At 54.6% G+C, this 117,190-nt stretch overlaps 4 protein-coding genes across 10 annotated transcripts; all 4 read right to left on the bottom strand.

Annotated features, from left to right (window-relative positions):
- Positions 1-380: 380 nt before the first annotated feature.
- HSD17B7 (hydroxysteroid 17-beta dehydrogenase 7) lies at positions 381-6,644 on the bottom strand. The gene is made up of 9 exons (XM_064427444.1): positions 6,521-6,644; positions 6,204-6,407; positions 6,035-6,127; positions 5,101-5,215; positions 4,446-4,640; positions 3,448-3,552; positions 2,405-2,461; positions 1,771-1,869; positions 381-1,354 (listed from the first exon to the last, which is right to left on the bottom strand). Exons 1-9 carry the CDS (start codon positions 6,553-6,555, stop codon positions 1,259-1,261), a joined length of 999 nt encoding a protein of 332 aa, XP_064283514.1. The 5' UTR covers positions 6,556-6,644; the 3' UTR covers positions 381-1,258.
- A 963-nt stretch (positions 6,645-7,607) lies between these two features.
- Positions 7,608-30,581, bottom strand: DDR2 (discoidin domain receptor tyrosine kinase 2). The gene is given in 26 exon segments (XM_064427443.1): positions 7,608-9,048; positions 9,469-9,618; positions 10,148-10,200; positions 10,203-10,375; positions 11,528-11,544; positions 11,546-11,677; positions 11,679-11,721; positions 12,093-12,229; positions 12,341-12,564; positions 13,051-13,261; positions 13,750-13,880; positions 14,007-14,069; positions 14,187-14,430; positions 14,501-14,684; positions 15,049-15,154; positions 15,286-15,433; positions 15,517-15,748; positions 15,868-15,970; positions 17,760-17,863; positions 26,416-26,604; positions 26,955-27,098; positions 27,440-27,633; positions 28,728-28,900; positions 29,124-29,299; positions 29,929-30,133; positions 30,215-30,581. Coding segments are annotated over 26 exon segments (3,984 nt in total). The 5' UTR covers positions 30,525-30,581; the 3' UTR covers positions 7,608-8,910.
- Positions 30,582-35,184: 4,603 nt separating this feature from the next.
- UHMK1 (U2AF homology motif kinase 1) lies at positions 35,185-46,755 on the bottom strand. Its single transcript, XM_064427445.1, is given in 9 exon segments — positions 35,185-35,405; positions 35,873-35,961; positions 36,817-36,915; positions 40,195-40,271; positions 41,219-41,313; positions 42,083-42,274; positions 44,977-45,269; positions 46,373-46,538; positions 46,540-46,755. Coding segments are annotated over 9 exon segments (1,284 nt in total). The 5' UTR covers positions 46,666-46,755; the 3' UTR covers positions 35,185-35,258.
- A 422-nt stretch (positions 46,756-47,177) lies between these two features.
- On the bottom strand, positions 47,178-89,967 carry NOS1AP (nitric oxide synthase 1 adaptor protein). Of its 7 annotated transcripts, none has more exons than XM_064427447.1 (12): positions 89,775-89,967; positions 80,119-80,190; positions 60,814-60,906; positions 60,359-60,432; positions 59,670-59,778; positions 59,353-59,494; positions 58,018-58,157; positions 57,303-57,470; positions 55,238-55,403; positions 54,520-54,666; positions 49,397-49,664; positions 47,178-49,297 (listed from the first exon to the last, which is right to left on the bottom strand). In XM_064427447.1, exons 1-12 carry the CDS (start codon positions 89,877-89,879, stop codon positions 48,805-48,807), a joined length of 1,977 nt encoding a protein of 658 aa, XP_064283517.1. In that variant the 5' UTR covers positions 89,880-89,967; the 3' UTR covers positions 47,178-48,804. The 7 variants fall into 7 exon arrangements, with proteins under 7 accessions (XP_064283517.1, XP_064283516.1, XP_064283518.1 ...); XM_064427446.1 differs by having other exon boundaries at positions 54,520-54,669; positions 89,775-89,965; XM_064427448.1 differs by having other exon boundaries at positions 54,520-54,669; positions 60,359-60,417; positions 89,775-89,963.
- Positions 89,968-117,190: the final 27,223 nt, after the last annotated feature.

Here is a 117,190-nt window from a genome sequence, read left to right on the forward strand (position 1 = left end):
CAGCACAGCCTCACTCCAACAGCGCCAGGGAGGGGCTGGCTGCCCTGCCAGGCAGCAATCCCCAGCCCTTGTGTGACACAGCAGGTGAGCAAGCACCAGGGACATCGCCCAAGAGCCCAAGGCTGGGAAATAGTCTCAGACTGCCCACAGGTGCTCAGCACACAAAACCACACTGAAGTATTCAGAAATCACTCATGCCTTCCATTAACTAAAGATGTAGGCCAAAAGGGTGGTTAACAGCTCTCCTGTGGCAGAGAGACTCCACACTTCCCAGGTGTGCACAGATTTACAGCACAAGGCAACAAATGAAATTTCCTTCCAAGCCTCCAAGCAAAAGTAGATGAGTATTGGAGTAAAAACATCACTGCATCAAGGACAACTCAATTTCAGTCATTTATTCATTACAGCACTTAAAGTTACTTGGTGGCAGGTACGTGGTGAAGGTCTCCAGATAACCAACAGGAAGAATGGTTGGTACAATAGATTTATATAAAAAGAGTTAAATAGATAAAACAACATGGTAACCTCTCACTCTTGCCCTAAACAGAGCAGACTGGCCCCGAGTCCAGGTTAACATCATCATTTCAAGCCAGTCATGGTTAAAACCCTCAAGTGCCCACACCCAGGGGACAGCAAGGCATCTGTTCTCACAGTTGAGGCAGGCGTGTGCTTCTCAGGCCAGCTCTTCAGGAGCTTGGCTTCAGCTGCTGGGCAGACCCTGCCTGCCAGTAAGGTTCAGTCTCTTTGAGCAGGTCTGTAGAGCCAGCCCAGCTTTGGTGAACAAGTGTAAGGCCAGCTCTGCTGAAGGTGAGCCTTCAAGTACATCAGGATCAGCCCCAGGTGATGTGTTTTGAGCCATCTACAAGCACCAGCAGAGCCAAGATACAGGGCAACAGCCCAGACTGCTGCCTTTACTGCATTGAGCCAGGTGGAAACCACAGGTTCTGAGGCTGTTCCTGAACCACACACAGTTCAGTCATGCTTCTGCAAGACACTGCTTTGCAACTGTGTTAAGACAGACTCTGCCTGCTCGAGGTCTCCAGTTTTATGCCAAAAGAAAAGTCCCATAGCAAAAGGTCTAAGTATTTCTCTTCAGTTTTCACACTTCCATTTTCAGGAACTGTTCACCTTCTGTTGATAAGGAAGATTGTGTCTGAAGCCATGTGCCTGCAGAACAGCTGGCAACACAGGTAGCACCAGAATGAAGAAACCCCATGTTACTGATACGAGACTCTCACCCCACTGAGACTAGCTTTACTTAATCTAAGAGATCGTGGTATTTCTCTAGAGTCTGCTCCTCCAGTTCCAACAGCTTCTGGTAAAATTTCTCGGCAGTGTCTTCATCCACATCCATCTGGAAGGCAAGGAAACAGCTCTGTGAGACCATCACCCTGGTGGCAGCCAGTGCAGACAGCGAGGGCAGCTCTGGGGATAAGCACAGTGCATTTCCAGAGCTTCTACCTTTCACACACAGCCAGCTAGAGACATCTGTCACCAGGGCACAAGCCAGAACACATTTTGGGGAAGTATCATTACACACTTAACTTGTTCTGATCATCACTTCCATTGTCTTCCAGACCCCAGCCTAAGCCAGGAGTTACTCTAGGAAACACTGCAGATAACCCCACATCCCTTCCTGCTACTTAGCATTCAACAAGCATCTTCCTTCCACTCCAGGCACACGGCACCCTTGGCACCAGCCCCCCTACACAAAGCAGATGGCAGACCCCCAGCCAAGCCCCCTGCAGCAGAAGCTCCCTCTCCACTGACCTTTCGAGGCTCCACGTAGCATCTCCCCAGTCCAGAAGTACAGCTGTGGTATTTGACAAGAGAATCCAGGTACTCTGGCTTCTGTTTGAACAGCCACACCTGGGAAGAACAGCACAAAGTTGTACAAGTCCAGCACACACTGTCCCAGCCACGCCTGTGGGCAAAGACCTGACTGCCAGCAGCACAAGAGAAGACACCACAGGTGCTCCCACCAAGCAGGGGAAGATGTGATATGTGAAGTTCTGGGCTGGCTCCCTTCAGATGTGACCCACCTGAGCCAAGAGTAATGGAGGTTTCTGCTGAAGCAGTTCAGCATGGCTGAACTTGCTCCCACTGTGCTTGAGACACGCTGTGCCCCCATCACCCACCTCCACCCCTGTGCTGCACATCATGCTCCCTGGTCAGGATGTTTTCCCAAAATCATTTATTTTATGGGATGAAGGTCATAGATCTCCATGTGGCTGAGCAGCCCTGGGGACAGCTGGTTCCCAACACTCACTGCTGTGTGGTATTTGGGGGTCAAGTACAGCTCCCACCCACCAGCCTTGCTGAGAGGCTCTTTGCTCAAGCCACAAGACCCCAGAAGAGCTACTCAGAAGGAAGCAATGTTAAAATCAAGTTATGAACTACTTACGTGAGCTTCTGCTCCATTATAGGGTGTCAGAGTATAAGTTTTGGCAAAAAATCGGATCTGAGGGGAAAAGAAGGACATGGCAGAATTTGTACTGTGGCCCAAGGTTTGTTGGCAAGCCCTGAGGAGCCCAAACACCCCAGATAACCTACAGAGGTACAAATGTTTCTCAGACTGGGCAATAGGTAACACAGCACACCGACTAAAGCATCCCTTTATCATCACAAAGTGCTTTCTGGAGTCCCCCAGCAAGTGTCACTCCATGGTCCCACACAGAGTTCACCCCAAGGCAGGAGCAACAGGCCACACACGCCTTGCAGGTGCCTCTTCTGGAAGGGTCTCAAGGGTAGGAATGGCAGGAGGCAGAGGGGACCTGCAGGACTGCCAGCTTTGAGGACAACTGAGAAGGCATTGCCTCTCTGCTGCCATGAGAAATGTGATCCATCAGGATCAGCTGCTGCTACTGGGGCAGCTTAAGATGAAAGGCCACTCCTGCAGCAAGAACATCACAGCTCAGAGCAGGCACCCTTCAGGGACAGAACTGCAGTGAACCTGAAAAGCTGAAGCCCAGGGGAAGAAAGCAGGAAGCTTTGCTTTCCATAGGGTTGGAAAGAAAAAAACCAACACTGCCTTCTAGAGGAATGAAAAGCACACACTGGAAAACAGGTTGTTCTAGAAATGAACAGCATCTCAAAGCACAGGAGCCAAGTTGGGGCCACATCCTGAGCTCTGCTGCCAGCAAGCTAATGGTGTTTCACAATCCCTAACAGAACTGGCCAACCTTCTAAGGGGAGCTTTGACAAACACTGCTGCAGCTGAGGGGCCGAACCTGCCCCTCTGCAGTGTTCAGCACCAAACCTCCAAACTCAGCTTGGAAACTGGGGCTCCAAGATGAGAAGGGGAAGGTTTACAGAGGGTCCAGCCTGCCCAGCCCAACAGAAGGAAGACATCTGTACCAACACAGGCAGCAGGGAGCCAGAAGTGTGCTGTACATCACTTGCAGTGAAGTGTGTCACAGCCCAACACCAGCCAGGACATCCACTCACCAACCACATGATGGGCATTAGCAGCGTCCACAGAAAAACAGGCAAAATTCTGTATGTCATGTTTGACATAACAAGCCCAGGACAAACAACACTGGAATACAGACCCTGCAGAGAAGAAAGCAAGTCAGTGTGCAATTACACCACAGTTAAAAGAATGGGTCACGCTCCTTCCCTCCCAGTACTCCTCAGCCAGAGGGGCTGTGTACAGACATCAGACTGTGATACTCCACTGAGTACCAGAGCAGAGAGCAATTAGATGTAGTGATTTTAAGAGGTCCAAATTGGAAAGGTTGTGTTAGATGCATGCCCATTACAAACCCCCAGGGTAGAAAATGCAGTCTCCTGGTGCAATCTCCATGCAACTCAGCAGCCACAGCAGATATCACACAAATTACAGCCCACTCAGACTAAAGATTACATCTTCTTTAATATGTAAGAGCCCACCCTTTTGGGACTAAACCATTTTCTCCAGAAGTGTTTGAGAATGGCACAACCACTGCTGGACCAGGGCTGCAGCTGCCAGCACAAGCCACCAATCCCCCAGGACAGGGAAGGCAGGTTGCTTGTACAGCTCACTGGCAAACCAGAGCCACAGCACAGAGCCATCAGCAGAGCCTGCAGCTCCAGTGCTTGCAGGCAGCATGGCCAGAGCAGCCCTGTGCTGACAAGGCAGGGAACCTGAAAAAAGCAGAGGCCCTTTGCTCTTCAACATCAATGCTGATCTAAAGAGAAGAGCTTGCAAGGTAAGAACCACTCCCAAAATCTCCCACTCTGCCAGATTCTGGAATTCTTGCCAGAAAAACTTCCCAATCTCCCTGCCAAATTCTCTACCCCCTACACCACCAGTTCAACCTCAGCCATGTTTAGCTCTTACCTGTGCACTAAGGAATGCATCAGATTGCTATGAGGGAATGAACGCCACTAGGTAACAACAATGTCACGCTAATTACAAACAGTAGCAGCTCATTAGGTTTCTGCAACACAAACCCCATCATCACCTGGTCATTAAATCTCCTGTTCAGAACCACACTCGTCAGGTCAGTAGCATATTTAGAGGAACTGTATGATTCCTGCCCCTTGGCATGCTGATAGTCTGAGAGGCTGAAGGCAGACTCCCTGGCATTGCTGGAGGAGGTCCAGATGAGTCGTGAGGGCTTCTCGTTACCGCAGAGTAGAGACTGAAGCTGACGAACCTGGAAAAAGAATTGTTAACTTATTCAACACAGCAGTTTCCCAGTCTTAGGGTGTAACTTTACAGCACCTAAGACTGTGAGCTCTCAGCTTTCTCAGCTTTTCCTAGACTACCAAAAGCAGACACTTGTATGAGCAGCTGTCATTCTGCTGGACAGCTCAGCTGAGCACCTCAGAGTTAATACAGCCAAGCCTTACTATTTATCCTGGATGGAAAACTGCATATGATTGACTTCTATCTGCTGGCTCACTTGAGTAACCTCAAAAATTATAAAACTCTTGCAACAAGTGTCACCATTTATTGCTATTTCAACAAACGTCAAGGCCTTTGCCCTCTCATTCTTTATCTATCAGGCTGCAGCCTCCATCAGCATCTGAACCTGTGACCTCTGTACTGCCCAGACCCATCCCTACCTGCATCAAACATCAGACTGAGGGTTCAATCTTCCCACCAAGCCTCACCAGCATAAAGTGTCCGAAGAGGTTGGTAGCAAACACCTCCTGAAGCCCATCTCCATTCAGCCTGTCCGTCTGGGTCATGATGCCTTCCGCAGTGGTCAGCATGTGGAGCACCTTCCTGGAAGCCAAGAACAGGAGCTAGTGAGGAGCACTGCCAGGGGGAATCCACCACTCCCCCACTTCAGCCCTTCAGCAGTCAGCCCTCACCTCACAGGCTCTGCACAGCTTCACCTTCAAGGGCAATACTCAACCATGAAAAAAAGAGATAGGAAAGGTCTAGAGAGTAACCCAGGCCCCTCATTTGCAAGTACCTCAACACTGACTAGACCAGAGAAGACATGTCCCTTCCTTCACTTTCCCATGGTCAAGTACTGTTAAAAACACATGCCTCATTTCATGCTCAGATAACTTAATCAAGCTCCAGCACTGAGTCAAGCCCTCAGGTCATGCTTAACACAGGCAAGGAAACCAGTTTGGCACCAGTGCTCAACAGCCCAGCAGCTCTGTTAGACTCACCCAGGTCACTGTGCTCCTCAGCTCAGCCTCCCCGTGCTGCCTACAGAACAGTGATGCTCACACCAACCACAAGCTTCACAGAATACTGTGACCCACAGCTATGAACAGCTACAGAAACCTACGCTGGCATCACAACAACAGTAAGGAGACCCAGACTTCCCCCCAGCAGCATTTCCCATGCAGTGGCAGGGGCTGCGGGCTTTGGGTGCCTCTTGCCCTCCCCATGCACCCAGCGGGTCTCACACCAGGGAGCAGAAGAGGCACTGAGTGCCCTGCACCACCCCAGCACGGCACAAGAGTGCATCCCCCAGGGCTGTGCCCTACCCCACACCAGGGAGGGAGGCAGGCTCCCCAGCACGGACCCAGGGGCACATCCTGCCGGTGCCAGCACCCCGTGCTCCCCCCCGGCCACATCCCCTACCCGGTGAGGAGTCCGTGCCAGAGAGCCTTGAAGTTCACGTGCGGGTTGGGCATGATCCCAGCGTTGAGGTAGACAAAGTCCAGGCGCTGAAACCTGCGTGGAAAGAGCACAGGAGGGGGGTCGGCGGGGCCCGGCGGGGCAGGGGCGTCCCACGGGGCAGAGCCCGCACCTGCAGCGCAGCTCACGGGCGGCCCGCAGCACGGAGGCCAGGTTGCCCAGGTCCATCTCCACGGTGGACACCTGGGCGGCGGGGTGGCTGGCCAGGATGAGGTCCCGCGTGGCTTCGCTCTTCTGCTCGTTGCGGCAGGCGATGCACAGGTGGATGCGGCCATCCTCCTCCAGCAGCCGCTGGCATAGCGCCAGCCCCACACCGCTGCAACGGGACGGGGTCAGAGAGAGCCCGGCCCGGCCCGGCCCGGCCGAGCCGAGCGGAGCGGAGCCGAGCCCAGCCCAGCCCAGCCCGTCCCCGGTGTCCCGGTCCCTCACCCGCTCGCACCGGTCACCAGCACCACACGCTCCATCGCTGCCCCGCGCCCGCCGCCCCCCCGCCCATATAAGTGCTGCGCGCGCCCGGCCCCGCCCCGCCCCGCCCCGCAGCCAATCGGCGGGCGGCAGGGGGGCGGGGCCCGCGCCGCCGGTGGCGTGATGATGAGCCGAGCGCGGGGGGCGGGGCCACCGTGACGCGCCCCGTGACCACGCCCCCGATTGACACGCCCTGGCGCGTAGGCCACGCCCACATCGGGTTGGGCACGCCCCTTCCGCGCAGGGCCCGCCCCCTCCGCAGAGAGCCTTGGATGTCCCTTCCCTTCCCTTCCCTTCCCTTCCCTTCCCTTCCCTTCCCTTCCCTTCCCTTCCCTTCCCTTCCCTTCCCTTCCCTTCCCTTCCCTTCCCTTCCCTTCCCTTCCCTTCCCTTCCCTTCCCTTCCCTTCCCCGAGGAAGGCAGAACTGCCCCAGGCCGCCGTTCCGTGGCGCGCCGTGGCGGGCAGGTCCGGGTGCGCACGGGGCAGCCCTCCGGGGCAGCCCGGCTCCTGGCGGGTCCCAGCTGGAGCCGGGCACGGGCACGGCGCACCCCCGGCCGTGCAGAGTGCCCGGGCGGTGGCAGCTGCCGATGTGCCCCACCTGCCCCGTGCTCCCCGCCTGCTGAGGCACGGCTGGGTGCGCCACAAGGCGGGCAGAGGGACCCGTTCCGTGGCATGAACAAAGCGCGTCCTCGTCTTGAGGCGCTCGGCAGGGATGAGACATCCATCCTCTGTCGCAGCCAGGAGGAGCACGCGGGACGCCAGCCACTGTGCGGGGCACAGCCCGCCGTCCCTGCCCTCCCCTCTCCCGGACCCGCGGCCCTGCTGCTGGACGTGTCCTGCCATGGATGCTAAGCCTCAGAGCATCCTCCTCCCACCCGCTGGTGTGGGTCAGCCAGCCGCTCTCTTGACCACCCTTGCTCCAGCGCTCAGGCTGTTTCCCGTGTTCCACCCCGCATCCCAGGCACGCAGCGCCGCTCCGAGCCCCCAGCCCCGGGTGCCCTGGGGCAGGCGAGCTGAGCTGCAGGGCGCCACAAGGAAACCATGCAGCCACATCACATACCGAGTGTCTCTTCAGCGGGTTGGCCCCTACACAGAGGTGCAGCTACAGAATATACACATGCCTTAGCCACGGGATACTGGGAGCTGTGCCACGCGCGTCTGCTGGTGCTGAACTAGTGCGTACAAAAGTGTGCAGGGCTCCATGGACCCTCCAAGTCCACAGTTCCTCCTGCCCCGCCACAGGAGGGTCTGCGGCGTGGTGGGTCACCTGCCAGGGCACATGGCTTTGGCACCTGCCCAGTTTGCTCAGGATGCTGGCAGCTTTGGCAGCACGGACGGGTGCCAGAATGCTGTGGGATGCTCAGGGTGGCAGAGCCCAGCTCAGGTGCTTCAGCTGGCCTGTGACCCCAGGCTGAGAGCCAGGGAGAGCTGGAGCATCCTGCTCCATGCCCGTGGGCTTGTTGCAGGCATGGGCAGCGGGCAGCTGCCAGTGAAACTCTGCTACATGCATTTTTCTCCTGGCAGATGAAGATGTGGGTTAACCCTGGGGGAGGAGGACCTGGAGATTTCCATGGGGAATGGAACTAAAAGGTGCTAGCATCCTGCTGCCAGCTGCCATGCATCACCCGTGGGGCATCCAAAATGCATTTCCTGGGCAGTTGAGCTGCCCTGGAGTGGCTGTGGTCGGTGAGGGCAATGTCCCCTCGGCACAGGATGCCTGCTCCTCCCTGGCTGCACACTCCAGCAGCTGGGTGAGGTGCTGGGAGCACCCCTGTGCAGCTGGGGCTGGCCAGCAGGGAGGGAGCTTCCTGCCTCTCCACGTGGCATGGCCAAAGCCCCAAATGTCCGCGGAGTCTTTGTTTTCACCCCTTGACTGCACAACCCATTGAGAGCAGGAGGCAGCTCCCAGCTCCTGCTGAAGCAGGTGGTGGCTGCCGGTCTGTCCCCTGCTCCAGTGGGCACACACCTGCACACATCCCTTCCCCAGGCACCTGCCCCTGAGTGTGGGCCGAGCTTCCTCACAGAGAAAGTCCCGCTGAAGTTCGTCCCCCTTCAGCCAGGGAAGAGCAGCCGCTCTGTCCCGCTCCTTGTCACCAGGAACACGCTGCATCAATAAATAACCCTCCCCGAGCCCGCGCTGCTGCCGGGCTCTGTCTGCAGAAGAGGGAGGGCTGAGCGTCCCACACCGTGGGGCTTTGCTGTCCTGGGGGTCTCCTCTGAGGCCTCACTGCACAATGAGAACACGAGCCGCTGCTCGGGGTTTATGGCTAAGTCTGAGTGAAGTGGCTTCGGTTTGCATCTGGGGCTCCTCTGGGGACAGGGAAGGATGGGAACCAGGGCAGGCGGGAGCCAAGGTCATTCTTCACTGGCTGAGTCCTGCAGAAGGCGATGGATGTCCTGGAAGGAGGGACGATCTTTAGTGTCCCGTCTCCAGCAGCTGAGCATTAGCTTATAGACTGAGTCAGGGCATAGCATGGGCTGGGGAAGGTAGGTCTGCAAAACAAAAGGCAGAAATGGCAAAGACAGAATTACTGCCACAGAAACCAATGTGCAAACTGCTCCTGGAGAGCCCCGTTCCTCAGGGTGCCCCATCTCTCCATGGCCCGGGTGGGGGCTGCGCTGCCATGTGCCCAGGGGCAAAGTGACTCCCAGAGGGCACAGTGAGGCAGCTGGGGACACCTGCCTCTGTCCCCCAACCCTGAATGCTCCAGTGGGGTCAGGGAGCAAGCAATGCCTTAGGCTGCGTAAAAGTGCAGCGTTTGCCACCACGGGCCCTTCACCAGGATTCCTTCCCAGAGGAATTCCTGTCCCAGAGCTGCCTCACAGCCAAGCCCCCTATCTGGTCACCTTAAAGTCTCTCCCCAGGCCCCTAATGTCCCTGGTGCACCACTGGTCCTCTTGTCCCATCCCCACCTGCCGGCCCTGGTCCCGGAAGAACTCGCCGGTGTTCTCGATGACCTGCTCGTCAGACATCTGGGAGTAGGGCTGCTCCCGGCAGAGCGTGAAGGTCTCCCACAGTGTCACTCCGAACGCCCACACGTCACTGGCCGTTGTGAACTTGCCCTGGCCAGAGGGAGCAGAGCAGGGTCAGGCATGGGCTTTACCCCATCCTGCTCCAGAAGCTGTAGGTGCTCAAGGATCAAAACCTCATTCTGGATGCCTCAGCATCCAGATCTGGTCCAGAGAGGCGCTTGGCCCCCCACAGACCTGCTTTCTGCCTGTGGCCAGAGGCCCGGTGAGCTCCAGGTCTGGCTGGCAGTGACTGCTCTGGGGCTTGCCAAGGACCTGGCTCCTGCCAGAGGTTAAAAACCAACACTGCTCCCTCTTTCAGGCCTGACCATGGCCAGGATGAAATGCCAAGCATCCTGCATAAAGGGTGTCCTGCACTGGGACATCAAAAATCACCATAGTCCCCCCCGCCTGCCTCGAAAAGCTGCCACCACTCCCGCTTTCCCCCTGCTTCACCCCAAATCTGGGCTGCAGTGAGCAGGGACCTCGCCATCCCTCCTGCACCCCCCAGCCCAAGCAAACAGGGCAGCGAGCATCCCCAGAGCCTTGTCAGTGTCCATCAGAGGAGCCAGGCCCCCTGTACCAGCAGGATGCTCTCCCAGGACATCCAGCGGATGGGGAGCACTGCCCGGCCTGGATGCGGTAGTAGTCCCCACTGTAGAGGTTCCTGCTCATCCCAAAGTCGGCGATCTTGATGGTGTAGTGCTTCCCCACCAGGCAGTTGCGCGTGGCCAGGTCCCGGTGCACGAAGTTGAGGGACGAGAGGTACTTCATGCCTGAGGCAATCTGGGTGGCCATGAACCGCAGGTCACTGTCGGGCACAGGGAGAATGAGGGAGGGAGGGAGGGAGGGAGGGAGGGAGGGAGGGAGGGAGGGAGGGAGGGAGGGAGGGAGGGAGGGAGGGAGGGAGGGAGGGAGGGAGGGAGGGGAGGGAGGGAGGGAGGGAGGAGGAGGGAGGGAGGGAGGGAGGGAGGGAGGGAGGGAGGGGAGGAGGGAGGGAGGAAGGAAGGAAGGAAGGAAGGAAGGAAGGAAGGAAGGAAGGAAGGAAGGAAGGAAGGAAGGAAGGAAGGAAGGAAGGAAGGAAGGAAGGAAGGAAGGAAGGAAGGAAGGAAGGAAGGAAGGAAGGAAGGAAGGAAGGAAGGAAGGAAGGAAGGAAGGAAGGAAGGAAGGAAGGAAGGAAGGAAGAAGGAAGGAAGGAAGGAAGGAAGGAAGGAAGGAAGGAAGAAGGAAGGAAGGAAGGAAGGAAGGAAGGAAGGAAGGAAGGAAGGAAGGAAGGAAGGAAGGAAGGAAGGAAGGAAGGAAGGAAGGAAGGAAGGAAAGGAAGGAGGAAGGAAGGAAGGAAGGAAGAGGAAGGAAGGAAGGAAGGAAGGAAGGAAGGAAGGGAAGGAAGGAAGGAAGGAAGGAAGGAAGGAAGGAAGGAAGGAAGGAAGGAAGGAAGGAAGGAAGGAAGGAAGGAAGGAAGGAAGGAAGGAAGGAAGGAAGGAAGGAAGGAAGGAAGGAAGGAAGGAAGGAAGGAAGGAAGGAAGGAAGGAAGGAAGGAAGGAAGGAAGGAAGGAAGGAAGGAAGGAAGGAAGGAAGGAAGGAAGGAAGGAAGGAAGGAAGGAAGGAAGGAAGGAAGGAAGGAAGGAGGAAGGAAGGAAGGAAGGAAGGAAGGAAGGAAGGAAGGAAGGAAGGAAGGAAGGAAGGAAGGAAGGAAGGAAGGAAGGAAGGAAGGAAGGAAGGAAGGAAGGAAGGAAGGAAGGAAGGAAGGAAGAAGGAAGGAGGAAGGAAGGAAGAAGGAAGGAAGGAAGGAAGGAAGGAAGGAAGGAAGGAAGGAAGGAAGGAAGGAAGGAAGGAAGGAAGGAAGGAAGGAAGGAAGGAAGGAAGGAAGGAAGCGAAGGAAGGAAGGAAGGAGCACAGCTCCAGGCAGGGTGTCCCAGGAGCAAGCAGCACTGCCTGCCCCTGCTCTCCCAGGCAGCCCTACCTGACGCTGGGTGCGTGGGGCAGCAGCGGGGCCGCCTGCCTGCTGGCGGGACAGGAACTGGTTGAGGTCCCCGTTCTCCATGTACTCGGTTATCATGCACAGGGGGTCATCTGTGATGCACACCGCCAGCAGCCGGATGATGTTGGGGTCCCTTCAGCCGCGACATGATCTTGATTTCCTTCAGAAAATCATTCCTTTCCGGAACAGAAACCACACAGATGGGATAGACAGACCCAGAGGGGCACAGAGGTGAGCACAGACTGGCCAAGAGTGCCACCTGCCCACCCAAGCCTCCTGAGGGACCTGTGGGCCCCTTCCCCTGGGACTGGAGAAGATGAGTTGCAAGGTGGGCTCAGCAGGCAGAGAGGCACTGGGGATCTGGTTAGGACCAAGGATCCTGACATGTGACAGCCCAGCATCCCCAGAGAGCTCAGGTGTGTGGTCCTTGCAGCTGCACTGAGCGTACGGCTGATGGAGACAGGGAATGCTTTCCAAGCATCCCAGCTCTCCTGGTGAGGCTCTGCATGGGAGCAGTGCTGGGGTGTGTGCCCTCCTCAGCCCCTACCTGGCATTCTTGTTGGCATCTGCCCGCAGCATCTTCACAGCCACAAGCACGGGGTGGTCAGAGCTGCCATCCAAGCCCTCCAGGGCAAAGTCCTTCCCTGTGAACTTCTCCATCCCCTCCACTTCACAGAGGTGAACCTGGGGGAGCAAGGGGCAGCCATTACCTCTGCTGACAGCCTTCCACAACCCCTGCGAGCTGGGAAGAGCTTTGCCTGAGCCCTGCTCGGAGCAGGCCCAGTTCCCGCTCACCTCCCCAAACTGGCCTTCCCCCAGCTTCTCCTTGAAGGTCAGCAGCTTCCTGGGGAACTCCTCGACGGCCACGTCCTTGCCAGCGAGCAGGTCCATGGTGAGGGCTGGCACTGAGTAGGTGTTGCCGCCTGTCACACCCTGCAGGTTCACAATGTCGGCCTCGGCGTAGTGCGGGACGCCCTCGGGGACGCTGGCCTGGCATGGCTTGGTGGGGCCGCTGCAGCCTGGGGGGACACACCCTGCCGTGGGTGTCCTGCCCTGCGCCCTCTGCTCCCCGGTGGCTGCCCACACTCTGTCCCTTCTGCCCCAGAGCCCCCACAGGGCTGCGCTCCTGCAGGCAGCGCAGGCTGCTCCACTCCTTCCCCACCAACAGCAAACACACCAACCAAGCCCTGAGCACCAGAGGAGCAGAGATCGATGCCTGACCTCCAGATCATTGAGGAAGAGGTGCCAGAGCATCCCAAGGATGATAGTGGGGCACAGCTTAGTCTGGCAGTGGACGTCGGTGATGGCTCTCAGTCACAGGCTTTGTGTGACCTTCATGCAAGATGCATGGGGGCTTGTGTGACCTCTCCCCTCTGTGACAAAATGTTTGGAGAGTGGCCAAAAGCTGGGGCTGGAGAGAGGGAGGCTGCAGCAGGCTCAGTGAACGGTGTCCTGGCTGTCCCCTGTGAGATGGCTGTGAGCCTGCAGGGTGTCCTGGCTCTCACCTGTGTCCTCCTCCCCCGAGGTGAACTCAGGCAGCTTGCGGATCAGGCGGGAGGGCTCCTGGTAGTCGGGTCCCAGGGGGAAGATGCGGTCATAGGTGGAGCTGGACTCCTGCTCGCTGGGGGAGGAGGAGCGGTTGTGGTTGAACATGCTGGATTCACTGGGCAGGGAGAGGCTGACGGTCATTTCATCATCCAGCATCCTCCGTGATGCCTGTGACAGCGGGGCAAGGGAGGAGAGAGGTGGGGTTCCCCACAGCATGGGCAGGATGGTACCACGGATGTGCCCAAACATCCTCTCTAGTGCCTTGTCCCTGGGTTGCAACCTCCGCCTGGGTTTGTCCTCATGTTCCCCCCTTCTCTTGTCTGCCTCTATGGAAAAAGGTTTGGCTTCATCAGTTCTGTGAGTGACCTTGTTTAGGTGGTGGCTGTGGTGAGGACCCTCGACACCCAGGCTCCTGTTCCCCAGATCAGCTTCAGGACAGAGAGATGGACAAACAGGCAAGTCCCAAAGTCACCACCCTGCCCAGCTAAGTCCCCTTGCTTTGGAGATGGGTGAAAAGCACAGCCTTTCTGAAGAGGGGAAGGGAGCATCGGCCTTTGCATGGAGTCTGTTTTCTCCGTGCTGAGGCCCCAGAAGAACCTGCTCAGAATGACCCCACCACCACAAGGCACCTCACCAGCCACACCATGCTTGCCCACCTTCTCCAGCATCTTCTGCCAGAACTGCCGCCACAGTATGATGACAATGATGGCCACTAGGATGAAGATGATGGCCACCAGGCACCCGATCAGGATGCGTGTGTTGCTGTCGTCTACCTTGAGCGTGGGGTCTAGCCAGAGAAGGGGACACAGAGGGCCGGTCACAGTGGGGTGTGGGGAGACCCCCTGCCCCTTTCCTCCATGGGATGGGGGCACAGTGCCCACCCAGCACAGGCTGACATGCTTCCCATGCTTACCATAAGTGGTGGGGACCATGGGTGCCTCAGCGGGGGGCACTGAGTTATTGTACATGGCTGCATCTGGCCAGGGAGAAGAGAACATCAGGGTGGGGATGTGGATGCCCCACAGCCCCGTGATCTCCTTGAGCCTCCCACCCAAGAGAGCCTGGTCCCCATGGGGCTCATGGTGACGGGTACCTGACTGGAAGGTGATCTCACTGAACATCATCCAGGTGTCGGCGAAGTAGTACTGGCACTTGATGGCACTGGCCATGCGGTGGAGCAGAGGCACGGTGACGAAACGGGCGCTGGGGTTCACATCATCCAGCACCAGCACCGAGGAGACGGCGCTGGGCTCCCACTCGCTGGTGTCGGCGCGGAAGTAGCACTGCACCTCCTTGAAGATCTTCACACCTTTGGCGAACATGTTGTTGCAGTGGACCTGTGGGGCAGCCTGTCAGCACGGCCACCGAGGGGCACGGGGAAGGTGACAGGGCACGGGGGGTGAGGACCTTCATGGCGGTGAAGTTCCTGATGCGGTCAAACTCAAAGGTGATCTCCACATAGCCGCCAGCCGTGCTCTCGTTGCGCCAGCCCACGTAGTCGTAGCCTGGCCAGACGTGGTACTCGTGGGTCTGTGTGAAGTCATCCAGCCCCGACACCCCATCCGTCAGCTGGCCCAGGCCCTCTGTCATGCTGGCACGTGCGAAAGGACAGAAGGAGCGTGACTCTTGCCAGCCCCACAAACCTGCACCACCCAGCACCCCCTAGCAGCTCCTCATGGGCCCCGGGACTCTCGGGGGGAATTTTGTTCCTGATGTTCTCTCTGGAAAAGGCTGCGGGGCACTGAACATGTGGTGCGGCTAGAGCAAATCCAAGGGAAGGGCTGGAGCTGCTTCCCCCATCACACTGACCTCCCCATGATGCGCAGCCTTCCCAGGCTGGCCATGTCCCCCACCTCCATGGCACCGCAAGCATTTCCTCTGCTAAGGACCAGACTGAAAATGCAGGGGAGAAACATGCCCCTCGCCCACTGCCCAGCATGGCACCCAGTCCTCACCTGTACCCGAAGGCCCCGTCATACACCGAGTCATTCAGGTAGATGACAGTGCCCCCAGGAAGGATGAGCTGCTGCCCGACCGGCGCGTTGTAGGACACCAGCCCATCTGCAGGGAGGGAAGGGTGAGTGCACTGACACCCCGCCAATCCCGCCGGACAAACAGCCCCCACTGGGATGGCCAGCACCCCAGCACGGGCGCTGGGGACACGGGAACGGGCACGGGACCACACCACGCACCCAGCCAGGCACAGCCGTACAGCTCCACGCGCAGGCAGACGTTCATGGAGTGGTCAGTGACGGGGATGAAGCGGACAAAGCGGGCAATGAGGGGCGGCTCCAGGTCCTTGAGGACGATGTCGTAGGTGTTGGTATTTCCATCCAGAACCTGGAGAGAGAGGAGCATGGTGGGGATGGGCAGGAGGAGCCTCCTCACCCACCATCCAATGCAGCCCTCACCCGTCTCCTAACCTGTTTCCCGTGCCGGTTCCTCCAAGAGATCCAGCGGGTGCCATCCCGGCTGTAGTTGATTTTATACATGGGGGCAAACTCATTGCCGTGGCCCTTGGCGTGGCGCCCCTGGGTGCCCACCAGTGTGATGAAGTGCAGGGCTTGCAGGTCAATCTGCAGGAACTCCTTCAGGTCATTTGGCTCCACTGGAGTCTTGGGGCACCAGGCTCCATCGCCCTCCTCCGAGTCCAGCCTGTGAGCCCAGAGTGGAGGAGCTGTTTGCACGTGGCTGAGGCCAGCCCCATGTCGTCCCTCTCCCTCCATGCCAGCCAGACCCTGCTGTGGCTGTTGCAGGAGGGTGCCCACACTCACCGTCCGTATTTGGCGGCCGTGGAGTCAGACCAGTGGCTGGAGGCTGAGATGTCCTCGTCAGGGATGTGCCCACCCGACATTCCCAAGGGGTACCGACACACCGCTGCAATGACACCGGCAGGGCGCTGAGCAGGAGAGAATCCCTCCGTGGAAATGGCTTGAGCTGGGGCACATCCACTGTGCCCCAGAGCAGCACTCATTCTCCATCCTTGTGGCTTACAGCGAGAGGACGAACAAGGAGGGGGACAGTCCTGCTAAAGCAGGCACCTTCCCAAGCAAGTGAAGCCTCTGGCCAGAAGCGGATGCCAGCCCAGCTTCAAGTGAAGTGGGAAGAAGGGGAGGTGGCTCCAAGGCTGACGGGCACACCAGGCCCTGTCCCCAGGGATCTCCTCAGCCTTGCTGGCAAGGGTCTTGGCTGCGGTGGAGAGCCTGTGAGCTGGCACTGCTGTCCCCATGCTCCAGAGGGCTCACTCCAGAGACCACTTGCCCAGAAACCTCACCAGCAGCAACTGTGCCCTGATGCCCCACTGCTCCCTGTCCCTGCCTGGGGGAACAAGTGACCAAGACAGGCACTTGTCCTCCCTGATGACCCCTCAGCTCCCAGCACCAGCCGTGCTCCTGGCTGGGCTGCAAGTGGAAAAGTACCCGGGGTGGCAGGCAGTCTGCACCCCCGACTCCCTCAGCACCGCATCCTCACTGCTTCTCAGGAGTTATTTTTTCACGCCTGGCTGCCAAGAGCACTGCTGAAAGGGCAGCTTGTTTGGCCATGTTTACCGTCTGGCTGCCGGCTCCAGCCCACCGCGGTCCCGCCACACACCACCCCGAGCAAACACCCGCACCGAGGTGGAAAAGACCAGCAAGGGCAGCACACTGTGCCTGGGCCACCTCCTACCCCACAGCCTCTGGCTCGCCTGGCACTGCAACCACAAAGAACCCACGTCCCATTGTGTCACCACACCCAGGGACCATATCCTGCATCAGGCAGAGGGATGAGCACATCTTCATCATGGGCATTGGCTCAGTGGGAGCATCTCTTCTTGACTCCTGCTCTCACACTCGTGATGCTCTGCAGAGCACGGCTCCCACTGAATTCCCATTTAATTCTTGCCAAACATGGAGCCAGCCCTGTGTTTTTGTCTTGGTAATAACAATCCTGGCCAGGCAAATCCAATTCTGCCAGCCATTGATGTCTGCAGGAGAAACGGGATTGCCTTCCTAAATAAGCACTGTGCAACCTCCAGGGAAGACCCAGCTAACTCCTCCCATAGATGGAAGAAGCCTTTGAAGGGACTTGTAAAAGGGACTCCCTGGAGAAACCCCGGGAAAACGTGGGCTCTGTCCATCCCTGCAGCACAGGATGGGGCTGAGCCCTGCAGGAAGAGCCAGCTAAACACACTCATGCTGCCGGCCGGGGCAGTGTTGTGGTTTCTGGGCAGAAGCCAGGCACCCAGTCAAGCCACTTCACCAAAGCCAGCCTTGGTTTGCTGCAAAACCGCCAGAGAAGGCACAGCCCAGCAGAGAGAACAGTAGCTTGGCGCCTGGCAGCCTCCAGCCTCAGTGAGCCCCATGGGCAAGGGCCCTGCTCAGAGCCCAGGGCTGTAGTGTTTTGCCATGTCCAGCACCCTGCCAGCTGCCAGGGGCCAGGGAGCACCTGTGGCACGCTGGGGAGGGGCTCTGAAGGTCACTGCTGGTGCCCAAGTGAGGTGCAGGACCAGTGAGGTGCAAGCAGAGTGACCAGGCAGGTGCAGGCTTGGGGGCCATCACATACTGCTCGCACAGCTGAGAAAATCCCAGAGATGATGGAGGTGATGCGAGCCCAAACTTGGCCATCTGGCAGGAGCAGAGACCAGGGAAATGAAATGATGGCACCTGCAGCCGCCTGTCTGACTTACCAGGGTTGACCTGGGCTCTGGCAGCGTGTGGCACGTGCAGCAGCAGCAGTGGCAGCAGTGGCAGCAGTGGCAGCACTCTGGGGGTGGCCGACATGTCGGCAGTCCTGTGGAGACAGAACCAGGGCTCGTCATGCCGAGGCAGCGAGGAGGGGCAAACACCAGCCCTGCTTGGGCAGCCAGCTGAGGGTGGGAGCACTTGTGCACCAGACCCGTGTGCCCACCTCAGCCTTGGAGAAAGAACAGAGCCCCGGGCTCAGATCTGTGGTGGTGGTCACAGGGATCCCAGACAGCACCCCTGGGAGCCATGGTGTGCCACATCCCCACGGAATGGCCACAGGACCCGCGGGAAGCTGCCTGGCTCTGCCTGGGGCCAGCACTGGCTGCCTCCACTGCAGGGCACAAGGGCTCTGGCCTGGCCGCCCACCCTCGGCTGCCTTTGAAAGAAGAAGTTGCACAACCCCACCACACAAGGCAATAATAGCAGGGTGCCAGAGCGGTTTCCTGCCTGCTGGCTCCGAGAGAAGAGAGCAGATAATCACCGAGATTTACAGGGTATTTACTGCGATAGCTCCCCGAGGCAGAGAGGATGCCAAGGCCATGTGTGACACAGAAAGTGTGACAGAGGGCGTGGGAGCCAGCTTGCACCCTCTGCCTCGAAGGGAGCATGGGATGGGGCTGGAGGGGACCTGGGGGTCCTGGGAATGGGGGTTGGGCCACAGCACCGGGAGAAAAAGGACTGGTGCTGCTGGGGCTTCTCCTCAAAGGGGACAAGGGGACCTCCCCAGGACATGTCTGCTCTTTTGTCAGGGCTGTCACCACAGCTGTCACCTTGGCCCTGGCCAGCCCTCAGCTGCCAGGATCCCCCAGAGCCCGAGCAGCTCCCTCTGTGCCCACACACCTCTGGGTGTGGCACCATGCCGGGGGAAGCACCAGGGACATCCCCAAATGTCACCAGCCCTGCCCCAGGCTCCCTGAGCTCCCCTTATCTGCCAAGAGGATACTTTCACACCAGCACCAGATGCAATCACTTCTCTTTCTATTAAAAAAAAGCTGGTTTAATCTAGTTTAAATGCACATTAACCTTTGAGAGAGCAACCTTCTACCCTGGGGGTTAAAGGAACCACAGCTCCTGGCCAAACGGGGCCTGGCTGCTGGGTAAATCCCAGCCAAGCCCACTCCACCAGGGATGTCTGTCCTGGCTGGCACATCCTTGATGCTGCAGGTGAATGCCTGGTTGTGCATCACCCCACGGCCTTGTCCCCACCACCGAGAGAAAGGCTACACACAGCAAACCAGCTGCCCACATCCCACCAAGCCAGCTGGGAGATGCTGGATGTGGCCCTGGTCGCTGCCACAGCTGGGGCTTGGCATGGCAGGAGTGAGACCAGGGTTGCCACACCAGCACCCAGGGGAAGAGCAAAACCCCAGGAGCTGCCACCTGCACTCTGCAAGAAGCTCTCTGCACCCCACAGCACCCTGCTGGATTCCTGGGGGACTCTGCCAAGCACCACAATCTCTGCAGGAGGCACAAGTAAACACCTGCACTTGGGATGATTTCCCCCCTTTACTTTCTTTTTTTTTCCCCCGAAAAGCACATACGTAGTTGACTTTTCCCCCCTGTTCCCAGCTGGGAAACTGTAGCTAGCTGCAACTAACTCATCTGCAACTGGGCATTTCAGCTGCATTGCCCAGAGGCTCCTGCGTTTGATGACAGCCAGTTCCCCTCCAACATTAAAACCTTAATTTCCTTCTGCATTCCAAAAAATATCCAGAGATATATTTCCGTACTATTCTTTCAGGCTGAGTAAGCCCTTTAAGCATCAGGATACCACATGCTGTAATCTCCTGCAGGGAATGCATTTACGTTTAGCCTGGTATAGGGAAACCATCCCCACGTAGCCACTGAGAAAGTGCTCATCTCTCCTCAGGGGTGTGGGGCTGGGGGACAGTGGCTCAGGCCACAAGGCTGAGGGCTTAGGGACACATGGTCAAGCACAGGGGCAGCACTGGCAGCCCAGCTGGAAATCAGTTTTGTTCCACCAGCCCTGCAAAAGGGATAGCTTTGCAACGCTTTGACTGAAAATGTTTGCTGAAAATGTTCAATCACTGGAAAGTTTTAGTGCAGACAGTTTTTGGAGCTCCTCCCTGGCATCGCCTGGGCTTTGAGTTTCCCTTGGCTGCTGCTTTTTTTGTTGTTTTCCCTTCTTATTTCTCTCCTTCCTTATTCTACTGAAATAACCAAGGGAAATAACTGGGGGAGAAACTAAATCCACTTTTGTTAAGAGACAACCCCAACCCAAGCTGTGGTCCCTCTTGCCATCAGCCCGTTCCAAGTGAGGCCCCCAGCTGGGTGAGGTCCCCAGCTTGCTTCCCAGGTGGGCACTGCCACCTCTGCTGGCACTGCAGGGGCATCCTCCATGGGGAAGGGGCTGGATGGCAGCAGCCTGCACCGCTCGTGCACACCAGGTCCTGGTCACAAATCTGCCAGGACTTCTAGGGCTCCTGTTACAGAGCCCCAGTCCTCACACGGGGCTGGGGCTGCCGTCCTGCTGGGTGAGACAGGTCAGGGCCACTCAGGGAATGTCCCTGAGTGATGACAGGCTCGCTGTGAAGCCGGCCCAAGGGTGTTTGGATAAGGGGGTTCAGGATCCTGCCCCAGCTGGCACTACAGCCCCCAGCATGCCGTGCTGCCGGCAGCCTTGGCAGGAGCACAGCGCAGCATGCCGGGACCCATAGTCGTCCTCCCTTCCAAAAATGCCATTTTAGACTTTTTCTGGGCTGGATGCAGCCCCATTTCCTGCAGCAACAAGCGCCTCCCCGGCCACGGGCTCGCTGGCTCGGCCCGGGGCATCGCGGCTGTCTGGGGTGCGAGGAGCAGCCAGCACGTCCCCATGGCCCCAGCTGCCCAGGAGCACGGCTGGGGGCCTGGGGACACCGTCCTGGGGGTGCTGCATCCTGCAAGTGCTCCCTGGCAGCCAAAAGCTCCCAGCCCTCGCCCCACTGCCAGCAGGGCTCCGCAGCATCACCCCAACCCACGCAGGGCTGGCAGCCACGAGTGGGCTCCCAGTACCAGCACTGGGGCACGACGCTCATGAGCAACAGGGCAGTGGCCTCCTTCTTCCCCTCCCAGTGTGACCTGGTGCCTGGCCAGGGGACCCTGGGGACAGCAGGGCCTCCCTGGCTGACCAGCACTACCGCCAGCTCTGCCAATAGACACATAGGCGGGAGCTGAGGAGGGACACCAGGAAACGCTGGCCTGGCACGAGGCACGGGGGGGAAACGCTGGCACTGTGGGGTCAGCCGGTGAAAAGGGGCCAGTTGTCACCTCCCGAGTGAGGACAGTGCCCTGCTGGTGCCCCCGAGCCTTCCCTGGCAGACGTGCACCCCAGCCCCTGCCGGGGCTCCGCTGCCGAGCCCGCTTGAGCCGTGTCCCCCCAGCCGGGGCCCAGGAGGGTCACACGCGTCCCCAGAGCCGAGATCACTCACCCGAGCGCGGCAGCGGCGCGGGGCTGCTGGGGTCCTCGCCCCTCGCCGGGGGAGCCAGGTGAGGAGCGAACTTCCCCGGGCTGATGCAAGATGCCTCTGGGAGCTCGCTCGCATTCTGCAGATTCCTGGGAGCCGGCCAGAAATCCCACAATCCTACATCTTGCACATTTGGTTTCAATTAGGGAGCGGAGAAGGGGAGCCAGTCAGCGATCCGGGCTGGCGTTTCGGCAGAGGTTATTTTCCTCGGCCCGAGGGAATGTGCGCAGAGCTATAATTTACAGCAAAACCCATTCATAGCTCAAGAGAAAAAAATAAAAAAGTCCCCGTGGCCAGCAAGGGAACTTAAAGCAATAGGCAACGTTTCACTTTCCAGCGCTTGCCTCGTGGCTGTGGCATGGCACACCCATCCAGGATCCTCCTCCTGCACCGTGGGGCCGGGTAGGACACCCCCAAAATGTGGGTGATGGGGACATGCCACAAGACCCCAGAACTGGCCCAGAGGGTCCCACACAGGCTACCCCTCTCCGGGCCCCTGGGGGAATGATTTGGGACTCCTGCATGGGCGCACGTGGCCAGGACAGCAGCCAAAGGACCAACCTGGCTCAGGGCACGGACTCAGTGCTCCAGCTCCCCGAGCTCCACGCAGAGCTGGTGGTTTGACATCATTTCCAGGCACTAGCCTGGCACGGCGGCCACTGGCTATGCAACGAGGCAGGGAGAAAATAATAATACTACTAATGCTAATAAATAATGGGCTCACATTAATTTTCATGCAACATCAGAAACCACAATTAAAGAACTTTTAAAAAAAATTTTTGACTGTTTTGGCTGTTTGGCATGTGAATTCCATGCTCACATTATGAGAAGGAAATAGCACCCCTGGCAGCAGGCCACCAACTCCCTAAAAAGCTTTCCTGTCCAACTAGACACCCCAAAGCCCCAGGGCCATAGCCTTGCTCCTAAACCTCTTTGGCAGCATGAAGTCTCCTGACAAATGAACTGAATCACAGGCACGGGAAGCCACCCACTGCTCCCAGCAGACACTGGTGATCCTTGTCACTGCCACCAGAGAGGGGCTGCAGCACCAGCTGAGCCGGCAGTGCCCAGGGTGCCAGAGGCAGAGCACAGCTTCCCCTGGGCTGGCAGGGAGCAGGTCTGAGCAGTGCCCTGTGTGCTGCCCCAGATCAGCTGGCAGGGAGAAGCACAGGCTGCCCTACGTGCACACCAGCACAAACACCAGCCAGCTCTGCTCCACTCCCCTCCTGCTACCTGGAATTGCTGCTAAATAACTTGGCAGCAGCCAGCACCCTGGCGCTCTGTCCAGGACCTAATGCAAAGGTAGTGGTCTGCAAAGCCCAAAAGCCAAAGGCTCAGCCATGCACAGCCCAGCCAGCCTGTGGTGAGCCAGCAGGAGATACGGCACCAGCCAGGACCCCCCACACAGTGCCTGGGGAACCAAGTGCTTGGCTGAGCCTGGGATGCCCAGCAGCCACCTTTGCGCCTGGGGGGCACGTGGTGCCTTCCCCCAGAGGGAGTGGTTTGGGTCCCATTCCCAGGCCCGCAAGGGAAAATCCCTCCCCAGGCAGCCATGGGGCAGTAAGAGGCTGTGACCACATCAGGATCAGGAGAGGAGCTGGCCAAGCTCTACATCCTTCTTCCCAAACAGGAGTGGAGGCAGCACAGCTGTTCTGCCCCAGGCAGGACACCACACTCCTCAGCAGTGGGCTCATGTGGGAGCCCTCCAGGAAAAGCAGAGGGCACATGACACTGGTGGAGGGCTCAGTGCCAGGCTGATTTTATCCTGAGCACTCCAGCAGTGCAGCACACCTGCCTGTTCCTACCCGCTCAAGGCTGGCCACTGTTTTGTGGCAGAAATGTAAGAGGGTACAACTCTCTGCTTCCTCCAGGAACACCCCAAATGCGCACTGCAGGCTAGAGGCCCTGTCTGCAGCCACCCCAGACAGCCACCCTTGCTGCATTGAACAGAGCACTTGGCATGATGCAGTCAGCTCTCTACTCCATGAGCCTCTTGGTGCAGTCATTGTCACTCAAACATCACCAGAAGACAAACAGGAGCGACTCAAAGTTTAATTGGGTGCTTCCAGTTGTGCAATATACAAAGGATGACCAAAAGGGGGGACATGGGCAATGGCAAGGACCCTATTAAAAAAAAATAGTCATGTGGAATTAAGAAAAATAAAAATTCTAGATTAAACCCAGCCCCATATCATAAAAATCCCCTCTCTGCATGTACAATGACTATTACTATACACATGTTTAAAAATAAATGCCCACAGCCTGGAGTGCAAAGGGCAGCACCACAGTTGTGTTTTGTGGCAGGAGAATCTATAGTGTTTGGTTTTTAAATTAAAATATAAATAGAAGCATACAACATGCCAAGAACCAAGTGGGTCAAATCCTCCTCTGCACAGGCCCGGAGCAAGCAGGAGCAGTCCCTGCTAGGCCCAGCTATCAACCTTCATGTGCCCCAGTTCCTGGAGGGATGGGCAGCCCTGCCTGGGCACCACGCTGCCACTACATCCCGTTCTTCACCAGCTCGTGGATCCCATCCTCGTCAATGATCAGAGGTGTGCGGAACTGTCGGTCCTTCACGAACTTCTCCAGGCCCTGAGGGAATGAGAGGTGGCTCACATTCACTGCACATCACCCGCCCTGCTGAGCTGCCTCTGCTCCCCTCCTGTGCTAGCAGCCTGGGGGGCAGTGCCCCAAAAAGCTCCCAGTGAGTTCCAGTCACCTGTGTGGCTTGTCCCTCACATGTGTGCCCTGCCAGCCCAGGCCATCCGACTGGGGCTGGCCCCCAGCTCTGCAGAGCCACTACTCACTTCTCCTCCGTAGGAGACAAGGGGAGAAATTTCACACTGGATTGGCAGGTCGTTTGCATCCTTCAAGCTGCAGAGGAAAATATTCAGTCAGGAGAGTTGGGTACAGCCTGGGGGGACACAGACAGGGCCCAACATCTGCCAAGGCCAGGCGGGGAGTCAGGGGCTGTGCGGGGCCCACACGGACCCCACCAGCACACAGCTGCCCTGGGTTAGTGAAGCCTTGCGTAGCGACTGAAAGGGAAAAGAGCTTTAGATGGGGCTTTCATGATGCCTTTCCATGTGTGTAACTACAGCAGTGCCTGTGCCCTCAGCCCTGTTATTTTTGATGCTGCTTGGAAACGAGTCATCCATTCCTTCTCCTCCTGCAGCCCTGGGGTGATGTGAGATGCACTCCCAGAGCACCTTCCCATAAAGCAAGAGGTCTTATAAAGCAAGGACACAGGGTAAGCCCTTCTGCTCATTCAGAAACACTCCCTGCAGCACTGTCTGCTCCTCCTGCCTTTGCCTGTTATACCAACTAGTTTGGCTCCTCTCCTCTGCCTGTGAGATGGAGCTGGTGAGCAAACTGTCAGAACCACACCAGTGCCGCCCACTGCAGCAGCACTGCTGGGCAGGGGTCTGTGTGGGTTCCCTGACCCTGCTCCTGCTGCCACCAGCCTTCATAGGACGCGCCTGGATGATCCCTGGATCCAGCTGGCATGTAAATCTGGGGGTGCAGCTGTGTGGACCCAACAAGCAGCCATGGCAACAGCACCCCAGGGTGCTGGCCCTTCCCAGCCAGTGGCCCCAGCAGCCAGGCAGGCATGGCAGGATGCCATCTGTGACAATGCTCCCTTCACTCAGGTCAAAGCTCCTTCCTCTGCCACGCAGCCACTCAGCCCCGTCCTGTCCCAGGTGTCAGTAAATAAAACTCACCCATCCCAACCCACACTGGTGTTTACCTTGAGTGTTAGATTCAAGATAGTAGTTTAAAAAAAAAATTGACATTAACTGCTAATGAAGGGTAAATGTGGGACAAAGTGCAGCCTTTCTCCTGCATGTTAACTCGTGTGATGACTTAGTCATAAGCCCGAAAACACCTGGAGTCTGGAATTAAAACAGAGATAAAACAGCTGTATTCCACCAGAAAGTCCCTGAAGATAAAGCTCCTGAAAGAGGGGAAGGGAACAAGATTGCTTACTCTGTGAGTCATTTACACTCACCAGCTCCAAGTCCCAGCATGCCTGTGCCTACAGAACATAATGGAAGAGTTAAAACTTCCCTGTGTATTCCCGTAAACTTTAAAGCACTGAGCCAGGGGCTTTCCTTAGTGTCACACTCTGGATCTTCCAAACTCAAGAGCTGGAGTAACACAAAGCCCAGCTGGCTGCGGTGCTCAGATTCACACGTGCTACATCAAAGCCTGCCTGGTGTTTGCTTCATGTTTTTAATCCTGTTTCGGTCTGCCCGGACGCCTGGCGGACACTGGGAGATGGCAGCCATCCCCAGCTCTGGGACCGGCCGGGACCAGTCCCTGGCGTGCTGTGACAAACAGGGGAGTGGCACCAAGGGACATGCCAGGGTGTTTGCCAACAGCACCCTGCCTGCCGGGTGACCTTCGGGGGCTGCGTGCAGTCAGCATCAGGCTGCTGCCATTCTGTACCAACGGCATGAGCCCCATCCAGTTATCCCTGCGGAAAGGAGCCCAGCAGGGAGCAGAGCTGCCTGCGCCCGCCACCACGAGAAGCAGCATCCCCTGTCTGCAGGGGTGACATGCCCCCCACATGCGCCCCCCACCCGTTAGCCCGGCCCGCCTGCAGCCCGTTAGTCCCTAAGCACAGCCCCGCCACCATGCACCTGGGACACGGATAGTTACTTGTCATTGACATCTGCTGGGCTGGCAGCTGACCCTCCGTTTGTGATGCTACATGGGAATAAACAAGGGTTAGCAAGGGAGGAAAAACAGCAAAATGAGTCTGGGGTCTACTGATCCCTAAAGAGGGTGGCGGGAGGTCTCATGGTTGAGGGATGTGTTGCTGCCAGCCTGGCTGCTGCATGGACCTGCTGGTGTGCTCTGTTTTTAGGGAGCCACTTCCTCCCTGCAGAGGCGACCTTGGCTGTGCAATGGAGGCTGGCAGGATTCAGTTCATAGGTGCTGAATTGAGAAGGAAAACTGCTGCTGGACTGAGCACCACTCCTGTTGTCACCACACAGCTCTGCTCCACAGATCACCCAGGAGAGGGGACCCATAGCTGGCTCCTTCTGTGACACTGTTATCAGTGCTGGGATTGCCTTGTGCTTAATATCCAGCCCAAAAAGGAGCAGAAGTGACAGGAGAAGCAACTCACCGAGGGATGGCAGGGATGCGTGTACCATTTTCGTCCACAAAGTGCCCCCCTGCATTGAGAACCCAGCAGTGGTGCAGGGACATCAAGGCATGTTGGGCTGTGGTGGGGTTGTCCTTGCCATTCTGGCTGTCTGCGTTCTTCAGGGGAGAGAACTCATCCTCACGCAGCACCTCGTACACCACAAACTTCCTGCAGGAACACAGCATGGGAGGGTCAGGTTTGGAAACTGTGCCTGCTTCCCCTGCCAGGGTGGCTGAGCTGGGCCCACAGCCCTCCCCCAGCCCACACCCACGGGCTGTTTTCACAACCACGCAGGAGGGAGGGGAGGGCCTGGCCTGTGGGGTCAACAGATGTTCCTCTGGCACAGGAGCAGGGCTCAGCCCAGCCAGAGGCATGCAACACCCGTGCCTCCAGCTGCCATCCTATCCTGATCCCGGGGCATTGCCAGTGGCACACCCTGGCACAACCCCAGAGGCTCTCAGAGCTTCCCCGGGGGAGCCAGCAGCCAGCCTGGACCCCAAGGAGAGCAAAGGACATACTTGGAAAACTGGAAGATGTCGAAGACAAACTTCTCCATCTTAATCCCGTTGGGCTTCTCGGGTTGGACTAGCTGTCCTGTAGTGATGTCCACATGTGGGATCTTCTTCTCAGCCACGTGGTGCTGCAGCTGTGGTTCGTAAGTGCTGCAATGGGCCAAGACAGAGATGTCACTTGTGTGAGCAAGCCACATCCCCAGCTCAGACACGGCTGCAGCAGGATGGCTGCCCTGCTCTGACCCCAGCTGCCCCAAGGCACAGGCTGCTCATCCCCGCAGCAGCAGGAGACAGCCCCACATGCCTGCACTCTGGAAGCAGTATCCAGGTATGGCCCAGAGAACCCTTATCTCAAGGAAGGGGCTGTGCAGACAGGTGGGGGTCATCCCAGCACGCCTGGAGCTCAACCAGCAGCAAGCAACCAGCAGCTCTGCTTGGCAGCAGCACTTCAGCACCAACATTCCTGTTGCGGCGCTCCAGCAGGCCCTTACTTGACCACATCTTTCAGGAAGGCAGTGGAGAAGTAGTGGTTGGCGATGTTGCCCGCGTTGAAGAGCAGCCGCCCGTCCGAGCCGCGCCGCTGGGCGGTGGCCAGGGAGATCTCGCTGTACTCCACCACCTGGTACACGCCGTCCACCCGGCACACCACGCCCACCGGCTCCGTGGGGTTCGTCTTCTCCACCACCTGCCCAAGGAAAGCACTGTCAGGAAAGGCACCCAAAGCCCCACGCTTCAAAGACACTCCCTTGGAAACAGAGGGCCCTACTTAGAAAGGCTTTCTCCTCTGCTGGGATGGTGATGCTGGAGCTCTCCCGTCCCAGGTGCTTCTGGCAGTGGGGATTAGAGGAGGCTGTGATGGCAGGGCTGGGTGACAGTGTCAGACACACCCAGAGGGCACAGCAGGATGTGGCACCAAGCTAACGTGCAGCTGGCAGTAGGCATGGATATTTTTAGCCAGCTTGCTGTTCACAACCAGAATGCTGCTGGCTCAGCAGAGCCATCCCCCTGGCCTTCCTCTCCTTGCACCTCACACACCTCCATCTGGGTTATGAGATACCCCAGCAATTCCCCACCCACCGCTGTCACCACAGAGCAGTGGCATGCAGGGGCGCAGAGCTTTCTCCTTTCTGCAAGCTAAGGTTTATTTCCTCTTTCTTTCATTCAGGCCAGGAGAAGAAACTGCCTTCCCATTCTCAGCTTACCATCTGAAAGCTGCAAGACCAGTTAAGTCCTTTCACCAGCCGAGCCCAATGCAAACAAAACATTTGGCTGTCAGTCTTTAAGTAAAGCTTTAAGTGTGCAGTGTTCTATACACAAGACATGGGGCTGGGTTCCGTGTCAGCTGCACCCAGGTCCTGGTCTGGTGCCCAGGATGTCAGGCTGGGACACCTGGCAGCTTATGGCAAGGATCCTGTCTGCCTGTGCTAGCCACAGCCACCCAGAGAAGAGCTGCCCAGCATCTGAGTGTGTGCCAGGCAACTACACAGGGCTCTCAAGCAGCCTCTTGACCCCAGGGGGATCTCCGAGCCCTGGGCTTGTTGGTGCCATATTCCTGTGCAAGGCAGAAGAGCAGTGCCAGTCATCCCCCAGGATGCCAGGGGCAGGAAGGACTGTGGCAGCACGTGTTACTTCACCAGTGAGCTCCAGGTACTTAGCTATCTCTCCTGGTTGTGGCAAGCCAGCAAATGAAGGGTGAAAAGTCAGGGAAGGCAGGCACGGAGCAGGACAGACCCCACCCAGCTGTGCAGAAGCAGTGCCTGCCTACTCCCAAAACCATACCTTGGCCCCACAGTCTGCTCCCTTCTCCAAGCAGAAGCCGATGAACCTGGGGTCGGCCACCTTCACCAGGATGTTGTCCACACAGTAGACATGGACACTCTGCACTCCCCTCCGCTCCATGTCATCCATGATGCTGTGTGAGCCCAGGGCCCGGTACAGGCCCCCGTTGCCATCTGCAGAGGGAACGCCCCACTATGTGTCAGCCACCCACACTCATCCTCCTTCCCCACGGGCTGAAGTGGAGGGTCATCAGCCCAGCCATACCCCACCCTGGTCCTCCCCGCCAGCGCAGACACAGACACCTCCCACCCTGAGTCAGCCCTGGGCCAGCTCACAGTGAAGACTGCAGTTCCAAAAGCTGCTCCTCAGCACCATGTCTCGCCCCTGGCCACCAACCTGGTGCCATGGCAATCTTGCCCTTCTCCTCCAGCAGGATTTTCCCATCGAATCCCAGGGCGGGCAGCATGCCCTGCTGGAAGAAGATGACGTTCTCCTTCTTCAAGCCAAAATACCGATGTTTCTGGAAGAACTCCTTGGTGGACTCCATAGTGCAGCCACTTGTCATAATGTACCTGTTGCAGAGTAGAAGACACCCAATGAGCAGGGAGGAGAGGCAGGGTCTCACACCCCTCATCCCAAACGTGGGGAACACCCAGGACATGCTTCCCCTCCTCCACACTTAGAAGGATCTGACCTGCTGTGAACCCACCATTTTGACAAGCCAATGAAGGGTTTCACCATTCCTTGCAACACGTATCTCCAAAACCATACAACACCACGCATGGGACACCCAGCTGCAGTGGCCAGCTCGTGCCTTGTGTACAGTGCACCTCATCTCCCCACCCCCCATGGCTGCTGTCCTGCATGGGGACATGAAAACCTTTCCCAAAGGACCATGGGACTGAGTCTGGCAATGTGGGACCTGCCAGAGCCTTGAACCACTCACTCTAAGGGGCTATGCCCATTGTAAGTGTTGACACCAAGAGGGGCTATGCCAGTCCCTGGTGCTCGGGCTGCCAAGGGGCTCGGCACCAACCCAGGCTAACCTCGGGCTGCCAAAGGGAGCTGCACCACCCCAGAAAACCGCGGGCTGCTGACACCCAGAGGGCTACGCCTATCTACAGGACCCTGATCCACCAGAGCCAGCCGGACCCTGCCGACACCACCCCACGAGCCCTGTCCCCCCGAGACCGGGAATCACCAGGGGATGTGGCACGGAGTGCCGTGCTGCTCCTCCGCCATCTGCTGCAGCCGCCGCAGGCGCTGGGCCTGCAGGTGGAAGAGGGTCTTGCGGGAGGGCAGCCCCACGTCGCACATGCCCTTGGGGTAGGGGACGCCGAGGCGGGTGCCCTGCCCGCCGGCCAGCAGCAGCGCGGCCACGCGGCTCCCCGCGATCTCCGCCAGCCCTGTGGGAGCAGACACGCGTGGGGCCCTCCGCGCCGGCCCCGCGCCGGCCCCGCGCCGGCCCCGCCGCCCCGCGCACCTACCGCGGCTCTCCCAGCGCGGCACCAGCCCGCGGTCGCGGGAGGCGCTGCCCAGCACGTCCCGCGGCACCGGCTCCATGCGCGCGTCCAGCCCGGCTGAAGCCGCCGCCGCTCCGCCGCCGCGCCCGCGAGCGCGGAGGAAGAACCGGTTGATCTCAGCCACGTCCATGCGGCGCAGCTCGGCCGCTAGCGCCCGGCGGGCCGCGCCGTCCAGCTCGGGCCAGAAGCGCAACACATGGTCCTGCCCGCCCGCCGCCAGCCGCTCCCGCAGCTCCGCCACCGCCGCGTCCCCCTCGGCCCCGAGCGCCTCCATCCCGGCCGCACCGCCGCGGGGCCGCCGCCGCCCTTTATAGCCCCGCCGGCCAATGGCCGGGGCCCGCGCCACGTGGTGCGCGCCGCTCGCTCAATGGGCGCCGGGGGAGGGGCGGCACGGCCCGCCCCCCTCGCGGCGCGCCCGCCAATCGGAGCAGCCGCCGCTGCGCCGGCGGGGGCGCGCGCCGCTGGCTGCCATGGCAACGCGCGCCACGTCAGCGCGCGGCCCCGGCGGGCTCGGGGGCGGCCAGAGGGGAGGGAAAAGCCCCAAATCCACCCCAAAACGCGCCGGCCGAGTCCCTGCGGAGGAGGAGCCAGCCCGGCCAGGCCCGGCAGCCTTCAGGCGTCAGCAGCGATGACACACGCACCCGCGCTCCTGCCGTCATCGGGGCCGCGCGGTACCCCAGTGACAGGACGCGCTGGGCTGGGAGCGACCCTCAGGGACATGGAGCCCTGCACAGGGCACCCCCGGCAGCCGCACCCCGAGCTCCGGGAGCTCTGCCCGGTGCCGGGACGGGCCAGCGTCAGAGCGGGCTGCAGCCAAAAGCGGCTCACCCGCCCCACGCGGGCCCCGGGCGTTGTGCAAGCCGCGGCTCTCCGGGGACCTCCTGTCTTAGCCGGCGGCTCGCCCGCGGACATCATCGTTCTGGGAAGCCTCACGCCAGCGCCAGGGTGGGGCGTGGGTAAGCGGGGCTGCCGCAGCGAGCCGAGCCCCAGGGACCGGGAGGGGACACCGTGCGCCCCGGCCACGCAGAGCCCACCCCGGCGTGACTACCGCGGGACGCTGAGGACAGCCAACTGCGAGCACAACCAGAGTAATGTGAAGACTTTTATTAGTGTCTTAACAGGAGTTATAACAGTTGTATGGAAATCACAGGGTAAATCACAGTTACTGGATGGAATGCAGTTGGCATGAATTGAAACGTATTCCAAGATGATTTCCCATACAGACACAGGCTAAGGGGCATGGAGTGGAGTGGGGAAGCAGAGTGGAGACAGCACATCCAGGCTCTGTGGAAACCCTCACACAGGGAGGGGAACTCGATGGTACTTTGCAGGCAATACTTTGCGTATTCCCTTCCAACCACAGGAGATAGGGGAAGATGTCCTACTGCTGAGCCAACAGCTGTGGTGAAATTCCCCTCCTTTGATGAACTTGCTTCGTTGAAGCCCACTAATAATGTTAACAGCCCCCTCCATCCCACGGTTCCCCGCCTCCAAGCTACGACCACCCCTCAGTGGAACTGGAAGCTCTGACAGCCATGGTCTCCCAGCACAAACACCAACACTGCCACGGCCGCGTCCCAGTCCTGTCCCCCAGACCGAGGCCCTGCTGCTCGGTAACAGGGAACTTGCTCAGCTCCACGACATTTGAGTGTCCCACAAGAAGGGCACGCTGGACAAGCACCTCGTACTGAAGCATGGTTTATTGATCACCTGTACCAAGCACGGTGCTCAGCAATGGTGCGTGACGTGATACCACAGCTGACATCCCCAAGGGAGGCACGTGGTGACAGGATCCAGCACAGCGGCAGCAGGAGTACTGAACCCTCTGGAAAGAGCCTGGCTACAGCACGAGGCTCAGGCTGTGTTTGTTACGAGGCTGAAGACCAGTGAGAACAAAATTAGGCATACAGCTAAGATTGGAGCTGAGCTGTGCTTTGGCCAGTGATTTAAACACCAGTTACCCTACAGCTAGGGTAGGACTATGTAGGTGCTACACCGAGGGTTACTGCGGGGAGCAGCACAGACCAGGAAACCCAGCCAGCATCTGAGCAGAAAGCCTCAACACTTGTGCACCTCAAGCAAGCAGGAATCTGGAGATGAGGAAAGCCAGGCCCATCCCAGAGACACCACAACAGGCACCTTGGACCAAATCACCATGCACACTGCAGATACAATCTAGAGTCAAGGAACTCAAAGGTTTTAGCAGCACTAAAACTTATGCCAAGACACCAACAGGTCACTGAGACACCAGAGTGAGCTTCATCTTGATAGAAAAAGTCTTTGAAGGCAGAGTGTGAGAAGTAACAATACAATGCTTCTAAACCTCCCAGTAGCCCACAGCCTGCAGAAGGGTGGATCCAGTGACAGGACAGAGATCAGCATCTTCAACTCTTGTGAGGAGGAATATAAAGAAAAGCAGCTTTGGGGTTTTTTACCCAGCTCAGTGCTCAAGCCTGGTCAATGAACATCTGGAGAAAAATGTCTAGTAGCAGGAGTTTGCATCATGAGGATTTATTTAGCCCCTGTTAAAGAAGCTGAACAAAACCCCAGCCAAACTCTGGTGGAAGAGCTGCCATGCTGCAGGAACAGGCTGTAGCTCCTTTCTGAAGATCAATCCTGGCACAGCTCTATCTTTAGTTGAAAGAATTCTGACTGAAAAAGTCAGGCTTGAAAGATGACAGAGCAGCTCACAGTCCTAGACAAATGCACGTGAGAACTTTGAACACATTTAAGTTCCACACCTGCATCCCAGCATCTCCCTGTCCCAGTGTTGCTGTAGGTGACAGACATCACACCCTGCACTCAGAGGAGCTCCCTGTGGCCCCACCTGGGCTGGCACTCAGCAGAGCAGGAGCTTTGGGCTGCTCCTGCCAGCTCAGTGCTGCTGACATGGTGGCATTCAACACGTGTATGTTTGCACCAAAGCGCTTTGCCCCCTGGCTCAACCCCCAGGGACAGCAGTAATGCAGAGCTGAGGAGGTCAGCCAAGACCCAACCATACTTTAAACACTGCTCTCCACACAGGAGAAACCCTCACCCAGTTACCATTCAATTCCTCCCAGACACTAAAAGGTGCTTCACTCACAGGACAGTTAAATTAAAAGCAATGAGTCACACACCCCACCTATGCAAAGGCTGCTGAACAGCTATGTACACCAAAGCAGCATCATTCCCAGAAAAATCTCATCAGCAAATCACACCTTAAAACTCATTGTGGAATTTTATTGTTTTTCTTTTCCCTGGTAAGCCCACCATCTCAAAGGCAACAGAAGAATTCAGAGATTGGTCCTTTCTGAGGGAGTTTGGTTAGGGCCACAGTAGAAAGCACTACACACCAGCACAGAGCGCAACTCAGACTCATGAAATGCTACAGACATTGATCTCCTGACACACCACACACAGGGCAAAAAATCAAGAGGAACTTTTTAAGTGTAGGATTCCAACAAGTCCAGCATCAGCAAGATGCAAACAGTAAACTGCAAGGTAATTCAGGTATTATTCCAGGGAAGGTCAGGGATGGTTCTGGCAGCTGTCCGCAAGTATTTCATCTGGAGAAAAGAATTCAGGAAGGCTTTCCTCCTCACTAAAACTGGGCCAAGACCACAAGCCAGTCACACTGGTGACTCTCTAAACAGGGCTGTTTCACACTGTGCCATCAGGAGCAGAGTGCCCACCCGGAGGGAGAGGCTCTGCCGGGTGCATGGTTTGGAAATCCCTGGCAAACAGCCTCTGCCTGCCCCCTGGCAGCAGCTGACTGAAGCCACAGGAGCAGAGCGTGCTCTGGGGAAGTGATGCTGCTCACCACAGTATCTTCCCCAAAGGCATGTGGCTGTTGTCCTGACACTGTGAAAGACCTTCTCCTGGCCAGTCCAGCCTGATGACTGATTAAGCCCTTTCCCTACAGGATCTCAGATTGCCTCAAGCCCTTTTTGTAACCTTTGAAGGACCAAAAGTGTCAGTGCTTCTAATCTACAAGTCTTAATGGGTTAATGCAAAACCAAAACGCACAACACAGAAAAGCCAAGCGTGGGACCTACAGCGGACAAATATTTGTTCTTACAAGACTCCCAAGGCAGGAGTCCTGCTGTGACACAAAGAATACTGTGTGCTGCAGCACTCCTTTCCAAAAATATCACCAAAAGACGCTTACATATCACAGATCATTTGGCATCAGAGCTAGGGAGCATCAGGGCCAGCACAGGCTATGTGCTAGAAAGGTGAATCCACACGGTGGGGTTTTCACATCTACTCAGGCTACAAAGTGCTTACAGGTTGTGTTGGAACTGAGGCTGGCACTGCTCTGACCAGGTCTCCACCATCAGTCCCAGCCCACTCCAGACATACAAGCAAGCTCAGCTCCCCACAGGCAGCATCATCCACACGTCACTGCCCAGCCCAGCATCAGCTGCGTAGCTCTGCTCAGGTCACGAGGACAGGGTAACCCCACAGGCTCAGCAGATCCAATTTCACTGCTTCCCCCTGCTCTATGCGAGGAGAAGACTTAAAAGTCCTCCTGGTCTGGTTTAGAGAGTATGGTGTTTCTGCTTCTGTATTTATAACAGGTATCAACAAAAAGCAGGCAAGCCTTCCTCCTCCTCCAACACTGGAGAGGAGGATTTGGTTACAGGAAAGCTTAACAAAGAAATCCTCTCCCCAGAGCCAAGCCCAGCACTAAGGCCAAGACTTTGGTCTCGCTTCAAATCACTGAGAAGCCCTTGCCAGGATCTGCTCGGCCTCCGGGGCTCCCCCTGTCCCCACTCCTGCCCCCAGATGCCCTCGGGCAGAGCCACACCCCCTGCAAATGAGCAAGCACAGCACACACACAGCGCTGAAAGCCTCCCGGCCTCCTCAGCACATCACAAAGCAGCAGTAAAGTACCAAAGCCCACTCAAGTCCTTTGCACCTCTCCTTCACAGATGACTTGGAAGCAGGGCTAGGAAGCTCTTTTGCACATTCAGTTGTAAAACACGAAGAGGAGCAAGACAACTCTCCTGATTGTTGCTACTGCCTACAGCAAGTTTTGGTACAGATATCCTCTCTTATAGGCACTCAGTGGGTAAAACGTAGCCACAACAAACTTGCCATCAAAAATCTTTCCAGTCAGCATTTTTTGGGCAGCTTTGGAATCACCAGCATTTGCATATTCAACAAAGACCTGAAAGAGAGAGAGAGGAGAAGTAGGACTTCCAGTGCACCATGCCACGCACCCCCTCCTACCTCTGCAATGGGGGAAACCATTCCTAAACAAATTTTTTCTCCCTCCACCCTTAGTTGAACAGAGAGCACTGGAGCTAAGAGTTGAATCTTTAAACTGGGATTTCATCTCCTGCTCCTCCATTTAGCAAGGTGGGAGAAAGTATGCTGGTGGTCTATACCCTCCACAACTCCTTTCCCAGCCATTGGCTTCTCCTCTTCATTCCTTCCATTCATGCTAAAGCTGATTGGGCACCTCCCAGGTTAGGTAACCTTACATAACCAGGAAGGAACCTGTGCTGTCCTTCAAAACAGCTATTTATTTTTAGCACTGCCATCAAGCCAGGAGATTTCCAGGCACTGAGCAGCAGTCCTGCAGCACATGGAGTGTGCATAGGAACACACAGCTCCTTCCCCCCATTCACTTACTTGGCCTTTACCAGGATTCTCCTTTGGAATAAGCAAGGAAACCACTGGTCCGTATTTCTGACACTCCTCCTTTATGTCTTCCAGGATATCTGGGGAAGGAAAGAACTGGTTGTCTTTCACTTTGCAAACTACGGTGAGCCAAGAAACAAGCAAAGGCAACATGAAAACAGCCCGGACAAGAAATATTCCTTTCCTCTCAATTTAAAATAAACCAGAACCAGGTGACACAGCAGAAGCTGACCCTGATTAATGGCCATGTAATGAGATGGAAGTGTCTGAACTGAGGCTCAGGAACAGAGACCCACAGGCAGTGAACCTCCAGCAGCAGGTTCCAGTAGCTAAAACACTGGGGATTTAGGAGTGCCTGCTATGGCACTTGGAGGAGGGGACTGAAGGAGCTGGCACAATCCCTTCTTTGTGTGAGCAGAACTCGGCCTTTCAGCTTGTGTCCCCAGAGCTCTCTCATTTGTGCTGCTCACGTGGATTTGACAGCACGCAGAAACACAAATCCCACCACCATGCCTGCCATCCACCACACTTTAGGAACTCCAGTGAGAAATTTTAGTTCTCTGCTGACATCTTGGGTAAGTTCACCAGCAAATTTTTAAGGATCTGTGCTATTGGGCTTCCGAGTCCTGTACATATCCAGCAGAAGCTCAGAGCCACAGACACACTGTGAACTCGGTGGGCATCTAACCAAAGAAGAAAACAAATTTTTTTTTTTTCATCTGGGATTCTTCAAGAATTCCCTACAAGCTCTGCTTTTTCTCTGTCTCAGTCTATTCTCTGTTGGTGCAGTTGACCCCTTGCAACCAAAGCGCAGCTGGGCAGCTCTGTTTGCTGTTCTTGTGCCTATTAATTGCTGTCATGCTTGCTCTCACATCTCCAGAGCCACAGTAAACAAGGTCCGTAAGACAACATTGCTATATGGAAACTGCACCAACCTTCATATTCTTCTTCACACTGCAGAGAAGCATCACTTAGAACATTTAGCAGCCTCAGCACAGGTGTGGGGAGCATCACCAAGTCTTCAATATGGGGAGCTGTTTGACATCCACAGAATTAAAGAAACAAAGTCAATGTCAAAGGGGCAAGCAAAGAGGAAGCTGACTCAATACGCACTGTGATACTCAAGCACTTACTGCTCTCTGCACTGGTTTTGCTTCTCTCCTCTATTAATTGCATTTATAGTCTGAATTCTCCATTTCCAGCCTATCTTTACCTGTGCATTGAGAACCAAAGGGTTCAGTGCACTCTGCAATTATTCTGTGACTAGCATCTGAAATTGCTTTTCAAATTAAAGCTAGAATTGTGTCTACTTAGCCCAGTCTCAGAAACTGATGTGACCTCAAGAACTATGCTAGTTGAACAAACTACCCCATATACATGGAGATGATCAAAGCAACTGCCTCTCCTGTCACTGCTCCCAGACAAGCTGAAAACAGGCTGGCCAGCTTCCCTAATTCCAATTCTTCAGCTGTACTAAGGCATGGGCCTCAGATCTCCTTAGAACAGCTTTTAGTTCTTCCCTGAACACCATCTAAACCCTCCTCCCCCCAAAATCCAGCTGCAATCCACTGTTTTGAAGACCCCCATACTTGAGCTACATAAACAATGCAATGCTGTAGAATCAGGCATGGCCCCAAGGTGTGTAAGCAGTGATCCTTGAAGGACTTCCCAGGAGCAGAAATAAAACCCTTTGGATGGTGGGCATGGGGCACCTGGCTCTAGAAACCAAGCAGCTCCAGGATGACCTGGAGCAGGGTAGCACAGATGCCACTGTGGGAGAAGGCAACAGGGAAGGAGAAAAGGCTAATGACAAACTAGGAGAGTCACATTTGGAGGATAATCAGCCGTCCAGAAACCCAAAGCCACAAGGACTTCTGCAGGAAAAAAAAAAAAAAAAGCTTGATTTCATGTTCCTGTACACTAGTGACAGGTCATTAATGAATTTAAGATCTGGGCACCCAACTTGCAGTACTTGGAGAGTGTTGATGTGTTTGTTTGTCTTGGCAGCTACAACAGCTGAACATAAATAGCAGGACCTCACAGCTCTGCCACTTCACAGTGAGAGGAGAGAGAAAAGGGAAATGGCTTCACTTCTCCAGTCTGAGCCTTCTGACCATGCCTGCAAAGTGAGCTGTTATTTTCTAGGAAATACTTTTCCCAGCTAAGCACACAATGCCTGTGAGGGAACTGACAGTCAGATGTAGATCTCACAGTGCAGGAAGAGATGCAAGGCAAGCACAGATGCTGTAAATCTCCTGCCTGTCATGGAAGAGCCCTCAGGAAAAGCTCAGAGTGTGAAAGGCCTTGTCAGTAGAGATGATGCCCAGACAGTTCTCAGGGCAGCCCTTTGAAGAAAGGTGCTGTCTTCACATATCCAGGCATGTTCCAGCTCCTAGTGCTCCTCTAGGACTTCTTCCATAGGACTATTTGCAACCAAGACACATCAGATGAACTGAAGACTGAAAGAACATTTAAGTGTCACCATGGTCTTATATGCTACTCCTTTTATTTGCAGAATCACAGACTCATTTAGGTTGGAAAAGAGCTTTTAAATTATGAACTCCAACCTGGCATGGCCAAGCCCACCACTAAACAATGTCCCCAGATGTGACAAATCTACACATCCTTTAATGGGCATAGTGACTCCACCACTTCTCTGGGCAGCCTGTTCCAATGTTTGACAACCCTTTCCCTGAAGAAATTTTTCCTAACAACCAATCTAAACCTCCAGGGCAACCTGAGACTGGTTTTTCTTCTGTCACTTGCTACCTGGGAGAAAAGACAGACACTAAAGTAAATCTGTCCTTCATTTTATATGTCTTTTTCCAGAGAGGGAGACAAAGCAGCCCCTAGAAATGAGACACCTGGTCTTCTTGCACCCAAGTGACAAACACATTTCTGGCAATCCCCCTCTGCCCTAGGAGGTACTTTCTGCCCAGCTCCTCTGCAAATGCCAGGTGACAGCAACCACACTGACAACACAGGAAAGAACTTGATGAACTGGAAAGTCAGGACTTAGCTGTATATGACAAGGAAAGCTATTCTCAGCTGTCTTTGCTCTAAACAGAAAAGCTGTGTCCAAGAGAAAGGCAAATGACTGGTCATTTTTTGACTTGCTGGGAAAGCAGCAGTAAATGCTTCTTTGTGTAGACAAGCATATGTGCAAGTCTGTCAAAGAAGCAGCAAAGAGAACTAAGAAAAATGGAAGCTCTTATAAAAACTCCAAGCACTAACCACAGAAGCACCTTCCTCAGTACAGTTAGAGGTCTGTGTGTTTAAAACCAGCCCAGAAAGCACTGCAATATACAATTCCCTCTGCTCTAAAGCAGTACTGGCTGCAAGGTTCAGCCATGGAAGGCAGCTTTGATTAGAAGAGCTCCAGCTTCTGAGACACTCAGGAATGAGTTTGTTACCTTTGCCTGACATACAGAAATATCAGTATCTAGAAGAAGCAATACTTAACAATCTTGGCTGCAAGGTGCACCAAGGAGCTTAAGAAAAGCAGGACTAAGATTCAGGGGGAAATGCTAGCTCATCCTGAAGCATTAATTTATGCTTCAGAAAACCTGGATGCACAGCTCCTCCCTGGTCCTCTTAAAAGCAGACAAGCTCTGGAGAATGCTACTCAGTTGCATTTGGAACAGGGAAGGACACAAGCCTAAACAGGGAGGTAGGTCTCAGCCCATCCTTGCTGACTGCCTGCAATGCACATGGGGAGGTCTTGAGGAAACACCACTATTTTGTTAAACCAAAGGGACAGCACTAGATGAAAGTGACATTGACAATCTGTCCATGATCTGCCACACAGGTTACTGCAGGCCAGTCACTTCAGAAGCAGGCTGCCACCACAAAGCAGCTGTGCAGAGGCAGCAGCAGAGGCCACCATCAGCCCATGCCCAAGGTGCTCACATTCCTGGTGATTTCTGAACTGGGAAACAGTTGGTGTAAGAAAAGCCATCCACTCACATAAATAGCACTGCACTCATCAAATGCACCTCAACAGTCAGAATGTTAGGTAAATATCCTGGTTATTTCTGTGCTCTCAGATGAATGCTGCTGCCAATACACTCTTGGGGGCAGAGTTTGATCAGAGTCCAGCTAGGAAAAAGTGACAGCCTGTGGGCTGGAGGAGCAGAGCAGCACTGAGAGCACAGGCATCACTCTGAGTTCCCTCCTGTGACACCACGGAGAGCTGGCAAGTGCCACAGAGGAGCAACGATGAGGCCAGAGCAAGAAACAACAGTTAATTGCCCTCTGTGCTGTTTCCAGCACATACTGAGAGAGTCCTGAGCAGGGGCACAGTCACAGCTTACCAAAGGGAATGCTGAAGAATGGGCTGCATAAAGCCTTCTCAGCAGAGGCTCGTTTTCCTTGGTCACAATGAAGCATGCTGTAAGAGAAGACACCTTTATGTTCATGCATGTGACATTCCTGCACTGACACACTCCACTCAGGCTGGAAGCTGGCATAGAGGAACACCCTATCTTTGGGGTGCTTATGGCACAAGGAGAAAAGTGGGAAGCACATCTTGCAATTTGCAGCTGAAGTGCACCAGAAGGATCCCCTGAAAGCATTTTGGGTAGACGGCAGAGCAGGCTTTCCTTCTTGATGTCTCTCAGCACCAAACAATGAAAATTGCTCACTTACAAGTCTAAAAGGAGCACAGCATGCTCCAGCTCCACATCCTCAGGCCATTCATCCCACATTTCAGGCATACATGCAGTTTCATGAGAGTGATCAGACTCCAAGGTGCTCCCACAGCTTTTCTCAAATGGGATTCAAAGCAGGTAAAAACCCAGAGCTTGCCTGAGAATATCCTAACTTGGCTTTACCAGAGGCTCCCAATGCTATTTGTACCAAGCTGTGTCTTCTTCCCTCTGTAGCCTCAGAGCACAGCCACAAGACAGTGAAAACAACCCCCTTGTCAGACTCCCCAGGAGAGTTGCAAAAGTGCCTTTGAATCTTGGCAGCAGTGGACAGCAGCACTTTCTGCCCCTTCCCTCATTTTTATGATATCAATCCCCAAAAGTAGCAAAGTCTGCAGTTTTCTCCAAATACAATCTCTTGGATGCAAGTGCAAAGCACTGAAACAGCAAATGATCAACATAATGACTGACACTCTCTATGTGCTTACTCCAAATTGTGCCAAAATCAGAGGAACTGAAACATCTCTGCTAATGCTTGCACTTGTTACCAGCACAGTGGGAAATTTAAAAATTTAACAAAGAAGAAAATAAAGAAAAGAAAGTGTTAGGTTTGGGCTCTAAGTTGCTAAGAGCAAGGCTTGACCTTACAGAGCACATGTTTAAGCAACATTTATCAAATATGCTGCAGTACCTTTTGATAAGGTCTCTGAGGTGATAAGCTGGAATGGCTGAATTAACCACCCCCTCACTGGCAAAGATGCGATCGATGATGGCAGAACTGTTTGTCTGGAAAGAAAAAGAAACAGTGATTAGGGAGGTAAAAACCAGACCTGCAAAGCTTGCAATATGCCATCGTTTTCCAGAGTGGATGCAGAGGGCTCTGGTTCTCTGGGGTGTGGTGAGAGATCCCCAGTGCCCAAGCCTCGCATGTTAAACTAGCAGGCTCACATCAAATCTACTTTTTCCCATTTGCCAGCAAAAGCTGCAAGTTTCCACATGCAAGAAACTTTTCTCTTGCTGTGGAGATTCTGATGCTGAAAGGATACTCCTTCTGGAAAGAGGAGCACAAAAAGTTATTTCACACAGAACAGAGGACACTCAGGTTCCAGGCTCACAATACAGAGCTTTCCTCTTGTTTTCTCAGGATACAGACTTACAAGAAGATCCCCAAATCACAGCTAACGTTAAACTAAACTCAGCAAATAATTCCTCTGCCATTGTGCTGCTGAACTAGCTGACAGTCATCAGCCATTTATTCTTCTTATGCCACAACTACAGCCAGCACACCTTGCCTACCAAATCTAGACAAGACACAAACTCCAAACAGAGACTCCTGGAACACTCCTATTTCAGGAACCTGAACACAAGGAGCATTCAGACAAGCCAGTCCCACGGGGCAGGTGGGTCTTTAAGGCTCAGCAATCTTAATTCTCAAGACAATAGGATTAGATAAAGATCCTGGAAACACTACCTAGTTGCCAGGTGCTACCTCATAAATCCAGCTTATGAACAAGAAGCAGAAGAATTCATTTGGTGCAAGCAAGAACTGTCTCACCTTCCATTCCTGAGATTGGACTGTATGTTTCAGTTTCATTCCTGAGAACATTTCCAGTAAAACGATTCCCAGACTCCACAGATCCACAGCAGAGGTGCACTCTGTCTCACTCTGGAGCCCTGCCTGTGCCAGGCAGTTCTGCAGTTCTGCCTCTGGAGCCCGATACCCGTCTGTTTGAATATATTTCACATCCTACAGGAGACAAAACACGGGGGAAAAGTTGATTTTCCACACTCACGTTCCCTACTCTCTCCTTAAATCAGTTCTGATAGCCTTCAAAGGGTCCCCAATATACTATTGCTAAATTGACAGAAAGCATTGTAGAGCCAGTTGTGCAAGGCAGGCAGTTCAGCTTCCTATACTGCTGTGCTGAGGGAAAACCAGGAGTGTCTGGAAGAAAAACATCTCCCAGCAAAAGAGCACTAACATCTGACCACTGAAACACAGCACTGCTGGGAGGAAGGGGCTGGACGTCCCTGTGGACTGGCCCTTGAACCTCTCCTACAGGCAGACAATGCTAGAAATTTTGGAATAAGGGTTGGACACCCCCAATAGGCTCCCACATCAGCTGCCTGAGAGCACAGACAGCCCTGTGTGAGCAGTGAGCATCAGGAGCTGCTGCCATTGTTCAAGTGCTGATGCTGCCTGGAAGCAGGCAGCTAAAATGCTCAGACAAGGAAATCATCAAAGGCACTTCCCATCAAAGGCACCTCTTCCATCTCCCCTTGAAGCCTCAAGTGCTGCACAATCAGTACCTGCCCAGCTGCCGTGGCTGGCACAGTGAGAGGAAATGCCCACATGCTGCCTGCTCCAAAGAAGTTCGGGAATTAGAGAATCACACTGGCTGGAGGGGCTCCTCTGAAGGCTCCAGTCCAGTCTCCTGCTTTCAGGCAGTACCTGATAGTCAGCTGTGGCTTTGTCCAGCCAAGTCTTCTAAGTGTCCAAAGACAAACTGCACACTGGGTCTTTTTAACACGTGGGGGCTCATTTTAGACACACTGATGCAACACAAGGGATGACAGAAGAATATGCAAGCCTATTTCCTCCTGGATAAGGCATAGGATTAGGAATTCTTACCATGAGAATATATTCAGACCAAGATTATGTGGTTTTGTGACTGAAAATGAAGTTTACAGAAGACATCTTTCAGCAACAGAGCTCAAAAGTGGTTTATGAACTTAAAAATTATATACAAACTGCTCATCCTCGTCCCTCCTCCTATCAGTAGGGAGCAGAACCTCCAGCATGGCAATAGCAGCAACTTGACAGGCCCCCAAACAACATTTAGAGATAGAGAAAACACTGTTATCAATGGCACCAGCAAAAAGAGAGAGGGAATTTCACTGCTACCACCTAAAGCATTTTGAGAGCTCTAAGTGGTTGAGACCTTGCTCTGTGTACAACCATTCCCTGTTAAACAACAATGGCAGGAAATTGTGTGTAAGGATAAGCTTGGCAGGGCTGTCATAAACAAAAGTAGCATGGTCTTTGACTCAGATAAGGAAATTATACATGTAGGCTGTGGCCCAAGGCAGGGGTGGGGACAGGATCTTGGTACCTGGTGCACATTGAAAGCAAGGTCAGAAGGCTCACCCATACAACCAGTGTGTTTTTGAGAAAGGACAAAGGAAACTCAGCCCAAAGAAAGCAGACTGGAAGAAACCATGGAAGCAAATAAAACACCCCATCAACTATTATGAGGCAACTCACAGGGCAAGCAGCAAAACACAGACCTGAATTAAATAAAAATACCTGCTTCAGACACAGGACACCAAGAGTGTGTATTTTGCTGATAGACAGCAACAGATTACCACCAGAAACTCAGCCAAGAATGTGGGAGAACTGAAGACAACACGGGGGAGTTAAGAAGTCCAAACATTAAAAACAACTCCTGTACCAAAGAATTCAGAGACAGGTCACCCACACAACCCTCTGATATTCACAATCAGTGGGCTGTGCTGTCAATACCAGGTAAACCAGTAAAAAAAGTAAATGAATTTAAAACTGCTAAGTGGGTAAAGTGCGTGGAATAGGGACAAACCAGGACACTGTAGGAAGGCACAGAAAAAATTACCATCTATCACCCACTGACTAAAGGAAAGTGTGCTACAAGGTTACCTGATGGAAAAGCTTTATTAAGACTCCTCACAGGCCACTACTGAGAGAGGGAGGAGTGAAAGGAAGATCTATCAAGCCAACAGCAGAACCTCCTGAGGCTCTCTGCTTCCATCAGAAGCCATGGAAGAGAGTAAAATGAGCAAGGACAAACAACTCAGTATCACCAAAACAAAAGTGACAGCAAGAAGACTAAACAGGAGACCAGCAAATGGGACAAAGAGTAGAACAGGCAGAAATTGTCTGTGTCAGTAAAGAACAGATACTGCCCACCCAGGACCAGACTTTTTATACGTGTGGGAAAGAAACATCCAGATTTCCCAAGGAAGGGAGGCTGCGGAAGATAGGGTGAAAGTAAAGGGAAGCACAAGGACACTGCCAGAGATAACACGCTTGGCTAGGGAGGCTGATGGCAAAGCCTGGATTACTATGACACATGGTAAGGGACGATAAAAGGGAATTCTACATTTCTGGGTGCTCCCACTCATGTGACCACATAAAAATTAGCAAACTTTCCAGGAAGCTCAGACGCCACTCTTCTCAGTGCATCATTAACATTGGAAATTGTAGCACAAAGGCCAAGACATCAACAGAAAGCAGAGACATGCAAGCAGAATGGAAACACAGCTTCAGTGTCTGGGGCAGACATCATTTCAGCCTTTGCAGTTAACCCTCAGCACCAGCTCAGCTCCTACTCTGATCAGGTCACTTGGAAAACATCATAGAGCCACACAACTCAACACAGAGACATCTTGCCTCAAGAGTAGCACATTCCAAACCTGATTCCCCTCTTTGAAGCTGAGTCCAAAGTCAATGAGCTTAAAGCACTCCTCCTCTGCGCTCCACAGGATGTTGCGTGGCTTGAGGTCTGCGTGCACATAGCCTTTGTGGTGCAGGAACGCCAGGGCTTCCAGGACATCTCGGGCACAGTGCTGGATCATCCACATGGAGCAGCCCTGGTTGCTGGAGTGCAGCAGCAGCTCGGACACGCTGATGTCCAGCAGCTCCAGCAGCAGACAGCGAGAGGGCCCGTTGGCAGAGTAGTGGTTGGTGAACACGCCATAGAGTGTCACTACAATGAGACACAGGGACAGGCTTCAGTAACGAGCACTCAGCCAGCACCTTCCACTGCTCCACACCACAAAAGCTGCGGCAGGCAGCTCAGATGCTTTTAACGGGTGATCTTCAGAGAGATGGAGAACCAGGGAGGAAGGAAGAAGCAAGGGAAAAGCAGCCATTTCACCCCACGAGCTTCAGAGGACAGGCTGGTCTTACAACACTCCCCAGGCTCTGCTTAAGTGACAGGGCTGAGCACTCCTGCTCAGGTCAGTCTCTGGGACACGGATAAGCACATCCCAGTGGGCAAACAGGACACAGTGCCACTCTTTAGAGACCTGTCAATCTCACCCCGCAACAGACAAACTTTGCAGAGTGGGAACCCATGTGCTGTCTGGGTGTCCAGGCACACTATGGCATTAAAAAGCATCTCACGCTGACAAAAAATATCAGTGGATGGTGAATGTTGGCATTTCCAGCAATCACCTCTGACACACAGGCTTCCTCCCTTCCCAGGCTCATTCCCACCCAGGCAGGCAGCCCTCGAGCTGTAGCACAGTGGGAACACACCACTTCACGGCTGTCCCACAGGGAACCCAGTCCTTGCTGGTGCTCTGGCATCCTGCCCAAAGAAGGACACTGGGGTGCCCTGCCTGCAGGAACCTGCTCTGCCCATCCCTCCTGCCCACCCTGGGATGTCACCCGCAGAGCTCCCACCCAGGAGCACCCACTGCAGGGAAGCTGCTTTGGGGTGTCCAGGCTAGGGTCCCTCAAATCTGCCCACCCAGGGGTGCCAATCCGAGAGGCACAAATCCGAGGGGCACACTGGCCTGGGGATGCGTTTGGGCGAAGCTGTCCGTATTCCCAAAGGGGTTGGGAGTTCCCTTCCCTGGCTGGGAGGGTGGTCTGGGGACACCGGTCTGGCAGGGGGAGACTGCCCTGGGGGTGCTCTAGGGAGAAGGGGTGTCCGAGCAGGGGTCTTGGGCTCGGGGCAGGGGGCGCGGGTTGGGGTCGGGGCGGGGGTGCTGGGCTCGGGGCGGGGGTGCCGGGCTCGGGGCGGGGGTGCCGGGCTCGGGGCAGGGGTGCCGGGCTCGGGGCAGGGCTCGGGGGTGCCGTTACCGATGTTGCGGTGCCCGCGGAGCTGCTCGAGCGCGGCGCGCTCCTTGCGGAACCCGTACTCGGCGCAGTCGGCGGCGGGCGGGCGGGCGCCGGGGCGGCGAGCGGGCCCGGGCCGCGGCCCCGGGGGCGGCACGAACTCCTTGACGGCGCCGGGGGGGGGCCCGGGGGTCCCCGCAGCAGCGCACCCGGTACACCGAGGCCGAGGAGCCGCTGCCCAGCGGCGCCTGCACCTCCCAGAGCCGGCCCAGCGCCTCCAGCAGCGGCGGCGCCGCGCCCCACGCGCACCCCGACATGGCGCCGTGCCGCCTCACATCGCCGGCCCGCCGCCGCCGCGCCGCTGCCCCGGCCCCGGCCCCGGCCCCGGCCGCCGCCGCGCTCCGGCCGCCATGACACCGGAAGCGGGGCGGTGGCACCGCCCCGGCGGGCGGGCCCTCGGCTCCCCGGGCCCGCTGCCCTCCGCCCCGGTACGCGCGGGCTCCAGCGCCCTCAGCACGCCCGGGGGCCGCACGGCCGCAGCCCAGACGCCAACCAGGGCTTCCCTCGGGCTCCGTCTCCCCAGCACCCCCGAGGCCCGGCCCCTAAGCCCGGGCACTCCCATTGTCACAGCACCCCCGGGATCCGGTCCCCTGTACCCCCAGCCACCACCCGGTGGCACCAAGCACAGCAGGGCAGCCACGTTCTCCAGCCCAGTGTGGGCACCACCAAACTCCCCCTGTGCCCCCTGGCTCCCCACCAGGGTGACGCCATGGCGCCAGGGTCGTGCAGGGCGTCCTCTCCCAGCAACGGAATGCCACACAGCAGTGGGTACAAAAGAAAAAAAATATTTATTGTGCAATCTGCATCTCTTGTCCCAAACCACACACACGCACCTCGATAACATAAATAGAGGGACTGGACCGGCTGTGAGTGACAACCCTCCCTTAAGGGGAGAGTTACCTTGGGATCACAGCGTCTGAAGACCCTGGTAGTTCAGAGAGGGGCTACAAGTCCCGGTTTCCATCAACCCTACACTGCAGTGCAGACCTGGGCAGCACACACACCCCTGTATGTGAGGGTGGAGGTGGCCATGCACAGTGTGATCACATTGTCACAGGGTGTGGGACAGCACTGAACACGGGCTCTGTGCAACTCTGCGTCCCTTCACTCTCGACCAGGGCTTTCCCAGAGTGGAGAGCTGCAGGGCCCCAGTGCCACCATGGCATCACCACACCAACTGCAAGGACACGGCTGGCTGCTCCCAGGGCAACGGGAGCCATGCTCACAGCTTCCTTCCTTCAGTGGGATAGCATGGCTTTGGGTGGTGAAAGACATTTCTTCAGCCCAAGCACCCTGTGTGGCCCAGAAGGAGCTGTGAGCAGGCCCATCCATGAGCTGCTGGGTTCCTCCGACCCAGCCTGGGGCTTTGGAGCGTTTCCTCTGAAAACCACCTTTGTGGTAAGGATGTACATGAAAGCTCTAAGCAAAAACTTCCATCTCACAGCTGCTGCCTTGCATTGGCACAGATGTCCCCAGGCTGGCTGACCCCTCCTGTAATCCATGGCAAAACACTCCTACAGCAGTATCAGAGGACCTCGTAGCTTTGTGTGTCCCAGTCTCGCAGAGACCACTGTCCCAGGAAATAAAGGGGAGCAGTGACACTGACTCACACGGAGAGGGCTGCCTGCCTAGACAGCTCTGTCCATGGTGTCTGGGACAAGACCAGGAAACAAGCAGGAGCTGGAAGGGGAAGCTCACAGAGAGCTCTGCTCCATGCCAGAGCCCACTGGCCAGCAGCTGTGCAGTGCCAGGTGCCCAGCCCTGCACCCTGCCAGAGCTCAGGTCTCCTGCATGTGGGGCTCTGCTGCAAGGAGATGGCACTCAGCAGAGTAACACCACGAGGCTGGCACCTGGAGAAGGCCCTGGACACATCTGCTGTCCTGGCTCACCAGGCACCAGGGCTGGGTGAGCCTGCTGGTACCCCAGGATCGGGTATCTCAGCAAGCACATGGTGTAAGCTGGGAAATCCTCTGGACCAAGGCAGCCAGTGTAGACACGGGGAAGAGTGTGGTGCCTGCGGGGTGCTCACAGGCTCTACCTCCAGCAGAGCCAATGGGGTTTGGGACAGGCTGGCACTTCTACCCCCACACATCCCCTTGGTTCCCAGTTCAGCAAGGCTCCTGGCTGCAGACAGGGTGGCAGTGGCACTGACCACGGTGAATAGGGGGCCAGAATGGGCTGCAGAAGCCATGGCAGGACAGGCTGTGCCCCTCCTGGGCATTTGGAGAGAAACAGGTTGTCATGGCTCCCCAGAGCCCACACTGGGCAGCAAATGGCTTGTTCTACTCTAAGGCTTCCCCCTTTCCAAAATAATCACCCCAAAAAAGGCAAGTGGCATTGAGAGACGAGTCTGGGAGAGCCAGCCCCCATGGTGCCCCTGTCACAGCTGCCCACTGCTACTCGAAGGACAGTAGGTCGGGATGGGCCCCCTCCACCTCCCAGCCAGGGCTACGTGGCTCTGGCCGCCCTGTGCTCCCTGGTGGCTCGTGCTCCAGCCCTGGTCTCCGTGAGGTCTTCTCTGTGCTGGGTGACATCTCAGTGGCCCTCTCACCCACTTGCCACTGGCTCTCCTGGCTGCCCTTATGGATGAGGTCAGGCACAGGTAAGGCACTGGTGGGCTGGTCCCCACTGGGCTCTAGGGCACCCGTCACACTGAGGACACCAGGGCATGCTGGAGGAGACGGGTCCCCCATCCCCAGCTGCTCCTCTGTGGGCTCAGGGTGAGCTGTGGGTGGCTCGGGAGGCTCATCGGTGCCACTCCTCGTGCTGGTCCTCTCTGGCTGCGGAGCAATGAGCATGTCCTGGGGGGTCTTCAGGGCACGCGGTGTCCGCTTCTTGGTGATGGGGGGCGGGGGGTCCAGCCGGGGAAATGCATCCAGCCCCACAGCCCTGCAAGCACAGAGGGACAGTTGCAAACAGCCCCGTGCTGGGCCCCTCCAGCCTGCCCCCATGGCCCTGGCACGGGGTACACACTGCGGGGACACTCACCCGTCCTCAGCAGGCGGCTGTCCCATGCCCAGCACAGCACCCGCGCTGGCGTTCACCTCCATGGCTCCCACGGCGGGCAGGCTGCCCGGCTCCTTGCGGCGCAGCAGGTCGTTCACCTTGGCGCCCACGGCCTTGCCCAGGTTGCGGAGGTGCTGGCTGCCAGCGGGCCGGCAGGGCTGCAGCAGGGTGCCCGCCGCGGCAGGGACGTGCTGTGCCCGTGGCGTGGGTGCTGTGCCGGCGCTGGCGTTCTCAAACATGCTCTGGTCCACTGGAAGGGGTAAGGGAACAGAGAGTCAGGTGGAGGGGTGATCCCAGCAGGGCCGGCCCACCAGCAGCGTGGGAACGCAATTTTGGGGACTGGGAGGATGTTCTTACAGCCCTGCAGAGGCTGTGGGCAGCCAGCTATGCCAGGGCTGCACAGGGCAATGCATGCATAGGGGACCAATGTGGGGCGAGACAGGGTGGCAGTGAGCCCAGGGCCCCATTTTGGCACTGGCAACACACTGAGAGCTTCTCTTACCTGACACCAAATGACTTAGGAAGCAGGTTGTGGAAAAAGAGAGAGCGAGCAAGCATTTACTAGGGGAATGGCAAGGGAAGAGGCCTGTCCCTTCCACACTGCCAGGTGAGGTGTGCTGCCAACCCCCTGATCAGATATGTCATGCTGCCTGAAGAGATGGGACTCACATGGGGGTGGGTCCCTTGTCAGCCACGCCCTGGTAAAGCCACAGGGCCTTCTCTTGGGAGACCCACGGTGTGGGCTCTGCACTGCCCACCCCACCATGGCTCCCTCAGCTCAGCCCAGGCTGGGTCTCTGGTGGGTGGCAGCAGGTGCTTGCAGAGGAAAGGGCTCTGCAATCAAACCCCACCTCTGAGCTACACTGGCTTCTCCACCATGTCTTCCAGCAAGAGTCCTTGAAGCTGTGGGGTCTGCCCCCAGGAGAGCCAGCTCAAACCCCCCATGGCTGCCTCCATGTCAGAGTGGGTCTGTGTGATGGCTCCAGCTGGTTCCTGGGTGAGCCTGGTGCTGTTCTGGGGCCTCGCTCCCCATCAGCATCCTCTGCCCAACTCTACCTCTGCATCCCGGGTTACATACTGGGACAGAGACAACCACCTCCACATTCCATGGCACTGGCAGAGAGGAAGGGCTCCCAGGGCTGCCCCAACCTTGTGGTGGGCTGAACTCTTACAGGGTCCTCCAACTCACTGCAGGCCCTTTTCTCTGCATTCTGTGGGCCCACAGTCTGCTGAACAGTGAGCTCCCTGCCTGCACCTGCAGTATCTCCCAGCCCTGGGCTTCATCCCACAGCTATTCATCTGCCCCAAGAGAGCCACCCAGCAGTGCATGGGCAGCTTCTCCTCCAGCCTGGACACCAGCTCTCAGGAGTGTGAGCAACCTGACAACCTCTTGAAGAGCTCTCTTCTGGCTCCTCAGATGACTTCCAGCCCCTGAGAGGGGCACGCTGGCCAGCAGCAGAGCCAGCATTATGGTCCAGGACAAACTCACTGCTTCCAAGTGCCAGCCTGTGCTCCAGCGTGGCTACCAGTGCACGCTGTGCTGTCCCATCTTCCCCACACGGTGGCTGCTCATGACCCAGATCCAGCTCCCAGGAGGGCTACAGCTGCAAGGGGTTCTACTGCAGGCCCGAGGTCCTGGGGGAGCAGGAGCTCAAGGCACAGGAGGCTGCAGCCCTCAGGGTGTCCGTGCAGCCCCAGCAGCCAGGCGGCTGCCACGGGAGGGCACTGCTCCATCACTCCTGCCAGCAGCAGAAATAATTGTTTCAGAAGCAGTCAGATCCTGCCCGTGCACTGATTTTGCCTACACAACACTTCTGCCATCCTTTGAGAAAGGCTCTTCCCTATTTTTCCTTCTCCAGCTGCCAAACATTTCCCAAGCCCCTGGAAGTGCCGATTAGCATCTCTGCATCTCTGTGGGGAGCTCTGCAGATGCCAGGAAGCCCCTGGAACCCTCCAGCTGTTGGATCAGCCCTGAGACAAGACTGTGCTGTGCAGTGGCTGAAGGGCAAGACTGAAACATCTCTACTCCCAGCACCATTCTGGGCACCTTGCTCTCATGGGCATCCTGTGGCAAGCACCACAAGCAGGGGTCCCACAGGAGAGGAAGCTTAGCTTGGAGAGGGTCTCCATAAGGCCAGAGGATGCCACTGCTGGTGCTGGCACCCAGCATGGAGAGGGAAGGAAGTACAGAAAGAGAGAGTCAGTGAGAAGAAAGAGACAACAGAAAGCCTTGAGAAATAGAAAGATTTATTTAGCAAAAGCCAGTTGACTAATGACAACACCCAAGGGTTAAGTGCACTTACATTGACAGATTGGCTTCCCAGATAGAGTCAACAGTTAGTAATATGACAGTTGTAGGAAAAGAAAGGACAAAAAATATAGCTATAAAACCCCTGTCAAGGTCCATAACAAAAGTGAGAGGCTAGAGAGGAGTCTTGGAGGCAGCGTTGACTTAGGAGGGGTCATTTACATGTGTACACCCATGGTGCAGCATGAGGCTGGCAGGATCCCACCCGGCCCCAGCAGCACCCCCCTGTTCCCTGTGGGCAGAGCGTGGGGTAGGAGCCCGAGACCACATCTGGTCCTGACAGCCCCTCACGGGACTGAGCTCTGTGTGTGCAGCAGGGATGGACCTGGGTGCTCAGGATCTCCTGGGTGGCTCAGGAGATGGCTCCCCCACCTGCTTCCAGAGGCAGCCCAGCCTGGAAGAGACCTCTGGCCTGCTGTTTCTCCTCTCAGGCTCTCCCTTCATCTGCCCCATGAGCTCCTGCTGTTCTTTCCCCTGAACGATCTCTCTGCCCACATGGAAATCCCTGTCCAAGCTCAACCATCCCTACCCTGTAAGTGCCATGCCCTGTGCATGCTGTCATGCCCACTTCTTCCTCCTAGCTGGACCAACCTCGCACCCCTTGCTTTCCCCTTCAACTGCTGTGAGCTGGCAGTGCCATGTTAGGTCTCCAGCAGAGGGGCTGGCACACAGCTGTCCCCACAGCCGTGTGGGACAAGGCTTATGGAGGCAGTGGTGCCTAGAGGACAGGAGCACCACTCAGGAGTACCAAACAGCACCCTCTCCCACTCTGTCTGCTCTGTGGCTGGTGCAGAGCTCTCCTGGACACCAGGGCACTGCTGGGGACACTGAAACATGTCCTTCTTTCCTTCCTACTAGACCCTTAGCTCCTTGAGTCCACTCAGTCCTGTCGTGTGGTAGAGGGTGCATAGCACAGCTCGTGCTGACCCTGGGGGTCGCATCCACACACTCCTCAGCAGCTCTCAGTCCCAAGGGGACCAGGGCAGAGAGAAGTCATGGACTTTCCTCAGCAGCCAGGCTAAGCCCTGGAGGAGAGCAAGAGGTGGTGTCAGCCAGGGGTTAGTTGCAGGCAGATTGAGCAGAGACAGAGCTGGCAAAGGTGAGAGCAGTAAGGAAGCAATAAAGCAAAGCAGAAGCAGGATAGGAGGGAGGATGGGGAGGAAGACAACTGTGCCAAATTCCCACCTCATCGAGTGCTTCCACATGAAGCAGGGTGGACATCAGGACTTTGGTTCATACCCCTTCCAATCTTGGCCTCTTAGAGGCTCAGCACCAGGCAGGTGATAAAAGTGTTTGCAGAAAAGGAACAAGCTCTGGATCCCTTGGAGGCCCCCACAGATGGCTTTCAGCCATAAGTGTCTCGAGGGCTGGTAGGGGACCCCTGAGATCCTGGATTCACTTTTCCATAGTGTGCAAACCAGAGGTATGATGAAGTACCCCTGCAGACACCAGCATTCACTCCCCATTGAGAGCTGGAAGTGTGCTCATCCCTGAAGATGCCAATGCCAGCACTGCAGCTCCCAGCCCTGGTGTGGGGCAAAACAACTGCTTGGAAATAGGAGGGTTTGTCTATAAAGCAAAGCAGGCAGTTTGTGGTGATTGGAAGTGCTTGAAAATGTGACTTGAGAGCATGAAAAAAGCTTTGAAACCTGGCAGCTGTGCCAAGGAGCCAAAGGATTAGATGACGAGGGGGAGGACACTCCACAGCTTGATGCTGCATGCCCTGGCTCCCTGCTCCCACACTGCACTGTGCCTTCCTCTCTGCTCCACAGCCTGGCAGAGGAGTGGGCTCTGCCTGCACACCCTCCACCTGCCTTGGCACATAAACCCTGTCCTGAAAGTGCCACATCCCCCTGCCAACCACTACCTGCACCTGGACAGCCTGTGCAACCTCACCTCACCCCTTCAAATCCTTTCCAGGCTCATCCCCACTATCCCTCAATGCCTCACTTCTCACTCACAGACCCACTCTGACAGTGCACCATCACCAACCCTCATTTAGCATGGCCCTGTACTTGTCCCCCACCCTGCACACCACACAGATAGCTAGACTAGCTGCTCTGTCCTTGCTCACCACCTTGGAGCTGCCCCCTCAGTCCCTCTTGTCCCTGCTCACTGCCCTATACTGCTCTCCCATTCCGCCAGTAAAACCCTTCCTCTGCTTTACTGCTTCCCCAGCAGCAGCAGAGGCTAATCCAGGAGAAGTCCCTTACCTCTGCCTGACCTTGACACACAGTTTGAAGGGAGACGGGGCCAGGGGGGAGCACAAGGAGCTGTCAGCTCTGTCTGCTGCAAGGCAGGGATGCTGCAGCTCAGTACACAAGCCCACGTGTGCCGGAGCACAGCACACCCGGCACACACCCTGGGCATGGCTCCATCCTCACCTCCAGACACTCCCGACTGGGCGCTGGAATCCTCCTGCTCCCTCCTCTGCCCCCCCTCCCTCTGGGCTGTCCCATCCCTGCCAGGGTCATGGGGCTGCGGCCAGGGTCCTTCCCAGCTCCGGCAGGTCCTGGCTGCTCTGCACCACCTCCTGCTGACCCCTACACCGCGATCTCATCCTCCAGGCTGTCGCCCAGGTCCTGCCTGGGCTGGACGTGGAGCAGGCGCGGCGGTTCCTCCTGGGACCAGGAGTCGCGCTCCTCGCTCTCGTCCGTGTTGGACTCGTACTCGGAGGCGATGCCCGACTCGCGGAACTTGATGAGCTCCAGGCTGCCCAGGGCTGGCTCCGGGGCGGGCGGCCCCGAGTCCGGCAGAAAGCGGTAGCACTCCAGCTTCACCAGACAGTCGTTCCTACCTATGGGGCTGCCCACGGCGCTGGGGAAAGCCGAGCTGGGGCCCAGCGGTGGAGGGTGGGCGTCCTCGGGCTGCGGGGTGGTCGGGTCGCAGAGCACGGGGAGGACGTTGGAGCGGAAGGTGATCTCCAGCAGACTGTCCTGGGAGCCTGCTGCAAGAGAAGGGCACAGCTAAGAGGCCCAGCTTGCCTGGGCATCCCCTGGCCACCACGGCTGGCTGCACACTGACCAGAGGAGGACAATCTGGGGTCACTTGGGTATCAACCTCTCCACTCTTGCTGTTTTGAAGGGCTTATTTGGTGTCACTAATGCCAGGAGCTGCTGCTGGCCAACAAAGGGCCAATTTTCCAGGACAAGAAGTTAATTATCTTCCAGCCCAGCTCCTGCAGAGAGCTGATAGCCACATCTGTTGGAGAGGAAGGTCAAACAGGGGCTCTTGGGTGGGCATGGAGCTGGCCTGGAGCATGCAGCCACTGGGGGAAGCAGACATACAGCTGATGGAGGTAGGTGACTACCTGTCCATACAGCCCTCCCCAAGCCCCTTCGCACACTGCATGCAAGCACCCTGCTGCACACACACAAGCCAGGCCAGAAGGGCACAAATATCCCTCTGAACAAAGTAACTGGAAATGCACAAAAAAACCCAAGAAAAACACCCGCATGCATGGCCCCACAGCACTGGCTAGCTGCGAGGGGAGAGGAATGGGAGGCAGTGCTTACTAGTGGTGTTCCCCGCCAGCTTCAGCTCCAGCTCCTGCACCTGTTTGACCAGGAGTGAGATGTGCTGCAGCAAGTCCTTGTTCTGGAGCAGGAGCTGGTGCACACGAGCCTGGGCCTCCAGCCGTGCTGCTGCTTCTGCTGCCAGCTGGTCCTTCAGCAGGTGGACCTGGACAGGATACAGCGGGTGAGCATGGGCAGATGCTGCTCCAGGGTTGAGGGCTTCAACTTTGGCCATCCCTGCCCATCTCCCAGGGCTCACCAGCATCCCAACCCATGATGTGATGAAGCAGCCATTCCCTGCGAGTACTGCAGATGTGATGGGGAGCGTGTGGGTGGTGTCACACCAGGACTCAACACATTGTCCCCTGGCCTCCCTGACGGAAAAGCTCAAGGCCAGGAGGGCAGCACTGGCTGAACTGTCAGTGGTGCACGTGAGCTGCAGATGTGCATGGAAAGGGCAGCCCAGGAGCAGCCAGATGGATGCAGCAGAGGAGACACACTCGACCGACTGGAAGGTGCTGCGGGTGTGCGAGGGCACAGCTGTGCAGCAGAGCTGGCCCTGGAAAAGCTGCCTTTTTGAGCAGCTTCCCCAGAAACAGGCCCCAGCCAGTGGCCTCTGTCGCAAGGAGGGGCTGGAGCACCACAGAAGGCAGGCAGCTGCTGAGGGCTCTCAGGTGCGAGCTGACTGCTCAGCCTGGCTCCGGGAAGCAATACCTGTGGGGAGCCCACAGGCAAGACCACCACCGATTTCAGCAGAACTACCTCTGTGCAAGCATCTGTGTCCCCAGAACCATGCCTCTGAGGGCAGACAGCCAGGAGCTCCTGCCCAGTGCAGCTTTCTGATCTGCGTTTGAGCAGGAAGAACCCCAGAAATGTACACTGCACAAAGGAACAGCAGTGACCTGGGGGCCACTTTGGCTCAGCACCTCTTCCTGGCACACACCCGCAGCTCCTACAACTGCTCCAGCAAGGACTGGAACCAGGAAAGCACAGGTTTACAACTAAACAACAACAAAAAAAAAACCACCAAAAAAAAAAAAAACCCAAAAAAAAAAAAACCCTCAAAAAATCAATAAAAAATTTCCAAACCAAAAATAACCCAAAAACAAAAATATCCCCACCAAACACAAAAGGCTATTTTACTAGAATGGCCTAGAAGGTGACCTTGAGGAAGAAGAGGAAGCTCTCTGTACCTGCCAAGCTGTGAGCTGCTGCTGCAGGGCCCCTGAAGCTGCCCAGCTGTGGGCCACCTGTCCCCACAGATGGGTACCAGGAGGCAGTGCCAGCTGTGCCAGCAGGCAGCTGCTGCCCAAATGTAGTCAGCAAGGTGGCACAGCAGTGTCTTTGGCAGAGATGAGCTAAAGCACAGTGAGCCTGGGAATGACAGGAGACCAGGCAAAGGACTGGGATTTACAACTTTCCATGAAGCCAGACCACGAGCATGGGGTGCAATATTTTACGCTTTAAGCAGGCACCATGGAGCCTTCTGGATTGTGAGCAACACTATTCTTGGACAGACACAAAGGATTCCCCAATAATGCAGATCCCTCTTCCAGAGGGGAAAGCAACTTGGCAGTCTGTGACCCCAAAGGCATGTGGACTCTGGAGGCAGCAGCTCAGCCAGAACTGACCAACAAATACTGATTTACTGATGCAAGAGGAGCAAAGCTATGGGGCAGCACAGAAAGGCTGCTGGAGCCCATTGCCTGGGGCCATGAAAAAAGTTGATGAATTGCAGCTAGCTCAGTGCAGGGTCAGAGAACAAGTAAAGCTCAGGTAATGAGTTGGATAAAGCAGCCAGAGCTGCTTCAATGAGAAATAACTGCATGGAGAATGAGCTGCCAGCTGCACAGTCCAGGCACACCAGTCACTGGGGCAGGGCCCTGGCGAGCAGACAGGGGCCAAAGGCCCCAGGCACCTTTTGGCAAGCACCTCATGGAGCTCCCTCCCCATGGAGCTGCCTGCCTTCAATGCTGTCTCCAGGCAGGAGACTTCAGCAGCACCAAAGGGCTCAGTAGTGTGCTCATCCCTGCCACTGCCCCTGAGAAAGAATGGAGGGGACAACCTGTGCCACTGCCACTTGTGTCTGCTGCTGCTGCTGCTGCAGGAGTTGCTGGAGAAGCTGCATCTGGTGGTGGGCAGAGAGGGGTGTTCCCAGGTCAGGCAGCTGGGCAGATGAGGGCAGCAGCATCTTGGGTGATGCTGTCAGGATGTCTTCAGGGTGGAGGCAGCTCTGCAAAACACCAGTGTTGAAGATGTGATCCCCTGGCACTCGCCTCAGAAAGCCACTGGGCACACGTGAGCTTTGGCACAGAGCAGCCACGCTAAATACCCAGAAAAGAAGAAGCTGCATTCACAGCTATTGCACACTTTGCTGAGGGTGCTTACAACCTTTGAAAACAATACTTTTTCAGTTTCAACAACAACCCACATAGTTTTGTAGAAAATTCCCGAAAAGGCTGATGCTTCCCATGGAAATTTCCACTGTATCAAAAAAGTCTTTTATTTTTGTGTTTTTGGTGGAAAAAAGTCCCTATCAGCTGTGCCCCAAACCCCTTCCGTGTGGCTGCACATAGCTGAGCCTCGGCACAGCGCTCTCCCCTGGGCCCCAGCCAAAGGGCAGCCCTTCAGCGGCAGATGGCTTTGATCCAGGAGCTGAGGAATGCTGCACAATCCCTCCTGACCCCGGGGCCCTCTGATGCAGTCAGAGTCGTGGGGCTGGGGCCGTGCCACCCCCTGAGAGTGGAGGGCAAGGACCCCGGGCTCGGTGTGGCACCCACCTCCTTGCCCACAGCGTCGAGGTCGGTGACGCCACGGCTGAAGTCCAGGATGTCGGCCCCGGGCAGCGGCAGCTCCACGGCGTCGATGTCGGTCTCCTCGGCGGAGGCGGCCGCTCTCTCCACGCCGGAGAGGCGACAGGCTGCGGGAGCAGGGGCAGGGCAGGGCAGGGCACGGCCTGCCTGCCCCTGCAGCTCACCGCGGCTCACCCTGGGTGATGCCCACCGTGGGTCCCCACCGCCCCCCTGCCGCCCACCCTCCAGCCCTGGCGGGAAGCAGGTACAGAGAGACACGGCTGCTCTTCCCGCTGCTGCTCGGGAGGAGGCTTGCAGCTAAAAACACACCCAGCCCCAGCACACCAAACCTGGGGAAGGGCAGCCAAAAGCCCTGATGTGGGACAAACGGGCCACCAAGAACAGAAAACACAGATAAAGCTGAAGAAAGGTAAACAAGAGATTACGGGAAAGAAAAACAAAAAACAGATGCTCTGAATTCCCCAGGGAGCTGCATATTGTGGCCGGGACATTGTGTGGAGGAAAACCAAACAATGACCGGTCCAGGGCAGCCCAATGATTAGGTCATCAGGACAGCCCTGGTTACAGAGGCAAGCAGGAAACCGCAGCCCAGCCCAGGCTGCCCCTGTTGGGATGTGGGGGATCCAGCCCACAGCATGGCAGGGCAGAACAGGGCAGGGAATCCACACACAGACAGGCAGCAGGACCTGCCAGTGTCCCACCTGGCACTGGAAGGGTTTGACTAAACTCTCATAGAACTTCTGCCTCCCCTCCAGCACAGGCACCGGTGCCAAGGAGCAAGGCTGCTCCCCAGGACCCTGCACAGCTCACACCGATGGGGCTGGACCAGTAGCCCCCCCCAGCCAGGCATCCCTACACCCTCTACCCACAGGGCTGAGAAGGAGCTGGGTCTGCAGCCTGCCTGCAGTCCTGACAGCTTGATAGGAAAGCACAAACACGGCTATGTCCATTCTGGGAATTGCAGAGAGGACAGGAGGAAGGTATGTGCTTGGGGCCCCGTGCTTCCCTTGCGGAAGCAGCAAGGGAATGTTTGCAGCATGTGCAGCCAAGCACGGAGCAGAGACCCGAGCACTGCTAATGGGCTCTCAGCAAGGGGGATGTCTGAGAGGATCATGGCTAACACCTAGAGAAGGTTCCTTGCTGGGCAAGATCCCAGCTTGAGCCTGGAGCACAGCAGGCCAGATTGCTGTGCAAATCCATTGCCCAGAGGTGTCAGCCATCCAGGAGCAGTATGGGAAGACAGTGCCTCTGTGAACCACATCTGCCCCACGCCACCCCCACACCTCTGCCTCTGTGGAATACCTGGGACGTCCAGGTCGTCTCCGTTCCTCTCACTGTCCGCGTCCTCCTGGCCGTCGGCGTTTTGCTGGGTGTGCTGCAGGCTCAGCTTGTGGCACACCTCGAACGCCTGCCCCACTGTCCGCACGATGCGCATGGCTTGGCTCTGCCGGGGAGAGGACACGGAACTGCAGCTGAGCTGCCTCTGCATGGTGACCCCCCAGGCTGGCACAGCTCTCGGGGGTGTCTCTGCTGCCACAGGATCTCAGATCCATGGGCTCTTGCCCCAGCTGCTCCACCCAGAGTACACCAGGATGAGATGTGCATCCTGGAATCTTTACCTTCTTCTTGGACTTGAAGACATTGCACCTGAAGACATTGCTAGACCCATCCCGGGCAATGTAGCTGAAGATCTTTAGGTCCTGGGAGTCATGAGATACATAGAATATCCTGCAAGGACAGAATGGAAGGGAGGGTATAAGCATACACATTACCCACATGCCCAGGAGACTGCCAATGCCACAACCAATGCTTCCCATGGCACGGGGTGCTGCAGATGCCCAACCTCTGCAGCATATCCCTGCTAAAGCCCATTAGAAATTTTTTTGGCAGTGGTTTTACCTCAGCTGGGAAAATTTGCCTGCTGATTCAACAGCAGCAAACATTTTGCAAAGGCAGCACAGGACTCCTCTGGTCAGCCCCGAGGGACAGCATCAGCAGCCCAGGAGCCCTCCAGAGATGGAGAAGAGCAAACCCCACTCCTGGCCTATTCACAGAGCTGGATGCCCTGCCCAGGTGCCTGCCACCTCCTCCCCAGCATGGCTGGGGGCCTCTCTCACTCCAGCTTGGCCTCCCTGGGAGAGACAACCCCTGCTCTTGGCTTTTGGGAAGAAGATGGAGGAGGAGAGCTGGAGGCTTCGAGAAGCTCCATGAGCTGCCCTCTCCACTTCCCAGCACGGTGCTGGTGTGGTGTGGGTAAGGGGCACGGCAGAGCCACACAAACCTCTGTCCCCTCACCCAACAGCCTTACCTGTAGATGGGATCATGCATGACGAGCATTTTGGACTCATCCCAGGCCCATTCTTTTTTCTGCAATGAAAGAAGCTGAAAATGAGTACGTCAGATGCTGTCCTTGAGAACAAGGACAGGGCAGAGAGACAGTCTAGGGACATACTTGGGAAGCTCTTGTCACAGCTCTGCTGCTGCTCCCCTGCAACCCTTTGCCAAGGGTCAGGTCCTGCTGGGGACCAGCCACATCCCACATCACCTCCCACAGGGCCCCCTGAGCCCCTTCTGCACCACACCAGGACTGGCTCAGCCACCCTGCAGGAACATGACTCACACAAGGCTGACCCCAGCCCATGCCCCCCTCTCCCAGCCCACCAGAGTTTCCCAGAACTTCAAGGATGCTGCAAGGTCCCTGCATCATGAGGGGAAGGGTCCTGCTGCTGAGGCACTGCTGCCCCAGGGACCAGTGCTGCCTACCTTCTTCTTCTTCTTCAGAATGACCTTCACGCCGTCCACCGACACAATGAGATTCACTTTCTTCTTCTTGATATTCTTGGCTTTAAACTCATACTGCAGGAGATGGCAGAAAACACCTGAATTAGCTTTCCTGTGCCAGGACAGCCCCAGGGAGGGATGAAGAGGCTGCAGTAGGAAGGGGCAGGTTCTCCTGATGCCACATCAACCTGTACATCCATGCTAGGACAGGACAAGGGGTCTTTTTGCCCTGCTGTGTCCCTGTGCCCAGCATCTGGAGGAGCACACACCAAAGCAATCCAGTCCCTGGATGTGGATAATGCTTTACCCAGTTCAGGATGCTGCTGAGAATGTTAGCTTGTATTTCAAAGGCACTTGGTCTGCTCCTCTGAAGGGCTGTGCCTCCCCAGAGAGGGCCCACCATGACCCCCAAGGATCCACAGCCTGGCTGCGCTTGCCCCGCTGGCTTATGGCCACTGCTGAGCTCTGGAAAGTGAAATGCCATTTTGAATTGGGTATTTTTGGGCTCAGTATAAGACTGAAGATGATTGCTGAGGATTCTGTAAACCCCTCCAGGGGAGATGGGATAATGCAATGACCCACCTCAATTAGAAGTCACTGGACAGGAAAAAATCCCAACAGGAACTTCCAAAGATCAGTGACTAAACACAGAGCTCTGCTCTGGCCTGGGGAGAGAATGAGATTCTCCCAAATCCACCCACTCTGGCATTTAGAGTGTTACAAGTGGGGAGAAAGCTGACACAGGAGTAGGCTAAATAAGCCATTTGGGCTGATCCTGCTGCGGACTTTTGAGGAGTGCCACGACTGGTTTGCCACAGGTGCAGCCACATCAGGCACCTGATATGCTGGTCCCACTTGCAGGGATCTGTGCACAGCCATGGGGACAGACCCTTGGTGCCCAGAAAGAGCCCTGCATCCTGCTCCTTGCCTGTCCGAGGCAGAGGATTTGATTTATCCTCTCGCCATTTCGGCAGTGTCTCTGCAGAGGGAGCGGTGCCCTGCCTGCAGCCCGCGCCAGCCTCGCTGTGACATTTCCAGCACCGCGTGATGCATCAGCTCTGGCAGCCAGAGCCAGCAGGCAGGAAAAGCTGCTGGCCCTGACCTGTGATCAAAAGATGAAGGACCTGAAAGCGCAATTCCTCAAAACCATTTAAAGTGGCTGAAGGGGATAGGAGATTCAGAAGGCTTGGGAAACAGTGTGGGGAATGCAGCACTGACCAGGCAAGGCCACCCACGCTGGGGCTGAAGCCACAGTGATGGGCTGGAGAAAGCAGAGGTCAGGCTCCTACCGTGCCTTTGGTCAGCCTCAAAGCCCCCAGCACATCCCATATGCTGCTTGCATGGCTTATTCCTCATGGAGAAGGGTCTCACCAAAGAACCCCCGGTGTAGGCTTCCAAGTGCCATCCCCACCATTACTAGCAGAGATGAAACTGCATTCAAGACCCTCTTCTTTGTGTCTTGTCAGGACACTAGACCAGTGCCTGGTACCTAACACTAATGAAATGTCTTGATTTAGCCCTGAAAAGGTGAGCTTTGGCCTGACTACCTTGCAGTAATTATCCCAGTCCTTTTCGAAGCACTGCATGTGATTTTCCAGGAGGTGCAGACTGATCTGGAAGCTCTCTGCAGCATCCAGGGTGACTGTATGGCACCTTGGCTGCTGATGCCTGATTTATTGGTTCTAACAATCATTGACTATACACATCCAGTTGCATTTTGGAACTCCTGGTGCTGTGGGGTTTCTACTCTGGGCTACCCCAAGTGCAACTGATGTGGGCTTGGAAGACAGAAAAATATCTCAGGGTAAGACAGACTATTTTTAGTATGTTTTTTGAGTAAGCAACAGCCCTAGGACAGCAATGCAGACAGGCCAGGAGGTTTCAGCAAAGATGCTACCCAGTTCTGGCACATTTCAGGGACAGAATCATGCAGAGCTCATTGGAGAGCCTTCCACAATCCCTAGCTGCAGGCAAGGGATTCTGCCCAGGCTCGCCCTGAGCCTGGCACTGGGGAGTGCTGTGGGAAGAGCTGCTGAGCCTGTGCCACGCTGAAGCCAAAGCCCCCTTGTGCCTGGGTCACTGCAAAACTCCAGCAAAACCCATTGGAAGCAAAGAAGTCAAATTCTCAGAAGGACCGAGCAGACAGATTCGTTAAGCCCTTCCACAAATCCAGGCCTTTATCCTGACACACTGCAGAGCCAAGCTCCTTCGCAGGGCTGATCCGTGTGCTCAGAGCGCCGCTGCCCATCCAGCCCATCCCGGGCTCCTCAGGGCAGCCAGCCCCGCCAGCCCCGGGACCGCAGCTCCAGCCGGCGGAACGCCAATGAACCGGCCCCCGGGGCTCTGCTGCAACACTGACCGCGATTTAGCAACAAATCAGCCGGGAGGAGCGTTCAAAGCACCGCAATTCAGCCCGGCTGCTTCTCACACACCGCGGCTGCGCACGGAAAGCGTGCTGGGTCCCACCGGCCAGGAGATGCGGATTTCGAGGGGATTCCTAATTTGGTCTAAGGAACTGCCAGCTTTGTGCAGTTCCACTGAGTGAGATCTGAGCCACAGAGACTGCAAAGGGTTGAAAGCAAAACCTTTACTTAACGGGGCCATGGAAGAACATCTCTGCACTACTGATCACAACCCCCCTGGCTTGGAGCTGTTCTTGACAACTACTGTGCCCAGGTACAGATATGCTGCCCATCTTTGTCAACATTCCTCCTTCCGCTGCAAAACAAAGAGAAAGCTTGAGAGGGCTGCAAAGCCTTAGGATTTAGCTGTTCTTGCTGCTGGGAGAAGAGCAGAGGTGGTGATGGCAGGGTTGGAAATACCACCAAAGGCTCTCTGAGATGGTCTGCACAGCCACAGCCACAGCTGCTGCACCCAAAACAAGCAGGCACCAGCTGACCCACAGGAAAAGGAAACCCCCATGTTTCCACTGCCACCCAATCCTTGCTGGGCGTACATCCTGCATTCCCAAAGATGCGCAATAGGAACATCTATGTATTTGGGTGCAGGCAGCTGGGTGGCAGCAATTCACCCCACACTTGCTGGGCGCTGCACTGGGATTTGGTGACTGCCTCAGGAGAAAAATCACATCTCATACGTGATAAGCTCAGCCACCCATGGCTCCCTCTTGGAGAGCTGAATCCTAGCCTACGGCTCAATGAAGAACTGATACAGAAATAATTATCCAGCTTGAAATCAAGAAAGGAAAGAGGATTTGCACAGCATTCCCATGATCCCTCTGGTTTCACACCATGCAGGATTTCACTGTACTACTTATAACCAATTAAATGCCATAACAAAAGAGCTTTCTTAGCTTTCAACCCAGCCATTTTGCCCATCCTGGGTGTGTTTCTGGACCTCTAAATATCTGTAATAATACTACAAGCTTGGGTTAATTATCTTAATTCTTGTTTATAGCAATGTGACAATGCCAGAAGAAAGAGAAGAATTCATTTCAGGGAAATACACAGAAAAATGGAAAAGGAAACAACATCTGTTCCCGGACTTGCACAGCTCCACAGTTGGTCTCCCACTGAAGCTCTAAGAGCTGCATTGAAATTTTTGAGAAAAGACTGAAAATGGACATCTGAGATACATCAGTTAAAAAGCCCTGCAACTATTTGAGAAGAAGATCAAAGGTGGTCTCAGTAATGCAAAAGAAGTACAAGATCACTCATAAAATCCCACCAACTACGTGAATAAAGATTATCCCTTAATTTTACCCTGGCCACAAAAAAACACATTCCTCTTTTCAAACGGAAGAGAAACATCTACTCCGTCAGAGCACAGGAGCCTTCCCATCGACCTCGGGTTAGTGGGAGGCTATTTTCAACATCTGTCTTTTGTGCAGAGTTCAGTATTTAAATAACTTTGGAAGGAAAAGAAGCCAGCTGGTGTATGCATCATTGCACAACGCACTCCTACTGGCAGAGTATTAAAATTGCCCTTTCTGGAGAACTGAGTTAACATATGTTGCTTAATAGAGAGTGCATATAACCTTGTCAGCTTGGAGTAAAATTATGTATGAATCCGAGAGCGATGGGTATGTGTGAAAAGCAGGGAAAACTCAGCATCCCTAGAAAGATGCTACCCATCCCTATCAGGATGTTTCCACTCAGCAGAAGTGTGAGAAAACTTGTAACCACACACTGCAAGCAAGGTCAGGCAGATCAGGCTCTGAGGAGGAGAGATGATGTCTTTCTAGATCCATCATCCCCCCACATTCACAAGCATCTGAAAAATGTTAACCTGAATTAAAATGCCCTCATTTTGTTCCAGCCCATCTAAACTGCCTCAGGTAAAATTTAAGTCTGCCCACTAGCACTGTCTATAAGTAAGGGAAGGTACCAGGAATGCTTTATGGTCACTTTGTGGCAGCAGAATACAAAAAACCAGAATATTTTTTTAAATTAAGTTGCTCTAAGTGCATCGAGCTGCCACTGTTCCCATCCACCCTCTATCCCCCTCCTCAAAACAAAATAAAGAGAAAAAAGAGGAAAAACGTTACAAGCTTGTACCTTGTACTGGGGAAAGAGCAGTGTTTTGAGAATTCAATTAACAGGGAAAAAGCAATTCCGACAAAACTCAATGCTGCTCTGCTAGCATGGGAGGCAGGAGACGAAAATCTGCCATAAGAGAAAGCACAGGAGAGGATGTAATTTTTGCCAGAAAGCTGCATTTCTGTGTGTTTATGCAGAAAGGATGTGGAACTGTGAGCAAAGCCGTGCCGAACGCAGAGGGCTGGCTGGGAAGGAGCTGTGGGAGCACCCTCAGCCCTGAGCTCCCCGGCTCCTCCTGCAGCTGGCTGGCACAGCAGCTCATAAAATACCGAATCAAATACCTGCCGAGTTAGATTTTAACCCCGGGTCAGCCCGGGCTGATGCAGAGCCGCCGCTGCCCCGGCACTCGGGGGAGGAGCGGCGCTGTGCTCTCGTGAAGAATTAACTTATTGCAAAATGACAGCCGGGATCGAGTTCAATGGGCACAGGCTCCGCGGCGCCAGGAATGAACGGCCGGGGGGAGGCACATACCTCACAATTCCTGCTGCTGAAAACACGGGAATGACAGCAAACCTCAGAACCCTCCACGAGCTTCCCAGGAGGGAAGCCTGAGAAACCTTGCTGGGATCCTAATAGCCATAACTGGGAGGAATGGCAAGCACAGCTCTGTACAGGGTAGGAGGATTTTGCTTTACTGAACCACACAAAGAAATGGCAGCAGCCCCAGAGCCCTGGAATGACTCAGAAACCACCTGTGGGCTGTGCAGGAATGGGAACCTGCGAGGAAAAGGCCATTTTTTCCTGACCAGGGGTGCCAAGCCACCCTGGGGTTGTGCAGGGAAAGCAAGAGGAGCAGGAGGGCAGCACCAGCTTCCCTTGAGCCCTTTGTGGGGTAACCAACACCCTGAGCTTGGCGCCGGGGTCCTGCCAAAGCACCAGGAGCAAACTGCAGCCAGGACACCTCTTGTCCTCCTTTTTCCTTCTGGTTAAATGGAGGAGAAGTGTGCCTTTCAGTTAACTGAAAGAAAAGAGCATTGGAGAGAGGGGAATGATTTTAGATACAGCTTTGGATTTGAAAAGTAGCAGGCAGATATAACCTGGCCAGAAGCAGCCTTGCAGGTCAGAAGAGTTGCAACCACGCAAGCTGAGGCAGCACTGCCTCTCCCCAGAGCCCAGGGTCAGAAAGGGAGGGCAGCAGACAGCCAGAGTCTTGCCAGGGGGTCCCCAGCATGCAGCATCCATCACTCCCTGCTGCTGCAGCCTGCTGCCCCCAAAACAGAAAGGTGCCTGCCAGCCTGCCCTGGCCCGCGGCTCCTCGGCCCTGCTGGGGAAGCAGCACAGGTGTGAGGGGATGAAATGGCTGAAAGCAGGGCACCTCCCAGGAGGGCAGACAGCTTCATCCAAAAGGCATTTCTGACCAAGGCTTCAGAGTATCTGACAGCCCACTGCTCTGGGCTGCACTTTATGCCCTCAGGGGACTCAGGCTTGCTGAAGGGGAGCACACTGAAATACCTGCTTAGCCTACTAATGTGATCAGCAACAAACGGACTGGAAGCCATTTCTAAAACACTGCTAAGAGCCATCCTACCAAAGTGCTGTGCTGCTGCCTGTGTCTGAGGACTCCCACGCCCTTCACTGTGGGATCTCACTGCACCCCAATTCCTCTGTGCATCTGTAAATCTGGCCATGACTATGCCCATGCTCCACACAGGAGCAGGGCACTTGCCATGGGATGCCAGCAGCACCTCCCTACTCCCTCCAGGAGCTGGGATACAAAAAGACAAGAAAAGCAGGGAAATTTGGGGATCTCCCCAGTGCGGTCATTTTAGTTGGGCTCCCTGCTCCTGCTGCCAAATCTGAGGACAAAACCAGCCTGTGGCACTCACACTTGGAGCAGGGATGGGTCCCATTGTGGGGCACAGAAACATGCAGATATCTGAGGCCAGGATGAAGGTTCTCGGCCACTCCATTGGCAGACTGCCAGCATGGCATGGCCAAACATGCTGGACACCTCTGCTATCCTGATAGTTGGGGTTTAAACTATTCCTCAGGATTAAATTTCCCCTGTCCTCTTGCCTACACCTCACTGCTGGTGGTTTTAGCATTAGCTGGACTTAAATTTAAGGCCACAGTAATTTGGAAGAGAGGAAGAATAATGAAATAGTGGATGCTTGTTCTTGGGCTTACTGATGCTTTTTAAAACTCTTCCACAGTTCCTTGGATTTGCATTTGCACATATGGGAAATGCAGCTCTGAGGTACATGTGTTTGTCTGAAATAGATGTGATTTTGGTTAGCACTGACAAGGTCAGTGCCTATTTTCCCACCCAACTTCAGGTTTAATTTTGGTAACCGTCTGTGATGGGTATAAATGGGAATCAGGCTAAAAATACCTGTGCTGTGAGAGCGGTAGAGCAAAGTTAAGGTTGCTGCTTCAAAACCACCCCAGGATTGCAGCATACCCATCTATCACACAAAATATGTTTTCCAATAACATCAAATGCTTCACAATAAATGCCTTCTGCTCAGTTTGCTATTTCCTCCCAGAGCTGCCTCCATCCGCTTCCTCCAGCCTCCCTCACTACCTCCGAGTTTCACAAGTTGAGGTGGCAAACTGGGACACACTCATGAGCCATCTGCAGGAGAAGCAGCTTCACAGGAAGCTCAAAGAAATCAGAACTGGTAAGAATTAAATCACTATCAGTCACAGGGTTAAATGGAGAAAGTTAACAAACAACTTATGCTAACCCTTTCTTTTCAAGACTTCCATTTGCAAGATGATTTAGCTCCCTACAAGAAATCCTCAGGCATCCTATACTTCTCTGTTAGTTTGTTGTTTGTTTTTTTTTTTTTTTAAAACACCCTTAAATCAGAGGTCCCACGGGAACGCAGCAGCAGCACTGTGTCACGAGGGATGCAGGTGCTGGAGCAGGAGCACACTTCCCAGCCTCCTCCCTCAGCCCCACCAGCAGCTCACCAAAGCCACCAAGGTCCCTGTGCAAGTGTTACTGCTCACTCCATGGGGGCTTGACTAATACTAAGCTTATGAAGGAAAGCTGGGGACTCCAGCCTAGCCATATCATTTCTCCTCCAGCCTGGGCACATTCAGTGACAACTCCGAGTGGGAGCAGTGCTTATGGGCTGGGAAAAACAGCACCTCTCAGCCAGGCATGAAGGTCAGTGGAGACCCTGCAACACGCCATCCCCCAGCCTTGGAAACATCTCCAAACTCCTTTCAGAAATCCAGGGAAGTGACAACAGCTGGGCTGGACCTGTGTGGGAGGTGGCAAGCTCCCCCCTGCCTTCACACGCTGCCATCTCTGGTGACCCCGCCAGGGTGTGAATGAGCTGGTGTGTGGGTGCGTGGGGGACACTGGTCAAACTGGTTATAGAAACAACAGCCGGGCTTTGAGCTGCTTCCTGCAGTCAAGGAAAACAAGGATGGGCTCTGTGTGCATCTGCAGGCTCCGCTCTCGCACTGCTTTTCACAGCCCGGGAGGGAGAACACAAGAAGAGAGCTGTACACGTTTTAATATTTACCACCTGCTGCTAGAATAAGCAGAAGTGCATTCCTTGGAAAGCCCACATCTGACTGGAATTTGTGGTATTTTTAATTAGACATGCATTGGTTTGACCTGTGCAGGCAGAGGCAACACAAACTGTTTGGTGCAACCACGCTTTGAAGAAGGTGAGGAACTGCCAGAGCCTGGAAATGGCTTCTGTTCTTCCAGCCCAGAGCGGGTGTGAGCCCCTGTGCTGGGATGAGCTTGGCTTAAGGAGCAGCACTGCCATTTGCAGCAGTTCAGTCATGCCCCTTTACAGCAACCCCTGATAAACTCCTGCCCCTCTCTAGCACCAGCCAGTCTTGATGTCTCAGGGACCCCAGGACTGAGCAGTACAGGCAATGTCCAGCCCAGCACCTCTCTCCATCTGAGAAGGAAAACAAAATTCCTATTTCAAAATTAGCTTTCCCTCCCAAATGCATCCTTCCAAAGACAGACCCTGCCCCAAGGCAGATGAGGTAATCCTTGCCCGCATGGATGGGTCGAAGGCAGGGCTGATACTGTAGAGGAGCACAAAGTCATCCCAAATGTACCCTGAGGGCAGGTGACAAAGCAAGGGGCAGCCTAAGAAGATACCCACACAGCACTTCAGAAAGGTGTCAGCTCAGCAAAGTGAGACAAATTGCAGCACGGTGATATTTACGCCCCAAGTTGTGAAATACAGGATTTATTTTGGTATTTTTTTTTACTGCTCACCACAGAGCTGTTCTCCCACTGTTGCATAAAAAGCTTGAGTAAGATCAGTTGAGAAGGCAAATAAGAATAGCCAGGCAGAGAAGCAGTGACACGCCAAGGAAGGCAGGCTGATAACACTGTAACTAAATCAGCAATTATGAAATTCAGACAATTAATAAAGAATGAATGAGCAGCAGCATTAAACACTTGGTGCATCAGAAACAAGGTAGCCCCCTGGGGCTCTTAAGATGCTGGCGGTGCTCAACAATGTTTCTGGGTTATAACTGGAGGAAAGGTAATTATTCATATCACTCCTGCTTTACAGTTCCTATTTCAACAACTAATGCAGGTATTAAAACCCATTCACTAAATTCTACATGTTAAAGGCAACAAGAATAATGTACTTGAGAGTGATTTAGACAGAATCACAGAAAAAAAAATTCCAAGTAATAAACGTATCAAGATTTTAGGTGGAATTAGAAAAAAGGGGTTGAAACCCACCTCAGCAGGAGAGCCCAAGATGAGGCAACAAGAGACATAGGACAGAATGCCAGTGTGCTTCCAGGAAGCCCCAGTGAGGAGAGCACAGCAATGTTCACTTCTGTGCAAGGCTGGGGGAAAAAAAAAAAAAAAAAAAAAAGAGTATTTGCTATCCAGGCCAAGTGCACAGGAATCTGGCATCTACTCATTTCAGGATGATTTTATATGGCATTAGCCAAGCAGCCTCTCACAGGAAAAAGGAACAGAAGCTGCATCTGCCAAGATGCAGAAATGTATCCTAAAAAGACCCTGGAGGCATTGCAAGGTGTCAGCCCAGTTCAAAGGGCACTGTGAAGACAACATGCAGCAAAACAGAAAGGTGACCTTATCTCAGACCATGGCACCACTGAAATCACTACCAATACAATCCACTCCTACAGAACATCTTCTGCTTTATCACACACTTCAAAGAAGAAACAGAAAACAGTTCAGAAGAAATCAACATGAACATGAGGCAGTTTCCCCAGACTCCTACATCCCAGAGGTTAAAACAAACTCTGTATTTGGCTTATCCACAGAGCAGGCTTGGTGGACACTTGTTCACAGTTCAGACTTGGGAAGAGTTTCCTCACATCAAAGGCTCTGGGTTTAGGCAAATGCACAAAATCTGCTAGCTAGGAGTTAAGTTGGATCCATTCAAACCACAGAAAGACAGGTCTTTTTCACAGAAAGCTCAAAGGGACCTGCACCCCAAGTCACACTCACCAACTGCTTTGGCCAATTATTCTGGATTTCTCTTCTTTTAGATAACATGGATTTCTTAGCATGTAAGTAGAGGTCAGCACAGATGTGCTCTTTGTGCTGGAAACACACACACATCCCCCACATTCCCAAGGATCAGGGAATGTTTGAGGGAGTACAGACCAGTCCCATCCATCATGTTAAGAGGCAATAAGAAAATGTCATTGGAGCAAAATGCTAAAACAAAACTGGAGGCTTGGAGAGAAAAAGAAAGAGATGGCTCTCTCAGATACATATCACTACTGCAATCCAACAACACCACCAAAACATCACAGGTCTGGCTGTTTCCTCTTAAAGAATTAAGCTGAAATTTAACCATCTCTGCTGAAGTTTCCTGTGGCAAATACACACTTCAGGCTGGCTTTTGCAGCTTCTGCTGGAACAGATCAGCAGTTTCCATATGCAAGCCCATGACATGGGGAGCTGGTTTGGCTGGGGATTTTTCCCTATCGTGTTACACTCCTACTGCTGAAAACCAAGGGACAGATTAAGAATCACTGGGATCCTCGTGCTCCATCAGGGAAGCCTGGCCTGAGAAGGAATAATTTTCTACCCTGAAAATTCTTAGAGTCTTTGCCCTGGGTAGACTTTACTCCAGATGGGAAAGTCCATGCCTTCCAAAAATCCCAGTTGAAGCAGATCACCTACCAACTGCTGTCTGCAGAGACACCAGAGCAGCCACGGCCACAGTGCCACGTGGAGGAGCAGCAGCCCTGTGTGGCCCTGGCAGCCTCCCTGTGAGGTGACAAGGCAGGAGGAGGCAGGGAATCTCCAGGGATTTCAGCATGCTCTGTAGGCTCCAGCCTGCTCTGCTGGGATGGGAAGAGTGCTTGGCTCCTTTCCCTTGTCCTGGGCAGTGCTTGCTCCTTCTGCTGCCCTACAATAGATACATCCTTTCCTCCCACTCCCTAATTAAACTCCCATTCCACAGACCAGCTCACACAATAGATTTTGCAACCTCTTATTTTAACCAGCTGTGATGCTTTCCTCTGCTCCCACACAGGGCAGGAACACCCATGACACCCCAAATCTCTCTCACCTTGCTGCAGTGACACCCCAAATCCCTCTCACCTTGCTGCAGTGACACCCCAAATCCCTCTCACCTTGCTGCAGGAGGTGGGGCAGGCTCTGACTCTGCATCTCCCTGGAGCACTGCATCCCCTGGAACACCTTCCTGCTGCACGGAGCCAAAACCACCAAGAATTAATTTTAGCAGGAAAGAAACTGGGGCACGTGGCATTTTTTTTGGAAGGCTGTTGCCCCAGGCTTTTGTCTCTCTTCTGAGGTGAGGCAGCAGACAATACCACAGCAGATTAAATTAAAGGCTCCTTGGCCTTTGAGGACCAGCAGGGAAGCACAAGAGCAGAAAGGATCATACACCAGAGTAGCATTCAAAGCTGACTTCAGTTTGGTTTGACTTTAATTCAGCCCAGTTCCCTGCACAGGGATGTCTCCCTCAGGAGTCTGACAAGTCACAGCCTCCCTGTGCCTTATGTTCTCACCCATAAAATGGATACCAAATATTGCTCAACCCCTGCTTGTGAGCTTTAGTAACTCTTTGGTCTCCTTTTTGGAGGTTATTTCTCCCTTTAACCATGGAGCAGGAGTGATGTATTGTCTCTGGACACATTCAAGCCTGGCTGGAAGATGTGGCTGCCCAAAATAAGGCTGCCTGCATCTCTCCTGCTCAGCCCCTGCAGCATCAGCACTCAGCACCACAGAGCATTCGGTCCCACTCCATCCCAAGAGTAAAATGTTGACATGATGGCAGAAAACTGATAAAAGCACCGATTTGTTAAAAAACACATGAAAATTCCATGTTGTAGTAAGTAAGAAGGGAAAAAACCCTCCAAATAAAAACAATGCCAAGGGTGAGAGGAGACACAAACTCAGGGAGAAGGTCCAGTTCTTCACTGCACTGCCCAGATACTGCTGGGAGAGCCTAGAACAAGTCACAGAACCTGAAGTCAGCCAAAGCTCAGCACAACTCTCTCAAACCTGTATTTTCTTATCAACAACCTCTCAGGTAGCCAGGAGCTTACTCTAGACTCAGTTAGAAATTGACTCCAAAATGCAAAGGGAAGTGCAGATGGCTATCTTCACCAGCAATCTTCCAGCAGCAGAAGAGCCTGTCCCCTCTTGGTGACAGTGGTGGGGCTGCTGTGTGCTGAGTTGGGTGTGTGACAGCTGGTGACACTGAACACAGCCCTTTCCCACAGAAACAACACCTTCAGCAGAGGTTTATGCAAGCCTGAGGCTGAGGCCATCAAAGGCAGCTCTGTCACCTTGCAGAAGGCTATCAGAGGATGATGGCTTCTGTAGGAACTCTTCAACCCTCACAAACAGCAATCACCAGTGCTAACATGACCCAAATCTCCCAGAACAAGCTGCAGACCTCCTCTCCTTGACAGCCAGGCTGAATCCACTCATGCCTGGGAGGCAGAGTGTGCAACAAATCCTTTCTTTCTAGGCAAGAGGAACAGCCAGCGCAGGAGAGCCCCAGTGGCATCTGCAGTCCCACAGGCTCCTCGTGTGCCCGGGCTCCAGGAGCAGGGTTTGCAATTCCACATTCCCCTGCTTCTCGTGCAGCTGAGCCCTGGCACTGGGCTGAGCCTGCTGCCTTGCCAGAACCATCTGTGCAACACAGGAAAGAGCCAGGAAAGCCAGGGTTACCTGGCCAGCATGCTGTGCCCCACAGCTAGTGCAACCCACCACTGCAGTCCTTCAAAGATGCTTGAAGGACCATTTCTGGGGAAGAACGAGTGGGAAGCAGGAGGAAGAGGGGGAAGCAGAAAGACACACAGAGGATGGACACTGCTGTAATGGCTTTACATGCTGGCCATGACCTTAGAGAGGGGTGTGAGCCAGCAGAGCATTCCCTGGCTGGGAAGGAGGGACAGCAAAGGTCTGCCCTCCCACCAGGTTCAGGAAGCCTGGCAGACACCATTCCCCACCTCTCCCCTGAGCTCCCTAAGGACATGTGCTGATGGCTCAGACATGGCATGGCAAAGCAGAGAAGTGACTCAGTGGGGAAAGCCCCCAGGCAGGGAGGGAGATGAGTCACAGGGAGACACCCCAGGCTCCCAGAGAAGGAGCAGAGTCCAGCCCAGGTACAGGGAGGGCAAGGATGTGTGGCAAGCTGGAGAGGACAGAAGGCACTGCTGCCTCCCAGCTTTTTGCCAGCAGCTCCAGTCCTGCCCTGGGCTTGGTGCCTACTTGGCTTCCAGTCCTCTCCAAGGCACTGGGCTGGCTCCAGGCCAGCTTCACCCACCAGGAATGCTGCTGCCTGTGCTGGCACGCCCAGCGCCAGCCGGCGTGTCCTGCCAGAGCCCTGCCTGCGGGACACTGGCCCAGGGCAGGAGAGCTGAGCTCCCCCGGGACACAGGAGGTGCGGGCAGACCACACATGGCTGCTCCTCTTGGCTCAGGAGCTTTCCCAAACCACGCTCCCCCACCTGGTTACGGTTTCCCTCATCCTCACTGGCTCCACAACCGCGCTGTCCATTCAGCTGGGAACCCCCTGCTCTTTCCTGCCCCAGCCTGGCCACCCCACTCTATTTTGGAGCCTGGCCACGAGGGACACGCTGCTGTCCCAGGTCTGGCAGAGAACTCTCGGACAGGGCACTGCTGGAAGCTGAAGGGCAATGAGCTTATCACGACTCATTTGTCAGCCAGCTAGCAGGGGCCAGGAGCATGCCTGATCCTCGTCTCCTCTGCACCCATGGGGTCACATGTCTGGCTGAGCCCAGTCATTCCTGCATGAGCCAGCACAGGCAGGGCTTGCTCCCCTCTCAGCGCTCTCCAAAGCATCTCCAGCAAGCAGTGCCCCAACCCCATCCCTCACTGCCTTCCCCCAGGGCTCAGCCCTTGCTTTCCAGCATTAATAGCTCACACTTCCACCTCTTCGACAGGTGGAAGAGGTAGAAGTGTGACAGATGCCTGTCTTCTGCCCAGAGTCATTTACCTCCCTGAACTCCTCATTTTACTGTGTGTGCATGGTAACTCACAGGACTCACTGCTCCTCTGGAGCCCACAGCCCCACTGCAAAGCACTCGCCCTGTCCTGGCCATGGCACAAAGGCAGGCAACAGAGCAGGGACACCATGCTTTGGCCAACTCTCCTGGAAACGTGGGCAGTCTTGGACAAAAGGCTGCTCCAATCAATCTGGGTACTAATTTAACCAGTTTGTTGATTAAATACTATCCACAGGATGAGATCCTGGCCCATTTCATGCCATGCTGGTAGCAATACCGGACTAGCCATTATTTTATTATGACACTAAGTACCACTGGTGATGCCAGGAGAAATACAAGCATGCCCAGAAGGCTTCACCCCTTTATTGTGTCTGTCAAAGAACTAAAGGAGCAACTGAATTATTACAGACATCCCTTCAGCTCCTCCCAGATCTAATACAACATAATCTTGTTCATCTTGGATAACCACATCAAGTCATTAGCTTGCCAACAATTCACCTTGCACCAAGTGCCATGACTTGGCACAAAGCAGGCTGTGCTCTTCATGTGGCCAAAACCTGAGCATCTCCTGGCCAGCCCACTTCCCACTGTGCTGGTCCTCACAGACAGACAGGGGTGAGCTGCCCCAGACATGCAGGGCCAGCTTGCTCCCAAATCCTGCTCCATTCTACAGAAGAGACACCCATGCACAGGAAGAGAAAAGAAGAAAAAAAAGGAAGGCGTCACTCTAAATGGCCTCACACTTTTAAAAACTCACCACGGCAGGAGCAGGGATAGCTGAGAAATATTCTAATTAAACGAGCTCAGAGTTACACCAGGAGCTCTACACCACTAACTGGCCATACACATCAATTTTCACACCAGTCCAACTGCACCTGTGGCCTGCAGAGGATGTGAAATCTTGCTTTACACAAGCTTGTAGAAATTCAGCAATCCTGCCAATTTGCTAAAATTGAGCTCAGCTATGCAAAGCAGCAGAAGTCCCACAAAATCAGATGTACCTGGCAGAGTAGGAGGTGTAGAGGAACAAGGTTTTCAAGTGCTTGGAATGCATCTCTGTTTTGAGTCTGCAAAACTCAGCTGGACACTTCCCAGAAACAGCCTTGCAGAAGACTTCCACAGCTTTAAAGAAGTGCCTATATAGGCTTTCATCCTTTCTGGCTCCAAAGAAAACCTGCATCAAAGCTGCACTCAGCAATCCAAAAGGGCTGATTCCAAATTCTCTAGAACCATGGCACCAAGCTCCAGCCAGGCAGCACTGGCTGCCCTGGAGATATGCCAGGGGCATGGAAACAAAATCACTTGCATGAATTTACATCATGACAACGCAAAAAATATACAGTTGTCATTGTCATTTAGGGCCCATGAGCTCACTGGGAAGGGAGGGGAAAGAAAAAGATATCTTGCCACCTGCTCAGGCACTTTCAACTGAAATCTGCAACAGCTCATAATCCTTATGGTTGGGAAGACACACCAGTCTTGGTTTGGGGCTTTTGGATGCTCAGGTGACTTCCTGGACTTACAGACCAGTTCCTTGTATCTTGCATCCAGAGGAGCCAAGGAGCATTTGGAAAGCCAGCCTACTCCAGCAGTTCAGGGCATGAAGCAACATGGACTGGGTCACCCTGTTTGGGATGAGCAGGAGACAGGAGCCAGCTGTACTAAGAGAAGTCCCCCTGCTTGCCCAGGAAACAAGCCCTGTCTACTGTAATTATTGTGTATGTAGCCATCAGTGGTCTGCAGGAGACATGTAGGGTTTGGAGGAAAGCTGCAGCAGATGCTCACAAAATTGCTCTCCAAGTGCATCTTTAGCATGGCTCATGTCCCATTCCACCGAGTCATTTCAGGGCCAGGGATTTACATCAAGGTGCAGTGCAGAGAGGGCTGTGTTCCCAGCAAGCCCAGCCCATGCAGGAAGGAAAAGCAGAGACAGTCAGCTGAGCACCTCCCTTCCCTCCTCACCCCGGGCTGTGAGAATCCCGGGAATTCTCCACATTCTCCTGCTTCTGGACAGAAACTCCCTCTGGCCAGGACCATGAGGATGGCCATGGCACCACCAGCCCTTCAGCAATGGGGAGAAGGGGATGGCATCTGTGGGGATGGCCTGCAACACCAACCCCTTGTTTAAAGTTCCCTGACCCGTGACCCACAAAAGGGACCAGCTTTGGGCTCAACCTCCTTCTCCTGCTCAGGTGGAGCTGTCCTGCCCACAGCCATGGCTCGGCTCTGCAGCGGGGCCTGGGCAGGCATGGGGCCTGGGGCAGGCATCCCAGCAATGTCAGCTATGCACTGTCCTCCGTGCCCCCAAAGGGCCAGGTCTCCATCTAAACAGGAAGCCAGCACTCACCAGAGCGGGGGGAGCAGAAGAGAGGCAGGGCTACAGTGCTACAGAGGATGATGCTGCTGCTGCCCCAGCCCCTCCCTGCTCCCAGCCCAGCACAGGCAGTCACCAGGGACTTCCAGGGCACTCTCCCCACTGGGATCTCCACTCTCAGGCAGACAGCATCCTCATTTCTTTGCAGGTCATTTTTCAAATCACTCAGTAAATAGAGGCAAAGCCCAGAGAGCAGCAATGGCAAAGGTAGCACTGAGAAAGGGGAGTGGAGGCAGCAGAGGGGATGGTGAGGGTCTCCCCCACCTTCATCAGCAATGACTAACGTGGAACAAACTGAGACAGAGCAGAGCACCTTGCCCCTAAACCAGGGACTGCATTAAAAACCACACTAACCTCAGGGTCAGCAGCTGCTTCACACCCTGCACACAAAAGCAGCTGCTGCTTGCACTTGATGGTCTCCCACTGTTGCTTTCTGTGCCCAAATAAACGTTTTTCTTCCTCTGGTTCCCCCATGCCAGTATTATGGGATTACTTTATGCCTTAAAGCAGAAGGGTGGCTGTGCTCTGTAAGGAGGACATGCATTACTTCAGCCAAGCTGAAAGGAGCCCCCAGCACCCAGCCCTGCCAGTGCTTGGTCCCTCCTGCTGCCAGGCACACAGCCAGGGCAAAGCACAGCACACCAGGGGAGGGCTTTGCATGCAGACAGCCATCAAACCAACCATTCTGGCATCCTGCTCACAAACAGCACCCCCTGACAAATAAACAGACATTCAAAGTTTCTCTGGCAGATCTGATCTGCAAAGTCATGGCCTTTCATGACTTGCATCTCTCCTGTCTTACACTAGGTGAAGAAAGCCTGAGCACATGCTTCAAACACATCAGTCAGCATGAGAAGCCATTATTTTACCCTGTTCTGTGTCCTTTCACTGCCACTCAGAGCTATGAATGTAACTATGAATTTTCTAGACTGTGCTTGAGTTTATTTATACTGATCAACACGGACATTCTGGTGTTCTTATTTTTCCCCCAGGGTTTACTTAAACCCTCAAAGTTATGCCAGTCCTTCCACAGTGAGGTGGAGTTCTGTGATTTTGGGGCTGGAAGTGCATTTGTTCAAAAGTCTTATTTTGAAAGGCAATGAAGGAAACTGCTGTTTATGAGAGCTCTTGGTGACATAATAGTTGTTCTGTCCCAAACTGTCTGGACACAGATTGAACAAGCTTAATGCCATAAAGGCCTTCCCATCTCATGTCCCAATCACAACATTAACCCCCATGGAGAGGACAGGAGAACAGGTAGGAAAGCTGTTGAGGAAAGCCCACAAACTATTTACACCCTGAAAGTCTGAAACAGAAGAACCTCGAATGTCTGTCCTTTGAACGTGATACTCCTTATCTCGGGATATGATCCTCCTCTTTTCCTCTGGTGAAAGAGAAAATGAGATTATAGCAAGAGGGCTGAGAGGAGCGGAGCTCTGGTGCAGCTGCTCAGCGACAGGAGCAGCTTTGGTGCTTATGGGATCCCACTGGACCAGCAGAAAGACAGCTCATCCCTTACCCAATGTCCCTGCGAGTGCCTCCAAGCCCTTCCAGTTCAGGGTGTTATTCCCAGGAGAGAGCCATCTCTGGAGGACAGGGCACACTCCTTGCTGTGGCCCAAGGACAGACCAAACCACCTGCACCTGCAGACACCACACCCAGGGCCAGCCCGGCCCCAAGGGCTGTCCCCTGCTGAAGAACAGTCAAGCTCCTGCTTTTTCCAGCCTGGGGACAGCGAGTTATGGGGTGCATGGTTTGCTCCCCTCCCAGCCTCCTCTGAACACCTTGCACTTGTGCTGGCCAGAGGCTGGCGAGCAGAAGAAAAGCTCCTCTCTTGGTTATGGGCCAAGCATTACACAGCAAGGGTGGCCCATATCCTGGCTGCAAAGATGACTTCATTACCAGATCATACCCCCTGACCTACTCAGCCTGAAACAAGCTCACTGCTGGCCAGCCCCAGAGCTTACTCTTCCCTTCACCTTGCTCACTGCCATTTAGCACTAACCTGCTGCCATATCCAGGCAGCACCAGAATTTTCACGCTGCTGAAACTCTTACACAAGCAGTAAAACCCTAAGGAACGTCTTGCACAAGTAGCTTGTTGTTACTTGGTTATTGGGTCTGACGAATGAGGAAATGCTCCCAACCATGGGCACACTAGTTACCATCGGGTGCCACATCCTACATCCACCTTCTAACCCATCCCTGCCTGGCAGCACAGGATGCAGCAGCGTGAGCACACACACAGCTCTGCTGCTGCTGTTCTGCTGCAGCCACGGCACACGGGGTGCCCGGGTACCACACACACAGCCCTGCTGCTGTTCTGCTGCAGCCACGGCACACGGGGTGCCCGGGTACCACACACACAGCCCTGCTGCTGCTGTTCTGCAGCCATGGCACACGGGGTGCCCGGGTACCACACACACAGCCCTGCTGCTGTTCTGCAGCCACGGCACACGGGGTGCCCGGGTACCACACACACAGCCCTGCTGCTGCTGTTCTGCAGCCATGGCACACGGGGTGCCCGGGTACCACACACACAGCCCTGCTGCTGTTCTGCAGCCACGGCACACAGGGTGCCCGGGTACCACACACACAGCCCTGCTGCTGTTGTTCTGCTGCAGCCATGGCACATGGGTGCCCGGGTACCACACACACAGCCCTGCTGCTGTTCTGCTGCAGCCATGGCACACGGGTGCCCGGGTACCACAGGGACAGCCCTGCTGCAAGCAGGACTCTGTGCCACGCTCAGCCCGCAGGCGCCGTGCCCAGGTGACACGGAGAGGGCAGAGGAGAGAGGGACGGTGAAAAACAGAGTTATGAATACACTGGAGGACAGGATTTATGCAAGACAAAGCTGCAGGTGCAGATGGAGAAGGCAGGCCCGGGATGGGAAGGGGAAGCAGCAGCCTAGCCACACTCACCCTGATGCGCCGCATGGCCGTCACGATCTCCACGCGGCTGTTTGGCCGTGGCACATCCAGGCTCCCAATGTACTGCAAGGAAAGAAAGGAGATTAGTCCAGTTCCTACAGCCCTGGAAACCCCATGGTGCCACCAGGGCCTCACTGGTATCCACAGAGGGAGCCCAGAGTCACTTCTGGGGAACAAGCAGCATTTTGCCTGCTGCACATGAATGCTTGCACGCCTCCAGCCATGAAGCTGTTCCCTCACCACATCACTGCAAGTAGTCAAAAACCCTTTTTCTAGCAATAAAATAACTTCAGCCGTCAGGCCAGCGGGACTCAGTCATCTAGGCCATGATCAAAGCACACAGGTATAAGCAAATATCCCCTCGGTTGCAGTGAGTCATCTATTACAGACCTGGATATTGGAATATCCCTAAAATAGCCGGACCAACCTGTCCTGTGACAGGCCCTCCATTATTTAATTGCAGCCCTGCCAAACCGTGGCTGTTTTTGCAGGAATGCTGAGCCTCCAGGCCAAGCCTCCAGAATAAAGGAGCCGTTTTGCTATTCAAAGGGGACCAAAGGCAGGGCCACTGCGACCCAGCACGGAGAGACGCAGAACAAAAACCTTTTTAAAAATAAAATGGAAGAGGGCAGATTCTGAAGAAGGATCAGAAAACAGACAAGGAATGAAGAGTCAATGCTGAGCACTAAAAACGTGTTGTTAGAAGAAAAGCATTTTGAGCCTATTTACTGGCCCTCTGTGCTCCCACGCTTCATCTCGACACGAGGGCTGACGTAACCCTCGGCAGCACAGCACGGGCACCAAACCCAGCAGGGCTACGTGTTCCTGGGAACATGGCCACAACCTCTGCTGACACCAGGAAAGCCCAGGTGGCTGGCTCCCAGCAGCAGCACCGACATGGGTGCCTAAATGTCTGAACAAGTGCTCAGGCAGAGGCTGCTGAAAGGGATTATTTCTCTCCCAGCATCACTGTGAGACTTCCAGCTCCCCTGCACTGTGATTGTCACCTCTAAGGAGGGATGGCACAGTGCAGGGGACGCATGACCACGCCTGGGCTTTGTGTGTGAGCTGCTCTCTGGCACAGAAGCTCAGGGAGCCCTGTGTTTCTGAGAGCCCTCCTTGCTAAAACCCTGCACCCAACCCAGCAGCTCAGCCAGGCCATCCCCAGGCACGCAGCTCCCGCCTGGGGGGACACAGAGGCAGTGTCCAGTGACCAGCACAGGGCAGTTGGTGCAGAGGGGAGATGTGCAGAGAGAGGATATAAAAATAACCCCAAACAGCTGGCGTGTCCATCACGTGCCGTGCAGGCTGCACGGTGCAGGGCAGCCTTATGTAACCGGGAATTACAGCCCAGGCCACCCAGCCCCTCAGTGCCCTGCTGGGAGCACACAGCTCTGAGCCCTGTCACATCCCCTGCACAGAGTCTGCACCCCTTCAAAGGGGCAGGTCATCTGAGAGAGGCATCTCAGACAGCAGTACATCCCCTTTTCTGGGGTAAGGCCTGGAAACCATCAGGAAAAAGCAGGAGCTGAGGAGGGGAGAGGCAGCTGGAGCCCTGAACCTGCAGTCACCATGCAGGACCTAAGGAAGAAGCCTTTCCCCATCCTGCCCTGCCAGGCAAACATTCCTGTTGTATTTCCTCACCAAGCCTTCCCACATCACTTTTCTACCAGGGACCACCTGGGGCAGCAGGATTCTTATCCTATATGAGAAGGGCACAGACTTTTGTAGCCAGAGGAAGCCCATCTTCCTCCAGCTATTCCCAGATGCATGAGGTCACTGCCTGGAAATCCCTTTCCTTCCCCTGTGCTCTCCTTGCCCAGGCAGGTGCAGACCACAGCCATGGCCAAGGACAGGGCAGGCAGTGCCAGCTGGGCAGGAGAGCTGGCTCCCTTGGCCACAGGAACTGCAGCCATGCCAAGCTCCCTGGCTGCTCAGCACAACCTCATGGCCACAACTGAGTGTGCAAGCCCGGCAGGGCTGGGGTGCCCTGCAAGCACAACCAGGCACCACCCTGGGCCAGGCACCACCTCTTTGCATTGGCCTCCTGAGAAACAGCATCAGCAGTAGGGATGTCTTGATGCCATCCTTTCTGTGCTCCAGCCCATGTCCACATGCCCCCAAACCGAGTGGCACGGGCCACAAAGCCTGCAGGATTCACCTTTGCTCCCCAGCCTGGTGTCCAGAGCATCCTGCTGTATCCCACAGCCCGTGGGTGCTCCCACCAGAGCCCATGGCACATCCACCCCAGTGTGGGCTCACTGCTCACAATGACCACGCTCACAGCTCTAAAAACACCCCACTCTCCCTCCACTCTGGAGGCAGGTATTTTTTACACATTTCACACAACTCAGCAGATGGACAAAGTCTCTCCAGATTATTTTTGCCTTCAGGGCAGAAATCACATGTGACGAGTGCACTGCAGAAGAGTAACCCTTCACAATGTGGTGAATATTCCCCCAAAATGTGGATTTGGGGGTTGGTCCTTCAGCTAAACAACTTCCCAGGCGAGCTGGGCGATGGTCTGAGAAGCCATCCATATTCAGCAGTGATTTGCAGGCAAGGAGGGCTGCTCCTGCTCCACTCTCCTCCAGCCCTCCTACTCACAGCACCAATTTCAGTTATGGGAATAGGTGTGGGAACAAGCAGGTGAGGCAAAGACAAGGATCAGCAAAGCAGCCAGAGCTTCCCCAGTGCAATACTTCCCACGCACCTCCCCCCTGAGACTGAGCTCCCTCTCTGCCAGGGCAGGAGCTCAGAGACCCCCAAGCATGGGCACTCCCAAGCACAGATTTTTGTCCCCAGCGAGGTGCCAGGCACGCAGTGGTGGTCCTGGCCTCTGCAGGGACCATTGTCCTGGCTCCCGGGGCTCAGGCCAGCATCCATGCCGGCGAGCTGACCCCACGGCAAAGGGAGGCAGGAAGGAGAAAGGAAGGTGCCCGAGACAAAAGGGAAGAAAATAAAGCTGTGCAAAAGAGCTGACAAAGAAAATAAACCCGTGAAAGAACTCGCCCTCCCCAAGCCCCCGTGAACCAAGGGGGAGAACATGTGTACATAAGTAGGATGTGGCTTTTCCAAATAATCACCTCCAGATCCACAGCCCCACCACCCTGCCAAGGGATGGAGGGACAGAACTGAGTCTCCTACCCACACCCAAGAGCCAAGTGGGATCAGGGGGTCACAAATCCCCACGGGCTGTCCTGGGCAGCCCCCTCCTCCCCAGCCCAATTAGGGGAAGAAAGGCCACCCACTGGATGAATGGGCAGCCCTGGGGGTCCCTGGTGCCACAGGCAGCCCCACAAAGGCAGCCCTCACGCTGCCAAGGGCAGCGCTGCCCAAGGCTGTGATGCCAGCACTAAGCACCTCTTTTGTAGGGTGCTTTTGGTCCTTCATACGCCCTGCTGCTCCTCATGCCCATGACAGATCCATCCATCCTTCCAGGGCCCCAGAAGGGCAGTCCCTCCCCGCATCGAGGGAGGTGGCAGCACCCATCAGGCTCCTCAGCAGCCACAGGGACTCTGCTTGCTGTCCCCTCCCCGTGCAAACAGGCTCTCCGTGGGCAGGGGCCCCTGCACACAGCCTACACACTGCACCCTCTGCCCACGGCTTACAAAAGATCTGCCCAGTTCTGGGAAATGCCAGGGAAAAAAATAAATTTGTTTTTTAAACAGAAAACAAAGGGGAGCACTTTGCCAAAGCACTGTTTGCACAAGTCACTCAGTTTCTCATTTTTCCTCGAGGCTGTTGAATACTGCTCGTTTTCTGCTCTGTCAGAAATGAATTTTCTTGAGAAGCTGCTTTTTCTGTGACAGCAGGTGGCAGATATTTTTGGAAAACTGAAGGCCAATCGCATCACTGCCGGGGGACACCTTGGAAGGGGTGTTGATGAGATCGGTGCTAGGCAGAGGTGGGCAGCCAAAGCCTTCCTGGGGAGGAGATGCCGCCTTCCTGCTGCTCCAGCAGCCCAATACGGCGTGCAAAGGTCAGGGCTGAATCATCCCCAGCTTACAGGGGAGCCTGCACTGGCTGCCTGCCAGTTTCCAGCTTCCAGAGCCACCCTGAGCCAGCGACCCCACCACAGGTGAGGAGCCACTGCTTCTCTACAGGAGCTGCAGGCAGGCAGCAGGGTGGGGGGCACGCTGGCACCAGCCTCAGGCTGCCTGCAGGGCCAGCAGAGCCCTGCCCCGGGTTAGGGAGGGGCTACCCCAGGCACCAGATGCAGGGCACAAGGGTCCCCAGATTTCTAGAGAGTCCTCTAGAGAGGCACCAGGTACTGGGACATTGACCTTGCCACATGTGGCTGTGCCACAAAGTGAGGGACAAAGTGCTCGGGCACCAGTCTGAAACCTCATTTCTCCAGTACCCGGGGAACACCCACTCTGTCTGCAGTCTGTGTGATAAGGGCTTCTCCCCAGGCTGCTGCTGTCAGGGAAAGCAGGCAGAAACCCATTCCCAGGACTTTGGCAGTCCCACTGCTCCTGCTCTCCTGCTGCCCAGGCGTGGCCTCAGCCCAGGGAGCCAAGGGAGCCAAGGCTGGCACGCTCTGCCCTGCACCTCAGGAACACCCTGCCCTGCTGGGTGCAAAGGGGGAAGTTTACTCACACTGTGGTGGTGCAGGCTCAGAGGCCAAAAGGGATGGAAAATTCACGATGCCAGCCAACTTTAATGGAAAAAGGCCCTGGCTTCTATTCTGAGTGCAGCAGATGGGTGCTCTGCCAAGCTGGGCACCTCAGCCTTGCCCTGTTCCTCCCTGGGCAGGGCTCTGCACCCCCAGGACAACACATCCAGCCTCGGCAGCCAGGTAGCCTGAGGCAATGTGTCAGAGCCATGCAGCTGGATACTGGGCATGGACACAGCAGGGACTCGCAGCAGGCAGGCACAGCCCTCAGGGACAGTCAGTTTTAGGTGGTCTCACTCAATTTTGGGTGGGTTTCAGTCAGTTTAGGGTGGATTTCACTCGGTTTTGGGTCAGTTTCACTCCATTTTGGGTTGTTTTCATTCAGTTTTGGGTGGTTTCAGGTGGATTTCACTCAGTTTTGTGCCTATGAGTCTGCTGGTCCCAGCAGCACTTGCCCTCCTTAGGAGCTGCCCCAGGGCTCAAGTGCCAGGAAAACAGAGCTCTGGGGGCTCCAGGACACAACACACGCACTCTCCCCTCCCACCAGCCAAAACAGGGCTCACCTGAAAAGGGGAGACACCTGTGCTGCAGGTGAGAGTGCAGCGGGGCCAGCAGGGCCCAGACCCAGCAGGTGCTGAGGGATGAAGTTTTCCAGGGCAGTGAAGCAGGACTGTCCACTCGCCGTGTTTCCATCCCCCCCACACTGGGCCTGAGCTTCCTGCACCTGCACCCAGCCACACCGGGGCTGTGCAAGCCCAGAGCGCTGCAGAAAGCAGGGCTGGCAGCATCCCCCCCGCGCTGCTGCTCCCGCGGGACCTCTGGGCATCTGCAGAGCCCACAGCCCGGGCACACAGCCTGGGCACACACGGCTCTGCCACAGCCAGATGGAGTTTTCTTTGCTAAGAGCTCCACTAAGCAGCCCATGAACCGACTTAACAAGTATGGCAGAAATATGCCACTGTTTCAGACGAGAACCTTTGTAGAATTGGGAAGGTTATTTATAGCCTGGGGCGAGCAATCCCGGGCTCAGGCTCACTGCAGCTTTGCTCTGGGCTGAGCAGCCCCGACAGAGCACACCAGAGCTGCCAGTACAAACAGCCCCCAGACAGAGCTGCCAACTCTCTCCCAGCCAGCCAGACTGGTGCAGAGCATCACACAACCTGTCTCCTGGTTCCCAGCCCTCCAGGAAAGGGACCCTTGCTGGGAAGGCAGCCTAAAGCAGTGGAGGAGAGCTGAACACCTCGATCAGGGCTGCCTGCAATTCAGTTCACTTCCCATGCTGTTATTTGCAGCCCCTACGTTCATAAAAATATACACAAGAGTGGAAACACACATGTACTCCCTGCTTAGTGCTCACCTGAGGCTATAATTGTTTTCCTGATAAAGGATTTTGCTTTGGAGCAACTGGCAATGCCTGCCAGTGCCCGCAGCCCCTGGAAGGTGGCAGGCAGGTGGGCTGGAGAGGTTCAGAGGAAGGGACATAACGGATCAGACTCAAGTCTCCTCCGTGTCCCATCTCCAAACATAGACAGCAGCAGATGCTCAGTTCAACTTCGGTTTCCCACACACGGAAGCAGAGAAAAGCACTGACAAAAATGAGAGAAAGTGCCTGGTTGCCAAGACCACTTAAGGGAAGAAAAACCATCCCACCAGCCAAAAACAAGAACTCCACTTGCTTCACAGAAGAACAGCAACCTTCCTAAACCTCCAGTCCCACCTTTACCTGTGAGCAGGTCTGGTATCAGGAACAGAAGGTTTCAGCACATGGGATGCCCAGGCACATGGCAGTCCCAGACCACAGGCACTGGGTCCACCAAGGATTGAGATGTGTTTGGGCACCCAATTCTCCCCGTGCCTGCACACGGGGGAGCAGCAGAGGGTCCTCACACCCACCTGCCCCTTCTTTGGAAACCATATACATCAAGGCACTGCGAAGGGATTAATGGGGCTGAAGGAGTAACAGCTGTTTCCAAATAATGGGCATTCAGTAGGTGGGACCTGGCTCTGGACCGCAAGACCTCTGAGGCAGGAGGAAAGCCCAGCCCAGCATCAGCTCCCAGGAGAGGGACAGTAACAACTTCCCTGGGCAAACCCAGCAGCACCCAGCACTCCAACAGACAAGGCAGTGCCAGGCTCCTCTGCCCCACTCCATTCCCTCTGCCTGCTGCTCTCTGGAGGACTTGGGGTAGCCTGAGTCACAATTTCTGAATACACAGAATTGCTGGTGTTGCACAAGGTGGCCCTTGGGTTTTGTCCTGCAGCACCAGGGCTTTGGGAAGATAAGGAGTAAGCTCACATCCCTCTCCTTCTCGTGGAGGCGGAGGAGAACAGGAGGTGTCTCCTCTCTACATGCCCGTTTATTTAACCAGAAAACCACTGCACAAGTGGGAGTTTCTGTCCATTCCCCTGCACTATGCTGCAGCTCCCAGTTCTTTCATCCAAATGTTCCAGCTAACCCAAGAGACCAGGCTTTTGATTTTAATCAACAATTCAGACTGCAAGACATAGAAGAAAACAAACATCCTGCCTCCCCTTGGAGCCAGCTCCTCTGGTTCCCTGCAGCCTGACCAAGGCATCTCTGGGATACAGCGGGGTTTGGTGCCAAGAGAAGTGGCCAATGAAAACAGATCCAAAAGTGTGAAATGCATTACTGTTCTTAAGAAGATGGAGTGGGATTTTGCGTCTCTTGGACTTATCTCCAGAAAATGGATTTACATAATCCTTAGGGGACACTTTGCTCTGACTCGGCGACCCTGTGCCAGCACATAGGGCTGCAAGCAGCTCCAGTGGGGACAAGAGGCACAAGCGGCACAAGCCTCCCGCTGGCATCACAGCTCAAGTGACAGCACCGCTCGCCTCACATCAAGTCCATCACCCTCTGCTTGACAAAGGTTCAAATTCTCACTGCCTGTGGCCGCCCAGTCACCCGGGATGCCAAGACTCCCTCAGGACAGGGACACGGGGGACAACAGCACTGATGCCTGCTGCTAAAGATGGACCAAAACATGCACTACACCCACCACATGTGCCACTTAAAGACAGCAGCAGGTCCGAGTGTAAAAATACAATTAAAAATTAAAGCAATAAATCAGCACACACTGCCTCAGGGCCACACTACCCCCCTGCAGTGAGCCCCAAGCAAGCTCATCAGGAATCTCAGGCTGCTGGAGCAAAGAGCACTGGTCCAGTGCTGTAACACCGGGATCCCTGCTGCCTGCACTATCAGCTAATCCAGGAGGATTTGAGGAGACAGCCACTCAAGTCCCGACACCCCAGATGGGCATTTTTCTGGTTTAATCTTCCCCCAAAGTTCTGCTCTAAATCAGAGTTCCCCATTTTTGTGACTCGTGCTGGGTGCCTGGCTGCAAGAAGAGCTGTGCGGGTGTAAGCGCTTTGGGATTCTTGGGGATAAAAGGAAGTAAAGGAATGTAAGCATTTAATTAATCTTGAGCAATCTAATAAAAGGATAGAGTAATTGCCTCAGCCATCTGCATTCTGTATCTGGCATCAAGGGCTGCTGGAGAAACCCAGGAATTCGGAAGCTGGGTTTCGTACGGATTGTGCTTGGCATTAGCGCGTGCCACCGGATACCAAATAAGAGAAAGAGGAGCTAACAAAGGCTAATATGCAGCACTGCATTAATGCAGCCAGAGCAGCAGCGTGGAGCAGAGATGAGCCACGAGCACACCCAGGGGCTGCTGACGCCCTGTCCCACTGCCCAGCCTCCAAGCCGGGTCACCCAGAGCTGGCATGGAAGAGGGACACAGGATTTAGAAGGTGAGATGCTTTGCAGCCTCCCGCAGGTGGGGGGTGAGCAGGTGCTGGCAGTAAAACAGCAAAGGAGCAAAAGGCTGCAAAGTTGAGCTTGAACAGCCTTTTCCAGGAAACAGTAGCAAGGCAGGTTTAAGTTTGCTCCATAAACAACTGTTTTGCTCCCGGCAGCACTCTGCCTGCCAAGGGGCAGGTGATGGCCTCTGCAGAGGAACCCTCCCGCCCCGAGAAAAGGTGGAAAGTAGCACTTTGACACCTTCCTACGAGCCCCAGCCTTTGCCCCGAGGGCATCGCACACAATTAGATACCAGATTTTCTTCCCATGACAGCCCATGTTCTCCGAAGACAACAATGTGTGACAGCCGCCTGCCTTCCTGCCGCTCAAAACGGTTTTACACCAGGCTGCTCTCCCGAGTCACCCTCGCTTGAGTACCTCTGACAGCATGACACTCGTACTCCCCAAGAAAAGAAAAAAACGGGGCAGCATTTTGTTTCCCCTTTCCAAATCTCCTGGCCAGCGGCTTCCCAGTTTCCTGCTGGCCAGCATGCCTTGCTCGGTAGCTTGGCTTTTGCCAGCCTGCTGCGAGATGGCAAGCGCCAGCCCGCGGGAAGCCACAGCCGACGTGGAGCGAGAGAATGAAAAGTCCCAACGGAAAAGAAAAGACAAAAAGCCAAGAGCTCTCCATGCCAAATCCACTAGCAAGGACGGTTTATATGCGTAAAGAGAAATAGCAAGCGTTTATTTCGGGTGCGTGTCCCTGACCGCCTGCACCGCAAGTGGCACACGGTTCATGCGGCTGCTCGCAGCAGAGGAGCACCGGGGTCCAGGGTCCCTGCAGCCCCAGCCGGCCGTGCCCCATCCCAGCGGCGCTGGAGCCGCAGAGCACAGCCCGAGCGCTCTGCTCCTCCCTGCCTGGTGAGGGGCACACCGAGCCCGCTGTGGGGGCCAGCGTCCCCGAGCAACACCACGGCTGGATCCTGGCGGGATGCAGGGCCAGGGAGGGATGCCGGGTGAAGCAGCAGGGTGACCCCACTCCAGCCTGACCCATCCCACCAGCCTGGGCATCCCTACCGTACAGGCGGGAAGCCTCGCCCGACTCCGCAGCTGAGTTTAGGGGAGACCAGGCAACGCCAAGGGGAAGGGCTCCGGGGAAAGCAGAAAATCTCCATAGCTATGCCAAAAGAGAGCTGGAAAACCGGGCATCCCGGAGCGCCGGGGTGCAGCGACCCCCGCGGCTCCCCCGCGCCCGCCGCCCACCTTGGCCTCGAAGCAGATGCCGTGCTGGAAGGCGTCCTCGTTGTGCAGGGGGATGCGCAGGTCGTGCCGGTCGTCCACCAGGTTGTACTTGGACTTGGCGGGCATGGCGGCCCCGCGGCCGGGCAGCCCTGCAGCGCGCCCGGCCCTGCCGCCGCCGCCGGCCCGCCCCGCCCGGCCCCGGGGCGGGGACGCGCCCGCGCGGAGCGAGCGGGGCGGGGGCCGAGGCTCCGCGCCCCCTCCCCGCCACCGGCACCGGCAGCGGGCCCGGAGCGACCGGCGGCGGCTCCGTGCCCCTCCCCGGCCCGCACGGCTCCCACCCAGTGCGCGGGGCCGGGCTTGCGCCCCGCCGCCAAACTTCGAATACACGGAAAACCAAAGAAGGGATAATGGGAAACGATGCCTCGGGAGCGGCCCGGGGGGGTGGGCAGCACATGGCGAGGCCGCTGGGAGCGGGCGCGCATTCCTCCGGGCTGGGGAGCCGCGCCAAGGAACGCCGCACGCGAATCTTTGTCCCAGCGCCGGGCAAGGTGGAAACCAAGCACGCTGGAAGTGGAAAATCTCTGTTTTGCTCTTAAAGAAAGACCAGCTCTTGAGACTAGACCCCGGCCGTACTGGGCCCTCCCTTTCCAAAGTCCCGAAAGCTGTGAATACACTTCCCACCCACCGAACGCAGCTCAGAGCTGTTTCCCAGCTGTTTAGGGATCAGCTCCCATAGATCTGATCTCAAGTCCAGGCTGTTGCATCCCTTACCCCCACACGCACAGTGCACTCTAAGCTAGGGCTCCATCCTGTGTTTGGATACCCACGGATGCTGCGGAGCTCATCTCCCCACAGTGCCTGGAGAACCAACACGGGCCCCAGAGGCACTCCTCTCCACAACAGAACCACAATTCCCAAAGCCCTTGCCTTGCCAGCTTGCATTTTCCTACAGCCAGAGCCCACTTCCCTCAGGGTTCCAAATGACTGCAGTGCAAAGAGCAGCACTGATTGTTGATCCTTCCCTGGGCAGAACAGATCCAGGGCCATTGATTTTTCAGCCTGAATCGATGTGGTGAAACTTCCTTTGAGTTTATAACACAGTTCAGTGCCAGCCACAGCACCTCAGCCACATCTGAAAAATTTATTGTTCCAGTGAAAACGGAGTGGGCTTCCCCCCATCCCCAGGGGCTCAGCTGACAGTCAGGGCACAGACAATTATATGACAAGCTGAGAAATCCCTGTGCTCCGTTGTGCCATGAGAGGTGTACGTGAACAGCTGTTGTGCTGCCAGTTTCCCTGTGCCAGGCCCAGGGTGGGATTTCACAGAGCTGTCAGCACTTGGACAAGTGAATCAAGGGATGACTTCCCACTGAAAGCAAGACACAAGCGAGCCCTGGGCTCTTGAAACCTTTTACTCCTGGTTTTGGGAAAGGGCAGGGGATCAGTGCTGTGTGTTGCAGTTGTGACTGCACCTGCAGGGATCCATGGGAAAAAACAATGCAGAGAACTGAACACCTGCTTGAACTCGCTTCGGCCCGGGACAGGCAGAAGGTGGTGGTGGAACATTCTTGAGCCTGGATCTGCTCCATGGCTCTTGCTGAAGGTTTCTGTTTAGCAAAGGTTTGGCTGACAGCATGGAAGTCCCAGGCGCTGGGAATGGTACAGACACCACATCAGTCCCCTGAGAGTCTCTCGTCCAACGCCTGCTCCAAGCAGGGTAAGTTTCAGCTTCGAGACTGGAGCAGCAGCTCAGGGCTGTGTCTAGGCATATTGCAAGCATCCCCAGGGGCAGAGATCTCACAGCCTCTCTGGAGCCCTGTTCCTGTGCTAAATTTGATTACAGACACACATTCTGCAGACTGTAGAATTTCCACAGCCTGCAAAGCCCCGTGGATTTGGGGAAGAGCTGAATTCCATGTGGGAGGGCTTGCAAGCATCTCTCCAGTGAATGGTGCCTTCGGGGAGGTGTTCCCCCAGGTGCAGGCATGAGCATTTGATGGAAAGCCTTCAGAGCCTGGGGAACAAACCAGCTCCTTCCAGGCAGTCCCAGTGGGTTTGCCTGGAGCACTGGAGTTCCTGACAGATGCCCTGGGCAGTCCCTAGCCTGCTCCTCTGGCCTCTCCTGCAGTGTGGTAGCTGTTCTCACTGCCTGCTGCAGTGCCTGGAGCCAGCTCTTAAAATATTGGGGCTGGACCAAGGGACAAGCCTCCCTCAGCAGTTACCCGTGCGTCTTTCGCACCACGGGCACACAAAGCAGTAGCGTGGGGGCACAGCAGCAGTGCTGTGACCAGTTTGTCCCAAAGCCACCTGCCTGATGGCTCGGTGTGACCGGGGATGCTGCGTCAGGCAGCGCTGCAGCCATTCGCACAGGCAGCTCAGGGCACCTGAGCACTCCACGCGATCCCACCTTCTCGGTGCGTTACAAAAATCAGTGTGGTCTCTCTTTTTTTTTTCTTTTCCCCCTGCAATCAGTGATCTCACACCTCCCTGCCCTTACACCTCCCTGCCAAACCAGGGCCTCTTGCTGGGAGAGCCTTTCTGGGCTGCCGAGCCCAGGGTGTCGAGCTGAGCTCACCAGCACCACAAGGTACAGGAGATCCGGGAAGGCCAGGGAGGGAAGTTACCTCTCACACTCGTGTTTGGCCTACAAGAGCAGAACCTGTCTCCTCCCATTCAAAATCAATAATTAGGAGTCCTGGAATAACCCGTCGAGGTTGTGTAACCGGTTTGCTCGCTGTCACATCCCTGTCCGTCCCCACCCGGTGGCGGAACCGGGGCTCGCCGGTCGAGGGCTGAGGTGTCCCTCGAGCCCGAGGGGACCCCACCAGGGCCGGCCTTCGGATGGCAGGGGACACGGCTCTGCGACCCTGAGCCTCGGCCGGGGCATTTGCACGGGCTCGGCCGCGACCCCTCCGAGCAGCCCCGGGCGGGCGGGGACGGCGGCTCGGAGCCGGTGCCGCCTCTCCGGGATCTGCGGGATGTGGATTTGTAAGGCTGGTCTGCCATCTCCTGGGAAGGCTGAGAAATGCGGCACGGAGAACCCAAACTGGACGGAGGGCCCGCGATCGCCTTCCTCAGGCTCTCCCCAGCTTTCGGGGTGCGTGTGTAGGTTGTTCCCCCCTTGCTCTGCCCCAGAGCCCCAGGGAAACCAGCCCCGCTGCCATTCGCAGCCTGCCTTTGGCATCCTGTGAAGTCGAGAGGATGTTCTAGCGGAGCTGATGCCGTCAGAAGATAAAGCCCGTGCTGCTGTGTGCCTGCTGAGGGGCCGTCTCCAGCCCTGAGCCCCCAGCAGCAGCACTGGGGTGTCATGAGGTGCAGCGGGGAGCGATGACCATCATCCCACCTGGAACACACCTGTGCCTTGGTCTGCAGTGAGCCACACACCCCAGCAGCAAAGGACCCAAAAGAGCTGGTCAGGGTGGTTTGAGTTTGTCCAAAAGCATCTCAAAGTCTTGGCAGGTCTCAGAGCTAGAAAAGAGATCATATTGTATAAATATGTTATAAATGCAAGCTGGCCTGTTAGTGTCAGCCTGCACCACTGAGTCTCACCCTTATACAAAAACATGGTGAAAATTTCCACCAGGAAGTCCTATATGTTACTGTAATATCCACAGTCTAAAGCAGGAACCTCTTTTATCTAACCTAAAATGCAATGTTTGCAGGGCACTTCGTACCTCCAACACTGTTGGTGCCAGCACAACGAAGCTGCAGCCTTCCCCAAAACTTCCCCCACAACTCCTGCGCCTCAGCATTGTGGGAGGAGAAGACAGCTGCCCTCAGAGGTGGCAATGGTGAGCACGTACCCCAGCCCCAGGAGGCTGGCACCCCCTTCCTTTGCTGCCCGTGTTCTCCAAACAAGGGCTTTAATGAACTGTCCTTTATGCAGCAGTGGGTTTGGGGAACATACCCCACACACAGCTTGTTCCCAGGAGGCTCCTCCTCCCAGAGAAATAATAAAAAGGCTTTTGGCCAGGAATGCAAATATTTTTTTTTTTGTGCTGGATGCAGGCGGGAATGGGAAACATCACAGGGCATGGCTGTGACAAGAAGAGAGCAGATGGCAGACTTTGCAGCTCTGCACAGCAATTTGTAAAACAAATTGGCCCTCAGGTGGGCAGTCACACAGCAAAGGTGGGATCCAGCTCACAGGCCGGTGCTCCCCATTGCTTTGATGTCCTTCCACAAAATCCTACTGCGGCAAATTCGCAAATTCTTTTAGGGTTGTGGGCCTGCAATTGGAGGGTGCACTAGAGCCACTTGTGTGGCAGCAGGACATCCCCAAGTTCGCTACCTGTGAGCCCCTGGTGGGCTCGGGCTGGGAGCCACCCTGTCCCTCCAGTCACCTGCACAGCCCCAGGCGGCAGAGGCACCAAGCGAGGTGTGCACCACCAGTGCATGGTTTTTCTGCCCAATAAAACAGGGTGATCAACATCCAAATAGCAAGGTCTGGGAAGGAAGGAAATAACTTCAGAAAGTGGAGGAAGGCAAGCCGGTTGGAATTAAGGTCAGGAACTTGATGGCATTTGCTGACATTTTATTCTGATGAGCTGGCAGAGCTCATTCTCATCACGAACACACTTATGTATGCATTTATTTATTTTAGAGGTGGGCCTGGAAACAGCTTCAGAGCTGTTTTTGAAAACACAGACGCATTTTGATATCCAGTAGAGTGCAGGCAGACTGCTTAATCAAACCACCTGAAAACTTTGCACTGTGGTTTCCTTTCCATCTGAAATTATCCCAAGTTTCTGGAAGTTCTCCACAAACCCCAAGTCTTGAAACACTTTTGTTTCAGAAAAACAAACACTTGGTGCTTCTGAAATAAGTACACTCCCTGCAGCAGAGCAGGTGCTGGCTAAAATTAACGCTGCTCACTGCCATCCCTACCACAGCCTGCAGGGCAGCCGTGAGAGCCTGGAAGCTTTGGGGCACCCAGAGTCCCACTGGCATGGCAGGGACCTGGTGGCAGTGGGAACCCATCCCCAGGAACTTCCCATAGGGCTCCACATATGGAGCAGGAGTATTCCCACAGCAGGCTGGGGCAGTGTCCACATCCCCTGAACATCTCACAGCTTGCTCTTATCCCCATTAAACACTTCTAAATGGCATTGTGGGAAACACACTCTGCATAAACATCATTCTTGACCGTTCTCAGCTTTATCAGCTGCAGTAATTGCCAGTGAACTAATCAGTAACTGCATGAACAGATGCTCCTTGCAGGGAGAGGTTGGTGCCATGGGCTGGCATGTGCAAGCCACGTGTAGCCACTCCAGGGGCACGACATCATCTGAAATTAATTCCCAGTTTGTCACGATGCTGTTCTGAAGGTGGAATCACTGCAGAAAGAAAGGTCTTGAGGTTGTTTTTGTCTCTAGGTGGAGAAATTTGTACAGTACGACTTTCCATCTCTGCAGGAAGTGCTCAAGGCACCAGGGGCTCCAGGCTAATCTTGTCCCTTCAATCCCAATCCTGAGCATGCAATGTTGGCCATGGCTTTTATGTTGCAGCAGAGACAAGAAGCAATATGGTTTTTCTCAGCTTCTAAGGAGCCAAAAGACCATCTTCTTCATTTCCGTGGCAAGCATGTAGCCACATTCAAATAACATGTTAATTGCAGTGTCTAGCTGTTCAGTCTTCTGGTAGCAATCCCCCACTTTTGCCTGATAAATAAACACAATACTTGGCCTTCTTCATGTGGGAATGCAGCTGACGATCTTCACTGTGTCACTGCTCAGTTCCCAAGTGCAGGACACCACCCAGAGGAGGAGGCCTTCTCCTGGGTGCTCTCTCCCGTGGATCACTGCAGTTAATTGGAACTACCTTTGATACGTCTGTAATTCTCCAAGGCTTATTTGCTGTATAATCAGACACATGGCCCCTTCCTTTAATTGCCTTGTAAACTGCCACAGTGATTAATTCTGCCACAAGCCTGCATTTATCCAGGGACTGACACGTGGTCACTTAGGAAGAAGATGAGGTGAGGGCCGGGACACCCTGTGGAGCCCCCCGGCTGGGGCAGGATGCTCTGGCTCGGTGGGAGTGGTTGCACACCTTTCCCGGGGCTTGCGGAAATCCCGCGGGGGCGCAGAACACAGCGGTGCCTGCGATGGGAGCAGCATTCCCAGAGCTCTGCCCGTGCCCAGCCCTGCCGGGGCAGAGTCCACACAAACCCCTACCTTGGCACTCACATGTGCTCCTGGGCACATGTGCCAATCCCTGCCCCCAGCAGCTCTGCCTTTCTCCCACAGCCCTTCCCACATCCTGTTGATAGGAGCTGGCCAGCAAAGGCAATATTTCACTCCCACTCCCACATATTTTACATGCTAACGCTGTAGCTCTGATATATTCTCCTAGGGGACCTCTCGTATCTGGGCAATGAACATTTCTGTGCTTGCAGCTCAACTTCCTTGCCTGGAGATATATTCAGATGAAACAATAATATAGATCAGCTCCCAAATCCCAGTGACTGTAAATACCAGGGAGAATTAAAGCAGCACGGTTAATAGTCCTGGCTTTCATCACTTCAGAATTTTCATAATTCCATTCCACCTGGACACTGGGGAAAGGAGGGATGAGCAGCTCAGGTGAGTGCCTGGGGAATCAGGTGCTTGCTGCTGCCAGGACAGATGGACACATGGATGGAAGGAGGTATGGGAAGAGATGTGGCAATGTGCTGGGCATGCCAGTAGGGCAAGAGTGGGGAACAGGCATGTGGCAGCAGGCTGTGGGGCGGGCACAGGGGGATAACCCAGCCTCACAAGAGGAGATGGGAACTGGAAACAACTGGAACCATTTCCACAGCCTTAGCTGAAGATAGCACGCAGGGAATGGCATCTGTCCAAAATCAGGGGCAGGGATTTGCCCTGGGCTGTGAGCAGGTGCCTGGTGTGGGAAGGAGCCTGCTTTCCTCGGGCACGCAGGAGCTGCTTCCCTGCGGGCAGCTTCGGGGAGGCACAGAGAGGTCAGTGGGATGGGACACGTGCCACAGGGAGTGCTCAGCAGGAAGAAAGCTCTTGAGATTGTCCCTCTCTCGGCTTCAAGGACCAGGTTATTTTGGAAACGTACCGTGGAAAAATGCCCACAAAGAGAGGAAGGTGAGGAGGGTGACAGTGGGTGCAGGGGCTCAGGGGGAGGGCAGCACCTGAGCCCTGGGGTGCCCACCTAATGTTTCCTTTCTGCTCTTTTGGGGCCTGATTAGGCATCAGCTGAACCCCGCTGTAGCTGGCTCAGCCCCTTCCCCGAGTCAGGGAAGGAATTAAGGAAAACTTTGTTTCCAAACTTGCAAATGCATAGTTTGACTATCTGTAATTTAAACTCCATTCTTCCTTCTGCTAACAGTGATGGATGGCTTTTTCCTACTGCTTTGAGAGCCCTTGGATCCTGCACGGCAGATGCCTCCCTGATTTATGGCTTGCCTCTTCTCGGGAAGGGAAACAAACAGCCCAATCCTAATTACCACACTCTTGTTAGAATACTTTTCTCTACTGCTTCCATCTTATTACCCAGGCTCCCCACTCCACCTTTGTGCAGCTGAGTTGTGTGCTATGGGGAACCCTGGCATGGATTCAAATCATCTCAGTTGCTCTCATTTTACTGGAGAACAAGTTTATGTGCACCACAGATGGATGGCCTGCTAGAAACTGCATTTTTTCCTGAGTGCCTCAGTCAGTGAGGGGCTCAAGATGTCAGGATGGGGATGATGGGGAGGAAGGAGGAAAGCCAATGGCAGTGGTACTTTCCTGCCTCCAACTGGTGCTGGCAGAAAGGAGGGAGGGAGGGATTGGGCCACACGAGGCACTAAAAATAAATGTTCTTCTTGCTAAAGAGAATCTTGCTGGTTCAACTCTTTCCCATTCTTTTGTGTGTGAGAGCGGTTAATTCTCCTTGGGAGTCCATTCACTCAGCAGATGTTGCTTTTCTTTGTGTGATTAGCCTGAAATCAATGGAAAATTATCCTGCACTCTGACAAATATCAGAGCACACGATTCCAGTGCTACAAGGTGCTCCTGCAGCCTGAACAGAGGCTGAAATTGCTGCCTGTAATAAAAGGGTGGGGGGATGTGTTTGTGCCTCTAAAATAGCACCGTGGCCCGAGTCTCTGTGGTGATGGGGGGAAAATGCCAGTGTGCAGCTCTTGGACTTGTGGCACAAGGACAGGAACACCCTGGAGGAACCCACTGATGCCATCATGGCCAGCCCAGCAGCACGGGCTGTGCATGGAGGAGATGAGAGTGACATTGGCTGGGCCCAGGGAAGGGGAGCACCCTGAAAGCCTCTGTCCCTGTGCTTGGCACAGCCGGCAAAGCCCAGCCCTGTCCACTCCGCCCGTCCTCGCCAAGGGATGAGTGCTGCCAGCAGGATGTTACTGACAGAAATGCCAAGCCCTGACCCCACCAGTGCTGTCAGCTGAGGGCTTCTGGCTCAGCTGCCTCTAAAAGTGACCCTGTCAGCCACTTTTTAATTCACATAATGTGTCTTTTCCTGATAACTGTTAAAATCAGACTGCCGGGCTGTCCCCACTCAAATGCCAGCAAAGCCAAAGTGTTTCACTGTATCTGTGCTGTTACCTTTACCAGCCAAAGACACGATCTCATCAAAGAGCAACATCAGAATTATCTGATGTGCACGACGTCCCTGCAAAAGTCAGAGGATGGGGATGAGTTTTCTCCCTACTGCCCATTCTAAATCTGCTGAATGCCTGTAAACATGCCCCTTATTTATTGGGATGAAGTTGTGAGGGTTGCTATCCCCAGCACCAGCCTTTCACCAGCAGCTTCAATCAATGTGCCTAGCTGCAGCATGCACTGATGCCACCTCTTCTCTCCTCCTTTTCATGCCATGTGGGAAAAGATACACGTTTCCCATCACCCTCCCCCCTCGTGCTTGAGCTCAGCAGCCCGGGGCCATCCCTTGTCACAGGGACAGCTGTGTCACTGCTCTGCAGGCAGCCCAGGCTCCCAGCCAGCACCATCACATCCTCCCACTTGTTCAGGTGATAGCTTTCCCACCAGGAAATCCTTTGGGTCACACAACAAGTACTTTTATTTCAACTTATTTGCAGTCAATGCTGTTTCATATTTCAAAGTCACTTTTTGTGTTCCGAGGAGGAGGGAATAGCCCATGAGAGCTTTTTTGAAGGTGGTGTCTCTAATCTTCCTCTCAGACAGATGAAAATGCAAATCCTTTCCAAATGGCATCAGACCCTTGAATCCAGCGATATATTTGTGCAGTAAATTTGTTACCAGTCCCTGAAACCTTGCCCTGCCTCAGGGCTGTACTGGAGTGCTCTCTGCTGTCAGCATCAGCATCTCCCTGCTGGCTGGAACCTCAGTGGGAACTGGCATTTCCAGGTGCCCGGGTGGGCTCAGGTCAGCTGGGCTGGCCCTGCCTGGCACTGGGATGCTGACACCAGCACTGAAAAACTTCTTCTCTCTCTTGCCCATATCCTGAGGTTGTTCCAAGGAGCAAAGGGGGCTCTGCCACGCTGATAGCCAGCAACAACCTGGTCCCTCTGACTTCAGGACAGCCGGGACAGTCCCCACACCTGGGAGACAGGAAACCCATTAATCATCTCCCTGCACCGTGCCATCGCAAGAAATTGGATTTAGCACCATTAGCAGAGCAGCTTCTGAGCAGCTCCTCGACTCCTGCTGAAACCACTCTCCCATTGCAAAGCTGATTAACAGAGTGCGTCCACAGTATTAATTAACCTAATGAACCCTGACGATAAAATTGGAGTCCACTTAATTCCCGGTGCCCCGCTGTGCGTGCAGGTGAAACAGCTCATGGTGCCACAGCTGCCTGCAGCTGCTTCAGTGAGCCCCGGGGACCTGGCACTGGGGCTGGTGGCTCTGTGCAGCCCCAGATGTGGGGAATGAGCTGGTCTTTGCCCACTTCACTTGTACAGCTCCATGGAGGATTGGAGGTAGCAGATGGACAACTCACATCAGAGCAGTTCCTCAATGTCCTCACAACCCCGGGGCTGGAGCAGCAACCCGCAGAGAGCCCAGTCCCACCCCCAGACATTTCTGCTCAAAGGAAAGGAAAATAAATGAAATGCTCAGGAACTCTGGCAGAGTCTGTGACGGCTGGCTGTGCTGCCCTGGATGTGAGAGGCTCAGGGGATGAGGTCGGTGATGGACAGGGTGAGGAGGGGAGCCTGTGCATGCTCCTGGCCCGATGGCAGCCGCCAGCTGAACCAGAGCCACAGCCAAGCCCCGGCCCAGCCTGCCTCTGAAACTGCTCCAGACTCCTGCAAGGAAACAGCTGAAACAGGATTTCTGTCCTGGGATGAACAGAGCTCTGTGGTAAAGGAGAGTGAGCTGGGAACTGGCCACGCTGGAGCTTTTGGGACAGCTGGGGACAGCTGCCAAGCACCCCACACAGCTATGGGGTGTCTGCAGGTGATGTGAATTCTCCAGCATTTGGTGCTTTCTGGCTCTGACAGGGTTTCTTTCTGAGAAGATGGATTGTCGCTTGGCCACAAACGCTGGGCTTGAAGCAGGGAATCATCAGGCAAGTGACTCTGGCCACAGCTCTGCAGATCATAATAGCCTCTTCTGGCCCTAAAGCTTATGAATCTATAAATCAGATCATTATGAAAATGGCTATGCCACTTCCCTGTGACATAACAATCATTTCAAATATATTTTAATACACAGAATATGAAAGAGGAATGTCTCATGGAAATAAAAATGTCAAAAAAGCATGAATTCCATCTTCTGCAGTAAGTCAGCAAGTGAATTTTCGTGCTGTTTTTAGGAAAAGGAGAAACAGCCCTGTCACCATGATATTTTATGAAAAATCCTTTGCTAGGATTTTTCTCCTAGCTGAGAAGCCTCAGAAAAGAAATGTAAACATTAACTATCTGATGGCTGTGGAGTGTGGTCTGGACACTGTTTACCAGCAGGTGCATCTTAGATTGGTCCCTGTGGATTGTTTTCACTCGATGACCAATCACAGCCACCTGTGCAGAGGCGTGAGCAGTCACAAGATTTTGTTATGCATTCCATTCCTGTTCTTTCTAGCCTTCTGATGAATCCTTTCCTCTCTATTATTTTCGTATAGTTTTAATGTATCATTTTAATATAATATATATCATAGGATAATAAACCAGCCTTCTGAAACATGGAGTCGAGATTCGCGTCTCCACACATGGATTATCCACCACAGAGCCCCCTCCTGGTTCCCTGGCTGAGTTCCACCCACCTCTCACTAGCCCCGACTAGCTGCTCAGCAGCCCTGAGAAGCCATGGTACAAGCAGGGGTGTGGAGTCAGACAGCAGCCCAAGGGAAAGCTGCCTTTGCTCACTGGATGTCAATTATTCCCTTTCTGTCCAATTCCAGGAGTCCTGAGGGCCCGGAGCCTTCCTGGGGGCAACAACTCAGGGGAGGAGTTAAGGGGCCAATTTAAAGGCAGGTTCAGCCACTGGGGGGTTTCATCCTGCACTTGCTTTGTGCCTGGCCCTCCTCAGGCTCCTCTGTTCAGAGGAAAAGATCCAAAACTCACAGGAGAAAAACTCTTCTGAGCCCAGAATGAAGATGAAATACAATGTACTTTTCCCTGGAGACTTCTAATTGAGAAATGTGAGCCTAGCATAAGAACTTGTGGGAGCCACTGCATGTCTGGATTTCTAGAGGGAGTCTCAGGGACTGGAGTCAGGGCAGTGAAACTGGAGAGAAGCAGTATTTCAGCTGCCCAAGTTGTTTACAATTGCAGGATGATGGGTATAGGAAAAGAAGTGAAAAATAAAGTAAATGGGAAAATGAGCAAGATTATTTTTCCATTTTGAACTTGTAATACTCTATACTGTGGCTTGTCCTGCAGATAAGCAAATGACAGATACTTCAAGTCCACCAAGATGAAGTTATTTAGTATTCCTTCAACATGGAGAGAAATGGAAATGAAGCCTAATAAGGCTCCTGAACTCTTTCTTTACTACCCTCAGAGACAACCAAAAGGCATTTAATTTCCTGCAACCCAAGAGCATAAACCGCACTCAGACACTTTATAAAACCCATCAGGCATCTTTCCCAAAGATTAAATAAGTAGGACAACATTTTCAAGAAGCTGACTGGAGCTGCATGAGCGCAGTGTCCCTGCCTGCTCCCCTTCCTGCCCCGCTCTGCTCTTGCTGCCAGCGCAGCAGGAATGACCTCGGGTGGCATCAGCCCCCCTGGACAGTGGCAGGGCCCTGTGCCTGCCTGGCAATGCCAGCAGAAGTGCAGGCTTTGCTTTGCCCCCTGCGTGCCCCCTCTGCCTGAGCTCCACTCCTGGGGCCTGGCACAGACAGGACAAGGTGCAGAGGTGGCTCTCCTGCTGTGGGAGGATGCTGAGGGGGGACAAATCCCCTGCCAGGGCTGCTCAGCAGGACGGGGGCTGTCAGAGGGGTCTGTCTGCCACAGCAGCCCCAGATCTGATGCAGCAAGTGCCCAGCTGTGGGGGCTGAGCCCCATGGGCAGGGTCTGGCAGCCCTCCCGTGGTTTCACAGCCCCACAGCTCCCACAGCACCCAGGAAACCTGGCAAGCCCCTGCCCAAGGCTGGGTTTTGGAGGGTTGCTGCAGAGGAGAGATAGTTGGATACACAAGCACGCTGGCTTCCCCCTGGCAGCCGTGCCAGAGTATGGCTCTGGGCAGGCACAAAAAGGAACCCCACCCACAGGTGGTATGGCAGGGGCAGGGGGCTCTGCTGACCCACGCTGCTGCTCAGGGTAAGAGAAAGCCACAGTTAAGAGGAGTAAGCTCTGAGTTGTCTGCACAGAGCCCTGTGGGGAGGATGGGGGATCCCCTTCCATGTTAGCCGCCTCTCCCGCAGTGTTGGGATGATTCAGAGAAGTGGAGCAGGCCAGGGGGTGTTTGCTGCCCCCCTCCAGGTGAGAAATAGGGATCTCTGCTGCCTCTGCATCTGGGCAAGCAGGTCCCAGAGCCACTCCATCTGGACACCTCTGCTTCTTTGCCACACACCTTAAGCTTGCAGCAAAAGAGTTCAGGGACCAAACTACCTCTGTTAAAGGTCCCAGTGCCTTGGGAAAGAGATGCAGGTAAAAAAGAGGATGATGTGACTGCACAGTGGCAGTTTGGGCATTTCCCCCCTGGACTCAGTGCTATGGGCAACAAATCCTTAAAAGTAGAGGGAAGGTTCCTGTGTGTAGCCGTTCCTGGGGCATGGGGGACGGTGTGTTCAGGGAGCACTGCAAGAGGAAGGGCACAGCTCGTTTCGTGCAGCAGGCAGCGTTTCTGTATCACACACGGAAGCTGGAAGGAGCCCAAAACCTGCAGCTGTGTTGAGCAAATTGGATCCTTGTATTAGAAACCGAACAGGAGGAATCTGTGAACGAGAGCAGCTTGATGCTCGCTGGTTTTCATCCAAACAGGGAATAACAAGGCAAACCCACTTCCCACCGTTACCTTGGCCACAAGATGACGGGGATGACAGCTTGATATTCCCTGCCATCACATCTCCTGCTAGCCATGCAAACAGCCCCTCAGACTCTCCCAGCCCTGCCCGCCTCTCCAGCTGACACGGTCCTGCTGGGAGCACACCAGCACCCAAGCCCCAGGGCTCTGCAGAGCAGAACACACAAATCAAGGCACAAGTCCCTCCACAGCCTCGAGCAGTTGGTCAAAAGCCCTGCCCCGAGGCCAGTGGGGATGGGTGGCTTCAGGGCACGGGCAGTAAGGGCCAGGCAGCCTGGCAGACACATGCCAGATTTGGTGCTGCTGGAGGGGGATTTCAGAGACCCTCCTGGTGCCCAGAACCCACTCTGAGCTGCTCAGTGTGTGCTCTGGATGTGCCATGGAGGACTAGAGCAGGGAGCAGCAGGGCATGTGCCATCCTGGCTACTGGGCTGTGGGGCTGGTCTCATGACATGAACCCCATGGCTTTATTCAGGAGAGAAGTGACCTGCAGCCCCCCAAGGGAATTACTGACAAAGCCAGCTGTGGCTCCACTTCCAGCCCCTTTGCCAGGAGAAACCTCAGCCCTCTCTTTGCTGGCAGCATGACATGAGCTGTTCTGCAGGATGCCTGGCTGGGAGCCCCTGCCAGCCAGCAGCACCCAGGGGCTGATCTCTCACTGTGGAGGGCTGCAGCTTGCAGGGGAGGTTCAAGCAGGGCCTGTGCTTCCTGTGGCCATTAGCTCCTGGGGATGGCAGCACTCCCACTCTCCACCACCCACGGAGGAGAGCCCACCTGCAGGAGTGCCGGGGCTCCCTGTGCCTGGGCTGGCTCGGGTGCCTGTTGCAGCACACTCACTAAGAGCAGTCTAAGCCAAATGGCAGCTTTGATTTGGCATTTTATCTCTGAGTGGGGTGAGTGACCTTTCTGGCTGTGGTGGGCACGTGTTCCCAGCCCCATGGAGTGGGCACAGGCTGGGGAAGCACTTGGGCAGGCACTCATCCATCCAGCAAGGAATCATCCATTCTTTGCTGATTCCTTGCTGCCCTTGAGTCACTGTTCTGCTTGTCAAGAGTGATTTACAGCTGTGTCAACAAGTGGGATCCAGACTGCCAGTCCACACTGCAGGGAGGAAGCGGAGGAATATCAGCAATACTCCCAAGGCACAACATGGACTGGGAGGCTGGAAGAACGTAGCTGCTCTCCCCAGCCACAGGCTTGCTTAGTCAGCAGGGTTGCTGTAATTGCTCTGCACTTCCCAGGGTCTGACATTGCCCCTGGACATTTGTCTCACCACTCAAATGCAGCTGAGTCAGTTTGGCAGGGCTGAAATTCAGACTGCTGCTCCCAGGGGTTCAGTATCTTCAGCTTGTCTCTGCAGCATGACAAGAGGCAACATGCTTGTCTCCCCAAAGACATCACAGTCCTTCCCTTCCAGGGAAGGCTTTGTGTGTTGAACCCCAGAATCACCAAAGTTGGCTGTTTGGCCCCAGTCCAGCCCTGGCTCAGGACAGGGCTATCACCAGCCCTGCATCTGGCCCTGACTGTTTTAGCTGCCTTTGATTTCTCCAGGTTTCTCCTGACCTGGAGGCAGGGACCCAAACCAGCTCTATCTCAGATGCAGCCTTGCCAGCACCAAGCAGAGGGTAGCAAGTCCCAAAGTAGGCCAGGATGTGGCTGCCTTGTCCTGCCATGCCTGTGCAGACTGGCATGCCTGTGGGCCTGTTTTGAGGAGGAAGACACAAATCCTTGTCCTCCCAGAGACGGCAGAGAGCTGGCCACCAGCCACAGGGCCATCCCCTGCGGAGCAAATGCTCTGGCTGGCAGTGGGTGAAGCTGGGTCAATGCACAGAGGAAGAACTTGAGCCTCTGTGTCACTCCAATCAAATCCGGTACCCTGCCCCTTGCACAGCACTGAGGGGTTCAGCAAGCCAAGCCAAGCCAAGGAAAGACACGATTCCCTTCTGTTTAATGTCACAGGTGCCTGCAGAGCCCTTCTGCTCCCTTGGAAGTGCTGCAGAGCCCTTCAGCTGGCATCAGGCACTGCCTTCCTCCTGCTTCTCAGGAACCCTTCTGCCTGCTGCATCCTGACTCCAAGCAGAGCACTGGGCAATTTCCTGCCTGTAAATCCTTGCCATAATGCTTTTCTGAAGTCAGGTGGAGCAAGACACGTCGTCACTCCCTGGAGACCCTTGGAAGCTGTATTGGAGGTACATGACATTTTCCTTCTGCTTTATGGCTGGAACAATCTGGACAGAAAGGACTTGAATGGTGGAGAGAAATACTGCTGCCACCACAGAGCTGCATGTAGCTGATGTTTATTTCCCAATGAGGAGAATTACTGTAATCACTGACAAATTTATAATTGCCAATAAAAAGCAGCAATGGAAGCAAGCACATACTGGAGCACGTCATCCCATTGCCAAAAAATACACCCACAAGAACTGCCATTCTCCCTTTTTTACCTTCAATAGGTGAAGAAAATTGCTACACATTTGCTCTGTGGGACATCAAACTCAGCTGGGTCACCTTCCCATACAGATAGCCTGCCAGTTCTGAGGTGTTGGAAAAGTCCCTTCTCTATTTCCCCTCAAAATTTCTGCGTGGTGTGTGGGTTCTGCTTCTCACTGGGGGCTATTCACATGTGAGTCAGCTGTGGTGGAGCTGATTTAAATGTATCATCCTGACAGTAAAACCTGCTGGAAAAAAATTACCTTAATCAGAAATCCTTAAGAAGGGTGGAGCGACTGTCCTCACAGCTCTGCAAAAGGAATTCTGACAGCAGAGCATGGATGTCTGCTAGGGAAAAGCAATCACAGGATCCCAGATGGTTCGGGTTGGAAGAGACCTTTAAAAGCCATCTAGTCTAATCCCCTTGCAATGAGAAAAGACATCTTCAACTACAGCAGGCTGCTCAGAGCTCCATCCAGCCTGATCTTGAATGTTTCTAGGATGGGGCCTCCAGCAGCTCTCTGGGGAAGATGTTTGCTGAAGCTGGGGCTGCTGGCTGGGGAGGGCTTGAAGCTGCAGGCAGAGAAGGAGTCCCACTGCTATGCCCTGCTTTCACACATGAGAGTGCTGATAAATAACTGGGTTCCCACAGCCTGACAAACTGAATGTGCTGGGCTTGCTCTGCCAGGCCTGTGTTTCCTAAGCAGAAATTCCCCATCCATCTCCCTCCCTTTGGCATTCTACTCCTCCTGCTGCAAACACAGCCTGCTGCCATCATTATTGGTTTTGCTGTTGTTATTATTACATATCACTATTTAATTGCCTGGTTAAATTTGCAGTATCTTGGAAAAAAACAACGGAGGATGTGTAATTTGAAATGCTAAAGAGAGCAGGAGCAGACAGGGAAGATGCAGTGCATCTAGTAGGAGTACTGAAGAGGTGATGAGGACATTCTTAACCTTAATTATTTCAAATCAACTCATTTTGTAGAGTGTGTAGGTTTATGAATCAGATGAAATGTAAATTGATTCATAATTTCCTTTAATTTTCTGCTCTTTGGAGAATTTAAATCCATATTAACATAACCTGTACCAACCAGTTACTAAGAGACAGGAGAAAATTAGCATGGGCGAAGTGGGGGGACTGGCATTTTAATCTGCTCGAGCCCACCTGCTGCATGGAGTTGGGGATTGGCACTCATTGGCATGGGGCTGCTCCCATCAGAGAGGTGGAGATCTGCTCCCCAGTCCCCTCCAGGCAGCCTCTGCTTGCTGTTGCAAGTGTTCTCTTCCAGTGCTTTTCATTTTTTGTGACGTTCTCCTTGTCGCTTGCTCACTTGCATTTATCCTCCTGGTGCCTGTTTTCTGCCACCCAAAAACACACGTGAAGGGGAAGGTATGAATCCGTTGTGTTGTGTAGTGCTGGAAAAAGAGGCTCTCGTAAGTCACAGCACAGAAGGACTGCACAGAAATGTTCAAAGCTCCTTGCCCTGTGCTGCTGGATGTCCCAAGCTGGTGGGTGATGCAAAGTGACACCGTGTCCCCCGGCAGGAGCTCTCTGCTGTGCCAGGGATGTGCAAGCCTCTGAAGCAGGGTGTGAACCTGCACCAGCACTCGTCATTTCTGCTTTCAAAGAGAAAGCTTTCCTTGTGGAAATAAGAAATTACAGGAATTACCAGCTACAGGAAAAAAAGAATCAGTCAGGCTGTAAGAATAAGGATGCGTACAAGCAAAATTGTTTTCTTGCTCTTTTTACTTGTGTTGAGTCCGTACTGCAGCTGATTGCTTTGCATCAGGAGGCTGAAAGGGAATGTGGATGAAGGTCTGGGGACAGGTTGTTCATGCCCTTCTCCAGAGCAAAGCATCATCAAGCCATGCTGCAGCAGTCCAGGCTGACCTTGCTTGCAAGTCCTCTTGGGCAGTGACAAATGCCTCCCTTTGGAGACTGCTCTTATTTCAGGTTGGACAGAAACCAAACGTAAAAAGCACAGGAGGCAGTTGGCCGTGTGGGAAGCTGGCTTGCAGCGCTCTTGCTCTGCAATGGGAACACTTTGTTGCCATTTCTATTTGTCCTGCACATCGTCCTCCTTGAGTCAGCCGTGCTGATGTGGGGTGGGCAGCTTGGGCATCTCTGCTGCTGCCAGTGCTGGTGACATCTGATGCCCAGAGTTCAGCAGCCATGAAAAACTCTCTGTTTAGCTACGAGGCCAGATCTGGTGATGGACAGGGGGAGATGAGCCATGCCTGGAAATGTTCAAGGCCAGGATGGATGGAGCACTGACCAACCTGACCTAATGGAAGGTGTCCCTGCCCACGGCAGGAGGGCTGGAACAAGATGATCTTTAAGGCCCCTTCCAACCCAAACCATTCCGTAAGTTTTGCAGAGGCAGCAGGAATTTGTTCCCAGCCCAGGAGGTGTTGGCAGAGCAATACCCAATGCAACCATAAACATCTCAAGGTGATATTCACTGTTTGCACTCTCTGCAGTCTTGTTCCTGTTCCCAGTGGTCAGAGATTATTATTCCCTTGCAAGAGTGCCAGGAGAGGGGAGATGCACATGTCCCATGCAGGAAACTCAGTTTGTGGCAAAAGACCTGCATGGGCACATTCTTACCAGTGGATCAAATGTGCTGACTAAGCCAGCAGCTCATGGTAATATTAATCCAATAGAAACAATCAATAGTGGGATTCAGTTCAGGGGAGAGGGATTTTGTGGCTGCCTCTTGCAAGCACAAACACATATTATGTCATCAGCAGTGCAGTAAATCAGCATTTCTGAGACCAGCTGCCCAATTACTGAGGCAGCTCAATGATGGGAACTGTAAATTGGATGTATGCAAATACATAATATGAAACAGTAAAGTAAACACCTCCCAGAATTACTGAGGAATCTCTGGACTGAGTTGCTGCTCCGGGCAGATAGCCAGGAGTGCAGGCTCCCAGGGTATGGAACAGAAAAGGTGTGTGAATGCTTTTGGTGCTCACCACCATCCCCAGGGCCCTGTGAGACCAGCTCAGAGACCTCAAAACCCCCCATGATCTGCAAAGCCCCATGTCTGTGGCTGGCGGGAGCACCAAATACCCAGTGCATCTTGGGCTGTCTCACAAAATGCATCACCTCCAAGAGAGGAGAGATCCAGGTCAGATGTTAGGAAGGAATTCTTCCCTGTAGAGGCCCAGGCAGCTCAGGGAAGCTGTTGGTGCTCCTGGATCCCTGGAAGTGTCCAAGGCCAGGCTGGATGGGGCTTGCAGCACCCTGGGATAGTGGAAGGTGTCCCTGCCCATGGCAGGGGAGTTTGAACTGGATAGTCTTTAAGTACCCTCCCAAGCCAGGCCTTTCTGTGATTCTGTATGCTGCTTTACATCTCCTTCAGGGTCCCTCGGTGTTGTGGACCTCTGGGTTTCCACAAAGAGAGGAGCCAGGAGCCAGGACCTGCAAGACATGGCCAGCTCCACGCCATCACATGAGGGCGATGTGGCCACCATGTATTTCCACATCCTTGCTCTTGTCTTTTCTGAGCACATGTTGTGCTAAGGAGTTACATCAGTTTTGTCTTTTCAACAACTTAACAAAACCCAAAAAATTAACGTTATTAGTTGCTTTCTTCCTTTCACAATTTCTTCCCTCTATTGTACTTAGAGAGATAAGGTAAAGCTGCAATTCAGAGGGAAGCTGAAGAACTGGAAGTGGCAATGACAGGACAACTCAAAGCATACATTGGTGCCCACAGCAGGGATGAGGAAAGCCATTATTTCAGTGTATTTATAGGGCATACGCCCATTACAGAGCACACTGTGAAATCCTGCCTAGAATACACGCTCTCCTGTGCCTTTTCTAAAGTACTCCTGCTCAGCCTCCTTCTGTAGTTTTGGTTCTTATATCTCCTGTCTTCACTCACAGATTGTCCTCCTGCTCCATGCAGTGCTTGCTTTCTCCCAGGATCTGTCCATGCACCTTCCCCTGCTCAGGGCAGCACTTCTGTGCTCACATGCAGCTTTGGGGCAAGCAGGATTTGTGTAGGCTTTCTCATTCAGGCACCTGCATATGTCTGAGCAAGGGGGTTTCCCTGCTCATCCAGAGCATGCCAACAATTTGGGGGTGACATGACTATGAGCAGCACCGAGCCCATCAGGTCTGGGTAATCACCTGGACAGTCAGCTGCTCCTGCAAGCAAAGTGCTCATTGCATTTTCTGCTTGAAATTTGCTGTGTTTTCTGTGCTGGACACTGTACTGTCTTCATCATCTACTGTGAAAACCTATTCCATGCCATATATTGTCCATGGACCGGTGCTTAAGGTGTGTGGGCATGTTTATTCTTCACCCAGCTCTTTAATAAGCAAGATAGATTGAGCTCTTAAGTCACTTATTGGTGTAAAGGTGGGGAAGGGCTAATTACCTTGGAGTCAGGATTTGGGACACAGAGCAATGTGACTACAGCTTGGCAGAAGTGATTTTTTCCTGGTTCCCTATGGAAAACATCTCTCGGTGCACTGCATGCCTATTGCTCGTCTGTCTGTCTGTCTGTGATCCCCATCCTCTCCTCTCCTCCTCATCTCAACCTATTGCAGCCCTATTTGTCCGAGGTGCTCAGCAGCGGGGAAATGCAAGCTGGAAACCTCCTGGATGCAGGGAGCTGGCAGTTGTAACCCCTGAGGTGTCGTGGGGGGCCCTTGTGCCCAGACACTGCTTAGCCACGGGTTCCCTGTGTGCCCCTCCCAGTGCTGACAGCCACAGAGGGAGGTGTGGGCTGGGAGCTGACAGCAGCCAGCCTGGGGTGAGCACACAGTGGAGCGTGACAAGCCTGGCTGTGGACAGCTCCTTGACAGAAAGAAGAAGCCCCAGATTCCCCTGGGGATTGCCCACTGCAGGAGCAGCAGAGAACGGCTCCAGGATGAACTCCTCCCCACTGCACCTCCCTGCACCCACCAGGGTCTCAGTCCCAGCAGAAGGACTCCTGACTTCCCTGCTGTGCTGGCCCAAGAGCAGGATGAGGGCTCCAGCACAAGCAGCATCCGCAGGGATGGGGCCCTTCCCTTGCCCTGCTGTGCCCAAGCCCCCAGGGCCCGGTGCCCACGGAGCTGTCTGGCCTGGCCCTGCGTGAGGAAGGCTTTGGAAGGAAGCTCCCTGCTGCTCTCCCTGCATGCTGCCCAGCCCACAGTGGCCAAGGTGGCAAGAGGGGTGGCCTGGCTCGGAGCTGGGGCTGTCCCAGAGGGACCCTGCCCTGGCCTGGCACCACACAGGGGCAGCCGCAGCCCCAGAGAGCCTCACTGGTTATCCCAGCCTCCAGCAGTGCCTCCCAGAGGGATGTACCAGCTTAGCCTGGCACTGGGACATGGCAAAGATCTGCTGCCAAAGCTGGCATCTGCCAGAGCCAAGAGGGGGTTAAAAATAACCCTGCATCCATGGGACTGAGAATGGAACTTCTCCCAGGCAGAGCTCAGTTGTGCTCCGAGCAATAGGAAGGGACAGGAGATGTGCCAGAGGACAGGCCAGCCCTCAGAAGAGTCACTTGAATTTGGGCTCTGGTCAGGATTCCATCCCAAGGCTGGCAGGCTCTGTCCTGCATGGGGGTGGGTGCTTGTCCAGCACACGGAGGGGGCAGTGCTGGCCCAGCTCCCTGCGTGGCACGTGCACACAGACCCAGCAGGCGTGTCAAGGGCAGGACACTGCTGCTGCTGCTGCTGCCCAGCCTGCCTTGGCTTTAATCAGTGTTTGTTTTAATGGTGACTATCCAAATCTATTTTAATTGCCAGCCAGCCAAGGTCAGCACACCACAGTGGGTTCCAGCACGAGCTGCCGTGCCTGGGAGAATGGGATCCCTGGGAGCTGCCAGGGACACGGGGATGCTGCAGGACAAGGCAATGGCCCCTCGGTGCCAGGGGGAAGGGCCACTGTTAGCAGAGCTTGGTGTTGGCAGGGCAATGCTGCACTTCTACCCCATTGCTGGAAATTGAAATATTTTATTATGCATTTATTATAATTTAGTCTCAAGCCAGTCAAGCGTGTAATGAGTTGTACCAGCACAGGCATAGGGAAAGGCAGTTCTGGCCTGTCACCTGCTGCTCACCTACCCCATGTGTCTTCAGGTGAAGAAAATGCCTCTGACAGGGGCACCTTCCTGACCTGTGACCTCTCTGAGGACAGAGCCACTATCAGGCTTGGGGCTAGCAGGGCTAGCACAGGGATGGATGAGAACTCCTGGCGGTCCCCAGGGCATGGCTGTGGTGTGGGAGCAGGCAGACAGCAGCTTTGGGGTGGTAGGTGGGCCTCATCAGCCCTCCAGGTGGGAGTCAGAGCTACAGGACACTCGACAGCCAGGCTGTAGGGCTGGGCTTTGCTGCATGGCCACTGCTTCACCCATCCCCACACCACTCTGGCTGCAGTCCAGTGCTATCCAGAACATCTGCTTCTCCTCTTTCCTTGGAGCAGGAAAAAAGCATTGGGGATGGGGTTGGTCCCTCAAAGTGATGTTGCTCTTCAGGATAGGCTGCTCCAGGACACGGCTTCTGCACCTCTCCCTCTGGTGCCAGGCTGCTAAATCTCTCCATCTTTTCATGCAGCAGCAAAGCTGGAAGCACTGCCTGGGTAATCTTGGTGTGCAGGGATGGGCTGACACTCCCCACAACAGCACACTGCCTCTCAGACTTGGAGCATCCCCAGAAAATCTGGTTTGGGGGCTGTCCTGATCTCTTGGTTGGCCTAGAGGCTTGGATTATTTTAATCCAAGCTTGATAATGCAATTAATTCCAATTGCTGATTCATAATGTCTGCTTTCTGAACCATAAGTGCTTTAATATTTCATTTTATGTTGCTTTCAGGGTTACATAGTTTATTCCACGAACAAGAGGTTGGGACAGTCATTAGCGTGTGAAATCAGAAACACATGCATCAGTAACTATGGCAACTCTGAGAGAACACCAGCTTCTAGTAACATCAAGAATTAAGCTTACATGAAAATGCTGAAGTAGGAGAGATCCTATCTGCTGAGGGCTTAGCATACATTTAGAAAAGAAAAGGAAGGTCTGAAATACTCCAGTGAACTGAACCCACCCAAACCCAGGAGCAGAGGCATTCCTGCAACCTGGCCGTGCTGGTGCATCCCTGCTAAAAGACACATCTGGAAAATAAATCCATGTAACTGCTGAGTCCACCAGCCTCACCCAAGGAGTCCTCGTGCTGCCCCTGCACCCTTCCACCCGCTTGTGGGGCTTGTCTTTCCCAGGAGCAGGCTGATGTTGTAGTGCAGCTCACGGAGAAGCAAAGCTCCAAGCAGAGGGTATCTGCTGGGGGATGCTTGGAGCAGCATCCATAATTAATGCTGTAAACATAACATTTCCAGTCTGGGCCCTCTCCTGATGTTCAGTGTCAGATGCCAGAGCAGCTGCTTCCTACACACCTTGTAGATACAGCAGTTTGCTGCACTCCGTGAAGGCATCACAGAGCTCCTCCTAAATAATTCAGGCCATCCTTTTGACAACTTCCATGTGTAAGGGCTTTTCCTTGTCATGATGAAGAAAGCCTTTGCTTTGTTCTCCTGAAAGCTTGCTGCCTCCCCAGAATTTCCTTTCCCAGGGAGCAATAAACAAACTACCAGCTCTGGGGAGAAGCTCTGAGGTGCCATCCCCTCTGCAGAGCAGTGAGAGCTGAGTCCTGTCTGCCAGGACTGGAGGGGTGACACCTGTGATAGGTTGCCACAAATCAGGTGCCAGATCTGGGTGCTGCTCCGTGGACAGCTTCTGCAGGGATTTTAATACCAAACCAGGTGCTATAAATACCTCACCAGCCTGGCAAAAGGCAGGAATTAGAGGAAATGAAGTTTTTTGGAAGAGGCTGCTTTTTCAGTGCCTGATTTAATGATGCTCACACTGCTACCTGTGATTATGTTTGCCCTATTCCCAGTTGCTTTTGCAGTGTAATCAGCCTCGAAGCGCTCAAATGGAAATCTTTCCTGCTGCTTTCTGCTTCACACTGATTTGGAAGCAGAAGAGGAAGGAAACAGCCACTGGTGGAGGCCTCGAGGAAATCAGGGCTGGTGTTGGTGGCTGGAAGCTGAGCAGTGGAGGATGCAGGGCCAGCAGCACACATGAGGAATAGCCTGCCCACAGCAGGACCCCTTCCCTGCCCAGCCTCACCCTGAATGCTGCATGTTCTGGTGCCAGGATGCTGCATGAATGCCTGCTTATTCCTTAAACAAATCTATATACGAAACAAGTCTATATACAAAACAAGTCTATATACGAAACACATGAAACAAAGCAGGACAGTGGGTGTGAGATTGTCCAGGCTGGCCCAGCAAGGTCCTGGCACACAGACCAGCTCCCAGCTGCCTTTGGCCCAAGGTGGGCATGGCTAGACTGCATGGTCTCCATCTATTGGAGCACTTGAAGCTGCCTTCTCCATGAATGCACTGCCACTTTCACCCCCAGGTGTGCTCTCAGGTGTTGGCCCATGGATGCATGGTGGACATCCAGAAAGAAATCACGGGGCTTAGCAGAATGCCCTTGCGCCCTGAGAGATCAAGCACTTACAAACAACCTGTGTGCTTCAGCTGAAAAATTGTCAGGAAATGTCTTGGTGTGGAAAACAGTGAATTCCTTTGAACCCTGGAGGTACAGACATCCATTGTGCTCATCAGAAAGGTGGCACCATGTGCGTGGGGGGCGATTTGCAAAAGCACTTTGCATGAGCTTGAAACCCTGACTCAAATCCAAATTAAATATTTTTCTGGCAAAAGAGGTTTATTTTTGATGAGTTTTTATCCTTACTGAGAGCACCTTGTCCTCTGCAAATTATCTGCAGACTGCAAGTCTGTGCAATTATTATACAGATAATAAAAGGAGTTTTTCCATATGGCAGGAAGATTCCCTCCTTATTTTCTGCTCTTAAGCAGACATCATGCATTTCCTTTCCACCAACGTGAACATTAGCTGATATTTTTGAGCATTCACAAATAAAAAGGGTCCTAGATACTGAAAAGGCAAAGCAGCTGGGTTCTTCTGGAAAAACTCTGCAGATGCAGTCATTTTATTCACCACTTTTGGAGAGGGTGAAGGCTCCTTGGGACAGGTTTGCTCAAGAGCATCTTGGCTGCTGGCTTGGATGCTTTTGGTCTCACACCTGAGTTTGGTCCTGAGTGGGATTTTTGGAGGAATTATGTGGCAGGGGGTGACCAATCTCAGAGGCAGCCCATAAATGTGAGCAAATCCTGAGCAGTTGCAGACCACAGCCAGGGGGGCAGGAGGAAGAACAGCAGCAGCACATGAGCATCTGAGGGAAGCAAGCTGCCTGTCAGGAGTGATTCCCAAGGGAAAACGCCTCCTGATGTGACTGGTGAAAATCTCTGCTGCCTCTGCTTTGCCAGGGCTGGGTGCTGCAGGGATCATCCCACCAGGGCACAGCTGGAGGAGGAGGAGCAGCCCAGCTGCCCAGGGCCTTCCCTCTCCAGGGAAGCTCAGGGACCTCTTATTTTGATGGGCTCAGCTCCTCACAGGCCCTTGGCCCTGGGTAGCATCCCCTGCTCCCCAGCTTTGCTGGCTGCAGCACACATTGCCCTCACTCACTGCGTGCCTCGGGCAGGGAGAACCCAGGGCAACGGGCAGGAGGAAGCAATAAAAAATAGATTCTCTTTGGCTCCATGCCCAGCGGCCTTTGAAGGCTCCCTTCTCCCCCATTCTTGTCTCTTTGATGCTGCTGCTTTGATTTGCACTTCAGAGGCTGTATCAGAGCCCTCCAGGCCAGAGGGGACTGCAGGGGAAGGGCATTGCCCTGCAGCATCCTGCTGGCTGAGCAATGGGTGCTGCAGGCAGCAGCTCCAGGGGGAGATAAACGTGGAGCTTTGCAGAGCAACTCCCAGCCCTGCCTGCTTATTATTTAAATAAACCCATTCCTGCTCACTTTGAATCATCTCAATAAGAAAATAATGCAACTGAAGACTGCTGTCTGAGGGGTGCCACAGAATTACCACCATGGGGTGAAGGTTTTCCATTCCCAGGTACTTTGGTATCCCTCTGTGAGCCAATTTTCAGACTATAGACTGCACCCATGCACACCTTTGTGTATTAATCAGGCTGCTGGGTGACACCATGACAGGTGCCTATGTGTAATATCACCACATTTACTTTTATCCATCAGCCTTGTTACTAGGTGGAAAAAACATGGAGGGTTTGACAGGAATAATTTTTTGTTTAAATCTATGGACTGGAATTCATTTTCCATTAAAGCACATGGACCACTGGCCAGGCTGCTCTCATGTGCTTTTCCAGCTGCTCTGCCCCTTGCTGGCTCTCATCCTGCCATGGCTACTTGCTCCTTGCCAGCCTGTCATCCTTGGCTTCCGGGGACATCGCTGTGAAAGCTGATTTTACAGAGAAATGAGCTGATTCTTCAGGCCTGTCAGGTGGAGAGGCTGTCACACATCCACTCTGCGTGACGGCAGCAGAAGGCACCTTTATCCCAGATGTCTTCCCTCATCATCCCCAGCTAGGGAAAATCATTTGAAAAGTGACTGACACCTCTGGAAAGAAAACCCATTTGGAGATAATTTGGCTTCTGCTTCATGACTTTGCTTAATTTTCCTGCATCCTGGTGGTGTGTGTTAACATGGGGTAAGAGTCTTTGCTTTGAGCAGTTCATCAGCTCCAGTTATTGACTGTGCTCCTGTGTCAGTGTTTGACAGGGGAACAGAGCAGCAGAGACCAGCCACAGCCTGCAAAGCTCCACATGTGGTGATGCCTAAAGAGGCTCCCTGGAACAGAGGTTAGACAGTGCTGAAGGAATAAAGTAGGGATTTATAAAAAAAGCCTTCAAAGGATGCACCTTGGGCAGTGTAAGACCCTGACTGTGGCTCTGCCTGAGATGGACCCAAGATGGATGGCATGTCACAAGTTTTCACACTTTTATAAGTTTTGGTCCATTTCCATATTGGGGTTCATTGTCCAGTTACAGCTCAGGTGATGCAGTCCCACCCTCCTCCATTCCCTGTTGTTTGCACTTTTGGGCCTGAAGCTGCAGCGGTGTCCTTGGTTCTGGGGCTGGAAAAGGATTGGTTTGTGTGACTGAGCTGTGGAGAGAACTTGCTAACACTTTATATGAAGTTCAGAGTTATAAATTAATGCAGTACAGAATCTGGAAAATATGAAAGCTCAAACTTAAGGCATCAGTGGCCTCTGCCCCATCAGCAGAGCCTCCACCAGGCTCCAGGGAAAGCATCTGGTAGGGACAGAGCTGCAATAACTCACAGGGTTTGTTCCTGGTATGAGCCAGGATCTCAGTGTGCCCCCTGAAAGCGTCAGGATGGGGCCAGCAGGGCAAGAGAATGCAAGAGCAGCAGGCTTGGAGAATGCCACTCCCCCAAGTGCAGCCCCCCCGGGTGTGACACAGGCAGTGCAGCTCTCCTGGGAGGCTCCCTCAGCTCTGCTTCCTGGCAGGACAGTGGCAGCACCGAGCTGAAAGCCAAGGAAAGGTGGCCTTTTGCAAAGGGAATAAATGGCTGCACTTGGAAACTGTGAGATGAAGTCTGGTGATGGCCTCAAACAACATGGAAAGGTGGCCCTGGGTCTTGACAAGAGATCCTCCATGGATGAGGTGGAA

This window comes from Passer domesticus, chromosome 7, assembly GCF_036417665.1.
Source record: "Passer domesticus isolate bPasDom1 chromosome 7, bPasDom1.hap1, whole genome shotgun sequence".
NCBI lineage: Eukaryota > Metazoa > Chordata > Aves > Passeriformes > Passeridae > Passer > Passer domesticus.

What these genes read in the sequence shown, in the direction of transcription:
- HSD17B7 (XM_064427444.1), bottom strand. Translation starts at nt 6,555, where the DNA reads ATGGAGCGTGTGGTGCTGGTGACCGGTGCGAGCGG. An exon ending in TCTTCGGACACTTTATGCTG is followed by an intron (nt 4,641 to 5,100) that starts GTGAGGCTTGGT and finishes TTCTTTTTCCAG; the next exon opens with GTTCGTCAGCTTCAGTCTCT. An exon ending in TAATGCCCATCATGTGGTTG is followed by an intron (nt 2,462 to 3,447) that starts GTGAGTGGATGT and finishes TTTTCCCCTCAG; the next exon opens with ATCCGATTTTTTGCCAAAAC.
- NOS1AP (XM_064427446.1), bottom strand. Translation starts at nt 89,879, where the DNA reads ATGCCCGCCAAGTCCAAGTACAACCTGGTGGACGACCGGCACGACCTG. An exon ending in ATGCATGATCCCATCTACAG is followed by an intron (nt 59,779 to 60,358) that starts GTAAGGCTGTTG and finishes CTGTCCTTGCAG; the next exon opens with GATATTCTATGTATCTCATG. An exon ending in GCTGGCGGGGAACACCACTA is followed by an intron (nt 54,670 to 55,237) that starts GTAAGCACTGCC and finishes CTTCTCTTGCAG; the next exon opens with CAGGCTCCCAGGACAGTCTG.